Source organism: Heterodontus francisci, chromosome 19, assembly GCF_036365525.1.
Source record: "Heterodontus francisci isolate sHetFra1 chromosome 19, sHetFra1.hap1, whole genome shotgun sequence".
NCBI lineage: Eukaryota > Metazoa > Chordata > Chondrichthyes > Heterodontiformes > Heterodontidae > Heterodontus > Heterodontus francisci.
This window is the reverse complement of record NC_090389.1, coordinates 92,794,418-92,938,596: the sequence shown is the minus strand read 5'-3', so window position 1 is coordinate 92,938,596 and position 144,179 is coordinate 92,794,418. Positions and strand designations below refer to the sequence as shown.

Sequence of the window (144,179 nt, the reverse complement as noted above, 5' to 3'; positions counted from 1 at the left end):
ACTCTCACTGGGATACAGTTTACACACACTGACTCTCACTGGGATACAGTTCCACACACACTGACTCTCACTGGGGTACAGTTCCACACACACTGACTCTCACTGGGGTACAGTTCCACACACACTGACTCTCACTGGGTTACAGTTCCACACACACAGACTCTCACTGGGATACAGTTTACACACACTGACTCTCACTGGGATACAGTTCCACACACACTGACTCTCACTGGGTTACAGTTCCACACACACTGACTCTCACTGGGATACAGTTTACACACACTGACTCTCACTGGGATACAGTTCCACTCACACTGACTCTCACTGGGTTACAGTACCACACACACTGACTCTCACTGGGATACAGTTTACACACACTGATCTCACTGGGATAAAGTTCCACACACACTGACTCTCACTGTGGGACAGTTCCACATACACAGACTCTCACTGGGGTACGGGTTCCACACACACTAGCTCTCACTGGGGTACAATTCCACACACACTGACTCTCACAGGGGTACAGTTCCACACACACTGGCTCTCACTGGGGTACAGTTCCACACACACTGACTATCACTGGGGTCCAATTCCACACACACTGTCTATCACAGGGGTACAGTTCCACACACACTGACTCACACTGGGATACAGTTCCACACACACTGACACTCACTGGGATACAGTTTACACACACTGACTCTCACTGGGATACAGTTCCACACACACTGACTCTCACTGGGGTACAGTTCCACACACACTGACTCTCACTGGGGTACAGTTCCACACAAACTGACTCTCACTGGGTTACAGTTCCACACACACTGGCTCTCACTGGGGTACAGTTCCACACACACTGACTCTCACTGGGGTACAGTTCCACACACACTGACTCTCACTGGGTTACAGTTCCACACACACTGACTCTCACTGGGATACAGTTTACACACACTGACTCTCACTGGGATACAGTTCCACACACACTGACTCTCACTGGGGTACAGTTCCACACACACTGACTCTCACTGGGGTACAGTTCCACACACACTGACTCTCACTGGGTTACAGTTCCACACACACAGACTCTCACTGGGATACAGTTTACACACACTGACTCTCACTGGGATACAGTTCCACACACACTGACTCTCACTGGGGTACAGTTCCACACACTGACTCTCACTGGGTTACAGTTCCACACACACTGACTCTCACTGGGATACAGTTTACACACACTGACTCTCACTGGGATACAGTTCCACACACACTGACTCTCACTGGGGTGCAGTTCCACACTTACTGGCTCTCACTGGGGTACAGTTCCACACACACTGACTCTGACTGGGATACAGTTCCACACACACTGGCTCTCACTGGGGTGCAGTTCCACACTTACTGGCTCTCACTGGGGTACAGTTCCACACACACTGACTCTGACTGGGATACAGTTCCACACACACTGGCTCTCACTGGGTTACAGTTCCACACACATTGAGTCTCACTGGGGTACGGGTTCCACACACACTGACTCTCACTGGGGTACAGTTCCACACACACTGACACTCACTCGTCTACAGTTCCACACACACTGGCTCTCACTGGGGTACAGTTCCACTCACACTGACTCTCACTGGGTTACAGTACCACACACACTGACTCTCACTGGGATACAGTTTACACACACTGATCTCACTGGGATACAGTTCCACACACACTGACTCTCACTGTGGGACAGTTCCACATACACTGACTCTCACTGGGGTACGGGTTCCACACACACTAGCTCTCACTGGGGTACAATTCCACACACACTGACTCTCACAGGGGTACAGTTCCACATACACTGGCTCTCACTGGGGTACAGATCCACACACACTGACTATCACTGGGGTACAGTTCCACACACACTGACTCTCACTGGGATACAGTTCCACACACACTGACTCTCACTGGGGTACAGTTCCACACACACTGACTCTCACTGGGGTACAGTTCCACACACACTGACTCTCACTGTGGTACAGTTCCACACACACTGGCTCTCACTGTGGTAAAGTTCCACACACACTGACTCTCACTGGGGTACAGTTCCACACAAACTGACTCTCACTGGGTTACAGTTCCACACACACTGGCTCTCACTGGGGTACAGTTCCACACACACTGACTCTCACTGGGGTACAGTTCCACACACACTGACTCTCACTGGGTTACAGTTCCACACACACTGACTCTCACTGGGATACAGTTTACACACACTGACTCTCACTGGGATACAGTTCCACACACACTGACTCTCACTGGGGTACAGTTCCACACACACTGACTCTCACTGGGGTACAGTTCCACACACACTGACTCTCACTGGGTTACAGTTCCACACACACAGACTCTCACTGGGATACAGTTTACACACACTGACTCTCACTGGGATACAGTTCCACACACACTGACTCTCACTGGGGTACAGTTCCACACACTGACTCTCACTGGGTTACAGTTCCACACACACTGACTCTCACTGGGATACAGTTTACACACACTGACTCACACTGGGATACAGTTCCACACACACTGACTCTCACTGGGGTACAGTTCCACACACACTGGCTCTCACTGGGGTACAGTTCCACTCACACTGACTCTCACTGGGTTACAGTACCACACACACTGACTCTCACTGGGATACAGTTTACACACACTGATCTCACTGGGATACAGTTCCACACACACTGACTCTCACTGTGGGACAGTTCCACATACACTGACTCTCACTGGGGTACGGGTTCCACACACACTAGCTCTCACTGGGGTACAATTCCACACACACTGACTCTCACAGGGGTACAGTTCCACACACACTGGCTCTCACTGGGGTACAGTTCCACACACACTGACTATCACTGGGGTACAGTTCCAAACACACTGACTCTCACTGGGGTACAGTTCCACACACACTGACTCTCACTGGGGTACAGTTCCAAACACACTGACTCTCACTGGGGTACAGTTCCACACACACTGACTCTCACAGGGGTACAGTTCCACACACACTGGCTCTCACTGGGGTACAGTTCCACACACACTGACTATCACTGGGGTACAGTTCCACACACACTGGCTCTCACTGGGGTACAGTTCCACACACACTGACTATCACTGGGGTACAGTTCCAAACACACTGACTCTCACTGGGGTACAGTTCCACACACACTGACTATCACTGGGGTACAGTTCCAAACACACTGACTCTCACTGGGGTACAGTTCCACACACACTGGCTCTCACTGGGGTCCAATTCCACACACACTGTCTATCACAGGGGTACAGTTCCACACACACTGACTCACACTGGGATACAGTTCCACACACACTGACACTCACTGGGGTCCAGTTGCACACACGCTGGCTCTCACTGGGCTAAAGTTCCACACACACTGACACTCACAGAGGTAAAGTTCCACACACGCTGACTCTCACTGGGCTAAAGTTCCACACACACTGACTCTCACTGGGATACAGTTCCACACACACTGACTCTCACTTGGGTACAATTCCACACACACTGACTCTCACTGGGGTACAGTACCACACACACTGACTCTCACTGGGGTACAGTTCCACACACACTGGCTCTCACTGGGGTACAGTACCACACACATTGAGTCTCACTGGGGTACGGGTTCCACACACACTGACTCTCACTGGGGTACAGTTCCACACTTACTGGCTCTCACTGGGGTACAGTTCCACACACACTGACTCTGACTGGGATACAGTTCCACACACACTGGCTCTCACTGGGTTACAGTTCCACACACATTGAGTCTCACTGGGGTACGGGTTCCACACACACTGACTCTCACTGGGGTACAGTTCCACACACACTGACACTCACTAGTCTACAGTTCCACACACACTGACTCTCACGAGGATACAGTTCCACACACACTGACTCTCACTGGGGTACAGTTCGACACACACGGACTCTCACTAGTCTACAGTTCCACACACACTGACTCTCACTGGGGTACAGTTCCACATACACTGACTCTCACTGGGATACAGTTCCACACACACTGACTCTCACTGGGGTACGGGTTCCAAACACACGGACTCTCACTGGGATACAGTTCCACATGCACTGACCCTCACTGGGGTACGGGTTCCACACACGCTGACTCTCACTGGGATACAGTTCCACACACACTGGCTCTCACTGGGATACAGTTCCACACACATTGACTCTCACTGGGATACAGTTTACACACAATGACTCTCACTGGGATACAGTTCCACACACACTGGCTCTCACTGGGGTACAGTTCCACACACACTGACTCTCACTGGGATACAGTTCCACACACACTGACTCTCACTGGGGTACAGTTCCACACACACTGACTCTCACTGGGGTACAGTACCACACACACTGACTCTCACTGGGGTACAGTTCCACACACACTGACTCTCACTGGGGTACAGTACCACACACACTGACTCTCACTGGGATACAGTTCCACACACACTGGCTCTCACTGGGTTACAGTTCCACACACATTGAGTCTCACTGGGGTACGGGTTCCACACACACTGACTCTCACTGGGGTACAGTTCCACACACACTGACACTCAATAGTCTACAGTTCCACACACACTGACTCTCACGAGGATACAGTTCCACACACACTGACTCTCACTGGGGTACAGTTCGACACACACGGACTCTCACTAGTCTACAGTTCCACACACACTGACTCTCACTGGGGTACAGTTCCACAGACACTGACTCTCACTGGGATACAGTTCCACACACACTGACTCTCACTGGGGTACGGGTTCCAAACACACGGACTCTCACTGGGATACAGTTCCACATGCACTGACCCTCACTGGGGTACGGGTTCCACACACGCTGACTCTCACTGGGATACAGTTCCACACACACTGGCTCTCACTGGGATACAGTTGCACACACATTGACTCTCACTGGGATACAGTTTACACACAATGACTCTCACTGGGATACAGTTCCACACACACTGGCTCTCACTGGGGTACAGTTCCACACACACTGACTCTCACTGGGATACAGTTCCACACACACTGACTCTCACTGGGGTACAGTTCCACACACACTGACTCTCACTGGGGTACAGTACCACACACACTGACTCTCACTGGGGTACAGTTCCACACACACTGACTCTCACTGGGGTACAGTACCACACACACTGACTCTCACTGGGGTACAGTTCCACACACACTGACTCTCACTGGGATACAGTTCCACACACACTGACTCTCACTGGGGTACAGTTCCACACACACTGACTCTCACTGGGTTACAGTTCCACACACATTGAGTCTCACTGGGGTACGGGTTCCACACACACTGACTCTCACTGGGGTACAGTTCCACACACACTGACACTCACTAGTCTACAGTTCCACACACACTGACTCTCACGAGGATACAGTTCCACACACACTGACTCTCACTGGGGTACAGTTCGACACACACGGACTCTCACTAGTCTACAGTTCCACACACACTGACTCTCACTGGGGTACAGTTCCACATACACTGACTCACACTGGGATACAGTTCCACACACACTGACTCTCACTGGGGTACGGGTTCCAAACACACGGACTCTCACTGGGTTACAGTTCCACACACACTGACTCTCACTGGGGTACAGTTCCACACAAACTGACACTCACTGGGTTACAGTTCCACACACACTGGCTCTCACTGTGGTACAGTTCCACACACACTGACTCTCACTGGGGTACAGTTCCACACAAACTGACTCTCACTGGGTTACAGTTCCACACACACTGGCTCTCACTGGGGTACAGTTCCACACACACTGACACTCACTGGGGTACAGTTCCACACACTGACTCTCACTGGGTTACAGTTCCACACACACTGACTCTCACTGGGATACAGTTTACACACACTGACTCTCACTGGGATACAGTTCCACACACACTGACTCTCACTGGGGTGCAGTTCCACACTTACTGGCTCTCACTGGGGTACAGTTCCACACACACTGACTCTGACTGGGATACAGTTCCACACACACTGGCTCTCACTGGGGTGCAGTTCCACACTTACTGGCTCTCACTGGGGTACAGATCCACACACACTGACTCTGACTGGGATACAGTTCCACACACACTGGCTCTCACTGGGTTACAGTTCCACACACATTGAGTCTCACTGGGGTACGGGTTCCACACACACTGACTCTCACTGGGGTACAGTTCCACACACACTGACACTCACTCGTCTACAGTTCCACACACACTGGCTCTCACTGGGGTACAGTTCCACTCACACTGACTCTCACTGGGTTACAGTACCACACACACTGACTCTCACTGGGATACAGTTTACACACACTGATCTCACTGGGATACAGTTCCACACACACTGACTCTCACTGTGGGACAGTTCCACATACACTGACTCTCACTGGGGTACGGGTTCCACACACACTAGCTCTCACTGGGGTACAATTCCACACACACTGACTCTCACAGGGGTACAGTTCCACATACACTGGCTCTCACTGGGGTACAGATCCACACACACTGACTATCACTGGGGTACAGTTCCACACACACTGACTCTCACTGGGATACAGTTCCACACACACTGACTCTCACTGGGGTACAGTTCCACACACACTGACTCTCACTGGGGTACAGTTCCACACACACTGACTCTCACTGTGGTACAGTTCCACACACACTGGCTCTCACTGTGGTAAAGTTCCACACACACTGACTCTCACTGGGGTACAGTTCCACACAAACTGACTCTCACTGGGTTACAGTTCCACACACACTGGCTCTCACTGGGGTACAGTTCCACACACACTGACTCTCACTGGGGTACAGTTCCACACACACTGACTCTCACTGGGTTACAGTTCCACACACACTGACTCTCACTGGGATACAGTTTACACACACTGACTCTCACTGGGATACAGTTCCACACACACTGACTCTCACTGGGGTACAGTTCCACACACACTGACTCTCACTGGGGTACAGTTCCACACACACTGACTCTCACTGGGTTACAGTTCCACACACACAGACTCTCACTGGGATACAGTTTACACACACTGACTCTCACTGGGATACAGTTCCACACACACTGACTCTCACTGGGGTACAGTTCCACACACTGACTCTCACTGGGTTACAGTTCCACACACACTGACTCTCACTGGGATACAGTTTACACACACTGACTCACACTGGGATACAGTTCCACACACACTGACTCTCACTGGGGTACAGTTCCACACACACTGGCTCTCACTGGGGTACAGTTCCACTCACACTGACTCTCACTGGGTTACAGTACCACACACACTGACTCTCACTGGGATACAGTTTACACACACTGATCTCACTGGGATACAGTTCCACACACACTGACTCTCACTGTGGGACAGTTCCACATACACTGACTCTCACTGGGGTACGGGTTCCACACACACTAGCTCTCACTGGGGTACAATTCCACACACACTGACTCTCACAGGGGTACAGTTCCACACACACTGGCTCTCACTGGGGTACAGTTCCACACACACTGACTATCACTGGGGTCCAATTCCACACACACTGTCTATCACAGGGGTACAGTTCCACACACACTGACTCACACTGGGATACAGTTCCACACACACTGACACTCACTGGGGTCCAGTTGCACACACGCTGGCTCTCACTGGGCTAAAGTTCCACACACACTGACACTCACAGAGGTAAAGTTCCACACACGCTGACTCTCACTGGGCTAAAGTTCCACACACACTGACTCTCACTGGGATACAGTTCCACACACACTGACTCTCACTTGGGTACAATTCCACACACACTGACTCTCACTGGGGTACAGTACCACACACACTGACTCTCACTGGGGTACAGTTCCACACACACTGGCTCTCACTGGGGTACAGTACCACACACATTGAGTCTCACTGGGGTACGGGTTCCACACACACTGACTCTCACTGGGGTACAGTTCCACACTTACTGGCTCTCACTGGGGTACAGTTCCACACACACTGACTCTGACTGGGATACAGTTCCACACACACTGGCTCTCACTGGGTTACAGTTCCACACACATTGAGTCTCACTGGGGTACGGGTTCCACACACACTGACTCTCACTGGGGTACAGTTCCACACACACTGACACTCACTAGTCTACAGTTCCACACACACTGACTCTCACGAGGATACAGTTCCACACACACTGACTCTCACTGGGGTACAGTTCGACACACACGGACTCTCACTAGTCTACAGTTCCACACACACTGACTCTCACTGGGGTACAGTTCCACATACACTGACTCTCACTGGGATACAGTTCCACACACACTGACTCTCACTGGGGTACGGGTTCCAAACACACGGACTCTCACTGGGATACAGTTCCACATGCACTGACCCTCACTGGGGTACGGGTTCCACACACGCTGACTCTCACTGGGATACAGTTCCACACACACTGGCTCTCACTGGGATACAGTTCCACACACATTGACTCTCACTGGGATACAGTTTACACACAATGACTCTCACTGGGATACAGTTCCACACACACTGGCTCTCACTGGGGTACAGTTCCACACACACTGACTCTCACTGGGATACAGTTCCACACACACTGACTCTCACTGGGGTACAGTTCCACACACACTGACTCTCACTGGGGTACAGTACCACACACACTGACTCTCACTGGGGTACAGTTCCACACACACTGACTCTCACTGGGGTACAGTACCACACACACTGACTCTCACTGGGATACAGTTCCACACACACTGGCTCTCACTGGGTTACAGTTCCACACACATTGAGTCTCACTGGGGTACGGGTTCCACACACACTGACTCTCACTGGGGTACAGTTCCACACACACTGACACTCAATAGTCTACAGTTCCACACACACTGACTCTCACGAGGATACAGTTCCACACACACTGACTCTCACTGGGGTACAGTTCGACACACACGGACTCTCACTAGTCTACAGTTCCACACACACTGACTCTCACTGGGGTACAGTTCCACAGACACTGACTCTCACTGGGATACAGTTCCACACACACTGACTCTCACTGGGGTACGGGTTCCAAACACACGGACTCTCACTGGGATACAGTTCCACATGCACTGACCCTCACTGGGGTACGGGTTCCACACACGCTGACTCTCACTGGGATACAGTTCCACACACACTGGCTCTCACTGGGATACAGTTGCACACACATTGACTCTCACTGGGATACAGTTTACACACAATGACTCTCACTGGGATACAGTTCCACACACACTGGCTCTCACTGGGGTACAGTTCCACACACACTGACTCTCACTGGGATACAGTTCCACACACACTGACTCTCACTGGGGTACAGTTCCACACACACTGACTCTCACTGGGGTACAGTACCACACACACTGACTCTCACTGGGGTACAGTTCCACACACACTGACTCTCACTGGGGTACAGTACCACACACACTGACTCTCACTGGGGTACAGTTCCACACACACTGACTCTCACTGGGATACAGTTCCACACACACTGACTCTCACTGGGGTACAGTTCCACACACACTGACTCTCACTGGGTTACAGTTCCACACACATTGAGTCTCACTGGGGTACGGGTTCCACACACACTGACTCTCACTGGGGTACAGTTCCACACACACTGACACTCACTAGTCTACAGTTCCACACACACTGACTCTCACGAGGATACAGTTCCACACACACTGACTCTCACTGGGGTACAGTTCGACACACACGGACTCTCACTAGTCTACAGTTCCACACACACTGACTCTCACTGGGGTACAGTTCCACATACACTGACTCACACTGGGATACAGTTCCACACACACTGACTCTCACTGGGGTACGGGTTCCAAACACACGGACTCTCACTGGGTTACAGTTCCACACACACTGACTCTCACTGGGGTACAGTTCCACACAAACTGACACTCACTGGGTTACAGTTCCACACACACTGGCTCTCACTGTGGTACAGTTCCACACACACTGACTCTCACTGGGGTACAGTTCCACACAAACTGACTCTCACTGGGTTACAGTTCCACACACACTGGCTCTCACTGGGGTACAGTTCCACACACACTGACTCTCACTGGGGTACAGTTCCACACACACTGACTCTCACTGGGTTACAGTTCCACACACACTGACTCTTACTGGGATACAGTTTACACACACTGACTCTCACTGGGATACAGTTCCTCACACACTGACTCTCACTGGGGTACAGTTCCACACACACTGACTCTCACTGGGGTACAGTTCGACACACACACTGACTCTCACTGGGTTACAGTTCCACACACACTGACTCTCACTGGGGTACAGTTCCACACACACTGACTCTCACTGGGGTACAGTTCCACACACTGACTCTCACTGGGTTACAGTTCCACACACACTGACCCTCACTGGGATACAGTTTACACACACTGACTCTCACTGGGATACAGTTCCACACACACTGACTCTCACTGGGGTACAGTTCCACACACTGACTCTCACTGGGGTACAGTTCCACACACACTGACTCTCACTGGGGTACAGATCCACACACATTGACTCTCACTGGGTTACAGTTCCACACACTGACTCTCACTGGGGTACAGTTCCACACACACTGACTCTCACTGGGGTACAGTTCCACACACACTGGCTCTCACTGGGGTACAGTTCCACTCACACTGACTCTCACTGGATTACAGTTTACACACACTGATCTCACTGGGATACAGTTCCACACACACTGACTCTCACTGTGGGACAGTTCCACATACACTGACTCTCACTGGGGTACAGTTTACACACAATGACTCTCACTGGGATACAGTTCCACACACACTGGCTCTCACTGGGGTACAGTTCCACACACACTGACTCTCACTGGGATACAGTTCCACACACACTGACTCTCACTGGGGTACAGTTCCACACACACTGACTCTCACTGGGGTACAGTACCACACACACTGACTCTCACTGGGGTACAGTTCCACACACACTGACTCTCACTGGGGTACAGTACCACACACACTGACTCTCACTGGGATACAGTTCCACACACACTGGCTCTCACTGGGTTACAGTTCCACACACATTGAGTCTCACTGGGGTAAGGGTTCCACACACACTGACTCTCACTGGGGTACAGTTCCACACACACTGACACTCAATAGTCTACAGTTCCACACACACTGACTCTCACGAGGATACAGTTTCACACACACTGACTCTCACTGGGGTACAGTTCGACACACACGGACTCTCACTAGTCTACAGTTCCACACACACTGACTCTCACTGGGGTACAGTTCCACATACACTGACTCTCACTGGGATACAGTTCCACACACACTGACTCTCACTGGGGTACGGGTTCCAAACACACGGACTCTCACTGGGATACAGTTCCACATGCACTGACCCTCACTGGGGTACGGGTTCCACACACGCTGACTCTCACTGGGATACAGTTCCACACACACTGGCTCTCACTGGGATACAGTTGCACACACATTGACTCTCACTGGGATACAGTTTACACACAATGACTCTCACTGGGATACAGTTCCACACACACTGGCTCTCACTGGGGTACAGTTCCACACACACTGACTCTCACTGGGATACAGTTCCACACACACTGACTCTCACTGGGGTACAGTTCCACACACACTGACTCTCACTGGGGTACAGTACCACACACACTGACTCTCACTGGGGTACAGTTCCACACACACTGACTCTCACTGGGGTACAGTACCACACACACTGACTCTCACTGGGGTACAGTTCCACACACACTGACTCTCACTGGGATACAGTTCCACACACACTGACTCTCACTGGGGTACAGTTCCACACACACTGACTCTCACTGTGTTACAGTTCCACACACATTGAGTCTCACTGGGGTACGGGTTCCACACACACTGACTCTCACTGGGGTACAGTTCCACACACACTGACACTCACTAGTCTACAGTTCCACACACACTGACTCTCACGAGGATACAGTTCCACACACACTGACTCTCACTGGGGTACAGTTCGACACACACGGACTCTCACTAGTCTACAGTTCCACACACACTGACTCTCACTGGGGTACAGTTCCACATACACTGACTCTCACTGGGATACAGTTCCACACACACTGACTCTCACTGGGGTACGGGTTCCAAACACACGGACTCTCACTGGGTTACAGTTCCACACACACTGACTCTCACTGGGGTACAGTTCCACACAAACTGACTCTCACTGGGTTACAGTTCCACACACACTGGCTCTCACTGTGGTACAGTTCCACACACACTGACTCTCACTGGGGTACAGTTCCACACAAACTGACTCTCACTGGGTTACAGTTCCACACACACTGGCTCTCACTGGGGTACAGTTCCACACACACTGACTCTCACTGGGGTACAGTTCCACACACACTGACTCTTACTGGGATACAGTTTACACACACTGACTCTCACTGGGATACAGTTCCTCACACACTGACTCTCACTGGGGTACAGTTCCACACACACTGACTCTCACTGGGGTACAGTTCGACACACACACTGACTCTCACTGGGTTACAGTTCCACACACACTGACTCTCACTGGGGTACAGTTCCACACACACTGACTCTCACTGGGGTACAGTTCCACACACTGACTCTCACTGGGTTACAGTTCCACACACACTGACCCTCACTGGGATACAGTTTACACACACTGACTCTCACTGGGATACAGTTCCACACACACTGACTCTCACTGGGGTACAGTTCCACACACTGACTCTCACTGGGGTACAGTTCCACACACACTGACTCTCACTGGGGTACAGATCCACACACATTGACTCTCACTGGGTTACAGTTCCACACACTGACTCTCACTGGGGTACAGTTCCACACACACTGACTCTCACTGGGGTACAGTTCCACGCACACTGGCTCTCACTGGGGTACAGTTCCACTCACACTGACTCTCACTGGGTTACAGTTTACACACACTGATCTCACTGGGATACAGTTCCACACACACTGACTCTCACTGTGGGACAGTTCCACATACACTGACTCTCACTGGGGTACGGGTTCCACACACACTAGCTCTCACTGGGGTACAATTCCACACACACTGACTCTCACAGGGGTACAGTTCCACACACACTGGCTCTCACTGGGGTACAGTTCCACACACACTGACTATCACTGGGGTCCAGTTCCAAACACACTGACTCTCACTGGCGTACAATTCCACATACACTGTCTCTCACAGGGGTACAGTTCCACACACACTGACTCACACTGGGATACAGTTCCACACACACTGACACTCACTGAGGTCCAGTTGCACACACGCTGGCTCTCACTGGGCTAACGTTCCACACACACTGACACTCACAGAGGTAAAGTTCCACACACGCTGACTCTCACTGGGCTAAAGTTCCACACACACTGACATCACTGGGGCACAGTTCCACACACACTGACTCTCACTTGGGTACAGTTCCACACACACTGACTCTCACTGGGGTACATTTCAGTTGCACTGTTTCTCTCTGGGGTACTGCTCCACACACACTGGCTCTCACTGGGGTGCAGTTCCACACTTACTGGCTCTCACTGGGGTACAGTTCCACACACACTGACTCTGACTGGGATACAGTTCCACACACACTGGCTCTCACTCGGTTACAGTTGCACACACATTGAGTCTCACTGGGGTACGGGTTCCACACTCACTGACTCTCACTGGGGTACAGTTCCACACACACTGACACTCACTAGTCTACAGTTCCACACACACTGACTCTCACGAGGATACAGTTCCACACACACTGACTCTCACTGGGGTACAGTTCGACACACACGGACTCTCACTAGTCTACAGTTCCACACACACTGACTCTCACTGGGGTACAGTTCCACATACACTGACTCTCACTGGGATACAGTTCCACACACACTGACTCTCACTGGGGTACGGGTTCCAAACACACGGACTCTCACTGGGATACAGTTCCACATGCACTGACCCTCACTGGGGTACGGGTTCCACACACGCTGACTCTCACTGGGATACAGTTCCACACACACTGGCTCTCACTGGGATACAGTTCCACACACACTGACTCTCACTGGGATACAGTTCCACACACACTGACTCTCACTGGGGTACGGGTTCCAAACACACGGACTCTCACTGGGATACAGTTCCACATGCACTGAACCTCACTGGGGTACGGGTTCCACACACGCTGACTCTCACTGGGATACAGTTCCACACACACTGACTCTCACTGGGATACAGTTCCACACACACTGGCTGTCACGAGGATACAGTTCCACACACACTGACTCTCACTGGGGTACAGTTCGACACACACGGACTCTCACTAGTCTACAGTTCCACACACACTGACTCTCACTGGGGTACAGTTCCACATACACTGACTCTCACTGGGATACAGTTCCACACACACTGACTCTCACTGGGGTACGGGTTCCAAACACACGGACTCTCACTGGGATACAGTTCCACATGCACTGACCCTCACTGGGGTACGGGTTCCACACACGCTGACTCTCACTGGGATACAGTTCCACACACACTGGCTCTCACTGGGATACAGTTCCACACACATTGACTCTCACTGGGATACAGTTTACACACAATGACTCTCACTGGGATACAGTTCCACACACACTGGCTCTCACTGGGGTACAGTTCCACACACACTGACTCTCACTGGGATACAGTTCCACACACACTGACTCTCACTGGGGTACAGTTCCACACACACTGACTCTCACTGGGGTACAGTACCACACACACTGACTCTCACTGGGGTACAGTTCCACACACACTGACTCTCACTGGGGTACAGTACCACACACACTGACTCTCACTGGGATACAGTTCCACACACACTGGCTCTCACTGGGTTACAGTTCCACACACATTGAGTCTCACTGGGGTACGGGTTCCACACACACTGACTCTCACTGGGGTACAGTTCCACACACACTGACACTCAATAGTCTACAGTTCCACACACACTGACTCTCACGAGGATACAGTTCCACACACACTGACTCTCACTGGGGTACAGTTCGACACACACGGACTCTCACTAGTCTACAGTTCCACACACACTGACTCTCACTGGGGTACAGTTCCACATACACTGACTCTCACTGGGATACAGTTCCACACACACTGACTCTCACTGGGGTACGGGTTCCAAACACACGGACTCTCACTGGGATACAGTTCCACATGCACTGACCCTCACTGGGGTACGGGTTCCACACACGCTGACTCTCACTGGGATACAGTTCCACACACACTGGCTCTCACTGGGATACAGTTCCACACACACTGGCTCTCACTGGGGTACAGTTCCACACACACTGACTCTCACTGGGATACAGTTCCACACACACTGACTCTCACTGGGGTACAGTTCCACACACACTGACTCTCACTGGGGTACAGTACCACACACACTGACTCTCACTGGGGTACAGTTCCACACACACTGACTCTCACTGGGGTACAGTACCACACACACTGACTCTCACTGGGGTACAGTTCCACACACACTGACTCTCACTGGGATACAGTTCCACACACACTGACTCTCACTGGGGTACAGTTCCACACACACTGACTCTCACTGGGTTACAGTTCCACACACATTGAGTCTCACTGGGGTACGGGTTCCACACACACTGACTCTCACTGGGGTACAGTTCCACACACACTGACACTCACTAGTCTACAGTTCCACACACACTGACTCTCACGAGGATACAGTTCCACACACACTGACTCTCACTGGGGTACAGTTCGACACACACGGACTCTCACTAGTCTACAGTTCCACACACACTGACTCTCACTGGGGTACAGTTCCACATACACTGACTCTCACTGGGATACAGTTCCACACACACTGACTCTCACTGGGGTACGGGTTCCAAACACACGGACTCTCACTGGGTTACAGTTCCACACACACTGACTCTCACTGGGGTACAGTTCCACACAAACTGACTCTCACTGGGTTACAGTTCCACACACACTGGCTCTCACTGTGGTACAGTTCCACACACACTGACTCTCACTGGGGTACAGTTCCACACAAACTGACTCTCACTGGGTTACAGTTCCACACACACTGGCTCTCACTGGGGTACAGTTCCACACACACTGACTCTCACTGGGGTACAGTTCCACACACACTGACTCTCACTGGGTTACAGTTCCACACACACTGACTCTTACTGGGATACAGTTTACACACACTGACTCTCACTGGGTTACAGTTCCTCACACACTGACTCTCACTGGGGTACAGTTCCACACACACTGACTCTCACTGGGGTACAGTTCGACACACACACTGACTCTCACTGGGTTACAGTTCCACACACACTGACTCTCACTGGGGTACAGTTCCACACACACTGACTCTCACTGGGGTACAGTTCCACACACTGACTCTCACTGGGTTACAGTTCCACACACACTGACCCTCACTGGGATACAGTTTACACACACTGACTCTCACTGGGATACAGTTCCACACACACTGACTCTCACTGGGGTACAGTTCCACACACTGACTCTCACTGGGGTACAGTTCCACACACACTGACTCTCACTGGGGTACAGATCCACACACATTGACTCTCACTGGGTTACAGTTCCACACACTGACTCTCACTGGGGTACAGTTCCACACACACTGACTCTCACTGGGGTACAGTTCCACACACACTGGCTCTCACTGGGGTACAGTTCCACTCACACTGACTCTCACTGGGTTACAGTTTACACACACTGATCTCACTGGGATACAGTTCCACACACACTGACTCTCACTGTGGGACAGTTCCACATACACTGACTCTCACTGGGGTACGGGTTCCACACACACTAGCTCTCACTGGGGTACAATTCCACACACACTGACTCTCACAGGGGTACAGTTCCACACACACTGGCTCTCACTGGGGTACAGTTCCACACACACTGACTATCACTGGGGTCCAGTTCCAAACACACTGACTCTCACTGGCGTACAATTCCACATACACTGTCTCTCACAGGGGTACAGTTCCACACACACTGACTCACACTGGGATACAGTTCCACACACACTGACACTCACTGAGGTCCAGTTGCACACACGCTGGCTCTCACTGGGCTAACGTTCCACACACACTGACACTCACAGAGGTAAAGTTCCACACACGCTGACTCTCACTGGGCTAAAGTTCCACACACACTGACATCACTGGGGCACAGTTCCACACACACTGACTCTCACTTGGGTACAGTTCCACACACACTGACTCTCACTGGGGTACATTTCAGTTGCACTGTTTCTCTCTGGGGTACTGCTCCACACACACTGGCTCTCACTGGGGTGCAGTTCCACACTTACTGGCTCTGACTGGGATACAGTTCCACACACACTGGCTCTCACTCGGTTACAGTTGCACACACATTGAGTCTCACTGGGGTACGGGTTCCACACTCACTGACTCTCACTGGGGTACAGTTCCACACACACTGACACTCACTAGTCTACAGTTCCACACACACTGACTCTCACGAGGATACAGTTCCACACACACTGACTCTCACTGGGGTACAGTTCGACACACACGGACTCTCACTAGTCTACAGTTCCACACACACTGACTCTCACTGGGATACAGTTCCACACACACTGACTCTCACTGGGATACAGTTCCACACACACTGACTCTCACTGGGGTACGGGTTCCAAACACACGGACTCTCACTGGGATACAGTTCCACATGCACTGACCCTCACTGGGGTACGGGTTCCACACACGCTGACTCTCACTGGGATACAGTTCCACACACACTGGCTCTCACTGGGATACAGTTCCACACACATTGACTCTGACTGGGATACAGTTCCACACACACTGGCTCTCACTGGGGTACAGTTCCACACACACTGACTCTCACTGGGGTACGGGTTCCACACACGCTGACTCTCACTGGGATACAGTTTACACACACTGGCTCTCACTGGGGTACAGTTCCACACACACTGACTCTGACTGGGATACAGTTCCACACACACTGGCTCTCACTGGGGTGCAGTTCCACACTTACTGGCTCTCACTGGGGTACAGTTCCACACACACTGACTCTGACAGGGATACAGTTCCACACACACTGGCTCTCACTGGGTTACAGTTCCACACACACTGAGTCTCACTGGGGTACGGGTTCCACACACACTGACTCTCACTGGGGTACAGTTCCACACAAACTGACTCTCACTGGGGTACGGGTTGCAAACACACTGACTCACACTGGGATACAGTTCCACACACACTGACTCTCACGGGGGTACGGGTTCCACACACACTGACTCTCACTGGGATACAGTTCCACACACTCTGGCTCTCACTGGGGTACAGTTCCACACACACTGACTCTCACTGGGGTACATTTCAGTTGCACTGTTTCTCACTGGGGTACAGTTCCACACACACTGACTCTCACTGGGGTACATTTCAGTTGCACTGTTTCTCACTGGGGTACAGTTCCACACACACTGACTCTCTCTGGGGTGCAGTTCCACACTTACTGGCTCTCACTGGGGTACAGTTCCACACACACTGACTCTCACTGGGATACAGTTCCACACACACTGAGTCTCACTGGGGTACGGGTTCCACCCACACTTACTCTCACTGGGGTACAGTTCCACACACACTGACACTCACTGGGGTACAGTTCCACACACACGGACTCTCACTAGACTACAGTTCCACACACACCGACTCTCACTGGGGTACAGTTCCACACACACGGACTCTCACTAGTCTACAGTTCCACACACACTGACTCTCACTAGGATACAGATCCACACACACTGACTCTCACTGGGGTCCAGTTCCACACACATTGGCTCTCACTGGGATACCATTCAACACACTCTGAATCTCACTGGGATACTGTTCCACACAGAATGACTCTAACTGGGGTACAGTTCCACACACACTGACTCTCACTGGGGTACAGTTCCACACACACTGGCTCTCACTGGGGTACAGTTCCACATGCATTGAGTCTCACTGGGATACAGTTTACACACACTGACTCTCACTGGGTTACAGTTCCACACACACTGTGTCTCACTAGGATACAGTTTACACACACTGACTCTCACTGGGATACAGTTCCACACACACTGACTCTCACTGGGGTACAGTTCCACACACTGACTCTCACTGGGGTACAGTTCCACACACACTGACTCTCACTGGGGTACAGTTCCACACACTGACACTCACTGGGGTACAGGTCCACACACAATTACTCTCATTGGGGTACAGTTCCACACACACTGGCTCTCACTGGGGTACAGTTCCACACACACTGACTCTCACTGGATTACAGTTCCACACACACTGACTCTCACTGGGATACAGTTCCACACACACTGACTCTCACTGGGGTACAGTTCCACATACACTGACTCTCACTGGGATAAAGTTCCACACACACTGACTCTCACTGGGATACAGTTCCACATACACTGACTCTCACTGGGATACTGTTCCACACACACTGACTCTCACTGTGGTACAGTTCCACATACACTGACTCTCACTGGGGTACGGGTTCCACACACACTGACTCTCACTGGGGTACAGATCCACACACACTGGCTCTCACTGGGGTACAATTCCACTCACACTGACTCTCACAGGGGTACAGTTCCACACACACAGGCTCTCACTGGGGTACAGTTCCACACACACTGACTATCACTGGGGTCCAATTCCACACACACTGTCTCTCACAGGGGTACAGTTCCACACACACAGACTCTCACTGGGGTACAATTCCACACACGCTGACTCTCACTGGGATAAAGTTCCACACACACTGACTCTCACTGGGCTGAAGTTCCACACACATTGGCTCTCACTGGGATACAGTTCAACACACTCTGACTCTCACTGGGGTACAGTTCCACACACACTGACTCTCACTGGGGTACAGTTCCACATGCATTGACTCTCACTGGGATACAGTTTACACACACTGACACTCACAGGGTTACAGTTCCACACACACTGACTCTCACAAGGATACAGTTTACACACACTGACTCTCACTGGGATACAGTTCCACACACACTGACTCTCACTGGGATACAGTTTACACACATACTGACTCTCACTGGGGTACAGTTCCACACACACTGGCTCTCACTGGGATACAGTTCCACACACACTGACTCTCACTGGGGTACAGTTCCACACACACTGACTCTCACTGGGGTACAGTTCCACACACACTGACTCTCACTGGGATACAGTTCCACACACACTGACTCTCACTGGGGTACAGTTCCACACACACTGACTCTCACTGGGGTACAGTACCACACACACTGACTCTCACTGGGGTACAGTTCCACACACACTGACTCTCAATGGGGTACATTTGAGTTGCACTGTTTCTCACTGGGATACAGTTCCACACACACTGCCTCTCAATGGGTTACAGTTCCACACACACTGAGTCTCAGTGGGGTACGGGTTCCACCCACATTTACTCTCACTGGGGTACAGTTCCACACACACTGACTCTCACTGGGGTACATTTCAGTTGCACTGTTTCTCACTGGGATACAGTTCCACACACACTGAGTCTCACTGGGGTACGGGTTCCACCCACACTTACTCTCACTGGGGTACAGTTCCACACACACGGACTCTCACTAGTCTACAGTTCCACACACACTGGCTCTCACTGGGGTACAGTTCCACACACACTGACATTCACTGGGGTACAGTTCCACACACACGGACTCTCACTAGTCTACAGTTCCACACACACTGACTCTCACTAGGATACAGTTCCACACACACTGACTCTCACTGGGGTCCAGTTCCACACACACTGACTCTCACTGGGGTCCAGTTCCACACACACTGACTCTCACTGGGATACAGTTCAACACACACTGACTCTCACTGGGGTACAGTTCCACACGGACTGACTCTAACTGGGGTACGGTTCCACACACACTGACTCTCACTGGGGTACAGTTCCACACACACTGGCTCTCACTGGGGTACAGTTCCACATGCAAGGACTCTCACTGGGATACAGTTTACACACACTGACACTCACTGTGTTACAGTTCCACACACACTGACTCTCACTAGGATACAGTTTACACACACTAACTCTCACTGGGATACAGTTTGCACACACTGACTCTCACTGGGATACAGTTTACACACACTTCCTCTCACTGGGATACAGTTTACACACACACTGACTCTCACTGGGGTACAGGTCCACACACACTGACTCTCACTGGGATACAGTTCCACACACACTGACTCTCACTGGGATACAGTTCCAAACACACTGACTCTCACTGTGGTACAGTTCCACATACACTGACTCTCACTGGGATACTGTTCCACACACACTGACACTCACTGGGGTACAGTTCCACACACACTGACTCTCACTGGGGTACGGGTTCCAAACACACTGACTCTCACTGGGATACAGTTCCACACACACTGACTCTCACTGGGGTACGGGTTCCACACACGCTGACTCTCACTGGGATACAGTTCCACGCACACTGGCTCTCACTGCGATACAGTTCCACACACACTGACTCTCACTGGGGTACAGTTCCACACAAACTGACTCTCACTGGGATACATTTCCACACACACTGACTCTCACTAGGGTACGGGTTCCAAACACACTGACTCTCACTGGGGTACAGTTCCAGACACACTGGCTCTCACTGGGGTACAGTTCCACACACACTGACACTCACTGGGGTACAGTTCCACACACACGGACTCTCACTAGACTACAGTTCCACACACACTGACTCTCACTAGGTATGAGTTCCACACACACCGACTCTCACTGGGGTACAGTTCGACACACACGGACTCTCACTAGTCTACAGTTCCACACACACTGACTCTCACTAGGATACAGATCCACACACACTGACTCTCACTGGGGTCCAGTTCCACACACATTGGCTCTCACTGGGATACCATTCAACACACTCTGAATCTCACTGGGATACTGTTCCACACAGAATGACTCTAACTGGGGTACAGTTCCACACACACTGACTCTCACTGGGGTACAGTTCCACACACACTGGCTCTCACTGGGGTACAGTTCCACATGCATTGACTCTCACTGGGATACAGTTTACACACACTGACTCTCACTGGGTTACAGTTCCACGCACACTGACTCTCACTGGGTTACAGTTCCACACACACTGAGTCTCACTAGGATACAGTTCCACACACACTGACTCTCACTGGGATACAGTTCCACACACTGACTCTCACTGGGGTACAGTTCCACACACACTGACTCTCACTGGGATACAGTTTACACACACTGACTCTCACTGGGATACAGTTCCACACACACTGACTCTCACTGGGGTACAGTTCCACACACTGACTCTCACTGGGATACAGTTCCACACACTGACTCTCACTGGGTTACAGTTCCACACACACTGAGTCTCACTAGGATACAGTTCCACACACACTGACTCTCACTGGGATACAGTTCCACACACTGACTCTCACTGGGTTACAGTTCCACACACACTGAGTCTCACTAGGATACAGTTTACACACACTGACTCTCACTGGGATACAGTTCCCCACACACTGACTCTCACTGGGGTACAGTTCCACACACTGACTCTCACTGGGGTACAGTTCCACACACACTGACTCTCACTGGGGTGCAGTTCCACACACTGACACTCACTGGGGTACAGGTCCACACACAATTACTCTCATTGGGGTACAGTTCCACACACACTGGCTCTCACTGGGGTACAGTTCCACACACACTGACTCTCACTGGATTACAGTTCCACACACACTGACTCTCACTGGGATACAGTTCCACACACACTGACTCTCACTGGGGTACAGTTCCACATACACTGACTCTCACTGGGATACAGTTCCACACACACTGACTCTCACTGGGATACAGTTCCACATACACTGACTCTCACTGGGATACTGTTCCACACACACTGACTCTCACTGTGGTACAGTTCCACATACACTGACTCTCACTGGGGTACGGGTTCCACACACACTGACTCTCACTGGGGTACAGATCCACACACACTGGCTCTCACTGGGGTACAATTCCACTCACACTGACTCTCACAGGGGTACAGTTCCACACACACAGGCTCTCACTGGGGTACAGTTCCACACACACTGACTATCACTGGGGTCCAATTCCAAACACACTGACTCTCACTGGGGTCCAATTCCACACACACTGTCTCTCACAGGGGTACAGTTCCACACACACTGACTCATACTGGGATACAGTTCCACACACACAGACTCTCACTGGGGTACAGTTCCACACACACTGACTATCACTGGGGTCCAATTCCACACACACTGTCTCTCACAGGGGTACAGTTCCACACACACTGACTCACACTGGGATACAGTTCCACATACACTGACACTCACTGGGGTCCAGTTGCACACACGCTGACTCTCACTGGGATAAAGTTCCACACACATTGGCTCTCACTGGGATACAGTTCAACACACACTGACTCTCACTGGGGTACAGTTCCACACACACTGACTCTCACAAGGATACAGTTTACACACACTGACTCTCACTGGGTTACAGTTCCACACACACTGACTCTCACTGGGGTAATGTTCCACACACACTGTCTCTCACTGGGGTACAGTTTCACACACACTGACTCTCACTGGGGTACAGTTCAACAGGCACTGACTCCCTCTGGGGTACAGTTCAACACACACTGACTCTCACTGGGGTACAGTTCCACACACACTGGCTCTCACTGGGATACAGTTCCACACACACTGACTCTCACTGGGGTACAGTTCCACACACACTGACTCTCACTGGGGTACAGTTCCACACACACTGACTCTCACTGGGATACAGTTTACACACATACTGACTCTCACTGGGGTACAGTTTACACACACTGACACTCACAGGGTTACAGTTCCACACACACTGACTCTCACAAGGATACAGTTTACACACACTGACTCTCACTGGGATACAGTTCCACACACACTGACTCTCACTGGGATACAGTTTACACACATACTGACTCTCACTGGGGTACAGTTCCACACACACTGGCTCTCACTGGGATACAGTTCCACACACACTGACTCTCACTGGGGTACAGTTCCACACACACTGACTCTCACTGGGGTACAGTTCCACACACACTGACTCTCACTGGGATACAGTTCCACACACACTGACTCTCACTGGGGTACAGTTCCACACACACTGACTCTCACTGGGGTACAGTTCCACACACACTGACTCTCAATGGGGTACATTTGAGTTGCACTGTTTCTCACTGGGATACAGTTCCACACACACTGCCTCTCAATGGGTTACAGTTCCACACACACTGAGTCTCAGTGGGGTACGGGTTCCACCCACATTTACTCTCACTGGGGTACAGTTCCACACACACTGACTCTCACTGGGGTACATTTCAGTTGCACTGTTTCTCACTGGGATACAGTTCCACACACACTGAGTCTCACTGGGGTACGGGTTCCACCCACACTTACTCTCACTGGGGTACAGTTCCACACACACGGACTCTCACTAGTCTACAGTTCCACACACACTGGCTCTCACTGGGGTACAGTTCCACACACACTGACATTCACTGGGGTACAGTTCCACACACACGGACTCTCACTAGTCTACAGTTCCACACACACTGACTCTCACTGGGGTCCAGTTCCACACACACTGACTCTCACTGGGATACAGTTCCACACGGACTGACTCTAACTGGGGTACGGTTCCACACACACTGACTCTCACTGGGGTACAGTTCCACACACACTGGCTCTCACTGGGGTACAGTTCCACATGCAAGGACTCTCACTGGGATACAGTTTACACACACTGACACTCACTGTGTTACAGTTCCACACACACTGACTCTCACTAGGATACAGTTTACACACACTAACTCTCACTGGGATACAGTTTGCACACACTGACTCTCACTGGGATACAGTTTACACACACTTCCTCTCACTGGGATACAGTTTACACACACACTGACTCTCACTGGGGTACAGGTCCACACACACTGACTCTCACTGGGATACAGTTCCACACACACTGACTCTCACTGGGATACAGTTCCACACACACTGACTCTCACTGGGATACAGTTCCACACACACTGACTCTCACTGTGGTACAGTTCCACATACACTGACTCTCACTGGGATACTGTTCCACACACACTGACACTCACTGGGGTACAGTTCCACACACACTGACTCTCACTGGGGTACGGGTTCCAAAGACACTGTGACTCACTGGGATACAGTTCCAGACACACTGACTCTCACTGGGGTACGGGTTCCACACACGCTGACTCTCACTGGGATACAGTTCCACGCACACTGGCTCTCACTGCGATACAGTTCCACACACACTGACTCTCACTGGGGTACAGTTCCACACAAACTGACTCTCACTGGGATACATTTCCACACACACTGACTCTCACTAGGGTACGGGTTCCAAACACACTGACTCTCACTGGGGTACAGTTCCAGACACACTGGCTCTCACTGGGGTACAGTTCCACACACACTGACTCTCACTGGGGTACATTTCAGTTGCACTGTTTCTCACTGGGGTACAGTTCCACACACACTGACTCTCACTGGGGTGCAGTTCCATACTTACTGGCTCTCACTGGGGTACAGTTCCACACACACTGACTATCACTGGGATACAGTTCCACACACACTGAGTCTCACTGGGGTACGGGTTCCACCCACACTTACTCTCACTGGGGTACAGTTCCACACACACTGACACTCACTGGGGAACAGTTCCACACACACGGACTCTCACTAGTCTGCAGTTCCACACACACTGACTCTCACTAGGATACAGTTCCACACACACTGACTCTCACTGGGGTACAGTTCGACACACACGGACTCTCACTAGTCTACAGTTCCACACACACTGACTCTCACTAGGATACAGTTCCACACACACTGACTCTCACTGGGATACTGTTCCACACACACTGACTCTCACTGGGATACAGTTCCACACACACTGGCTCTCACTGGGGTACAGTTCCACACACACTGACTCTCACTGGGGTACAGTTCCACATGCAAGGACTCTCACTGGGATACAGTTTACACACACTGACACTCACTGTGTTACAGTTCCACACACACTGACTCTCACTAGGATACAGTTTACACACACTAACTCTCACTGGGATACAGTTTGCATACACTGACTCTCACTGGGATACAGTTCCACACACACTGACTCTCACTGGGATACAGTTTGCATACACTGACTCTCACTGGGATACAGTTTACACACACTTACTCTCACTGGGATACAGTTTACACACATACTGACTCTCACTGGGGTACAGTTGCACACACACTGACTCTCACTGGGATACAGTTCCACACACACTGACTCTCACTGGGGTCCAGTTCCACACACATTGGCTCTCACTGGGATACATTTCAACACACTCTGAATCTCACTGGGATACTGTTCCACACAGACTGACTCTAACTGGGGTACGGGTTCCAAACACACTGACTCTCACTGGGATACAGTTCCAGACAGACTGGCTCTCACTGGGGTACAGTTCCACACACACTGACTCTCACAGGGGTACATTTCAGTTGCACTGTTTCTCACTGGGATACAGTTTACACACACTGACTCTCACTGGGGTGCAGTTCCATACTTACTGGCTCTCACTGGGGTACAGTTCCACACACACTGACTATCACTGGGATACAGTTCCACACACACTGAGTCACACTGGGGTATGGGTTCCACCCACACTTACTCTCACTGGGGTACAGTTCCACACACACTGGCTCTCACTGGGATACAGTTCCACACACATTGACTCTCACTGGGATACACTTTACACACACTGACTCTCACTGCGATACAGTTCCACACACACTGACTCTCACTGGGGTACAGTTCCACACAAACTGACTCTCACTGGGATACAGTTCCACACACACTGACTCTCACTGGGGTACGGGTTCCAAACACACTGACTCTCACTGGGATACAGTTCCAGACAGACTGGCTCTCACTGGGGTACAGTTCCACACACACTGACTCTCACAGGGGTACATTTCAGTTGCACTGTTTCTCACTGGGATACAGTTTACACACACTGACTCTCACTGGGGTGCAGTTCCATACTTACTGGCTCTCACTGGGGTACAGTTCCACACACACTGACTATCACTGGGATACAGTTCCACACACACTGAGTCTCACTGGGGTATGGGTTCCACCCACACTTACTCTCACTGGGGTACAGTTCCACACACACTGACACTCACTGGGAACAGTTCCACACACACTGACTCTCACTAGTCTGCAGTTCCACACACACTGACTCTCACTAGGATAGAGTTCCACACACACTGACTCTCACTGGGGTACAGTTCAACACACATGGACTCTCACTAGTCTACAGTTCCACACACACTGACTCTCACTGGGATGCAGTTCCACACACACTGACTCTCACTGGGGTCCAGTTCCACACACATTGGCTCTCACTGGGATACATTTCAACACACTCTGAATCTCACTGGGATACTGTTCCACACAGACTGACTCTAACTGGGATACAGTTCCACACACACTGACTCTCACTGGGGTACAGTTCCACACACACTGGCTCTCACTGGGGTACAATTCCACACATACTGGCTCTCACTGGGGTACAGTTCCACATGCTTTGACTCTCACTGGGATACAGTTTACGCACACTGACTCTCACTGGGTTACAGTTCCACACACACTGACACTCACTAGGATACAGTTTACACACACTGACTCTCACTGGGATACAGTTCCACACACACTGACTCTCACTGGGGTACAGTTCCACACACACTGACTCTCACTGGGGTACAGTTCCACACACACTGACTCTCACTGGGGTACAGTTCCACATGCACTGACTCTCATTGGGATACAGTTCCACACACACTGACTCTCACTGGGGTACCGTTCCACACACACTGACTCTCACTGGGGTACAGGTTCCAAACACACTGACTCTCACTGGGATACAGTTCCACACACACTGACTCTCACTGGGGTACGGATTCCACACACACTGACTCTCACTGGGATACAGTTCCACGCACACTGGCTCTCACTGGGACACAGTTCCACACACATTGACTCTCACTGCGGTTCAGTTCCACACACACTGGCTCTCACTGGGGTTCAGTTCCACACACACTGGCTCTCACTGGCGTACAGTTCCACACACACTGTCTCTCACAGGGGTACAGTGCCACACTCACTGACTCTCACTGGCGTACAGTTCCACACACACTGTCTCTCACATGGGTACAGTTCCACACACACTGACTCTCACTGGGGTACAGTTCCAGACACACTGACTCTCAGTGTGGTAGAGTTCCACACACACTGACTCTCACTGGCGTACAGTTCCACACACACTGACACTCACAGATGTACAGTTCCACACACGCTGACTCTCACTGGGCTAAAGTTCCACACACACTGACATCACTGGGGTACAGTTCCACACAAACTGACTCTCACTGGGGTACAGTTCCACACACACTGACTCTCACTGGGATACAGTTCCACACACACTGACTCTCAATGGGTTACAGTTCCACACACTCTGAGTCTCACTGGGGTACGGTTTCCACCCACACTTACTCTCACTGGGGTACAGTTCCACACACACGGACTCTCACTATTCTACAATTCCACACACACTGACTCTCACTAGGATACAGTTCCACACACACTGACTCTCACTAGGATACAGTTCCACACACACTGACTCTCACTGGGGTACGGGTTCCAAACACACTGACTCTCACTGGGGTACAGTTCCACACACACTGACTCTCACTGGGGTACGGGTTCCAAACACACTGACTCTCACTGGGGTACAGTTCCACATGCATTGACTCTCACTGGGATACAGTTTACACACACTGACACTCACAGGGTTACAGTTCCACACACACTGACTCTCACAAGGATACAGTTTACACACACTGACTCTCACTGGGATACAGTTCCACACACACTGACTCTCACTGGGATACAGTTCCACACACTCTGACTCTCACTGGGGTACAGTTCCACACACACTGACTCTCACTGGGGTACAGTTCCACACACACTGACTCTCACTGGGATACAGTTCCACACACACTGACTCTCACTGGGGTACAGTTCCACACACACTGACTCTCACTGGGGTACAGTACCACACACACTGACTCTCACTGGGGTACAGTTCCACACACACTGACTCTCAATGGGGTACATTTGAGTTGCACTGTTTCTCACTGGGATACAGTTCCACACACACTGCCTCTCAATGGGTTACAGTTCCACACACACTGAGTCTCAGTGGGGTACGGGTTCCACCCACATTTACTCTCACTGGGGTACAGTTCCACACACACTGACTCTCACTGGGGTACATTTCAGTTGCACTGTTTCTCACTGGGATACAGTTCCACACACACTGAGTCTCACTGGGGTACGGGTTCCACCCACACTTACTCTCACTGGGGTACAGTTCCACACACACTGACTCTCACTAGTCTACAGTTCCACACACACTGGCTCTCACTGGGGTACAGTTCCACACACACTGACATTCACTGGGGTACAGTTCCACACACACGGACTCTCACTAGTCTACAGTTCCACACACACTGACTCTCACTAGGATACAGTTCCACACACACTGACTCTCACTGGGGTCCAGTTCCACACACACTGACTCTCACTGGGATACAGTTCAACACACTCTGAATCTCACTGGGATACAGTTCCACACACACTGACTCTCACTGGGGTACGGTTCCACACACACTGACTCTCACTGGGGTACAGTTCCACACACACTGGCTCTCACTGGGGTACAGTTCCACATGCAAGGACTCTCACTGGGATACAGTTTACACACACTGACACTCACTGTGTTACAGTTCCACACACACTGACTCTCACTAGGATACAGTTTACACACACTAACTCTCACTGGGATACAGTTTGCACACACTGACTCTCACTGGGATATAGTTTACACACACTTCCTCTCACTGGGATACAGTTTACACACACACTGACTCTCACTGGGGTACAGGTCCACACACACTGACTCTCACTGGGATACAGTTCCACACACACTGACTCTCACTGGGATACAGTTCCACACACACTGACTCTCACTGTGGTACAGTTCCACATACACTGACTCTCACTGGGATACTGTTCCACACACACTGACACTCACTGGGGTACAGTTCCACACACACTGACTCTCACTGGGGTACGGGTTCCAAACACACTGACTCTCACTGGGATACAGTTCCACACACACTGACTCTCACTGGGGTACGGGTTCCACACACGCTGACTCTCACTGGGATACAGTTCCACGCACACTGGCTCTCACTGCGATACAGTTCCACACACACTGACTCTCACTGGGGTACAGTTCCACACAAACTGACTCTCACTGGGATACATTTCCACACACACTGACTCTCACTAGGGTACGGGTTCCAAACACACTGACTCTCACTGGGGTACAGTTCCAGACACACTGGCTCTCACTGGGGTACAGTTCCACACACACTGACTCTCACTGGGGTACATTTCAGTTGCACTGTTTCTCACTGGGGTACAGTTCCACACACACTGACTCTCACTGGGGTGCAGTTCCATACTTACTGGCTCTCACTGGGGTACAGTTCCACACACACTGACTATCACTGGGATACAGTTCCACACACACTGAGTCTCACTGGGGTACGGGTTCCACCCACACTTACTCTCACTGGGGTACAGTTCCACACACACTGACACTCACTGGGGAACAGTTCCACACACACGGACTCTCACTAGTCTGCAGTTCCACACACACTGACTCTCACTAGGATACAGTTCCACACACACTGACTCTCACTGGGGTACAGTTCCACACACACGGACTCTCACTAGTCTGCAGTTCCACACACACTGACACTCACTAGTCTACAGTTCCACACACACTGACTCTCACTAGGATACAGTTCCACACACACTGACTCTCACTGGGGTACAGTTCGACACACACGGACTCTCACTAGTCTACAGTTCCACACACACTGACTCTCACTGGGGTACAGTTCCACATGCAAGGACTCTCACTGGGATACAGTTTACACACACTGACACTCACTGTGTTACAGTTCCACACACACTGACTCTCACTAGGATACAGTTTACACACACTAACTCTCACTGGGATACAGTTTGCATACACTGACTCTCACTGGGATACAGTTCCACACACACTGACTCTCACTGGGATACAGTTTGCATACACTGACTCTCACTGGGATACAGTTTACACACACTTACTCTCACTGGGATACAGTTTACACACATACTGACTCTCACTGGGGTACAGTTGCACACACACTGACTCTCACTGGGATACAGTTCCACACACACTGACTCTCACTGGGATACAGTTCCACACACACTGACTCTCACTGTGGTACAGTTCCACATACACTGACTCTCACTGGGAAACTGTTCCACACACACTGACACTCACTGGGGTACAGTTCCACACACACTGACTCTCACTGGGGTACGGGTTCCAAACACGCTGACTCTCACTGGGATACAGTTCCACACACACTGGCTCTCACTGGGATACAGTTCCACACACATTGACTCTCACTGGGATACACTTTACACACACTGACTCTCACTGCGATACAGTTCCACACACACTGACTCTCACTGGGGTACAGTTCCACACAAACTGACTCTCACTGGGATACAGTTCCACACACACTGACTCTCACTGGGGTACGGGTTCCAAACACACTGACTCTCACTGGGATACAGTTCCAGACAGACTGGCTCTCACTGGGGTACAGTTCCACACACACTGACTCTCACAGGGGTACATTTCAGTTGCACTGTTTCTCACTGGGATACAGTTTACACACACTGACTCTCACTGGGGTGCAGTTCCATACTTACTGGCTCTCACTGGGGTACAGTTCCACACACACTGACTATCACTGGGATACAGTTCCACACACACTGAGTCTCACTGGGGTATGGGTTCCACCCACACTTACTCTCACTGGGGTACAGTTCCACACACACTGACACTCACTGGGAACAGTTCCACACACACTGACTCTCACTAGTCTGCAGTTCCACACACACTGACTCTCACTAGGATAGAGTTCCACACACACTGACTCTCACTGGGGTACAGTTCAACACACATGGACTCTCACTAGTCTACAGTTCCACACACACTGACTCTCACTGGGATGCAGTTCCACACACACTGACTCTCACTGGGGTCCAGTTCCACACACATTGGCTCTCACTGGGATACATTTCAACACACTCTGAATCTCACTGGGATACTGTTCCACACAGACTGACTCTAACTGGGATACAGTTCCACACACACTGACTCTCACTGGGGTACAGTTCCACACACACTGGCTCTCACTGGGGTACAGTTCCACACATACTGGCTCTCACTGGGGTACAGTTCCACATGCTTTGACTCTCACTGGGATACAGTTTACGCACACTGACTCTCACTGGGTTACAGTTCCACACACACTGACACTCACTAGGATACAGTTTACACACACTGACTCTCACTGGGATACAGTTCCACACACACTGACTCTCACTGGGGTACAGTTCCACACACACTGACTCTCACTGGGGTACAGTTCCACACACACTGACTCTCACTGGGGTACAGTTCCACATGCACTGACTCTCATTGGGATACAGTTCCACACACACTGACTCTCACTGGGGTACCGTTCCACACACACTGACTCTCACTGGGGTACAGGTTCCAAACACACTGACTCTCACTGGGATACAGTTCCACACACACTGACTCTCACTGGGGTACGGATTCCACACACACTGACTCTCACTGGGATACAGTTCCACGCACACTGGCTCTCACTGGGACACAGTTCCACACACATTGACTCTCACTGCGGTTCAGTTCCACACACACTGGCTCTCACTGGGGTTCAGTTCCACACACACTGGCTCTCACTGGCGTACAGTTCCACACACACTGTCTCTCACAGGGGTACAGTGCCACACTCACTGACTCTCACTGGCGTACAGTTCCACACACACTGTCTCTCACATGGGTACAGTTCCACACACACTGACTCTCACTGGGGTACAGTTCCAGACACACTGACTCTCACATGGGTACAGTTCCACACACACTGACTCTCACTGGGACACAGTTCCACACACACTGTCTCTCACATGGGTACAGTTCCACACACACTGACTCTCACTGGCGTACAGTTCCACACACACTGTCTCTCACATGGGTACAGTTCCACACACACTGACTCTCACTGGGGTACAGTTCCACACACACTGTCTCTCACATGGGTACAGTTCCACACACACTGACTCTCACTGGGACACAGTTCCACACACATTGACTCTCACTGCGGTTCAGTTCCACACACACTGGCTCTCACTGGGGTTCAGTTCCACACACACTGGCTCTCACTGGCGTACAGTTCCACACACACTGTCTCTCACAGGGGTACAGTGCCACACTCACTGACTCTCACTGGCGTACAGTTCCACACACACTGTCTCTCACATGGGTACAGTTCCACACACACTGACTCTCACTGGGGTACAGTTCCAGACACACTGACTCTCAGTGTGGTAGAGTTCCACACACACTGACTATCACTGGGGTCCAGTTCCACACACACTGACTCTCACTGGGGTACAGTTCCAGACACACTGACTCTCAGTGTGGTAGAGTTCCACACACACTGACTATCACTGGGGTACAGTTCCACACACGCTGACTCTCACTGGGCTAAAGTTCCACACACACTGACATCACTGGGGTACAGTTCCACACACACTGACACTCACTGAGGTACAGTTCCACACACGCTGACTCTCACTGGGCTAAAGTTCCACACACACTGACATCACTGGGGTACAGTTCCACACAAACTGACTCTCACTGGGGTACAGTTCCACACACACTGACTCTCACTGGGATACAGTTCCACACACACTGACTCTCAATGGGTTACAGTTCCACACACTCTGAGTCTCACTGGGGTACGGTTTCCACCCACACTTACTCTCACTGGGGTACAGTTCCACACACACGGACTCTCACTATTCTACAATTCCACACACACTGACTCTCACTAGGATACAGTTCCACACACACTGACTCTCACTAGGATACAGTTCCACACACACTGACTCTTACTGGGATACAGTCCCACACACACTGACTCTTACTGGGATACAGTTCCACACACACTGACTCTCACTGGGGTGCTGTTCACAGAATGTGAAGTGCTTTCAGCTTTTTGAAACACGTTGCAATATGTGACAGATACGTAGCCGGTGTAACAGCAGGGGTAAGAGCTGGGTAACTATCCAGTGATCTTCAGCTGGACCATCTCCCCCCTTGCCAAATCAGATTTCATGCAGAGGCTTCTGAGATTGTTCTGCTGCTCATCCCAAGTGTGCAGAGGTTTGGGATTGACCCTGAGTCTTGCTGCTAAACTGTGGGTGGGGTTATCTGTCACAGCGTCGGCCCTTGTATTCAGAGGGTTAATGCACATTAGGGAACTTGAATGAAGTCTCTTTGTACTGCAGGACCCGCTCCACATTCTACACAATCACTGTGAGATACCTGGCAGCTCACATTTGCATCATTCATCAGCAATACAAAGGCACCATGGAGGGCAGCAGGGAAGCAGATGGTTGGGGAGCTGTCAGCAGATGGGCCTCAGTCAGTGAGCAGCTGAAGATATGGGACAGGTGGGCTCAATGATAGAATGAGGAGGGGCTTAATTCCCTGGACATGCCAATGATAAGTGATGTCGGATTCAGTGGAAGGGGCAGCCCAGGGTGTGTTGAGCAGAGTCAGAGAGAGCTGTACAGTTTTGTCTGCAGCAATGTTACCCGTTCGTTCTCAGGCTTTGGCAAATCAAAGTAATTCTTATTCACTGGACATAATTCTGCAAGCTGCCTGAACACATCTCACACAGTTGTTCCATATATGTCTGGACCTGTTCACTCTCTGTAACCTGATACCTTTGATTTTTGGGTTTCCACTGCCTCTGGCTCTCTGCTCTCCACTTACTGCTCACACTTGTTCAGGCCAGTGATGGTCGATTCAGTTCCCCTGTCTGTTCACCACCTGCCCCCTCCCACTGCTGCTAACCCCGCACTACTCTGAGCAAAGAACAAAGAGACAGGCTGCTGATTAAATCTCACTTCCTCCCAAAGCATTTCAGATTATTCTGAAATTGTGGTCAGCACAGATTGAATGGGCCAGAGTTTCTGGAACATTCTACAATCGTGAACATGTGGCAAAAGAGTGCAGCAAGATTCCACTCATAGCAAACAAATGGTCACATGATTTATTGGATGAGGTAGGAATGTTAGTCAGGATACCAGACGTCCCTGCTCACCTTCCAATAATGTATGGGGTCAGCAACACGAGGCAGACAGACCTCGGTTCAACATTTCCTCAGAAAGACGGCTCCACTGACACTGCAGCACTCTGTCATTCTGACCCTCCAAGAGTGCAGCATTCCCTCAGTACTGACCCTTTGAACCTGCAGCACTCCCACAGTATCTCACTGGGAGTCAGCTGTGGCTCAGTGCAGTGCACTTTCCTCTGTGTCAGGAAAATCATGGGTTCAAAACACACTCCAGAGACTTGAGCATATAATCCAGGCTGATGCTCCCTGTGCATTACCTAAGCAGTGCTGCACAGTCAGAGATGCCGTCTTTCAGATGATATGTTAAACAGAAACCCTATCTAGTTGCTGCGGGAGTTCCTCAGTGTCGTGTCCAAGGCCCAACCATCTTCAGCTGCTTCATCAATGACCTTCCGTCCGTCAGCAGTGGGAATGTTCACTGATGATTGCAAAGTGTTCAGTTCCATTCACAACTCCTCATATACAGAACCTGCAGCAAGACCTTGACATCATGCAGGTTTGGTGGCAAGTAACATTTGTGCCACATAAGTTCCAGGCAAACAACAGATAATCCAACCATCTCCCCTTGACATTCAATAACATTACCATCACTGAATCCCCCACAATCAACATTCTTGGGGTGGGGTGGGGAGGGGTGGGGGGGGTGGGGTGGGGTGGGGGGGGTGGGGGGGGTGGGGTGGGGTGGGGGGGGGGGTGGTGGTGGGGGGGGTGGTTAGTTACCATTCACCAGAAGCTGAACTGGACCAGCCACATAAATACTGTGGTGACAAGAGCAGGTCAGAGGTTAGGAATCCTGTGGCGAGTAACTCACCTCCTGATTCCCCAAAGCCTGTCCTTCATCTACAAGGCACAAATCAGGAGTATGATGGAATACTCTCCACTTGCCTGGATGGGTGCAGCTCCAACAACACTCAAGAAGCTCGACACCATCCAGGACAAAGCAGCCCGCTTGATTGGCACTCCATCCACAAACATTCACTCCCTCCACCACCGACGCACAGTGGCAGCAGTGTGTACCATCTACAAGATGCACTGCAGCAACTCACCAAGGCTCCTTGCACAGCACCTTCCACCACCTGCAAGTTCCCCTCCAAGTCACACACCATCCTGACTTGGAACTATATCGCCGTTCCTTCACTGTCGCTGGGTCAAAATCCTGGAACTCCCTTCCTAACAGCACTGTGGGTGTACCTACCCCACATGGACTGCAGCGGTTCAAGAAGGCAGCTCATCACCACCTTCTCAAGGGCAATTAGGGATGGGCAATAAATGCTGGCCTGGCCAGTGACACCCACATCCCATGAATGAATAAAAAAAAAAGATCCCACAGCAGTGTTTTGAAGAGCAGGGGAGTTTTCCCTGGTGTCCTGGCCAATAATTATACCTGAACCAGAATCACTAAATCAGATTATCTGATTATTAGCACATTGTTGTTTTGGGATCTTGCTGTGTGCTGCCTTTCCTAGCGTTTCCTTTGACTGAGGCGTTCAGAGCAGTGAATAAAAGGAAAAACACTTTTCAGTGACTGGTTGGTGCTAATCAGGGCGGTTTACCAGGAGAGCTATGCTCAAAGACTCAGACAGAATTTAAATCTATTTAAACACATAGACTGAGTTTATTTTTAAGACATATTAATGCAAATAAGTGGGTGTAACTGTCACCTGACTATTCTGGGGGAAGTTATTGAAAGGTCAGGGAGGGGTGTGGATGACGCAATGGAATAAATGCAGTTTATGAATAGTTGCTGGCTTGTTCCTGTCTCCACCCATGCCCCAGACCCAATGTTGCCCTGCGTAGGCTCTATGCCCCCCTCCCCACTGCCCTCCCCCGGTTACCCTGTCTCTTGCCGCTTGCGCCCATCCCTCACCTCCCTGTCCCTCATCCCCCTGTCCCTCGCTCCGCCTGTCCCTCGCTCCGCCTGTCCCCTCCTGTTCCCCCATCCCCTGTCCCTCGCTCCCCCGTCCCTCGCTCCCCCTGTCCCCATGTCTCTCCTGTTCCCCCATCCCCTGTCCCTCGCTCCCCCTGTCCCCATGTCTCTCCTGTTCCCCCATCCCCTGTCCCTCGCTCCCCCATCCCTCGCTCCCCCGTCCCCTCCTGTCCCCATGTCTCTCCTGTTCCCCCGTCTCCTGTCCCTCACCCCCCGTCCCCTCCTGTCCCCGTGTCTCTCCTGTCCCCGTGTCTCTCCTGTCCTCGTGTCTCTCCTGTTCCCCCGTCCCCTGTCCCTCGCTCCCCCTGTCCCCTCCTGTCCCCATGTCCCTCCTGTTCCCTGGTCCCCTGTCCCTCGCTCCCCCTGTCCCCGGCCCCTCCTGTCCCCGTGTCTCTCCTGTTCCCCCGTCCCCTGTCCCCTGTCCCTCACCCCCCTGGCCCGTCCTGTCCCCCACCCCCCTGGCCTGTCCTGTCCCCGTGTCTCTCCTGTTCCCCCGTCCCCTGTCCCTCGCCCCCCTGTCCTTCATCCCCCTGTCCTTCATCCCCCTGTCCCTCGCTCCCCGTGTCTCTCCTATGTCCCCGTCCCTCACTCCCCCTGTCCTTCATCCCCCTGTCCCTTGCTCCCCTTGTCTCTCCTGTTCCCCCGTCCCGTCCCTCACCCCCTGTCCCCCGTCCCTTGCCCCCTCACGTCCTCCCTTGACCCCCTGTCCCCACCTGACCCCCCTCCCATCCCCTGCTATCCTCCCCCTGTCCCCTCCATTCCCTGTTCCCCCCCACCCGGTCTCTAGTCCCCTCAGTCTCCGCTGTCTCCGCTGTCTCCGCTGTCTCCGCTGCCCCCACTCCCCACTCCCCACTCCCCACTCCCCACTCCCCACTCCCCACTCTCCTCTCCTCTCCTCTCCTCTCAGGACTGACCGCCCTTTATTAGAATAGGAGATGGAATGTTCCACTGTGACAAGGTGAGCGGGGAGTTTGTTAACTTTGTGAGAAGCTTTTGTTGAGGGACAGAGAGTGAGAGAGAGTCACTGTGACGCCCCCCGGGGGAGGGAAGGGTGGGGGGGGGGGGCGGGTTTGTGTGTCCGGGGTGCGAGGAGCGTCTGCTCCGGGAGTCGGTGACAGCGCTTCCACCCCCCGTGTGATTGATGGACGTGTCGCCGGTGCCGGGTTCGGCTCCCGGCAAAGTTTCAGCCGCGATCGCGGCGGGAGAGAGTCCGGAGGCGGGGAACTGTCCGCATAGCGCCGGGAGGGAGCGGGAGAGGGACCGGGAGCGGGACCGGGACCGGCAGCGGAGCCCGAGCCCCGCACTGACACCTGTAGCGGAGGCTCTGACAGCAGGTACAGGCGCTGCGTTACCGGGAAGCGGGATAAAGCCCGGTGAGGGTGGGAGCGGGAGCGGGAGCGGGAGCGGGAGCAGCTCTGATCTGCGCTGGTGCAGAAACTCCCGAATGAGTTTAACATCTGTGTTGGGGGGAATGATGGAATGTATTCTTGAGATTGAGAAAATCTCAGTGCAATCAGACAAAGTTAACATGGTTTTATAAAAGGGAAATCATGTTTGTCTCATTTATTAGAGTTCTTTGAGGAAGTAACAAATAATATGGATGTTTCCATGATTCTATGCAGGATGACAGACCAGAGTTTGGAAGGTGTGGTTAGAATAGGTGGATTGTTTCTCAGCTGGCACAGACATGATGGGCCAAGTGGCCTCTTTCTGTGCCTTAAATTTCTGTGAAGGGGAACCTGTGGATGTGCTGTACCCAGATTTCCAGAAAGCATTTGACAAAGTGCCACTTCAAAGGTTACTAAGCAAAATAAAAGCTCATGGTATTGTGTGTAACATATTGGTATGGATAGAAGATTGGTTAGTTAACAGGAAACAGAGAGTCGGCATAAATGGGTCATTTTCTGGATGGCAAAATGTAACGAGTGGTGTGCCGCTGGGATCAGTGCTGAGGCCTCTACTTTTAACAATTTATAGAAATGACTTGGATGAAGGGACCAAAGGTATGTATGGTTGCTAAATTTTCTGATGACACAAAAATAGGTAGGAAAGTAGGTTATGAAGAGGACATGAGGCATCTGCAAAGGGATATAGATAGGTTAAGTGAGTGGGCAAAGATTTGGCAGATGGTGGATAATGTGAGAAAGTGTGAACTTGTCCACTTTGGCCAGAAAATAGAAAAGCAACATATTATTAAATGGCAAGAGCTTGCAGGACTCAGTGGTACAGCAGGATCTGGGCATCCTGGTACAGGAATCAGAAAGTTGGTATGCAGGTACGACAAATGATTAGGAAGGCAAATGTAATGTCATTTATTGCAAGGGGAATTGAATATAAAAGTAGGGATGTTTTGCTACAGTTGTATAGGGTATTGGTGAGACCACATCTGGAGTACTGTGTATAGTTCTGGTCTCCTTATTTAAGAAAGGACATAAGTGCGTTTGAGGCAGTTCAGACAAGGTTCACTCGACTGATACCAGGAATGGGGTGGGGGTGGAGGTAGCAGTTATCTTGAGCAGTTACACAGAGGGTGGTGAGTGCCTGGAACTTGCTGCCGGGGGAGGTGGTGGAAGCAGGTACGATAGCAACGTTTAAGAGACATCTTGACAAATACATGAATAGGATGGGAAAAGAGGGATACGGTCCCCGGAAGTGCAGAAGGTTTTAGTTTAGGCATGCATCAAGATCGGTGCAGGCTTGGAGGGCTGAATGGCCTGTTCCTGTGCTGTACTGTTCTTTGTTCTTTGTTCTTGTTCTTTGAAAGGTTGGGCAGGTTGGGTCTGTATCCATCGGAGTTTAGAAGGATGAGAAGTGATCCTTATTGAAACCTATAAGATCCTGACGGGTCTTGACAGGGTTGATGTTGAAAGGATGTTTCCCCTTGTGGGAGCTATCCCCACCCCAACATGTCTGTTGAGGCCTGCGTAAAGACAGTGGCCAAGGCTGTCAGCCCCTCGGCCATTGTTGCAGCCTCAAAGATGTATGGGAAGGCTGTGTCCTTTTTGAAGACTGAGCGGGCGGTGTCCCTGGCCCTGAGTAAAGGGATCACTGTGGGGGGGACCTTCCTGCCGGTGGACGCTCTGGGGGCCACTGCGCATCGGATAATGCTATCAAATGTCCCGCCCTTCATTCCCAGTGAGCTCCTCCTCCCCCACCTGCACCATCTGGGGGAGGTGAGGTTGGGGATCACCCCAGCCCCACTTGGTCTTCGGGAGCACAACCTCCAACATGTCTACTCCTTCCGCCGCCAGCTAGTTATGCAGCTGGCGCGGGAGGAGGTTTCGGAGGGCCAATTTAATGTGGAGTTCCAGGGGACGGCCTATCCCATCTTCTGGACCTCGGACGGGGCGCGGTGCCACGTCTGCAAGGGGGTGGGGCACGTTCGTAAGAACTGCCCCAAGCTCCCAGCCGCCAATTCTACCTCGTGTGGCCCAGGTGGCGCCACTGCACCTCCTCCCACTCGCCCCACACATCGTACAGCCGGTCGGTTCCGGAGGCTGTAGTTTTCACAGCCTCTGGGTGGAAGGAAGGCGCGGAGCAAAAATAAACAGCGAGAGGCACGTCCCCTGGACACAGTGACACAACCCGAGCCTGAGCTCAGCCCAAGGCCCGTTCTCACGGAATCCACCTGTCCCAGGGCTGGGCTCAGGCCCAGGGTAGCTAAAAAAAAGGAGGGTGCGGAGGCGGAGGTCTCTGATGACATGGAGGTCTCTGAGCCTCCGCGCCCTAGTGGGAAAAAAAGGAGAAGGCACCCCTCCACTGAGGTAACACAGGGCACTGAGGTGCAGGGCCCATCTGTTGGAAGGAGCTGTCTCCTGTTTCGGGTCCCCAGGTTCCCCCTGCCACCACCACCAACATCAAGGCTGCAAAGCCTGAGCAGGAGCTCCCTGCCCCTCAGGATGGAGGGGAGGGGGAGACAACTGTACATGTGGCCCATCCGGGGAAGTCAGTGGAGCCCTGCTTGTGGTGGGGGAGCCTGGGGACGCCTCCCATTCTGCCACTGGGTCGGGTGCCCTGAGTGGAGGGGAGGGGGAAGCCCTGAGGGGGTCGGCCCTCCCAGCCAGAATCACTACCAGGAGACACCCGACCCGGTTATAACCGAAAATACTGCCCCATCTGCTGGGCCTGTGGGTGCTGGTGGAGCAGGAGATGGCCTCCTCTCTCTGCCTCTGGTCTCGGCTCCAGCTGGATTTCCGGAGTCGGGAACTTTCGTCTCCCCTGGACCGCTTATTGGCCTGGGGACGGGGGGTGGAGGGGGGTCCTGGACCGCTGCCGCCCACAGGCTGTAGCTTCACAGTAGAACCCAGAGAGGACTCCTCCACCATCGATCCTGGGGGTGATGGAGGTGGGACCAGCTGGCCCGGCCGGAACGTCCGCCCCACAGTGTGTGGTGGGCGTGTCGGCCGCTGGCGGTGACGACCCGGAGGAGGATGGGGACTCGGTGTGGAGCACGGAGGACAACCTTGATTCCATCGCCAGTGAGGTGGTGGAGTCCCTCGTGCCTCCCACCGGGTCTCCTCTCATCCCCACTGCGGAACTCTGGGATTTCCTCGTGGCTTGCAGGGGGTGCCGCGATAAAGTTCAGCTGGCCCTCGGCCGCTGGTCGAGTCTGGCGCTGATCATTCAGTCCGTCCGTGCCGCTCACAAGAAAGCGGGCAAGGGCACGGGCGTGAAACTGGTTGAGAGGCGCCGTTTTAATGTGTTCCTCAATGGGTTGCTGGGGGAATGGAGGGCCAGGTGCACTTCCACTCCCTCCTCACAGTGAGCTGTTGGTGACGGGTTTTAAGTACCTTTGACATGAAGATAACCATAGCCAGCCTCAACATCAACGGCAGCAGAGGGTCTCACCGCAGATTTCACAATCTCTCAGTCCTTAGGGAAGGGAGATACGCGGTGAGCTTTCTGCAGGAAACCCACACCGTTCCGGGAGACAAAGCCACCTGGCTCCTGGAGTGGCAGGGTGGGGTCGACATGAGTCACCTCACCCCTATTTCTAGTGGGGTGGCTATCTTGTTGGCCCCGACTTTTCAGCCGGAGACCTTGGGGGTCAAGAAGCTAGTGCCGGGCCGCTTGCTCCACCTCGCCGTTCGCCTGGGTAGCGTGCCGCTCCACTTTGTGAACGTGTACGCGCCCAGGCCCGGCGCGTTGCAAGCGCGCTTCTTTGAAGAAGTGTCCGCTCTCTTGAGCTCCATCGATAGCGGCGAGTGCATCATCCTCGGGGGGGATTTTAACTGCAGCCTCGAGGTGGGGGATCGTTCCGGTCCCCAGCGCGGCCAAGCGTCAGTGGAGAAGTTGAGGGGACTGATCAGCTCCCTTAACTTGGTGAACGTCTGGCGGAATCTCCAGCCCGACTCCAGTGCCTTCACGTGGAGGTCTGGAGGAGGAGGGTCCCGAATCGACCGCCTCTACTTTTCGCAGGCATACATCTCCCGCGTCTCGGCGGCCTCCATGCGGCTGGTGCCGTGCTCGGACCACCGCCTGGTGTTGGTGGAGTTCACTCCGCTCCGCATGCGGGCGGGGTCCGCGTACTGGCACTTTAACAACCGGCTGCTGGAAGACGAGCGATTTCGGGACTCGTTCTGTTGATTCTGGGCCGACTGGAGAAGGAAGCAGGGGGGCTTCCCCTCCTTGAGGCTATGGTGGGATGTGGGCAAGACTCACGTCCGCGTCTTCTGTCAGGAGTACGCGAAGGGGTCGACCAAGAGGTGGGAAGCCGAGATCGGGCGCCTAGTGAGGGAGGTGCTCGACTTGGAGTCCCGCCTCGGTCACACCGTCGTGGACCCGGCTCTGTGGCAGGCGTACAAAGAGAAGAAGGGCGCGCTGAGGAACCTGCAGCTCATAGGGTCCCGAGGCGTGTACGTGAGGTCGCGGATCCAGATCCTGGAAGATTTGGACCGCGCCTCACCCTTCTTCTACTCGCTGGAAAAATGGCGGGGGGTCCATAAGCAGCTCATCGAGCTGCTGGCCGACGACGGATCCTCCATCACGGATCCAGAGGGAATGGGCCTCCTGGTCCGTACTTATTACAGTTCGTTGTTCTCTCCTGATCCGTCCAGCGAGGATGCGCGCAGAGTTTTGTGGGAGGACCTGCCGCAGGTGAGCCGGAGGGCGGCGGAGGATTGGAGGCTCCGCTCACGTTGGCGGAGCTGACTGGCGCCCTCCACCAGCTCTCAAGGGGCAAATCCCCAGGGCTGGACGGGCTGACCGTGGAGTTCCTCAGGGCGTTCTGGGATGTCCTGAGGGGCGATTACGCACGGGTCCTGGGGGAAAGCCTGGTGACCGGGGAGATGCCCCTCTCGTGGCGCAGGGCGGTCATCGTCCTGCTGCCGAAGAGGGGCGATCTCCGCCTGCTTAAAAACTGGCGTCCGGTCTCCCTCCTCAGCACGGATTATAAGATCTTTGCCCGGGCTATGTCTACCCGCCTGGGTTCCGTGCTGGCCCACATGATCCAACCCGACCAGTCCTACACGGTCCCGGGCCGGTCCATCCAGGACAACATCCACCTGGTCCGGGACCTGATCCATCTTTCCCAGAGGACTGGTCAGTCGGTCGCCTTTCTCTCCCTCGATCAGGAGAAGGCGTTCGACAGGGTGGATCACGATTACCTTTTCGGGACTCTGTGCGCTTTCGGACTCGGGCCGCATTTCGTGGCACGGGTCCGACTTTTATACGCTTCCGCAGAGTGTCTAGTCAAAGTTAACGGGTCCTTGACGGCTCCCCTTCGATTTGGGAGAGGAGTGCGTCAGGGGTGCCCCATGTCCGGCCAATTGTACACCATCAGCGTGGAGCCCTTCCTGTGCCTGCCTTCGCAGGAGGTTGATGGGATTGGCTCTGCGCGAGCCGGCCATGCGGGTCATCCTCTCGGCTTACACCGACGACGTGCTCCTCACGGTCACAGATCTCGTTGACTTGCAGAGGATGCGCGACTGCCAGCAGACCTTTTCCGCCGTGTCCTCCGCGAGGATCAGTTGGGAGAAATGTTCTGGTCTCCTGGTGGGTCAGTGGCGGGTGGACTCCCTGCCGGAGGAGTTGACACCTTTTGCGTGGAGCACCACGCACCTCCTCTATCTGGGAGTCCACCTTAGCCCCGCTGAGGAAGCCTGGCCGGCAAACTGGCAGGAGTTGGAGGTGAAAGTCACCACTCGGCTGGGGCACTGGACAAGACTGCTCCGAGTGCTTCCCTACGGGGGCCGAGCGCTGGTCATAAACCAACTGGTGGCCTCGATGCTGTGGTACCGGTTGGTCACTTTGGCCCCGCCCCCTGCTATCGCCACCAAGATCCAGAAGAAACTCGTCGATTTCTTCTGGGGCAAGAGGAAACACTGGGTCTCTGCCGCGGTCCTGAGTCTCCCGATCGAGGAGGGCGGCCAGTCGCTGGTGTGCGTCCGCCCCCAGGCTGCGACTCTCCACCTTCGGACCCTGCAGAGATACCTGTATGTCGAGTGTCCTCCCAGATGGTGTGCGCTGGCGACGTATTTTTTCCGCCAGTGTCACTGCCTTCAAGACGACACGCAGCTCCCGGTGGAGTCCGTTAGCCGCGCCTCTCTGAGGGAGTTGCCTGTCTTTTACTGGGATCTATTCCGAGTCTGGAACATGGTCGCCTGCAGTCAGGGCGCTCCCCCGCTGGCGGAGGAGAGCTACTCGGCTGTCCGGGCGGCCGACTCCGGGGACGGACCGGCGGGCGGAGGAGTAGCCGAAGCCCCCGGGACGCCCCTTACTGCGGGTGGCGAGGGGGCTCGGGAGTGCGGAGCGCTCCCGGCCGAGCTGAACCCCGCTCGGCCGGAACTGCTCATTGGACCCAGGCCCCGAAACCCTCCTCAGGAACAGGTCCCGCACATTCCAATCGGCGCGGAGGGGTTTCCTGTACGGGCTGCTGCTGCACACTCTCCACTTCCTCGCCCTCGTCAGCTTGCCGGACACGCCCTGGCGGTCAGCTTTGCCATCTGGCGGCGAGGGGAAACCCCGATGGAGGTCTCTCTACGCGGGATTCTTCCCCCTTTACCTCGGGGACCTGGGGTAGAGGGTGTTGCACAGGGCAGTCCCGTGCAATAGACTTTTAAGTAGGTTTACGGACTCCCAGGCCGCCTGTACTTTCTGCGGCCTGGACGAGTCCGTGTTTCACATATATACGGAGTGTGCGAGGTTGCAGCCCCTCTTTGAGTATTTGAAGGGGCTGCTCCTCAAGTTCTGGCTGCAGTCTGGTCCCACGCTCCTGATCTTTGGGCACCCGGTCGGAGGGGTTTGGGCCGGGAGGAGGATCTCCTCGTCGGTCTGCTCCTGGGCCTGGCCAAGGTGACAATTCACAGATCCAGGCTGCGGACCGTCGGGGGGTTCGTCCTCCCTGATTGCCTGTCCCTCTTCCGCGGTTACGTTCGCGCCCGGGTGTCCCTGGAGAAGGAGCATGCGGTGTCTGCCGGTACGCTTGAGGCCTTCCGCGACCGGTGGGCACCACAGGGACTGGAGTGCATCATCGACGCCGAGAATGGCATTTTAATTTGAGTTTTTGGTTTATTTATCTGTTTTTAATAAAGTTATTTAGATACAGAGTAAAGCTCCCTCTATAAAGAAAACAGGGTTGGTTGCTGCCTAATTGGGGCAACTGAGTGCATCAATGAGCAACAGCTGACAGTGCTGTAGTCAGTTGCTGGAGTTGGAAAGAGCTGCAACATTTTGAACAACATTTGCTACAGAGGAGGAAAAGACTTTTCAAACACATGGCTGTGTTTCGAGGTGGGTGTCAAGCACCAGACTTAAATTTGATTTGGACTTTTGGGAGAGGCCGGACAAACAAGGGGTGGGGGCTGTACAATTCTGTTGGAAGCTGTGCAGTTGCACTAAACATACAAGGAAGCCCCCTCCCCACCCCAATTGCCCAGCCTGGGTCAGCCTGGTTAAGAAGAAAGCAGCAGACAGATAGTGCCTAGGCAGCTTTCGACTGACCCAGGTGAAGACACCTCTCCCTAGCTGGAAGACCAGAAGAGCGTGTGAAAGACTGCTTGATTGAACTGTTGTCTGTCATACCACCTCGGTGAAGCAAGTCATCACTCCCTGCCTTCCAGCTCCTCTTCAGCACATCCTCTGCCTCTCCTCTACCTTTATTACTTATTAATTTATTTTTCCTTGCTTTATTTCAAATCTGTAGACCCACAATTGGGTTGGGGTTTAGTCTTGAGATATGGCAAGTCCACCTGTGCCGTTGGTGGGGCCCTCTAATAGCTATGCGGCTGCAGCCTCTGCAGCTGCCCATGTGACTCCATCACTATTCAAGCTGATCACTTCTGGCCATGGGGTGAAGAGCTATCCCCAACCCAACATGTCTATTGAGGCTTGCGTGAAGGCTTTGGCCGAGGTTGTCAGCCTCTCGGCCATTGTGGTGGCCTCGTAGATGTACAGGAAGGCTGTGTTCTTCCTGAAGACCGAGCAAGTGGTGTCCCTGGCCCTGAGTAAGGGGCTCACTGTGGGGGGGGACCTTCTCGCCGGTGGACCCTCTGGGGGCCACTGCACAGCGGTTAATGTTGTCAAACGTCCCGCCCTTCATTCCCAGTGAGCTCCTCCTCCCCCACGGCACCAACTGGGGGAAGTGAGGTTGGGGATCACCCCAGTCCTGCTCGATCTTCGGGAGAATGAGGTTGAATCCATTTGGGTGGAAATTAGAAACTCTAAGAAGAAAAAGTCATTGATAGGCGTAGTCTATAGGCCACCAAATAATAACATCACGTTGGGACGGGCAATAAACAAAGAAATAACTAATGCCTGTAAAAATGGTACGGCAATTATTATGGGGGATTTTAATCTACATGTAGATTGGTTGAACCAGCTCAGTCAGGGTAGCCTTGAGGGGGAGTTCATTGAGTGTATCCGTGATAGTTTTCTTGAACAGTATGTAATGGAACCGACGAGGGAGCAAGCTATCCTAGATCTAGTCCTGTGTAATGAGACAGGAATAATTAATGACCTCATAGTTAGGGATCCTCTTGGAAGGAGTGATCACAGTATGGTTGAATTTAGAATACAGATGGAGAGTGTGAAGATAAAATCCAATACCAGGGTCCTGCGCTTGAACAAGGGGGACTACAATAGAATGAGGGAGGACTTGGCTAAAGTAGACTGGAAACAAAGATTTTATGGTGAGACAGTTGATGAGCAGTGGAGGACTTTCAAAGCAATTTTTCAAAGTACTCAGCAAAAGTATATTCCAGTGAAAAGGAAGGACTGGAAGAAAAGGGGTAATCTGCCATGGGTGTCTAAGGAAATAAGGGAGGCTATCAAATTGAAAGAGAAGGCGTACAAAGTGGCCAAAAACAGCATGAAACTAGAAGATTGGGAAAACTTTAAAGGTCAACAGAAAGCCACAAAATGAGCTATAAAGAAAAGTAAGATAGAACATGAGAAAAAACTTGCACAGAATATAAAGACAGATAGCAAATGTTTCTATCAATATATAAAACGAAAAAGAGTGGCTAAAGTAAACGTTGGTCCTTTAGAGGATGAGAATGGGAATTTAGTTATGGGATATGATGAAATGGCCGAGGCATTGAACAGGTATTTTGTATCGGTCTTCACAGTGGAGGACATTAATAACATGTCAGTAATTGACAAAGAGACGAACGTAGGTGAGGACCTGGAAACAATCATGATTACGGAAGAGGTAGTGTTGGGCAAGCTAATGGAGCTAAGGATTAATAAGTCTCCTGGCCCTGATGGAATGCATCCCAGGGTACTAAAAGAGATGGCGGGAGAAATAGCAGGTGCACTGGCAGTAATTTTCCAAAATTCGCTGGACTCTGGGGTAGTCCCAGCTGATTGGAAAACAGCAGATGTGACGCCACTGTTTAAAAAGGGAGGTAGACAAAAGATGGGGAATTATAGACCGGTTAGTTTAACCTCTGTAGTGGGGAAGATGCTTGAGTCTATTATCAAGGAAGAAATAGCAGGGCATCTCGATAGAAATTGTCCCGTTGGGCAGACGCAGCATGGGTTCATGAAGGGCAGGTCATGCTTGACAAATCTTTTGGAATTCTATGATGACATTACGAGCAAGGTGGACAATGGGGACCCAGTGGATGTGGTGTACCTAGATTTCCAAAAGGCCTTCGACAAGGTGCCACACAAGAGGCTGCTGCATAAGATAAGGATGCATGGCGTTAGGGGTAAAGTATTAGCATGGATAGAGGATTGGTTGACTAACAGGAAGCAGAGAGTGGGGATAAATGAGTGCTATTCTGGTTGGCAATCAGTCACTAGTGGTGTGCCTCAGGGATCGGTGTTGGGACCGCAATTATTTACAATTTATATAGATGATTTGGAGTTGGGGACCACGTGTAGGGTGTCAAAGTTTGCAGATGACATTAAGATGAGTGGCAGAGCAAAGTGTGCAGATGACTGTGAAACTTTGCAGAGGAACATAGATACATTGAGTGAGTGGGCAAAGGTCTGGCAGATGGAATACAATGTTAATAAATGTGAAGTCATTCATTTCGGTAGGAGTAACAGGAAAAAGGATTATTACTTGAATGGTAAAAAGTTGCAGCATGCTGCTATGCAGAGGGACCTGGGTGTCCTTGTGCATGAATCGCAGAAGGTTGGTCTGCAGGTACAGCAAGTAATTAGGAAGGCAAATGGAATTTTGTCCTTCATTGCTAAAGGGATTGAGTTTAAAAGCAGAGAGGTTATGTTGCAGCTGTATAAGGTACTGGTGAGGCCGCATCTGGAGTACTGTGTGCAGTTTTGGTCTTCTAACTTGAGAAAGGATGTACTGGCACTGGAGAGGGTGCAGAGGAGGTTCACTAGGTTGATTCCGGAGTTGAGGGGGTTGGCTTATGAGGAGAGACTGAGTATATTGGGATTAGATTCATTGGAATTCAGAAGAATGAGGGGGGATCTTATAGAAACATATAAAATTCTGAAGGGAATAGATAAGATACAAGTAAAGAGGATGTTTCCACTGGCAGGTGAAGCTAGGACAAGAGGGCATAGCCTCAAGATTAGAGGGAGCAGATTTAGGACTGAATTAAGAAGGAACTTCTTCACCAGAGGGTTGTTAATCTATGGAATTCCTTGCCCAGTGAAGTAGTTGATGCTTCTTCAGTAAACGTTTTTAAAGCTAAGGTAGATATCTTTTTGAACAATAAAAGAATTAAGGGATACGATGAGAGCGCGGGTAAGTGGATCTGAGTCCACGAAAAGATCAGCCATGACCTTATTGAATGGCGGAGCAGGCTCGAGGGGCCGGACGGCCTACTCCTGCTCCTACTTCATATGATCTTATGAGAACAGCCTCCAGCATATCTACTCCTTCCGCCGCCATCTATTTATGCAGCTGGTGCGGGAGGAGATTTGGGAGGGCCGCATTTTTTTATTCATTCATGGGGATGTGGGCGTCCCTGGCCAGGCCAACATTTATTGCCTATCCCTAATTGCCCTTGAGAAGGTGGTGGTGAGCTGCCTTCTTGAACCGCTGCAGTCCATGTGGGGTAGGTACACCCACAGTGCTGTTAGGAAGGGAGTTCCAGGATTTTGACCCAGCGACAGTGAAGGAACGGTAATATAGTTCCAAGTCAGGATGGTGTGTGACTTGGAGGGGAACTTGCAGGTGGTGGTGTTCCCATGGATCTGCTACCCTTGTCCTTCTAGTTGGTAGAGGTCGTGGGTTTGGAAGGTGCTGTCTAAGGAGCCTTGGTGCGTTTCTGCAGTGCATCTTGTAGATGGTACACACTGCTGCTACTGTGTGTCGGTGGTGAATGTTTGTGGATGGGATGCCAATCAAGTGGGCTGCTTTGTCCTGGATGGTGTCGAGCTTCTTGAGTGTTATTGGAGCTGCACCCATCCAGGCAAGTGGAGAGTATTCCATCACACTCCTGATTTGTGCCTTGTAGATGGTGGACAGGCTTTGAGGAGTCAGGAGGTGAGTTACCAGGCTTCCTAGCCTCTGACCTGCTCTTGTAGCCACGGTATTTATATGGCTACTCCAGTTCAGTTTCTGGTCAATGATAGCCCATAGGATGTTGATGGTGGGGGATTCAGCGATGGTTATGCCATTGAATGTCAAGGGGAGATGGTTAGATTGTCTCTTGTTGGAGATGGTCATTGCCTGGCACTTGTGTGGCGCGAATGTTACTTGCCACTTATCAGCCCAAGCCTGGATATTGTCCAGGTCTTGCTGCATTTCTACACGGACTGCTTCAGTATCTGAGGAGTCACGAATGGTGCTGAACATTGTGCAATCATCAGCGAACATCCCCACTTCTGACCTTATGATTGAAGGAAGGTCATTGATGAAGTAGCTGAAGATGGTTGGGCCTAGGACACTACCCTGAGGAACTCCTGCAGTGATGTCCTGGAGCTCAGATGATTGACCTCCAACAACCACAACCATCTTCCTTTGTGCTGAGAACAACTCCAACCAGCAGAGAGTTTTCCCCCTCATTCCCATTGACCTCAGTTTTGCTAGGGCTTCTTAATATCATACTCGGTCAAATTCTACCTGGATTTCAAGGGCAGTCACTCTCACCTCACCTCTTGAGTTCAGCTTTTTTGTCCATGTTTAATCCAAGGCTGTAATGAGGTCAGGAACTGAGTGGCCCTGGCGGAACCCAAACTGAGCGTGACTGAGCAGGTTATTGCTAAGCAAGTGCCGCTTGATAGAACTGTTGATGACACCTTCCATCACTTTACTGATGATTGAGAGTAGACTGATGGGCAGTAATTGGCCGGGTTGGGCTTGTCCTGCTTTTTGTGTACAGGACATACCTGGGCAATTTTCCACATTGCAGGGTAGATGCCAGTGTTGTAGCTGTACTGGAACAGCTTGGCTAGGGGCGCAGCAAGTTCTGGAGCTCAGGTCTTCAGGACTATTGCTGGAATATTGTCAGGGCCCATAGTTTTTGCAGTATCCAGTGCCTTCAGTCGTTTCTTGATATCACGTGGACTGACACGAATTGGCTGAAGTCTCGCATCTGTAATGCTGGGGACTTCAGGAGGAGGCCGAGATGGATCATCAACTCGGCACTTCTGGCTGAAGACTGTTGTAAATGCTTCTGCCTCATCTTTCGCACTGATGTGCTGGGCTCCCCCATCATTGAGGATGGGGATATTTGTGGAGCCACCTCCTCCAGTTAGTTGTTTAATTGTCCACCACCATTCATGGCTGGATGTTGCAGGACTACAGAGCTTAGATCTGATCTGTTGGCTATGGGATCACTTAGCTCGGCCTATTGCATGCTACTTACGCAGTTTGGCATGCAAGTAGTCCTGTGTTGTAGCTTCACCAGGTTGACACCTCATTTTGAGCTATGCCTGGTGCTGCTCCTGGCATGCCCTCCTGCACTCTTCATTGAACCAGGGTTGGTCTCCTGGATTGATGGTAATGGTAGAGTGGGGGATATGCCGGGCCATGAGGTTACAGATTATGGTTGAGTACAATTCTGCAGCTGCTGATGGCCCACAGCGCCTCATGGATGCCCAGTTTTGCATTGCTAGATCTGTTCAAAATCTATCCCATTTAGCCACACAACACGTCAGGGTGAAGGCGGGACTTGGTCTCCATGAGGACTGTGCGGTGTTCATTCCTACCAATACTGTCATGGACAGAGGCATCTGCGGCAGGCAGATTGGTGAGGACGAGATCAAGTATGTTTTTCCCTCTTGGTTCCCTCACCACCTGCTGCAGACCCAGTCTAGCAGCTATGTCTTTTAGGACTCGGCCAGCTCGGTCAGTAGTGGTGCTACCGAGCCACTTTTGGTGGTGGACATTGAAGTCCCCCACCCAGAGTACATTTTGTGCCCTTGCCACCCTCAGTGCTTCCTCCAAGTGGTGATCAACATGGAGCAGTACTGATTCATCAGCTGAGGGAGGGCGATAGGTGGTAATCAGTAAGATGTTACCTTGTCCATGTTTAACCTGATGCCATGAGACTCCATGAGGTCTGGGGTCAATGTTGAGGATTCCCAGGGTAACTCCCTCCCGACTGTATACCACTGTGCCGCCACCTCTGGTGGGTCTGTCCTGCCGGTGGGACAGGACATACCCGGGGATGGTGATGGCAGTGTCTGGGACATTGTCTGTAAGGTATGATTCCGTGAGTATGACTATGTCAGGCTGTTGCTTGACTAGTCTGTGGGACAGCTCTCCCAACTTTGGCACAAGCCCCCAGATGTTAGTAAGGAGGACTTTGCAGGGTCGACAGGGCTGGGTTTGCCGTTGTCGTTTCCGGTGCCTAGGTCGATGCCGGGTGGTCCGTCCGGTTTCATTCTGTTTAATTGACTTCGTAGCGGTTAGATCCAACTGAGTGGCTTGCTAGGCCATTTCAGAGGGCATGTAAGAGTCAACAACATTGCTGTGGGTCTGGAGTCACATGTAGGCCAGACCAGGTAAGGACAGCAGATTTCCTTCTCTCAAGGACATTAGTGAACCAGATGGGTTTTTACAACAATCGACAATGGTTTCATGGTCATCATTAGACTAGCTTTTAATTCCAGATTTATTAATTGAATTCAGATTCCATCTTCTGCTGTGGTGGGATTTGAATCCATTTCCCCAGAGCAATACCCTGGCTCTCTGGGTTACTGGTCCAGTGATAATACCACTACACCACCACCTCCCCAATGTGGAGTTCCAGGGGACGGTCTACCGCGTCTTCTGGACCTCGGACGGGGTGCGGTGCCATGCCTGCAAGGGGGTGGGGCACGTTTGTTAGAACTGCCCCAACCACCCTGCCGCCAGCTCCACCACGACGCCCCAGGGTGGCACTGCTGCACCTCCTCCCACTCCGCCTATACCTCCAACAGACAACACTCAGTTGGTTCCAGAGGCTGTGGGTTTCACGGCCTCCGGCAGGAAGAGGATGCCCGTCCAAGTGGAAGGAAGACACGGAGAAAAAATAAACACCAAGTGGCGCCTTCCCCGGACACTGTGGCACAACACGAGCCTGAGCTCAGCCCAAGGTCTGCTCCCGGGGAACCCACCTGCCCCAGGGCTGGGCTCAGGCCAAGGGTAACCAAGCAAAAGGGAGCTGCGGAGGCCACTGATGACATGGAGGTCTCTGAGCCTCCGCACCCCAGTGGGAAAAATAGGAGAAAGCACCCCTCGATGGAGGTAACACAGGGCCCTGAGGTGCAGGGTCCATCTGTTGGAGGGGAGCTGTCTCCTGGTTCGGGTCCCCAGGTTCCCCCTGCCACCACCACCATCAAAGCTGTAAAGCCTGAGCAGGAGCTCCCGAACCCTCAGGATGGAGGGGAGGGGGAGACCCCTGTAAATGTGGCCCCTCTTGAAGGAGCAAGTGGAGCGCTGCTTGTGTTGGGCGAGCCTGGGGACGCTCCTTCCTATCTGCCACTGGGTCAGGTGCTCTGAGTGGAGTGGAGGGTAGGGCGAGGCTCCGAAGGGTCGGCCCTCCCAGCCAGAATCCACTCCCGAGCAGGATGTACCCAACCTGGTTATGGGTGAAAATGCTGCCCGTCTGCTGGGCCTGTGGGCACTAGCGGAGCAGGAGATGGCCTCCTCTCTCCGCCTCCAGTCCCGGCTCCGGCTGGATTCCTGGAGTTGGGAATTACCGTCTTCCTTGGGCCGCTCACTGACCTGGGGATGGAGGTGGAGGGGGGTCCTGAACCACTGGTTCCCATAGCCTCCAGTTCCACAGAAGAACCCAGAGAGAACTCCTCTGCCATCGATCCAGGGGGTGGGTTTGTGTTGGAGGAGGGACCAGCTGGTACGCCGGGGTGTCCATCCCACAGTGTCTGGTGGGTGTGTCAGCCGCTGACGGTGACGACCCGGAGGACAATGGGGACTCGATGTGGGGCACGGAGGATGACCTTGATTCCATCGCCAGTGAGGCAGTGGACTCCCTCGTGCCTCCCAGCTCCCTCATGCTTCCCACTGAGTCTCCTCTCATCCCCACGGCTGAACTCCGGGACTTCCTCGCGGTTTGCAGGAGTTGCCGCAATAAAGTTCAGCTGGCCCTCGGCCGGTGGTCGAATCTGGCGCTAATTATCCAGTCCGTCCGTGCCGCCCTCAAGAAGGGAGGGAAGGGTGCGGGCGTGAAACTGGTTGAGAGGCGCCGGTTTAAAGCGTTCCTCTCAGGGTTGCTGGGGGAGTGGAAGGTGAGGTGCACTTCCACTCCCTCCTCACAGTGAGGTGATGGTGACAGGATCAAAGTACTTTTGACATGAAGATAACCATAGCCAGCCTCAACATCAATGGCAGCAGGGGGTCTCACCGCAGATTTCACAATCTCTCAGTCCTTAGGGAAGGGAGATACGCGGTGAAATTTCTGCAGGAAACTCACACCGTTCCGGGAGACGAAGCCACCTGGCTTCTGGAGTGGCAGGGTGGGGTCTACATGAGTCACCTCACCCCTATTTCTAGTGGGGTGGCTATCTTGTTGGCCCCGACTTTTCAGCCGGAGATCTTGGGGGTCAAGCAGCTTGTGCCGGGCCGCTTGCTCCACCTCGCCGTTCGCCTGGGTAGCGTGCCGCTCCACTTTGTGAACGTGTACGCGCCCAGGCCCGGCGCGTTGCAAGCGCGCTTCTTTGAAGAAGTGTCCGCTCTCTTGAGCTCCATCGATAGCGACGAGTGCATCATCCTCGGGGGGGATTTTAACTGCAGCCTCGAGGTGGGGGATCGTTCTGGTCCCCAGCGCGGCCAAGCGTCGGTGGAGAAGTTGAGGGGACTGATCAGTTCCCTTAACTTGGTGGACGTCTGGCGGAATCTCCATCCTGACTCCAGCGCCTTCAACTGGATGTCTGGAGGAGGAGGGTCCTGAATCGATCGCCTCTACTTTTCGCAGGCGTACGTCTCCCGCGTCTTGGCGGTCTCCATGCGTCTGGTGCCATGCACGGACCCACACCTGATGTGGGCAGGGTTTACTCGGCTCCGCGGGCGGGCGGGGTCCGCGTACTGGCACTTTAACAATCGGCTGCTGGAGGACGAGCGATTCCGGGACTCGTTCTGTCGATTCTGGGCCGACTGGAGAATGAAGCAGGGGGGCTTCCCCTCCTTGAGGCTATGGTGGGATGTGGGCAAGACTCACATCCGCGTCTTCTGTCAGAGGATGACCAAGAGGCGGGAAGCCGAGATTGGGTGCCTGGAGAGGGAGTTGCTCGACTTGGAGTCCCACCTCGGTCATGCTGTCGTGGACCCGGCCCTGTGGCAGGCGTACAAAGAGAAGAAGGGCGCGCTGAGGGACCTGCATCTCATAGAGTCACGAGGCGCATACGTGAGGTCGCGGATCCAGATCCTGGAAGATTTGGACCGCGCCTCACCCTTCTACTCGCTGGAAAAATGGCGGGGAGTCCGTAAGCATCTCGTCAAGTTGCTGGCCGACGACGGATCCTCCGTCATGGATCCGGAGGGAATGGGCCTTTTGTTTCATCCTACTACGGCACATTGTTCTGTCCGGATCTGTCCGGCGAGGACGCACGCAGAGTTTTGTGGGAGGACCTGCTGCAGGTCAGCCCGGAGGGCGCCGAAGGATTGGAGGCTCCGCTCACGTTGGCGGAGCTGACTGGCGCCCTCCACCAGCTCTCAAGGGGCAAATCCCCAGGGCTGGACGGGCTGACCATGGAGTTCCTCAGGGCATTCTGGGACGTCCTGGGGGACGATTACGCGCGGGTCCTGGGGGAAAGCCTGGTGACCGGGGAGATGCCCCTCTCGTGGCGCAGGGCGGTCATCGTCCTGCTGCCGAAGAGGGGCGATCTCGCCTGCTTAAAAACTGCCGTCCGGTCTCCCTCCTCAGTACGGATTATAAGATCTTTGCCCGGGCTATGTCTACCCGCCTGGGCTCCGTGCTGGCCCACATGATCCAACCCGACCAGTCCTACACGGTCCCGGGCCGGTCCATCCAGGACAACATCCACCTGGTCCGGGACCTGATCCATCTTTCCCAGTGGACTGGTCAGTCGGTCGCCTTTCTCTCCCTCGATCAGGAGAAGGCGTTCGACAGGGTGGATCACGAATACCTTTTCGGGACTCTGTGCGCATTCGGACTCGGGCCGCATTTTATGGTCCAGGTCCGACTTTTATACACCGCCGCAGAGTGTCTGGTCAAAGTTAACGGGTCCTTGACGGCGCCCCTTCGCTTTGGGAGAGGAGTGCGTCAGGGATGCTCCATGTCCGGTCAATTGTATACGCAGATCTGCGTATACCAATTGTATACCATTTCTGTGCCTGCTTCACAGGCAGTTGGCGGGTCTGGCTCTGCGCGAGCCGGCCATGCGGGTCGTCCTCTCGGCTTACGCCGACGACGTGCTCCTCACGGTCACAGATCCCATTGACTTGCGGAGGATGCGCGACTGCCAGCAGACCATATTCTGCCACATCCTTTGCGAGGATCAATTGGGAGAAATGTTCTGGACTCCTGGTGGGTCAGTGGCGGGGGGACTCCCTGCCGGAGGAGATGACACCTTTTGCATGGAGCACCACGCACCTCCTCTATCTGGGAGTCCACCTTAACCCCGCTGAGGAAGCCTGGCCGGCAAACTGGCAGGAGTTGGAGGTGAAAGTCACCACTCGGCTGGGGCACTGGACAAGACTGCTCCGAGTGCTTTCCTACAGGGGCCAAGCGCTGGTCATAAACCAACTGGTGGCCTCGATGCTTTGGTCCTGCCCCCTACATTTGCCACCAAGATCCAGAAGAAGCACGTCGATTTCTTCTGGGGCAAGAGGAAACACTGGGTCTCTGCCGCGGTCCTGAGTCTCCCGATTGAGGAGGGCGGCCAGTCGCTGCTGTGCGTCCGCACCCAGGCTGCGACTCTCCGCCTTCGGATCCTGCAGAGATACCTGTACGTCGAGCGTCCTCCCAGATGGTGCGCGCTGGCGACGTATTTTTTCCGCCAGGGGCACTGCCTTTAAGACAACATGCAGATCCCGGCAGAGAACATTAGCCGTGTCTCTCTGAGGGAGTTGCCTGTCTTTTACCGGGGTCTATTCCGAGACTGGAACATTGTCGCCTCCAATCAGTAGCTGAAGCGCGTGGGACGCCCCTCACTGCGGGTGGCGCGGGAGTGCAGAGTGCTCCCGGCCGAGCTGACCCCAGCTCGGCCGGAGCTGCTCATCAGACCCAGGCCCCAAAACCCTCCTCGGGAGCCGGTCCCACACAAACCGAGCCGCCTCACGGGAATGCCCTCCGTGCCATGTGGAATGGGTTTCCTGTACGGACTGCTCCTGCTCACTCTCCTCGTCAGGCTCCCAGACGCACTGTGGCGGTCCATGTTGCCATCTGGTGGCGAGGGGAATCCCCAGTGGAGGTCTCTCTATGCGGGAATCCTCCCCCTTTACATCGGGGACCTGGGGTGGAGGGTGTTGCACAGGGCAGTCCCGTGCAATAGACTTTTAAGTCGGTTCACCGACTCCCAGGCCGCCTGTACTTTCTGCGGCCTGGATGAGTCCGTGTTCCATGTATATGTGGAATGTGCGAGGTTGCAGCCTGTGTTCGAGTATTTGAAGGGGCTGCTCCTTAAGTTTTGGCTGCACTTCAGTCCCACGCTCCTGATCTTTGGGCGTCTGGAGCGGAGGGGCGTGGTCTAGGAGGAGGATCTCCTCGTCGGTCTGCTCCTGGGCCTGGCCAAGGTGGCAATTCACAGGTCCAGGCTGCGGGCCGTCGGGGGTTCCGTCCTCCCCGATTGCCTGCCCCTCTTCCGAGGTTACATTTGCTCCCAGGTGTCCCTGGAGAAGGAGCATGCGATGTCCGCCGGTACGCTTGAGGCCTTCCGCGACCGGTGGGCACCGCAGGGACTGGAGTGTATCATCGCCGAGAATGGCATTTTAATTTGAGTTTTGTTTTATTTATCTGTTCTTCATAAAGTTATTTTATAAAATGTATATAAAGAGGGCCTGAGGAATAAAGACCCCCTCGACAAAAATATATCAAAGGGGCCTGGGGTATAGAGGCCACCTTAAAAAAAAACTGGGTTAGATACAGAATAAATCTACCTCCTCACTGTTCAAAAAGGTAAAAAACACGGTTGGCTGTTGCTTGATTGGAGGTGCTGAGTGCTGATTGTAACGACGAGCCTCAGCAGACAGTGCTGGTGGCAGTTGGAGGTGCTGAGGTGGAGAGAGGAGCTACACTGAGCAGAGGGAGAGCAGTTACAAACAAGCAGAGAGAAAGATTGAATAACAATCACCTTTACAGTGAAGAAAGAGACTTTATTTTGGGAACAAGGCTTTGTTTGGAGGTGGGTGCTGAACACCAGAAGTTCACTTTGCTTTGGACTGTTGGGGGAGGAACAAGTGGCCGGAATAAGAAGGGGTGGGGCTGCCAATTCTACAGGGACCTGTTCTGCTGCAACAAGTATATCAGGAAGCTCCCTCCCCACCCAATTGCCCGGCTAAAGAGACGGAAGGAGATAGCTAGAGCCTGGGCAGCTTCAGCTGACCCGGGTGAAGACGCCTCCCCCAAACAGAAGACCAAGAGTGCTGTGCATCATCTCCAGAAAGCAAGTCATCCCTTACAGCCTGTCTTTCCTTCTCCTCTATACACTCAGCCACTCCCCTAACCTGATTTTTGTTTGTTTGTTTTTTTCAGTATTTCTTGTGAACCTTTCATTTGGTTCGATTTGCAAGCCTACAATTTGGGGTGGGTTTAACTCTTTGACCCATGGCAAGCCCTTCATCACCTGTGGCGGGGTCCTCTACTACCTATGCAGCTGCAGCCTCTGTGGCTGCCCACGTGGCCCCGTCACCTTTTAAATTAATAACATCCAGCCATGGGGTGAAGAGCTATCCCCACTCCAACATGTCCATTGAGGCCTGCGTGAAGGCAGTGACCGAGGTTGACGGCCCCTCGGCCATTGTTGCAGCCTTGAAGATGTATGGGAAGGCTGTGTTCTTCCTGAAGACTGAGCGAGTGTTGTCCCTGGCCCTGAGTAAAGGGCTCACTGTGGGGGGGGACCTTCCTGCCGGTGGACCCTCTGGGGGCCACTGTGCAGCGGATAATGCTATCAAACATGCTGCCCTTCATTCCCAGTGAGCTCCTCCTCCCCCATCTGCACCATCTGGGGGAGGTGAGGTCAGGGATCACCCCGGTCCTGCTCAGTCTTCGGGAGAACATCCTCCGGCATGTCTACTCCTTCCCCCGCCAGCTCTTTATGCAGCTGGCACGGGAGGAGGTCTTGGAGGGCCAGTTCAGTGTCGAGCTCCAGGGGATGGCCTACCACGTCTTCTGGACCTCGGACGGGGTGCAATGCCATGCCTGCAAGGGGATGGGGCATGTTCGTAAGAACTGCCCCAATCTCCCGGCCACCAACTCCATCTCGGCGACCCAGGGTGGCATCACTGCACCTCCCCCTACTCCTCCGATTTCCGCAACAACTGCCGCTCAGGCGATTCCGGAGGCCGTGGTTTTCAGTGGGGAGGGGGAGATTCCGGAGGCCATGGTTTTCAGTGGGGAGGGGGAGATTCCGGAGGCCATGGTTTTCAGTGGGGAGGGGAAGACCCATCCAGGTGGAAGGAAGGCCCGGCGCAAAGCAAAACACTCAAAGGCACGCTCCCAGACGTAACAGGATAACCTGAGCCTGAGCTTAGCCCTAGGCCCAATCCAGGGGAGCCCACCTGCCCCGCGGCTGAGCATGAGCCCAAGGAACCAGGGCAGGTGGTTGCGGGGACAGAGGCAGAGGCCTTTATCGAGATGGAGGTCTCTGACTCTCCACACACCTCCCGGAATAAGAGGAGGAGGCGGCCCTCCTCTGAAGAGGGCCAGGAGTTGTGGTGTCCATCTCCTGGCGCGGGTCTTCAGGCATCCCTGACCACAAAACACCATCGGGGCCTCGAGCCCTAAGTGGCAGTCCTGTGTGCCTCAAATGGAGTGGGGAAAGCCCTTGTAAATTTAGCAACTCCGAATGAGGAGGGAGAGGGCTCACCTGTGGTGGGGGAGCCTGTGGACCCCACCGGAGAAATTTCTCCTTTGGCCGCTGGGTCGGGTGTCCTGGGTGGGGGCGATATCTGTAAGGGTCATCCCTCCCAGCAGCCTGATGCTGCTGCCTGGGATGTACCCAACCCTGAGGCCAATTTGCATAATTCCCTGTCTGCTGGGTTTGTGGACACTAGCGGAGTGGGAAATGGCCTCCTCTCTCCGACTCCGGTCTCAGCTCTGGCTCGATTTCCAGAGTCGGGCACTTCCATCTCCCTTGTGCCGCTCACTGGCCTGGGGACGGAGGTGGAGGGGGGTCCTGAACCGCTGGTGCCCACGGGCCCCAGTTCCATCCTAGAACCCAGAGAAGACTCCTCCGCCATCGATCCTGGGGGTGGGATCGTGTGGGAGGCGGGACCAGCTGGTGCACCCGGGACATCCGCCCCACAGTGTGTGATGGGTGTGTCGGCCGCTGGTGGTGATGACCCGGAGGAGGATGGGGACTCAATGTGGGACACGGAGGATGACTTTGAATCCATTGCCACTGAGGCAGTGGACTCCCTCGTGCCTCCCACCAAGTCTCCTCTCATCCCCACGGCTGAACTCCTGGACTTCTTTGCGGCATGCAGGGGTTGTGGGAACAATGAGCTTTTATCCAATCATTTACTGATACTCCAGTTTTCATCTCGGAATGTCAGAGTTCTGTGTTGCGGAATCCCAAAGCTGGTCTTGTTTCTGGTGCTTGGAAGGTTAGTTGTAATCTGTTGATGCCGAGATTATAGGAGCACAGGGAAAGCTGCAGATTAATCCAATTCTTCTTCACGCTCACAGTCTGCCTGCTGTGTGAGCAGATTACAGTCGCCGGGCTGGAACCACAGGAGCGGCCCATCATTGAGAGGCTGTCAGCCAGAGCTGGATAATCTTTTCAAATCAACTGATTTTCCTTTGGACTCTCCACTGGCTCTTTGCACACGTGGGTGGCTGGGAGTTGGTGGGAGTTTGGCAGCAGAGACAGACAGGGTCAAGCAGTAATTATAGTGGGGGTGGGGTTGCAGCAAAATCAGGCAAGTTCAGAGACCAATCACAGTTAATAAACAACATTCAATTGTTTGGCTTGAAATCAGCAAACTGATACAGCTTGACTTTGACATGTATTTCCCATTATCTTCTCTACTGTCTGTGGTCCCTGACTCCCACCCCACCGCCCCCCCCCCATCTCCCCCCCCACCCTGTCCCGCGTCCCACTGGATTCTCATCCTTGATACAGAGATTTGATCTGATCTGGTTGTGGGACTGTATCTGTTGGTTTGCATGCAGACAATCTAGATTGATACCATGTTCAGAAGTTTTCCTGCTGCTTCTCCCAGTTATATCCTTCTACACGCCTCATTCAGCCAGGGCTGGGGTCAATGTTGATGGGCTGTGTATCGTTGCCACCACCTCTGCTGGTGGGACAGGACATACTCAGGGATGGTGATGGAAGAGTCTGGGACACTGACAATTTCAGGCTGTTGCTTGACTAGTCTGTGTGAGGCTCTCCCAACTCGAGCCCCAGTCAGAGCTGTTGGTGAGACAGACCGTGGGGACTGGGCTCAGTTTGCCTGAATCTTATCTGACTGATAATTCTCTCTTAATTGTGTTGTTTCACCAATCTTTACAGCCGGGTGGCATCAAAGGGCATTTAATAAACCACATGTGGAGTACAGGTGGCCTGGTCCCTTCCTTGAAGGACACTCATGAACCAGTTGAGATTCTATGACAATTGACAAATTTCATGGTCATCTTTTCCCGGTGGCAATCCGGGAATGGCCACGTTTCTCAAATTCAATTTCACTAGGTTGGGATTTTAAATTATAACCGATTGGTTACTGGTCCACTACATCACCCTTCCCTCCCCTCCAATCCCCTCCCCTCCCATCCCTTCCCTCCCCTCCAATCCCCTTCCCTCTCTCCCCTATAATCCCTCTAATCCCATCCAATCCCCTCCCCTCCCTTCCCTTCCCTCCAATCCCCTTCCCTCCCCTCCAATATCACCCCTCCATTCTCCTCCAATCCCTCCCCTCCCCTCCCCTCCAATCCCTCCCCTCCCGTCCATTCAGCACCCCTCCCCTCCTCTCCAATCCCCCCTCCTGAATATCCTCACTTAAACACCTCACCAGGGGATAATCAGTAGCTGGAAACTGAGAGTTAATTTGGTTTGTGCACATTGATCCTTGACACATGTATGGGATAGGAACATAACAGGAGTAGGCCATTCAGCCCATCAAGCCTGTTCCACCATTCAATTAGGTCATGGCTGATCATCTATGTCAACACCACTTTCCCACATTATCCCCATATCCCTTGATGTCATTAATATCCAGAAATCTATTGATTTCTGTCTTGAACATGATCACTGATTGAGCTTCCACCGCCCTCTGGGGTAGAGAATTCCACAGATTCACCACCCTCTGAGTGAAGAAATTCTTCCTCATCTCAGTCTTAAATGGCCTGTCCATTATTCTGAGACTGTGTCCCCTGATTCCAGACTCACCAGCCAGAGGAAACATCCTATCAACATCTACCCTGTCACACACTGTAAAAATGTTGTAAGTTTCAATGCGATCAATTCTCATTCTTTGAAAGTGTTGAGAATACAGGCCCAGTTTCCTCAATTTCTCCTCATAAAGCAATCCCAGGCATTAGTCTGGTGAGCCTCCATTGCACTCCCTCTATGGAAAGTATATCCTTCCTTAGCCCCAAACCGGGCAGCCCCCGGTCAGTAAGGTTCTGTCCTGCCACAGTCCACCTGCTTCAATGGGTGCTTGGAGCTCAGGGTCATTGCCCGACAAGTGGACTGTAACACCGCACCAAACAGCACGACCAAGAAAGGAAAGAAGGTACCGGCCCTTCATTTTGCAAGCTGGAACGTCAGAAAACTTTACACAAATCAACGATTCTTGGAAGACTGCCATCATCAACAACAAGCTCAGTAGACTCAATGTGGACATTGCAGCACTTCAGGAGACACGCCGCCCTGCGAGTGGATCACTAAGAGAGCAAGCCTACACCTTCTACTGGCAGGGTAGGGATCCTGAAGAACCAAGACAGCATGGAGTGGGCTTCGCCATCAGAAACTCTTTGCTCAGCATGACAGAGCCACCCTCAAATGGCTCGGAACGCATACTGTCCATCCGACTGTTCACCGCCTCTGGTCTAGTACACCTACTCAGCATCTATGCTCCAACACTCTGCTCCCCACCTGAAGCTAAAGACCAGTTCTACGAGGAACTCCATAATATCATTAGCAGCATCCCCAATACCGAACACCCGTTCCTGCTGGGGGACTTTAATGCCAGGGTTGGGGCCGACCATGACTCATGGCCCTCCTGCCTTGGGCGCTATGGCGTTGGAAGGATGAATGAGAATGGACAGAGACTGCTTGAGTTGTGTACCTATCATCACCTCTGCATCACCAACTCATTCTTTCACACTAAACCCTGTCACCAGGTTTCTTGGAGGCACCCAAGATCACGTCGTTGGCACCAGCTGGACCTCATCATCACAAGTCGAGCCTCTTTAAACAGCGTTCAAATCACACGCAGCTTCCACAGTGCGGACTGCAACACCGACCACTCCCTGGTGTGCAGCAAGGTTAGACTCAAACCAAAGAAGCTGCATCACTCCAAGCAGAAGGGCCGCCCGCGCATCAACACTAGCAGAATTTCTCATCCACAGCTGTTATGTAAGTTTCTAAATTCACTTGAAAAAGCCCTTCAAAACACTCCCACAGGGGATGCAGGGACCAAGTGGGCCCACATCAGAGACGCCATCTATGACTCAGCAATGACCACCTATGGCAATTGTGTGAAGCGGAATGCAGACTGGTTTCAGTCTCACATTGAAGAGCTGGAACCTGTCATAGCCGCTAAACGCACTGCACTGTTGAACTACAAGAAATCCCCCAGCGAGTTAACATCCGTAGCACTTAAAGCAGCCAGGTGCTGTGCAAATGACTACTGGCAACACCTATGCAGTCATATTCAGCTGGCCTCTGACACCGGAAATATCAGAGGAATGTATGATGACATGAAGAGAGCTCTTGGGTCAACCATCAAGAAGATCGCCCCCCTTAAGTCTAAATCAGGGGGCACGATCACTGACCAACGCAAACAGATGGACCGCTGGGTTGAGCACTACCTAGAACTGTACTCCAGGGAGAATGTTGTCACTGAGACTGCCCTCAATGCAGCCCAGCCTCTACCAGTCATGGATGAGCTGGACGTACAGCCAACAAAATCGGAACTCAGTGATGCCATTGATTCTGTAGCCAGCAGAAAAAAATCATCAAGAGTGCCAAGCCTGCTATACTCTCAGCACTACGTGAACTGCTATGCCTGTGCTGGGATAAGGGAGCAGTACCACAGGACGTGCGCGATGCCAATATCATCACCCTCTATAAGAACAAGGGTGACCGCGGTGACTGCAACAACTACCGTGGAATCTCCCTGCTCAGCATAGTGGGGAAAGTCTTCGCTTGAGTCGCTTTAAACAGGCTCCAGAAGCTGGCTGAGCGCGTCTACCCTGAGGCACAGTGTGGCTTTCGAGCAGAGAGATCCACCATTGACATGTTGTTCTCCCTTCGCCAGCTACTGGAGAAATGCCGTGAATAACAGATGCCCCTCTACGTTGCTTTCATTGATCTCACCAAAGCCTTTGACCTCGTCAGCAGACGTGGTCTCTTCAGACTACTAGAAAAGATCGGATGAACACCAAAGCTACTAAGTATCATCACCTCATTCCATGACAATATGAAAGGCACAATTCAGCATAGCAGCACCTCATCAGACCTCTTTCCAATCCTGAGTGGTGTGAAACAGGGCTGTGTTCTCGCACCTACACTGTTTGGGATCTTTTTCTCCCTGCTGCTCTCACATGCGTTCAAGTTCTCAGAAGAAGGAATTTTCCTCCACACAAGATCAGATGGCAGGTTGTTCAACCTTGCCCGTCTAAGAGCGAAGACCAAAGTACGGAAAGTCCTCATCAGGGAACTCCTCTTTGCTGACGATGCTGCATTAACATCTCACACTGAAGAACAAAGAACAAAGAAAATTACAGCACAGGAACAGGCCCTTCGGCCCTCCAAGCCTGCGCCGATCCAGATCCTCTTTCTAAACATGTTGCCTATTTTCTAAGGGTCTGTATCTCTTTGCTTCCTGCCCATTCATGTATCTGTCTAGATACATCTTAAAAGACGCTATCGTGCCCGCGTCTACCACCTCCGCTGGCAACGCGTTCCAGGCACCCACCACCCTCTGCGTAAAGAACTTTCCACGCATATCCCCCCTAAGCTTTTCCCCTCTCACGTTGAACTCGTGACCCCTAGTAATTGAATCCCCCGCTCTGGGAAAAAGCTTCTTGCTATCCAACCTGTCTATACCTCTCATGATTTTGTACACCTCAATCAGGTCCCCCCTCAACCTCCGTCTTACTAATGAAAATAATCCTAATCTACTCAACCTCTCTTCATAGCTAGCGCCCTCCATACCAGGCAACATCCTGGTGAACCTCCTCTGCACCCTCTCCAAAGCATCTACATCCTTTTGGTAATGTGGCGACCAGAACTGCACGCAGTATTCCAAATGTGGCCGAACCAAAGTCTTAGACAACTGTAACATGACCTGCCAACTCTTGTACTCAATACCCCGTCCGATGAAGGAAAGCATGCCGTATGCCTTCTTGACCACTCTATTGACCTGCGTTGCCACCTTCAGGGAACAATGGACCTGAACACCCAAATCTCTCTGTACATCAATTTTCCCCAGGACTTTTCCATTTACTGTATAGTTCACTCTTGAATTGGATCTTCCAAAATGCATCACCTCGCATTTGCCCTGATTGAACTCCATCTGCCATTTCTCTGCCCAACTCTCCAATCTATCTATATTCTGCTGTATTCTGCAGAGACTCACGACAGGTTTGCAGCTGCCTGCAATGAATTTGGCCTAACCATCAGCCTCAAGAAAACGAACATCATGGGACAGGACGTCAGAAATGCTCCATCCATCAATATCGACGATCACACTCTGGAAGTGGTTCAAGAGTTCACCTACCTAGGCTCAACTATCACCAGTAACCTGTCTCTAGATGCAGAAATCAACAAGCGTATGGGTAAGGCTTCCAGTGCTATGTCCAGACTGGCCAAGAAAGTGTGGGAAAATGGCGCACTGACACAGAACACAAAAGTCCAAGTTTATCAAGCCTGTGTCCTCAGTACCTTGCTCTATGGCAGCGAGGCCTGGTCAACGTACGTCAGCCAAGAGCGACGTCTCAATTCATTCCATCTTCGCTGCCTCCGGAGAATCCTTGGCATCAGGTGGCAGGACCATATCTCCAACACAGAAGTCCTCGAGGCGGCCAACATCCCCAGCTTATACACACTACTGAGTCAGCGGCGCTTGAGATGGCTTGGCCATGTGAGCCGCATGGAAGATGGCAGGATCCCCAAAGACACATTGTACAGCGAGCTCGCCACTGGTATCAGACCCACCGGCCGTCCATGTCTCCGCTTTAAAGACGTCTGCAAACGCGACATGAAGTCCTGTGACATTGATCACAAGTCGTGGGAGTCAGTTGCCAGCGATCGCCAGAGCTGGCGGGCAGCCATAAAGGCAGGGCTAAAGTGTGGCGAGTCGAAAAGACTTAGCAGTTGGCAGGAAAAAAGACAGAGGCGCAAGGAGAGAGCCAACTGTGTAACAGCCCCGACAACCAATTTTATCTGCAGCACCTGTGGAAGAGTCTGTCACTCTAGAATTGGCCTTTTTAGCCACTCCAGGCACTGCTTCACAAACCACTGACCACCTCCAGGCGCTTACCCATTGTCTCTCGAGATAAGGAGGCCAAAGAAGATAAGGAGGAGACCAAAACTGCACACAATACTCCAGGTGCGATCTCACCAGGACTCTATACAATTACAGCAAAACATTTTTACTCCTGTACTCAAATCCCCTTGCAATGAAGGCCAACATACTATTTGACTAATAAAAACAGAAATGCTAGAAATACTCAGCAGGTCTGGCAGCATCTGTGGAGAGAGAAGCAGAGTTAACGGTCAGTGTCCTTTCATCAGAACTGGCAAAGGTTAGAAAAGAATCAGGTGTCTTTAATGCATCGGTGCAGACTCGATGGGCCGAAGGGCCTCTTCTGCACTTTATTATTCTGTGATTCTGAATTAGGTTTTAAGCAAGTGAAAGGGGGGAGGGGGATGGGGGAGAGAACAAAGGGGAAGGTGTGTGATCGGGCAGAGGGCAGGAGAGATTACATAACAAAGCTGTCCTGGGACAAAGACAAAGTGTGTGTTAATGCTTGTGGTGAAAGACAAAGCATTAGTCCAGAGAGAGTGTTAATGGCAAAGTAATAAGCAGCTTTGTCGATATGAAGAACAGGCACATGGTTAAAAAATAAAACAGAAAAATATTTTTTTAAAAGCCAGTCATGCTCTGAAATTGTGAACTCTAGATTGAGTCCGTGAGGTTGTAGAATGCCTAATCGAAAGATCAGGTGCTGCTCCTCGAGCTTGTGTTGATCTTCACTGGAACACTGGAGCAGGCCAAGGGCAGAGATGTCAGCATGAGAGCAGGGGGGAGTGTTAAAATGGTAAGCATCCGGAAGCTCGGGGTCCTGCTTTCGGACTGAGCAGAGGTGTTCCGCAAAGCGGTCACCCAGTCTGTGTTTGGTCTCCCCTGCATTGTGAGCAGCGAATACAGTATACTAAATTAATGGAAGTACAAATAAATCGCTGCTTCACCTGGAAGGAGTGTTTGGGGCCTTGGATAGTGAGGAGAGAGAAGGTAAAAGGGCAGGTATTACACCTCTTGCAATTGCAGGGGAAGGTGCCGAGATGTCAGGGGTGATGGAGGAGTGGACCAGGGTGTCGCGGAGGGAACGATCCCTTCGGAATGCTGACAGGGGAGAGGAGGGGAAAGATGTGTTTGGTGGTGGCATCACGCTGGAGGTGGCAGAAATGGCGGAGGATGACCCTTTGGATGTGGAGGCTGGTGGGGTGGAAAGTGAGGACAAGGGGAACCCTGTCACGGTTCTGGGAGGGAGGGGGGATTCCTCATTGAGGGAAAAGGAAGACATATCAGAAGCGCTATCATGGAAGATTGCATGATCAGAGCAGATGCGTCGGAGACGGAGAATCTGGGAGAATGGAATGGAGTCCTTACAGGAGGCAGGGTGTGAAGTCCCTTGACTATACTTCCTGTATCCTTGCTCATTACTCTGCCATTAACTCTCTGGACTTTGTGTCTTTCACCACAAGCATTAACACACTCTTTGCCTTTGTTCCATGAACTCTGTTATTTAATCTCTCCTGCCCTCTGCCCTATCACACACCTTCCCTTTTGTTCTCTTCCCAACCAAACCACCGCCCCCATCCACTTCACTTGCTTAAAACTCAATTCTTTTCTCACCTTTGCCAGTTCTGAAGAACGGTCACTGACTTGAAATGTTAACTCTGCTTCTCTCTCCACAGATGCTGCCTGACCGCTGAGTATTTCCAACACTTGCTGTTTTTATTTTATATTTCCAGCACTTTGTTTTTATTTCAGATTTCCAGCATCTGCATTATTTTGCTTTTATTATACTATTTGTCTTCCTAATTGCTTGCTGCACCTGCATGTTAGCTTTTAGTGACTCATGAACAAGGACACCCAGATCCCTTTGGACATCAACACTTCCCAATTTATTTATTTATTTTATTTTTATTTTTATTTAGAGATACAGCACTGAAGCAGGCCCTTCGGCCCACCGAGTCTGTGCTGATCAACAGCCACCCATTTATACTAATCCTACAGTAATCCCATATTCCCTACCACCTACCTACACTGGGGGCAATTTACAATGGCCAATTTACCTATCAACCTGCAAGTCTTTGGCTGTGGGAGGAAACCGGAGCACCCGGAGAAAACCCACGCAGACACAGGGAGAACTTGCAAACTCCGCACAGGCAGTACCCAGAACTGAACCCGGGTCCCTGGAGCTGTGAGGCTGCGGTGCTAACCACTGGGCCACTGCGCCACCCATCTCTCACCATTTAAGAAATACTCTGTCTTTCTGTTTTTTCTACCAAAGTGGTCACACTTATTCACATTATATTATAGCCCATCTGCCATGTTTTTGCCCATTCACTTAGCCTGCCCAAATCCCTTTGAAGCCTCCTTGCATCCTCCTCACAACTTACATTCCTTCTTAGTTTTGTTTCATCTGCAAATTTGGAAATCTTACAGTTGGTCCCCACATCCAAATCATTGATATAGATTGTAAACAACTCTGGCCCAAGCACTGATCCTTGTGGTACCCCACTGGTAACAGCCTGCCATCCTGAGAATGACCCATATATTCCTACTCTCTGCTTTCTGTCCGTTAACCAATTCTCAATCCATTGCAGTATATTACCCCCAATCCCATCTGCTCTAATTTTGTTTACAAACCTCCTGTGTGGGACCTTATCAAAAGCCTTCTGAAAATCCCAATACACCACATCCATTGGTTCTCCTTTATTTGTGCTACAAGTAACATCCTCAAAAAAACTCCAACAGGTTTATCAAACATGGAATCTCTTTCACAAATCCATGTTGACTCTGCCCACTCATATCATTATTTTCTCCCTGATCTCCACCCTCCTTATATTGCTGTGTCAGCTGTGACTCAGTTGGTAGCACTTTCACCTCTGAATCACAAGGTTGTAAATTCAAGCCCTGTTCTAAGACTTGAGTACAAAAATCAAGGCTGAGACTTCAGTGCAATACTGAGGGAGAGCTGCACTGTTGAGATGTTAAACCAAGGCCCTGTCTGAACCCTCAGGTGAATGTAAAAGATCCCATGGTAGTATTTCAGAGAAGAGAAGTGAGTTCTCCCCATGTCCTGGCCAATAATTATCCCTCAATCCACATCACTAAAACAGATTATCTGATCGTTATGATCACTGCTGTTTGGGGGATCTTGCTGTGTGCAAATTGCCTGTCACATTTCCTACATTACAACAGTGACTACACTTCAAAAGTACTTCATTGGCTGTAAATCACTTCGGCATGTTCCGTGGTCGTGAAAGGTGCTATAGAAATGCAAGTCTTTCTTTTCTGTGTTGGAGAGAGGTACAATAGCACAGTGGTTATGTTGCTGGACTAGTAATCCAGAGGTGTTCACTCATGACCTGGAAACACAAGCTTAAATCCCACCTCAGCAACTGGAGAATCTAAATTCAGTTAAATAAATAAATCTGGAATAAAAAGCTAGTCTCAGTAATGGTGACCATGAAACTACCAGATTGTCGTAAAAACCCAGCTGGTTCATTCATATCCTTTAGAGAAGGAAATTTGCAGTCCTCACCCAATCTGGCTTATATGTAACTCCAGACTCACAGTATAGAGATATAGCACATAGAACATACAGCACAGAACAGGCCCTTCGGCCCACAATGTTGTGCCGATCCTTTGTCCTCTGTCAAGGACAATTTAATCTATACCCCATCATTCTCCTTTATCCATATACCTATCCAAAAGCCTTTTGAAAGTCCCTAAAGTTTCTGACTCAACAACTTCCCCGGGCAAGGCATTCCATGCCTCGACCACTCTCTGGGTAAAGAACCTTCCCCTGACATCCCCCTTATATCTCCCACCCTTCACCTTAAATTTATGACCCCTTGTAATGCTTTGCTCCACCCGGGGAAAAAGTTTCTGACTGTCTACCCTATCTATTCCCCTGATCATCTTATAAACCTCTATCATGTCACCCCTCATCCTTCTCCTTTCTAATGAGAAGAGGCCTAGAATGTTCAGCCTTTCCTCGTAAGACTTATTCTCCATTCCAGGCAACATCCTGGTAAATCTCCTCTGCACCCTCTCCAAGGCTTCCACATCCTTCCTAAAATGAGGCGACCAGAACTGCACACAGTACTCCAAATGAGGCCTTACCAAGGTCCTGTACAGCTGCATCATCACCTCACGGCTCTTAAATTCAATCCCTCTGCTAATGAACGCTAACACCCCATATGCCTTCTTCACAGCCCTATCCACTTGAGTTGCAACTTTCAATGATCTATGCACATAGACCCCAAGGTCTCTCTGCTCCTCCACATGCCCAAGAACCCTACCGTTAACCCAGTATTTTGCATTCATGTTTGTCCTTCCAAAATGGACGACCTCACACTTTTCAGGGTTAAACTCCATCTGCCACTTTTCAGCCCAGCACTGCAACCTATCCAAGTCCCTTTGCAGACGACAATAGCCCTCCTCGGTATCCACAACTCCACCAACCTTTGTATCATCTGCAAATTTACTGACCCACCCTTCGACTTCCTCATCCAAGTCGTTAATAAAAATCACAAACAGGAGAGGACCCAGAACTGATCCCTGCGGCACGCCACTGGTAACTGGGCTCCAGGCTGAGTATTTACCATCTAAGACCACTCTCTGCCTTCTATCAGTTAGCCAATTCTTAATCCAACTGGCCACATTCCCCACTATCCCATGCCTCCTGACTTTCTCCATAAGTCTACCATGGGGGACCTTATCAAATGCCTTACTAAAATCCATGTACACCACATCCACTGGTTTACCCTCATCCACTTGCTTGGTCACCTGCTCAAAGAATTCAATCAGGCTTGTGAGGCAAGACCTACCCCTCACAAAACCGTGCTGACTGTCCCGAATCAAGCAGTGTCTTTCCAGATGCTCATAAATCCTATCCCTCAGCACCTTTTCCATCAACTTGCCTACCACCGAAGTAAGACTAACTGGCCTGTAATTCCCAGGGTTGTTCCTATTCCCTTTCTTGAACAGGGGTACAACATTTGCCACCCTCCAATCACCTGGTACCACCCCCGTCAGCAGAGAAGATGAAAAGATCATTGCCAGCGGCTCTGCAATTTCATCCCTTGCTTCCCATAACATCCTTGGATATACCCCGTCAGGCCCGGGAGACTTGTCTATCTTCAAGTTATTCAAAAACCCCAACACATCTTCCCTCCTAACGAGCACTTCCTCGAGCTTACCAGTCTGTTTCACACCGTCCTCTTCAGTAATACACCCCTTCTCATTCGTAAATACCGAAGAGAAGTACTCATTCAAAACCTCACTTATCTCTTCCGGCTCAACACACAGTCTCCCGCTATTGTCCTTGACCGGACCTATGGTCCCCCTAGTCATCCTCATATTTCTGACATACGCGTAAAAGGCCTTGGGGTTTTCTTTTATCCTACCCGCCAAGCATTTTTCATGCCCTCTCTTAGCTCTCCTAATCCCTTTCTTCAGATCCTTCCTGGCCATCTTGTATCCCTCCAGAGCTATGCCTGTGCCCTTTTTCCACAACTTTATATACGCATCCTTCTTCTTCCTAACAAGACTCTCAACCTCTCTTGTCAACCACGGTTCCCTCACATGACCATCCCTTCCCTGTCTGACAGGGACATGCTTATCAATGGCCCCTACTATCTGCTCCTTGAAAAAGTTCCACATTTCGACCGTGCCCTTCCCTGCCAGCATATGCTCCCAACTTATGCTCCTCAGTTCCTGCCTGACAGCATCATATCTACCCTTCCCCCAATTGTAAACCTTGCCCTGTTGCACATACCTATCCCTCTCCATTACCACAGTGAATGCTACAGAATTGTGATCACTATCTCCAAAGTGCTCGCCCACCAACAGCTCTATCACTTGCCCTGGTTCATTACCTAGTACCAAATCCAATATTGCCTCCCCTCTGGTCGGGCAGTCTACATACTGAGTCAGAAAAGCTTCCTGGACATACTGCACAAACACTACCCCATCCAAACTATTCGATCTAAAGAGTTGCCAATCAATATTTGGGAAGTTGAAATCCCCCATAATTACTACCCTGTGACTTCTGCTCCTTTCCAAAATCTGTTTCCCAATCTGCTCTTCCACCTCCCTGCTGCTATTGGGGGGCCTATAGAAAACTCCCATCAAGGTGACTGCTCCTTTCCTGTTCCTGACCTCAACCCACAGTGCCTCAGTCGGCAGATCCTCCTCGAAAATTCTTTCAGCAGTTGTTACACTATTTCTAACTAACAATGCCACCCCCCCACCTCTTTTACCACCATTCCTAATCTTATGAAAACATCTATAACCAGGTAGCTCCAAAAACCATTCCTCCCCCTCACCTATCCACGTTTCAGTGATGGCCACAACATCGTAGTCCCAAGTGCCCATCCACGCCTTCAATTCACTCACCTTATTCCTGATGCTTCTTGCGTTGAAGTATACGCACTTTAACCCTTCTCCGTACCCATCTGTCCTCTGTGACAGTGCTACCTTCCCCAATACCTCACTACACTCTTTGTCTTTCTGAGTGGACCCACTGGTCCCTGGATTACAAGTCCGGTTCCCATCCCCCTCCCAAACTAGTTTAAACCCTCCCGAACAGTACTAGCAAACCTCCCTCCCAGGATATTGGTGCCCCTCTGGTTCAGATGCAGCCCGTCCTGTTTGAACAGGTCCCATCTTCCCCAGAATGCAGTCCAATTATCCAAGAACTGGAAGCCCTCCCTCCTACACCATTCCTGCAGCCACGTGTTCAGCTGTGCTCTCTCCCTATTCCTAGCCTCACTATCACGTGGCGCCGGCAACAAACCAGAGATAACAACTCTGTCCGTCCGAGCTTTCAGCTTCCAGCCTAACTCCCTAAACTCACTTCTAACATCTGTGCCACCCTTCCTTCCTACGTCGTTGGTGCCAATGTGCACCACGACCTCTGGCTGCTCCCCCTCCCCTTTAAGGATCCTGAAGACGCGATCACAAACATCACGGACCCTGGCACCAGGGAGGCAACAAACCATCCGTGCGTCTCGCCTGCGCCCACAGAACCGCCTGTCCGTACTCCTCACCATCGAGTCCCCGATGACTAGTGCTCTCCCATTCTCCCTCCTTCCCTTCTGAGCCACAGTGCAGGACCCCGTGCCAGAGGCCCGGTCACTGCAGCCTGCCCCCGATAGGCCGTCCCCCCCAACAGTATCTAAAACTGTATACTTGTTGTTGAGGGGAACGACCACAGGAGATCCCTGCACTGACCTCTTCCCACCTCTAACTGTTACCCAGCTGCCTTTGATTTGTGGAGTAACGACCTCCGTGTAGCTTCTATCTATCAACCCCTCAGCTTCCCGAATGATCCTCAGTTCATCCAGCTCCAGCTCCAATTCCCTAACACGGTCTGATAGGAGCTGGAGACGGATGCACTTCCAGCAGGTGAAGTCGGCAGGGCCACCGGAGGTTTCCCTCACCTCGAACATTCTGCAGGAGGAGCAATACACTACACTGGCTGCCATTTGTTTTATTCAATTACCCCTTAGTTAAGTACAACTATAGATATTAACAAAAACAGTAAATAGCTTACCTGCTCAGTCCTTTTTGGTTAGAGGAGGAGGGTAAAAAGGGTCTTATTATTAGGTTAGAGGAGGAGGATGGGTGGGAGACACTACATGTGTAGTGGCTCGGGTTTACTCAGCTCCGCACCTTGAAGGAAAATACCTACCCAGGAGTCCTCGCTGCCGACCGGCTTCCGGTTCCTCCGGCGCCAAAAGAAACTCAAAGACAAGGAAAACAGTAAGTAAAACAGTAAGTACTTACTTTTAAAACACAGCTCCTGATGCCTTCACTCACCCACCGAAGAGTCGCTACCTTCTCCTGCTGCTCCGCCGGGAAACTAGTCCAGTACCATAACCACAATGCTGCCATACCCCTCTCAAACACAGAAAAGAAAGGCCTGTATATCTGTAGCACTTTTCACAACCAATGGATGTCCCAAAGCACTTTACAGCCAATGAAGTACTTTTGAACTTTAGTCACTGTTGTAATGTAGGAAACGCAGCAGCCAATTTGTGCACAACAAGATCCCACAAACAGCATTTGTCCTTAGCAAATCTGTGCTGGCTTTCCTTAATTAACCTACATTTGCCCAAGTGGCTATTTATTTTGCCCTGAATTATTATTTCTAGAAGCTTGCCCACCGCCGAGGTTAAACTGACTGGCCTGCCGTTGCTGGGTTTATCTTTACGCCCTTTTTTGAACAAAGGTGTAACATTTACAATTCTCCAGTCCTCTGGCACCACCCCAAGTCTAAGGAAGTCCAAGGGGTACAGAGGAGGTTTACCAGGATGTTGCCTGGTCTGGAGGGCATTAGCTATGAGGAGAGGTTGGAAAAACTCGGATTGTTTTCACTGGAACGACGGAGGTGGAGGGGCGACATGATAGAGGTTTACAAAGTTATGAGCGGCATGGACAGAGTGGATAGTCAGAAGCTTTTTCCCAGGGTGGAAGAGTCAGTTACTCGGGGACATAGGTTTAAGGTGCGAGGGGAAAAGTTTAGAGGAGATGTGCGAAGCAAGTTTTTTTTACACAGTGGATGGTGAGTGCCTGGAACTTGCTGCCAGGGGACGTGGTGGAAGCAGATACGATAGCGACGTTTAAGAGACAACTTGACAAATACATGAATAGGAAGGGAATAGAGGGATATGGGCCCCGGAAGTGCAGAAGGTGTTAGTTTAGGCAGGCATCAAGATCGGCGCAGGCTTGGAGGGCCGAATGGCCTGTTCCTGTGCTGTACTGTTCTTTGTTCTTGTTCTTGTTGAAGACTGAAAAATTATGGCCGGTGCCTCTGCAATTTCCACTCTCACTTCCCTCAGTATCCTTGGATGCATCTCATCCGGTCCTGGAGCCTTATCCACTTGAAGGATACAATTTATCCAATACCACCTCCTTATCAATTTTAAACCCTTCTAGTGTCTGAATTACCTCCTCTTTCACCATTGCCTGGGCAGCATCTTCTTCCTTGGTAAAGACAGATGCAAAGTATTCATTTAATACTTCACCCATGCCCCCTGCCTCCATGTGTAAATCCTCTTTTTGGTCCCGAATCGGCCCCACTCTATCTTTTACCACTCATTATTAATGTGCCTATAGAAGACTTTTGGATTCTCTTTTATGTTAGTTGCCAGTCTCTTCTCATACTCTCTCTTTGCTTCTCTTATTTGCTTTTCAATTCACCTCTGAACCTTCCATATTCGGCCTGGTTCTCCATTGTATTATCCACCTGACATCTAACGCACACACACATTTTCTGCTTCATCTTAATCTCTATCTCTTTTGTCATCAAGGGAGCTCTGGATTCCCTTTGTGGGAATCTACCTTTACTGTGCCCAAGCTATCTCTTCTTTAAAGGCAGCCCTTTGTTCAGTTGCCATTTTGCCTGCCAACCTTTGATTTCAATTTATCTGGACTAGAATCATAGGACTTTTAAGGCACAGAAAGAGGCCACTTGGCCCATCGTGTCTGTGCCGACTGAAAAACGATCCACCTATTCTAATCCACCTTCCAGCATTTGGTCCGTAGCCCTGCAGCTTACGGCACTTGAGGTGCATATCCAGACTCCTTTTGAATGAGTTGAGGGTTTCTGCCTCAACTACCCTTTCAGGCAGTGAGTTCTAGACCCCCACCACCCGCTGGGTGAAAATGTTTTTCCTCATCTCCCCTCTAATCTTTCTACCAATCACTTTAAATCTATGTCCCCTCGTCACTGACCTCTCTGCTAAGGTGAATAGACCCTTCACCTCCACTCTATCCAGGCCCTTCAAAATGCTGTACATTTCAATCAGATCTCTCCTCAGTCTTCTCTGATTCCAAGGAGATCAACCCTAGCCTATCCAATCTTTCCTCACTGCTGCATTTTTCCAGTCCTGGCAACATCCTCGTAAATCTCCTCTGTACCCTCTCTAGTGCAATTACATCCTTTCTGTAATGAGGTGACCAGAACTGCACACAGTACTCAAGTTGTGGCCTAACCAATGAGTTATACAGTTCCAGCATAACCTCCCTGCTCTTATATTCTATACCTCGGCTAATAAAGGAAAGGATTCCATATGCCTTCTTAACTACCTTATCGAACTGTCCTCCTACCTTCAGGGATCTGTGGACGTTCACTCCAAGGTCCCTCACTTCCTCTACACTTCTCAGTATTTTCCCATTAATCTTGTATTCCTTTGCCTGTTTGACCTCCCCAAATGCATCACCTCACAATTCTCTGGGTTCAATTCCATTTGCCACTTTTCTGCCCATCTGACCAGACCATCAATATCTTCCTGCAGCCTACAGCTATCCTCCTCACTATCTAGCACACGGCCAATCATTGTGTCATCTGCAAACTTCTTGATCATTCCCCCCACATTTACGTCCAAGTTGTTAATATACCCCACAAAAAGTAGGGGACCCAGTATTGAGCCCTGCAGAACGCCACTGGAAACAGCCCTCCAGTCGCAAAAACAGCCGTCAACAATTTCCCTTCGTTTCCTGCACTGAGCCAATTTTTTATCCACCTGGCTACATTTCCCTGGATCCCATGGGATTTTATTTTTTTAACCAGTCTGCCATGTGGGACCTTGTCAAAAGCCTTGCTAAAATCCATGTTGACCACATCAACTGCACTACCCTCATTTATCTTCCTTGTTACTTCAAAAAATTCGATCAAGTTGGTCAAACAAGATCTTCCTTTAACAAATCCATGCTGACTATCCTTGATTAACCTGTGCCTTTCTAAGTGACAGTTTATCCGGTCTCTCAGAATAGATTCCAATAATTTGCCCACTACTGAGGTTAGACTGTCTGGCCTGTAATTATTCAGTCTCTCCTTCACTCCCTTTTTAAACAGAGATACAACGCTAGCAGTTCTCCAATCCTCCGGCACCACACCTGTATCCAGTGAGGACTGGAAAATGATGGTCAGACCCTCTGCTATTTCCTCTCTTGCTTCTTTTAACAGCCTAGGGTACATTTCATCCGGCCCTGGTGATTTATCAACTTTCAAGGATGCTAATCCCATTAACATGTCCTCTCTCCCTATGTTTATCACATCCAATACTTCACACTCTTCTTGCTTAACTACAATGTCTGCATCGTCTCCCTCTTTTGTGATGACAAAATGCAAAGTATTCATGCAGAACCATACAAATATCTTCCACTCCGACACATAGATTACCTTTTTGGTCCTTTATGGGCCCTACTCTTTCCTTAGTTATCGTCTTACTCTTAATGGATTGAAAAAACATCTTTGGGTTCACCTTGATTTTGCTTGCCAATATTCTTTCATGCCCTCTCTTTGCTTTCCTAATTTCCTTTTTGATTTCACCCCCTCTACTTTCTATACTCTCAACTTTCTGTAGTATTGAATTCTCAGTGTCGGGCATAAGCTTTCTTTTTCTGCCTTATCTTATCCTGTAAGCCCCTTGACATCTATGGGGCTCTATATTTGGCCGTCTTACCCTTTTTCTTTGTGGGAACATGTTTACCCTGACCCCCTTGAATCTCCCTTTTGAATGCCTCCCACTGCTCTGACACTGATTGACCTTCAAGTAGCTGTTTCCATACTGGCTACACACTGGGCAAAAAAGTTCTCCTGAATGCACCTCAAGAATTCTGCTCCTCAATTCCTTTCACAGTAAAACTATCCCAGTTAATATTGGGGTAATTAAAATCCCCTATTACTGCCCTATTGTTCTTGCACTTTAGATTATAGAGAGATACAGCACTGAAACAGGCCCTTCGGCCCACCAAGTCTGTGCCGACCATCAACCACCCATTTATACTAATCCTACATTAATCCCATATTCCCTACCATTCTCGTACCTACATTAAGGGCAATTTACAATGGCCAATTTACCTATTAACCTGCAAGTCTTTGGCAGTGGGAGGAAACCAGAGCACCCGGCGGAAACCCACGCGGTCACAGGGAAAACTTGCAAACTCCACACAGGCAGTACCCAGAACTGAACCCAGGTCGCTGGAGCTGTGAGGCTGCGGTGCTAACCACTGCGCCACCCTTCTCGGAGATTTGCCTACATATCTGCTCATCTATCTCCCTCGGACTGTTTGGGGGTCTATAGTACACTCCCAGCAGTGTGGTTGCCTCTTTTTTGTTCCTTAGCTCAATTCATATGGCCTCATTTGACGAACCTTCCAACATATCACCCCTCCTCACAGCTGTAATAGTTTCTTTGACCAAAATTGCCATACCCCCTCCTTTCTTGTCCCCCTCCCTATCGCGTTTGAAAACCCTGTAACCAGGAATGTTGAGCTGCCATTCCTGTCCCTCCTTAAGCCATGTTTCTGTAATAGCTATGATATCACACTGCCACGTGTCTATCTGTGCCCTCAGCTCATCTGCTTTATTTATTATACTCCTTGCATTGAAATAGATACCCTTGAGCACTGCCAACTCTTATTTTTATTTTCTAACCTTTGTTTCCTCTGACTTCCAGATTCATCCATTAATTTCCTGCCTTCCGTTTTCATTTCTGATTTTGTCCCAGCTGATTCTACCCTCTTGTCCCCATCCCCCTGCCAAACTAGTTTAAACCCTCCCCAACAGCACTAGCAAAACATCCCGCAAGGAACTCAGTCCCGGCTCTGTTTCGGTGCAACCTGTCCAGCCTGTACAGGTCCCATCTCCCCCAGAGCTGGTCCCAATGTCCCAGGAATCTGAAGCCCTCCCTCCTGCACCATCTTTCCAGCTACGCATTCATCTGTCTTATCCTTCTATTCCCGTACTCACTTGCCCGTGGCACTGGGAGTAATCCGGAGATTACTACAATTGAGGTCCTGCTTGCTAATTTTTTTACCTAGCTCCCCAAATTCTGACTGCAGATGCACATCCCTCTTTCTGTCTATGTCATTGGTTCCGGTATGGACCACGACTGCTGGCTGTTCACCCTCCCCCTTTAGGATGCTCTGCAGCCACTCAGTGACATCCTTGACCCTGGCATCAGGGAGGTAACACACCATCCTGGATTCACATCTGTGGCCACAGAAATGCCTGTCTGTTCCCCTGACTATTGAATCACCTATCACTATGGCTCTTCCAGTCTTCCCTGTACCCTCCTGTGCAGCTGAGCCACCCGTGGTGCCATGGACTTGGCTCTGGCTGCACTCCCCAGATGAAGCATCACTCTCATCAGTATTCAGAACTGAATACCTGTTGGACAGCGGGATACAATCAGGGGTCTCCTGCACTACCTGCTTTCTTTTTGACTGTCTGGTGATCACCCATTCCCTCTCTCCCTGCATACTCTTAAGCTGTGGGGTGACCACATCTATAAACGTGCTATCCACGTAGCTCATCCTCATGAATGCACCGCAGTGTCGCCATCTGCTGCACAAGTTCCAAAACCCAGACTTCAAGCTGCTTCAACTGACAACATTCCTGCACAAATGGTTATCCAGGATACGGGAAGCATCCTGGAGCTCTCACATAGCACAGGAGGAGCACTCTCGTGGTTGAAGCAAACCTGCCATTCCTTTATTTATTAGTTGACCCTTTGCTACAGCTAATAAAAATGTTACCAATACTAAAACACCTTAGAATTATGAATAAACGCTTACTAGTACTGATAAATCCTACTACTAATCAATACAGTTCACTAGTTAAAAAAAACTTACTCAAAAAAAGATAATACTCACCAGCTACTCACTTGTTCCTCATTATTAGTACTTAATTTTATTTTCTCGTTTTTATTCTGCCATTGGTTGCGACGCAGTCCTTAAGCTGCAATACTCACCAGCCAATCACCTACCTACTTCCCTGTGATGTCACACCTCTTTTTCCTCTTTCCGAATGTGGGCTTCGACCGGTTACAGGCGATGGTCAGACCCGCTGGTCTCACTGATTCACACTGTTCAGGGCCGGCATGTTCCTGTTAGATGGAAGGGCAAGGCTGGCAAGTTTAGGGAACCTTGGTTCACGAGGGATATTGAGGGTCTGGTCAGGACAAAGAAGGAGGCACATGTCAGGTATAGGCAGCTGGGATCGAGCAAGTCCCTCGAGGAGTATAGGGGATGTAGGAGTACACTTAAGAAGGAAATTAGGAGGGCGAAAAGGGGCCATGAGATTTCCCTGGCAGATAAGATAAAGGAGAATCCTAAAAGATTCTATAAGTATATTAAGAGTAAAAAGGTAGCTAGGGAGAGAGTAGGGAGGATCAGTGTGGCAAACTATGTGTGGAGCCACGGGAAATGGGTGAGGTCTTAAATGAATACTTCTCGTCTGTATTTACTGTGGAGAAGGTCATGGAAGCTAGTGAGTTCAAGGGAGGGAACAGCGATATCCTGGAGCATATCAACATTACAAAGGAGGAGGTGTTGGAGGTTTTGAAGCGCATTAAGGTGGATAAATCCCCAGGGCCTGACCAGGTGTATCCTAGGATGCTCTGGGAAGCAAGGGAGGAGATTGCTGGGGCCCTGGCAGAGATTTTTGTATCATCGTTAGCCACGGGTGAGGTACCGGAAGACTGGAGGATAGTTAATGTTGTGACTTTATTTAAGAAGGGCAGCAGGGATAAGCCAGGGAACTACAGGCCGGTGAGCCTTGCATCAGTGGTGGAAAAGTTATTGGAAGGGATTCTGAGAGACAGGATTTATATGCATTTGGAAAGGCAAGATCTGATTAGGGATAGTCAGCATGGCTTTGTGCGTGGGAAATCATGTCTCACGAATTTGATTGAGTTTTTCGAGGAGGTGACCAAGAGGATTGACGAGGGCAGGGCGATGGACGTTGTCTACATGGACTTTAGCAAGGCCTTTGACAAGGTCCCGCATGGTCGGCTGGTCCAGAAGGTTCAAACACATGGGATCCAGGGTGAGCTAGCAAATTGGATGGTGATAGGAGGCAGAGGGTGATAGTGGAGGGTTGTTTTTCAGATTGGAGGCCGGTGACCAGTGGTTTGCCGCAGGGATCGGTGCTGGGCCCTCTGTTTTATGTCATATATATTAATGACTTGGATGTGAATGTAAGGGACATGATTAGTAAGTTTGCAGATAACATCAAAATTAGTGGTATAGTGGACAGTGAAGAAGGTTGTCTAAGGTTACAACAGGATATAGATCAACTGGGAAAGTGGGCAAGGGAGTGGCAAATGGAATTTAACGCAGACAAGTGCGAAGTGTTGCATTTGGGGAAGTTAAACAAGGGCAGGACATATACAGTGAATGGCAGGGCCCTGGGGAGTGTTGCTGAGCTGAGAGACCTTGGGGTGCAAGTACATAGTTCCCTGAAAGTGGCAACACAGGTAGACAGGGTGGTGAAGAAGGCGTATGGCATGCTTGCCTTCATCAGCCGAGGCACTGAGTACAAGAGTTGGGACGTCATGTTACAGTTGTACATAACGTTGGTTAGGCTGCATTTGGAGTACTGTGTGCAGTTCTGGTCGCCGCACTACAGGAAAGATGTGATTAAGCTAGAGAGGGTGCAGAAAAGATTCACAAGGATGTTGCCTGGTTTGGAGGGCTTGAGTTATAAAGAGAGATTGGATATGCTGGGTCTGTTTTCCCTGGAGCGAAGGAGGCTGAGAGGGGACATGATAGAGGTATATAAAATTATGAGAGGCATAGATAGGATAGATAGCCAGAGTCTGTTTCCCATGGTAGGGGTGACTAAAACTAGAGGGCATAGATTTAAGGTGAGAGGGAGGAGGTTTGAAGGGGATCAAAGGGATAAATTTTTCACACAAAGAATAGTGGGTATCTGGAATGAGCTGCCTGAGGAGGTGGTGGAGGCAGGAACAGTAGCAACATTTAAGAGGCATCTGGACAGGTACTTGAATGAGCAAGGCATAGAGGGATATGGAATTAATGCAGGCAGGTGGGATTAGTATAGATAGGCATTATGGCCAGCATGGACGCGGTGGGCCGAAGGGCCTGTTTCTATGCTGTGTGACTCTATGACTCTATGTTTATAGTCCCGACTGGTCTCGCTGATTCACGCTGTTTATCGTCCATGAATATTTCACACCCAGCCTTGCTCCTCTTAGAACCAAATCTCTGTTACAGCCACATTATGGGCTGGATTTTAAGAGCCTGCCGCCGATCTCAGCAGCGATCCCATGTGGCCCGCACACTAAAGAGCTGCCGCGATCTCCCTCTTAGCTGCTCATTTAAATAGCCAGGGCATCCCCCCACCTCTCCCCAATCACAAGGAGGGGTCGGGCTGTCTGTTCCCGGCAATGGTGTCGGCTGCCTGTGTGCAGGAGCTGGTGCCCTTTCTAAAGGGCAGCCAACCCTGCCAGTCAATTAAAATTTTTAACGCAGTATCCCCCGAGAATTTGTACAATACGTTTCTAACACCCCTTTCCCACCGCAATAACAATTGCGTGAACTGTTTATCCTTCCCCCCCCCCCCCCCCCAGCAAAACACTTCCCTTTTAAATCTGACCTTCCACACCCCCCCCCCCCCCTCCAGACTGCACAAAGTTTAAAGTTCACCCCTTCCCACCATCCCCCACACCCATCCGTTTATTTGATCCCATTCCCCCCTCCCCACTGCACAGCAAATCTTATCTCCTCCCCCCTCCCCACCAGTGTCATGCCAGCTTTCCCTGGACGGGGGATTGAGGGTGCGGGAGTGCCACCTGCCACACCGAAGATTGCAGTGGGCCGGGAACGTTGAAGGTAAGTTCATTTAAATTTATGCTTGTCAGTAATTTGTATGTTTAAATCCAGGTCCTGTCGTTCAGCGGTGCGGGGGCCGCCCCGGGGCCTCGCTGCTGCCAAGAGGATCGACCAGGTGTCCAAAGCGGACCTCTGCGGAACAATCTTACGCCACCCTTCCCCCCACCCTCGCAACGGAGCCTGACGTTGTGGGCTTGGTAAAATCCAGCTCCATCTTTCCACATGTCAGTCTGTGCCTGTAACTCACTAATCTTATTTACCACACTCCACGCATTCACCTACGTCCACGTTAACCTAATTTCAACTTTATTATTTTCTCCGAGTCTGAACCCACCTAATAACTTACTATTTCTTACTCTCGTGCTATCTATTAGTGTTACGACTGACCACTCCAGTCGAAGTCCCTAATCAAAACATACGATTCTGATTGTGGTTGGAGAGACGCACTGATAATTCAATCCCATCACTCCACAGATTGCCTAATTTATCATTTAAAACTTTCCAGATTAAAGAAAGACACAGCCAAATTGTACCACTATTAACCCCCGAATGGGGCTAACCAAACTAGGTGTCTTTAAATCAACAAATTAACAGTTTAATTAGAAGAACTAAGTTCTTAAACACTATGAAGATATAAACAACGTTTAAAATAGAAAAATTAGTCCTTGCAAATTTACAGACCAATATTGCTTGAAGTCCTCACGGAATGTTGCTTGAAGTCCTTACAGCCGTCCAATGTGGAAAAAAGGTTCTTCCACAGTGGAACAGTCCGTAGTCTAACTCCAGCAGTAAGTGATGCTTTCCTTCTCCAGCGAATTTCAACAATTAACGACTTGCAAACACTTTCAATAAAATCAATCTGACTTTAGAGTTTTTGAGGGATAAAAGATTGTCACAGTCTAACTTCCCTTCCTTCAGTTCAGTTTACCAGAAATCTCTGTTTTGGCTTGACTTTTTTCAGAATTTTGAGAGATAATAATAATAGTACTGAAGACCTGTGCTCCAGAACTTGCCGTGCCCCTAGCCAAGCTATTCCAGTACAGCTACAACACTGGCATCTACCCTGCAATGTGGAAAATTGCCCAGGTATGTCCTGTACACAAAAAGCAGGACAAGTCCAACCCGGCCAATTACCGCCCCATCAGTCTACTCTCAATCATCAGTAAAGTGATGGAAGGTGTCATCAACAGTGCCATCAAGTGGCACTTGCTTAGCAATAACCTGCTCAGTGAGGCTCAGTTTGGGTTCTGCCAGGGCCACTCAGCTCCTGACCTCATTTAAACCTTGGTTCAAACATGGACAAAAGAGTTGAACTCAAAAGGTGAGTGACTGCCCTTGACATCAAGGCAGCATTTGACCGAGTATGGCATCAAGGAGCCCAAGTAAAACTGGAGTCAATGGGAATCAGGGGGAAAACTCTCCGCTGGCTGGAGTCATACCGAGCGCAAAGGAAGATGGTTGTGGTTGTTGGAGGTCAATCATCTGAGCTCCAGGACTTCACTGCAGGAGTTCCTCAGGGTAGTGTCCTAGGCCCAACCATCTTCAGCTGCTTCATCAATGACCTTCCTTCAATCATAAGGTCAGAAGTGGGGATGTTCGCTGATGATTGCACAATGTTCAGCACCATTCGTGACTCCTCAGATACTGAAGCAGTCTGTGTAGAAATGCAGCAAGACATGGACAATATCCAGGCTTGGGCTGATAAGTGGCAAGTAACATTTGCGCCACACAAGTGCCAGGCAATGACCATCTCCAACAAGAGAGAATCTAACCATCTCCCCTTGACATTCAATGGCATTACCATCGCTGAATCCCCTACTATCAACATCCTGGGGGTTACCATTGACCAGAAACTGAACTGGAGTAACCATGTAAATACTGTGGTTACAAGAGCAGTATTACCTCATCAGTACCTCATTCTTTAAATAGTAGCAATCAGGGACTCCTTCTGCTTCACTTTCAGACTGGGCAGCCTGTGCAAACTCTCTCAATAATAGGTCAGCTCGCTGAGCCTCAGCGAGGGAAAATCCATTTAATTCATTCCCTGGGTTTCCTAACTTTCCAATGAAAGTCTCAGACAGACAGACCTGGTCATCTGCCTGCAGTGTCAATGCAGTCTGCTCTGGGGGAACTAGTTTGATCATGGCCTGATCCACTACACATTCAGGGAAACTGCAGGGGACCGTCTCCTGCCACTGCCCTGTCTCTCTGACCTCCTGCGGTCTTTCTTTCACTACTGGGGGGCTACCACCTTCACCCCCGCCAGATCATTACCTAGGAGCAGGTCAACCCCGTCCACAGGCAAAATAGGGACAATCCCTACGGTCACCGGTCCCGAAACTAGGTCGCACTCCAAGTGCACCCGGTGTACAAGTACAGGCATACACTGCCCTCCAATACCATTCACCACCATTCTGGTATTCACTGCACTCTCTGGGGGAAAGGTCAGGCCTTTTCCCATTAAAATGGATCTAGTGGCCCCTGTGGCCCTGCGAATTACTATGGGCTTACTTGCCTCACTTGAGGGATGTGGGGTTACTTTCCCTTCAAAAACAAAACCCTGATAACCTTCAGGAATCCTATTAAATTTTCCTGCACTTGCAGCCGTAAGCTTCCTGGGTCACACTCTTACTGCAGTCATAGCCACAGCTTGTTCTGCTGTGCTTTCCATCAGGTCCCTGTCTTCACTGAGCGGGTGTGCCCTGATTAATCCTACCGGATTTCACTTTAGTTTCCAGCAGTCAGCTTTTAAATGCCCTGCTTTATTACAATGGAAGCACACAAATCTCCGGGTCTCACTCTTGCTCACAGCACCTTCCTTTTTCGCTAGAGGAGGGCCCCTGTGTGTTCTGCTTTCATTTTCTCCCAGGACTGCTTAGGCCCCTATTACCTTCCCACCCTTTGTCCTTTTCGGATTTGTGGGGGTGACTAGGATAGGTTCTCCCCTGTGAAACAGACTTCTAAATTAAAGCAAACTCATTGTTCAGGATGGCCACTTGCTGGGCTCTCTGGACCTGCTGCTCCTCTACATGAGTCTTTATGGAAAGAGGGACAGAGTGTTTAAATTCCTCCAACAGAATTACCTCTGAGATTCTCATAGCTGAGCTGTACTTTAAGAGCCCTCAGTCACTGGTCAAAAGCCAGCTACTTACTTCTTTCAAACTCCAGATACGTTTGATTAGCTTCCTTTTTGAGGGTTCTAAACTTTTGGCGATAGGCTTCGGGTACTAACTCATACGCCCAAGGATAGCATTTTTGGTCAGTTCATAATTTGATGAATTCTCATCTGGCAACAGGGAATAAACCTCATGGGCTTTTCCAGTTTGCTTTGTAGTAAAAGAGGGCAGGTCTCAGTTGGCCATTTTAACTGCCTAGCCGGTTTCTGAAAGGACACAAAAATGCTTCTACATCCTCCTCATTGAATTTTGGAATTAGTGGAGCTAGTTTTAACAATTCTGTACCCAGTCCTGAATTATGCTGCTCCACATTGACCATGCTTTCACTGGGGTTACTCTATCGCCCCTTAGTTAACTGAAGCTCTCTTTCTTCACTTTCCTTCCAGAATATTCTTTCTCTCCCTCTCCTCAAATTCATGTTTCCTCTGTTCCAATTGAATCTTTGCTAACAATACCCTGTTGGAGTCTGCTTCTAACTCTGTTTCTGCTTCTTCAGATTCAAGAGAAAAATGGTTGACCACAAGTCTTAGGAGTTCAGACCTTCTAGCCTTGGCACAGACAGTGACCCCACACTGCTCAGCCATTTTCCTCAACTCCTCCATAGACAGTGCTTTTAACTTATCCCAAGTTACTTCACCCTGGCTTGGAGAGCTACTCGCTTCAGTTACGGACATGTTAGTATTCAATCACACACGGCCACAAGAAAACCTGTAGTGAAAGCTTGCTTTGTTTTTTGCTTGGGAACAATTTAGCTTCCCACTTCCAATTTCTCTCGTTTGTCTGTGGGTCAATTCCGGATGATAGCACCCAAATTTCTGTTACGACCAGGTGAGAAAGAGGTCTAGGGTTCCCTTTCAGCCTTCACCTGGTCTTACTGTAACAGGGTTTCATTTTAAACACACCGTGTTTTGAGCTCCCCCTTGGTGAACCCTTGTTCACTGCTTTCCAATTAGAAGACAAAAAAACCAGCACAAACTGGCTTTCTTAGGTTTAAAGAAGAAAAGTTGAAATTTATTAAACTTAAACTCTCATTCGATTAACGCCTACAGATACACATCGCACGCCACGCTAGCATGCATATGCGATACACACATGCAAATAGAGACCGAAAAGAGCAGAAGAAAAATAAAGTGGAAAAGTTTGAGGCAATATCTGAAGAGTTGTTGTTGTGGTTCTTCGAGCTCACTGTAGAGTCCTTGATTGTAGGTAGATCTTGCTTTTCACTGGGGCCCAGTATTCTTCTTCAACCTTGTTTGCTGTCGGAGACTTTTCTCTCTTGGGGTTCATGTGTCTTCAGTGGATTCAGAGGCTTGTGAGAAAGAGATGGGAGCAGACAGGAGAGGAATCTTCTCAGTCCAGGAGCAAAAAGCTTTCTGCCCAAACAGTTAGTAAAAATTCAAAAAACTCAAGTTGCCCAACAGGTTAGTGATGTGACTAGCTGGTTTGACCATGTCCATTTGTGTATTTGGCCATCTTCGCAGTCAACCTGGAATGTGCGCTCCCCCACCTTCAACGCCTGGTGATCAAAAGTCCATTGTGGATTGAATGTCAGGAAATGGCTGCTTTGTCCTTCCAAATACCGTCTGTTAATATGCAAATGTCTCTTCTAGCCACGGCTGATCTGTTTAACAAGTCCTTTCTTAACTCCAGTAACAGTTTAAAATCAATGTTAATGACAAAATTAATGTGCCTTATTCTTGGCAGGTGGGGGCCTAGCATGACAATACTCTAAAGCGGCGTGACCACATCTATAAATGTGCTATCCATGAAGCTCTCATCCTCACTAATGCACTGCAGTGATGCCAGCTGTTTGCTGAAGATCCGAAACTGGGAGCTTGAGCTGCTGCAACTGACAACACTTCCTGCACAATTGGTTATCCTGGACGTGGGAAGTGTCTTGGAGTTCCCACGTAGCACAAGATGTGCACTCGAGAGTTGGAGCAGCCCTGCCATTCCTCTATCTATTAGATAATAAACCTTACTATTACTAATAAACCTTACTAATACTAATAAACATTACTACTTAATGATTCACTTACTGATATATTAACCCCGACTGAATATTTCAAATTTCCAAACACCTAATTTGAACGAATACCCTAAAGAAAAAATATTCACCAATCACTTACCTGCTTCTCTCTGACATCACACTAAGATTATTTTTTGAATGTGGTCAGTGGGCTCTGAAACCGTGAACCTGCCACCACTTTTTTAACCTCCCCTCTGATCTCTCAGAATTCTCAGCCTCTGACCAGCTCTTGTAGAGATGGTATTTATGTGGCTGCTCCAGTTAAGTTTCTGGTCAATGATATCCCCCAGAATGTTGATGCTGGGGGATTCAGCAATGGTAATGCTGTTGAATGTCATGGAGAGCTGGTTAAATTCTCTCTTGCTAGGGTTGGTCATTGCCTGGCACACATGTTACTTTGCTTCCTCATAACATTTGCTTCTTCAGCTTATCGATGTAACTGTGTAATCCGTCATCCCTGGAAGCACTCCAGTATATTTCTCTTCACCCTCTCCAACGATTTCACATCCTTTCTAAAATGTACCCACAATTCAACAGATTAGTCCTTCAGGGACCAAACTAGTGTTTAATGTCTCCTGGAGAACCATTTGTGCAAGAAGAGTTGTCAATTGAAGCAGCTTGAGCTCCGGGTTTTGGAACTTAAGCGGCAGCTGGTGACACTGCGGTGCATTCAAGAGGATGATCTACTTGGATAACACATTTATAGATGTGGTCATCCCACAGATTAAGAGTATGCAGGGAGAGAGGAATGGGTGACCACCGGACAGTCAAAAAGAATCAGGCAGGTAGTGCAGGAGACCCCTGAGTGCATCTCACTCTCCAACAGGTATTCAGTTCTGAATACTAAGGAAAGTGATGCTTCACCTGGGGAGTGCAGCCAGAGCCAAGTCCATGGCACCATGGGTGGCACAGCTACACAGGGAGGTACAGGGAAGACTGGAAGAGCCATAGTGATAGGTGATTCAATAGTCAGGGGAACAGACAGGTGTTTCTGTGGCCGCAGACGTGAATCCAGGTTGGTGTGTTGCCTCCCTGGTACCAGGGTCAATGACGTCACTAAGCGGCTGCAAAGCATCCTGAAGGGGGAGGGTGAACAGCCAGCAGTCATGGTCCACATCGGAACCAACGACATAGGTAGAAAGAGGGATGAGGTCTTGCAGTCAGAATTTAGGGAGCTAGATAAGAAATTAGCAAGCAGGACCTCAAAAGTAGTAATCTCCGATTACTGCCAGTGCCACGTGCAAGTGAGTATAGAAAATAGAAGGATAAGACAGATGAATGCGTGGCTGGAAAGATGGTGCAGGAGGGAGGGCTTCAGATTCCTGGGATATTGGGACCGGTTCTGGGGGAGATGGGACCGGCACAGGCTGGACGGGTTGCACCTGAACAGAGCCGGGACTGAGTTCCTTGCAGGATATTTTGCTAGTGCTGTTGGGGAGGATTTAAACTAGTTTGGCTGGGGGATGGCGACCTGAGGATAAACACAGCTGGAACAAAATCAGAAATGAAAATGGAAGGCGGAAAATTAATGGATGTGTCTCGAAGACAGAGGAAACGAGGGATAGAAAATTAAAAAAAAGAGTTTGGCAGTGCTCAGGGGTATATATTTCAATACAAGGAGTATAGCAAATAAAGCAGATGAGCTGAGGGCACAGATAGACACGTGGCAGTGTGATATCATAGCTATTACAGAAACATGGCTTAAGGAGGGACAGGAATGGCAGCTCAACGTTCCTGGTTACAGGGTTTTCAGAAGCAACAGGGAGTGGGATAGGAAAGGAGGGCAATTCTGGTCAAGGAAACTATTACAGCTGTGAGGAGGGATGATATGTTGGAAGGTTCATTGAATTAGGCCATATGGATTGAGCTAAGGAACAAAAAAGGGGCAGTCACACTGCTGGAAGTGTACTATAGACCCCCAAACAGTCAGAGGGAGATAGAAGAGCAGATATGTAGGCAAATCTCTGAGAAGTGCAAGAACAATAGGGCAGTAATAGTAGGGGATTTTAACTACTATAGTTTTAGTGTGAGAGGAATTGAGGGAGCAGAATTCTAGAGGTGCATTCAGGAGAACCTTTTTGCCCAGTACGTAGCAAGTCCAACAAGAGAGGGTGCAGTTTTAGATTTATTTTTAGGAAATGAAGATGGGCAGGTGGAAGGAGTGGCAGTGGGAGAGCATTTTGGTGATAGTGATCATAATTCAGTCAGTTTTAACATAATTATGGAAAAGGGATTAAATAGAACAGGAGTTATAGTTCTCAATTGGGGCAAGGCCAATTTTACTAAACTGAGGAGTGATTTAGTGAAAGTGGACTGGAAACAGCTACTTGAAGGTTAATCAGTGTCAGAACAGTGGGAGGCATTGAAAGGGGAGATTCAAGGGGTTCAGGGTAAACATGTTCCCACAAAGAAAAAGGGTGAGGCGGCCAAATCTAGAGCCCCCTGGATGTCAAGGAGCCGACAGAGTAAGATCAGCATACAAATCTAAAGATAAATCAACAGATAAGGCTGCAGATTATAAAAATAATAAAATGATACAATTAAAGGCGCTGTATCTGAATGCACGTAGCATTCGAAACAAAACAGATGAATTGAGAATCACAGAATAATACAGTGCAGAAGAGGCCCTTCGGCCCATCGAATCTGCACCGATGCATTAAAACACCTGACCTGCCTACCTAATCCCATTTGCCAGCACTTGGCCCATAGCCTTGAATGTAATGACGTGCCAAGTGCTCATCCAGGTACTTTTTAAAGGATGTGAGGTAACCCGCCTCTACCACCCTCCCAGGCAGGGCATTCCAGACTGTCACCACCCTCTGGGTAAAAAAGTTCTTCCTCAAATCCCACTTAAACCTCCTGCCCCTCACCTTAAACTTGTGACCCCTCGTAACAGACCCTTCAACTAAGGGGAACAGCTGCTCCCTATCCACCCAGTCCATGCCCCTCATAATCTTGTACACCTCGATCAGGTCACCCCTCAGTCTTCTCTGCTCCAGTGAAAACAACCCAAGCCTATCCAACCTCTCTTCATAGCTTAAATGTTCCATCCCAGGCACCATCCTGGTGAATCGCCTCTGCACCCCCTCCAATGCAATCACATCCTTCCTATAATGTGGTGGCCAGAATTGCACACAGTACTCCAGCTGTGGCCTTACCAAAGTTCTATACAACTCCAACATGACCTCCCTGCTTTTGTAATCTATGCCTCAATTGATAAAGGCAAGTGTCCCATATGCCTTTTTCACCACCCTATTAACCTGCCCTTCTGCCTTCAGGGATCTATGGACAAACACGCCAAGGTCCCTTTCTTCCTCGGAACTTCCCAGTGTCAGGCCATAAAAGATCAAAAAGGTAACCTATGTGTAGGAATGGAAGATATTTGTATGGCTCCTCATGAATACTTTGCATCTGTCTTCACAAAAGAGGGGAATGATGCAGATATTGTACTTAAGGAGGAAGAGTGTGAAGTATTGGATGTGATAAACATAGGGAGAGGAAGTATTAATGGGATTAGCATCCTTGTAAGTTGATATATCACCAGGGACAGATGAAATGTATCCTCGGCTGTTAAAGGAAGCAAGAGAGGAAATAGCAGAGGGTCTGACCATCATTTTCCAGTCCTCACTGGATACAGGTGTGGTGCCGGAGGATTGGAGAATTGCGAGCGTTGTACCTTTGTTTAAAAAGGGAGCCAAGAATAGACCAAATAATTACAGGCCAGTCAGTCTAAACTCAGTAGTGGGCAAATTATTGGAATCTATTCTGAGAGACCGGATAAACTGTCACTTAGAAAGGCACAGGTTAATCAAGGATAGTCAGCATGGATTTGTTAAGGGAAGATCTTGATGACCAACTTGATCAAATTTTTTGAAGAAGTAACAAGGAAGATAGATGAGGGTAATGCAGTTGATGTGGTCTACATGGATTTTAGCAACATTTTTTGACAAGGTCCCACATGGCAGACTGGTTAAAAAAAAGAATCCCTTGGGATCCAGGGAAATGTAGCAAGGTGGATAAAAAATTGGCTCAGTGGCAGGAAACAAAGGCGGCGCAGTGGTTAGCACCGCAGCCTCACAGCTCCAGCGACCCGGGTTCAATTCCGGGTACTGCCTGTGTGGAGTTTGCAAGTTCTCCCTGTGTCTGCGTGGGTTTCCTCCGGATGCTCCGGTTTCCTCCCACATGCCAAAAGACTTGCTGGTTGATGGGTTAATTGGCCATTATAAATTGCCCCTAGTGTAGGTAGGTGGTAGGGAAATGGAGGGACAGGTGGGATTGTGGAAGGAATATGGAATTAGTGTAGGATTAGTATAATATGGGTGGTTGATGGTCGGCACAGACTCGGTGGGCCGAAGGACCTGTTTCAATGCTGTATCTCTGAAACTAAAAATTAAAGGGTAATTGTTGACGGGTATTTTTGCGACTGGAGGACTGTTTCCAGTGGCGTTCCGTAAGGCTCAGTAATGGGTCCCCTACTTTTTGTGGGGTATATTAACAACTTGGACGTAAATGTGGAGGGTATGATCAAGAAGTTTGTGGACGACACAAAGATTCACCGTGTGGTGGAGAGCGAGGAGGATAGCTGTAGGCTGCAGGAAGATATTGATGATCTGGTCAGATGGGCAGAAAAGTGACAAATGGAATTCAACTTGGAGAAGTGTGAGGTGATGCATTTGGGGAGGTCAAACAAGGCAAAGGAATACACGATTAATGAGAAAATACTGAGAAGTGTAGAGGAAGTGAGGTGAGGCACCTTGGAGTGAATGTCCACAGATCCCTGAAGGTAGCAGGACAGGTCGATAAGGTGGTTAAGAAGGCATATGGAATCCTTTCCTTTATTAGTCAAGGTATAGAATATAAGAGCAGGGAGGTTATGCTGGAACTGTATAACTCATTGGTTGGGCCACAACTTGAGTACTGTGTGCAGTTCTGGTCACCTCATTACAGAAAGGATGTAATTGCACTAGAGAGGGTACAGAGGAGATTTACGAGGATGTTGCCAGGACTGGAAAAATGCAGTTATGAGGAATGATTGGATAGGCTGGGGTTGTTCTCCTTGGAACAGAGAAGGTTGAGGGGAGATCTGATTGAAATGTACAAAATTGTGAGGGGCCTGGATAGAGTGGAGGTGAAGAGTCTGTTCACCTTAGCAGAGAGGTCAGTGCCGAAGGGGCAGAGATTTAAAGTGATTGGTAGAAAGATTAAAGGGGAGATGAGGAACCTAGAGGGCGTTGAGGGTCTGGAACTCATTGTCTGAAAGGGTAGTTGAGGCAGAGACCCTCAACTCCTTCAAAAGGAGACTGGATATGCAGCTCAAGTGCCGTAATCTGTAGGACTACGGACCAAATGCTGGAAGGTGGGATTAGAATAGGTGGATCGTTTTTCAGCCGGCACAGACACGATGGACCAAGTGGCCTCTTTCTGTGCCTTAAAGTTGCTGTGATTCTATATTACCCCCAATCAATGAGTCTTTATCCTGTATGATAGTCTTTTGTGTGACACCTTATTGAATGACTCTCTTTTGGAAATCCAAGTATATTACATCTACTGGCTCCCCTTTCTATTGTTTTGGTTAGTTAAGAAAAATATTCTCAGAGTTACAGCCACCACGACAGTTTGTCACTTTGATACGGACAACCAGCCCCATATAGATACAAAAATAAAGAGAGAAATTCCAAATTGCCTCTCGAATCACTGTCAGTAAGCTTCCTAGGCCTCCCATTACTAGGTTGTACCTTTTCTATTGTGTACTCCCCACCTTACCCCAGTCCCTGCTTGTTCTAAGGCCTCTGCCTCGTTCCTGCCTTTTGTACTCTATACATTTATTTATAAAGCCCAGGATCCCATGTGCTTTATTAACTGCTTTGTTAATTTGTTCTGTCACCTTCAAAGATTTGTGCACAAACACCACAGGTCTCTCTCTTCTTGCAGCCCCTTGCCATGTATCTGCCCATTCCCCAGCCTGTCAATGTCTTTTTGAAGTATATTACTATCTTCCTCACTGTTTACTATGCTTCTACATTTCTGCAACTTTCAAAATTGTGCTCTGTAACCCAAAGTCCAAGTCAAAAACAGTGGTGGTCCCAGTACTGAACCCTGGGGAGCACCACTGCAAACCAGCATCCAGTCTGAAAACCAGCCATTCACCTCTCTGCTTCTCTCTCCACAGATGCTGAGTATTTCCAGCACTTTCTGTTTTTATTCCATTCACCACAACTGTTCTCTCTCCCTTTATCAACTTCGTACCCATACCTCTTTTATTCCATGGGCTTCAATTTTGCTAACAAAATTATTGTGTGGGATTTTATCCAACACCTGGTGAAAATCCATATACATCACATAAACGGCACTGCCCTCATCAATACTCTTTGTTACCTCATCAAAAAATTCAATCAAGTTACTTCAACACAATTTGCCATTAACAAATCCACGCTGGCTGTCCTTTATTAGCCCATGCTTATCCTTGTGGCTGTTAATTTTATCCCGGATCATCGTTTCTAAAAGCTTCCCCACCACAGATGTTAGGCTGACCAACCTGTAATTGCCAGGTTTGTCCTTATACCCCTTTTTTGAACAAGGTGTAACATTTACAACTCTCCAGTTCTCTTGCACCACCCCTGCATCTGAGGAGGATTGGAAGATAATGGCCAGTGTTTCCACAATTTCTACCCTCAGTATCGTCGGATGCATCCCATCTGGTCTTGGTGACTTATCCTGCCTTACTGGTGCCTCCTCGTATTAATGTTTTTGGTTTCATCCAGTATCCTGGCAACCTCCTCATTTTTACAATTTATATAAATGACTTGGATGAAGGGACAGATTGCACAGTTGATAAATTTGCTGATGACACAAAGATAGGTAGGAAAGTAACTTGTGAAGAGGACATAAGGAGGCTACAAAGGGATATAGATAGGTTAAGTGAGTGGGCAAAGACCTGGCAAATGGAGTATAATGTGGGAAAATGTGAAATTGTCCACTTTGGCAGGAAAAATAAAAAAGAAGCATATTATCTAAATGGTGAGAGATTGCAGAGCTCTGAGATGCAGAGGGATCTGGGTGTCCTAGTGAATGAATCACAAAAGGTTAGTATGCAGGTATAGAACGTAATTAGGAAAGCCAATAGAATGTTATTGTTTATTGTGAGGGGAATTGAATATTAAAGTAGGGAGGTTATGCTTCAGCTATACAGGGCATTGGTGAGACCACATCTGGAGTACTGTGTACAGTACAGGTCTCCTTATTTAAGGAGGGATATAAATGCATTGGAAGCAGTTCAGAGAAGGTTTACTCGACTAATACCTGGAATGGGTGGGTTATCTTGTGTAGACAGGCTAGGATTGTATCCACTGGAGTTTCGAAGAATAAGAGGTGACTTGATTGAAACATGTAAGATCCTGAGGTCTCTTGACAGGGTGGATGTGGAAAGGATGTTTCCCCTTGTGGGAGAATCTAGGGGCTGAATTGTACCAGCCCCTCGATGCTGTGGGTCGTGGCGGGGAGGCCTGTAAATGCTAGTGGGAGTGGCCTGCTATGACACCATGAAGGCCCTGCCGGATGTTAGTGGCGGTTGCAAGGCCTCGGTGAGGCCTTCATTAAAATATTAAAATGAGGATAATTAAAATTCAGATGAACTTACCTGCCGACAGCGGCCATTCCATGCCGACAATTCACGCTCCTTCGTTGGAGTTCCGAGGCGTGACACTGGTGGGGAGGGGGAGGAATAAAATTATCAGGGCCGAGGTGGGGGAGGTTGCGGGGAAAACTATTCCTTTTGGTTGTGGGGATGGTGGGAAGGGGTTGAGGGTCAAAGATACTGAAGTTCAAGGGGGAAAGTTCAGAATTTCAAAAAGTGTATTTTGGGGGGGATAGAACAATTTATCTGTTGAGGACTCAGTGGGGGGTGGGAGAGGGGATTCAATGTTAAATTAAACGTTTATTAATTTTTTCATCACACTGGCACCTTTAAATATTTAAATATATCCTGATGGGCTTGAAGCTCTTTAAAAATGGCGCTGCACCTGCGTGGTGACTCCAGACGCCATTGCCGGGGACACGGTGGCCACCCCTCTACATCAGTGGGAGCAGCCGCTCCGCCCCCTCCATTTAAATGAGCTTTCGGGTGTAATATCATGGGGGCCGTGCAGTGGCACCTCCATGGTAGAAGACCATCGACTTCACAGTGCACCGCCGCAGAGCGAGGCGCGCTGATAAAATTCAGCCCTAGAACTAGGGATCTCTGTTTAAAAATAAGGGGTCGCCCATTTAAAACAGAGATGAGGAGACATTTTTTCTCTGAGGGTTGTGAGTTTTGGAACTTGCTTCCTCACAATGCAGTGGAAGCAGAGTCTTTGAATATTTTTAAGGCAGAGGTAGATAGATTCTTGATGAGCAAGGGGGTGAAGGGTTATCGGGGGTCGACGGGAATGTGGAGTTGAGGTTACAATCCCATCAGCAATGATCTTGTTGAATGGTGGAGCAGGCTTGAGGGGCCGAGTGGCCTACTCCTGATCCTAAGATGTATGTTCGTGTGTTGCTTTGGCAAAGTGCTCTTCCTTGGTAAACACTGATGCAAAATACTCATTTAGTATCTCATCCATGGCTCTGCCTCCACCTGCAGATCTCCATTTTGGTTCGGAATAGGCTCCTAAGGCACTGCCGTTAGACGACAAGGTCTGTCATTTCTTGGCTTCTCTCTCCCACCTTTCTTAAATGATGGGGTGGCATTGGTAGCTTTCCAATTCAAGGGGACTTCCTGAATCAGGAGACCTTTGGAAGATGATGACTAAAGCAAATCAATTTCCTCACTTGTTTTTAATAGCCCAGGGTGGAAACCATCGGGTTCTGGAGATTTGTTTATCTTCACTCTTGTTATTTTATCATTCACCTTTTTTAATTCATATTAATTGTGATAGATTCCTCCCTTTGATTTGTTTTTTGCTTTTCTCAGTTAGGAAATAGGTGATGAGAGAAAGTCAGACAATGAGGTTTTGAAGGCGGTGAGTGAGGGTATGGGATGGCTAACTTTAGACTGGGGATGGGGCTGGGATGAGAAGGGCATGGTTGGGGTAGGGGCAGTGAAGGGCTGGGGTGGAGAGGAACAGTGCTGGTACTGGATGGGAAGTGGAGTTTGTTGCAACATTTCTGTTTTGTATTAAGACCTTAAGATTCTGTGTATTTTTAAAAAACTGAAACAGGATTTCAGTGGACATAGTAGAACATTTTGCAATGTTTTGAAAGGAAGTTCAAAACAAAAGCTGCACTTTACTGGTGCTTTGAAAGGAAGTTGAACTTGTACAAGGACAGGAAAGCCAGCAATTTCAAGGAAACCACAGGGGTTTGACCTTCCCCAGAGCAACTTTTTGAATGGCAAGGGAGACTCTATGTCTGGACATGTGACCGTGTTCCAGAAGGTTGATTTCACTTTGGACCTTTTAAAAAGCCAGTGAGTTGGACAAAGAGCAGGCATTTGAAATTTTGGCTTTGACCTGCCTGGAGCAGAGAGGATGACCCAGAGAAAGTGTTGCCTCTCTCTGTAAAGGAATCCTGCATCTCTTGAGAAGAAAACCCTTATTGCCTCCAGTCTCTGGAGAATCCTGGCATCCCGTGTGGTTCCTGCTGCCTCCCGTGTTGAAGAACTCCTTGACTCTGAAGAAATTTTCTAATGCTATACTACCGCTGCAAGACCTAAGCAGACCTGTTGCTACACCCCTACTGAAAGACCTATGTGACGCCTACTGCAATCGAATTGCCTTTTATGCCTACCCATCACAGATAGTTCATCAACCTTGCCTGGAGAGACTTTAAGTGACATCTGACTATTCAACTCTGAGACACCTCACCAATAGGGTGGCACAGTGGTGCAGTGGTTAGCACCGCAGCCTCACAGCTCCAGCAACCCAGGTTCAGTTCTGGGTACTGCCTGTGCGGAGTTTGCAAGTTCTCCCTGGGACCGCGTGGGTTTCTGCCGGGTGCTCCGGTTTCCTCCCACAGACAAAGACTTGCAGGTTGATAGGTAAACTGGCCATTGTAAATTGCCCCTAGTATAGGTAGGTGGGAGGAGAATAGTGGATGTGGTAGGGAATATGGGGTTAATGTCGGATTAGTATAAAAATGGGTGGTTATTGGTCGGCACAGACTTGGTGGGCCGAAGGGCCTGTTTCAGTGCTGTATCTCTAAATAAACCAAAGAACCTCCTACTGGAACATGATGAACTAAATTATTTTTATTATTCTTTTTATTCCCATGTTACAGCTGTAAACCAAAATCCATTTTTTCCCAGTTAACCAGTTTTTTTGAATGTATGTGTGTGTACATGAAGGCTAGGGAGAATAAGGAACTTTTCATATATAGATTTATCTCATTATTGGTTAAGACTTAGTTCATTAATAAATCGTTCATTTTGTTGTTGTTTAAAGAAACCTGGTTTGGTGTGCTTTATTCTGGGGGACAAGTAGAGCGTCTAATTGTCTGTTTTTTAGAGGTGGGAAAATTCATTGATATGCTGTGACCCGTGGATAAGTGGGACTGAATTAACAGTGCACTCCTCCCACCTCGGTCGTAACAGGTTTAAAGTTCAGCTTAGTAAATATTGAGGACGTTGTGTTTCAGTCTGGGAACATGAGTGGGAAGAAGAGATGGAGTCAGTGGCAGCAAAGTGGAGTTTGTGGTGGGGGATGAAGATTAGTCCACCTGATTGTTTAGAGAAAGTGTGACTCACCCCAGACTGGATATTGGATCAACCGTCTGACAGCACAGAACTGGTCAATGGGACACTAGGTCAACACAGAAACATGGAAAATAGAAACAGGAGTAGGCCATTCGGCCCTTCGAGCCTGCTCCACCATTCATTATGATCATGGCTGATCATCCAACTCAGTAACCTGTTCCTGCTTTCGCCCCATACCTTTTGATCCCTTTAGACCCAAGAGCTATATCTAACTCCTTCTTGAAAACATATGTTTTGGCCTCAACTGCTTTCTGTGGTAGCGAATTCCACAGGCTCACCACTCTCTGGGTGAAGAAATTTCTCCTCATCTCAGTCCTGAAAGGTTTACCCCGTATCCTTAGACTATGACCCCTGGTTCTGGACTCCCCCACCATCGGGAACATCCCTCCTGCGTCTACCCTGTTAAGTCCTGTTAGAATTTGGGGCGGCACAGTGGCGCAGTGGTTAGCACTGCAGCCTCACAGCTCCAGGGACCCGGGTTCGATTCTGGGTACTGCCTGTGTGGAGTTTGCAAGTTCTCCCTGTGTCTGCGTGGGTTTTCTCCGGGTGCTCCGGTTTCCTCCCACAAGCCAAAAGACTTGCAGGTTGATAGGTAAATTGGCCATTATAAATTGTCACTAGTATAGGTAGGTGGCAGGGAAATAATGGGACAGGTGGGGAAGTTTGGTAGGAATATGGGATTAGTGTAGGATTAGTATAAATGGGTGGTTGATGGTCGGCACAGACTCGGTGGGCCGAAGGGCCTGTTTCAGTGCTGTATCTCTAATCTAAAAAAAAAATCTAATCTAATTTTGTAGGTTACTATGAGATCCCCCTCACTCTTCTGAACTCCAGCGAATATAATCCTAACTGATTCAATCTCTCCTCGTATGTCAGTCCCGCCATCCCAGGAATCAGTCTGGTAAACCTTTGCTGCACTCCCTCTATAGCAAGAACATCCTTCCTCAGATAAGGAGACCAAAACTGCACACAATATTCCAGGTGTGGCCTCACCAAGGCCCTGTATAATTGCAGCAAGACATCCCTGTTCCTGTACTCGAATCCTCTCGCTATGAAGGCCAACATACCATTTGCCTTTTTTACCGCCTGTTGCACCTGCATGCTTACCTTCAGCGACTGGTGTACGAGAACACCCAGGTCTCGCTGCATATTCCCCTCTCTCAGTTTATAGCCATTCCGATAATCTGCCTTCCTGTTTTTGCGACCAAAGTGGATAACCTCACATTTATCCACATTATACTGCATCTGCCATGCATTTGCCCACTCACTCAACTTGTCCAAATCACCCTGAAGCCTCTCTGCATCCTCCTCACAAATCACCCTCCCACCCAGTTTTGTGTCCTCTGCAAATTTGGAGATATTACAATTAGTTCCCTTATCTAAATCATTAATGTATATTGTGAATAGCTGGGGTCCTAGCACCAATCCCTGCGGTACCCCACTAGTCACTGCCTACCATTCGGAAAAAGACCCATTTATCCCTACTCTTTGTTTCCTGTCCGCCAACCAATTTTCTATCCATCGCAATACACTACCCCAATCCCATGCGCTTTAATTTTACATGCTAATCTCTTTTGTGGGACTTTGTCAAAAGCCTTCTGAAAGTCCAAATAAACCACATCTACTGGCTCCCCCTTATCAACTCTACTAGTTACATCCTCGAAGAATTCTAGTAGATTTGTCAAGCATGATTTCCCTTTCGTAAATCCATGATGACTCTGCCTGATTCTCCCACTGTTCTCTAAGTGCTCTGCTATAAAATCTTTGATAATGGACTCTAGAATTTTCCCCACTTCCAAAGTCAGGCTGACTGGTCTATAATTCCCTGCTTTCTCTCTACCTCCCTTTTTAAATAGTTGGGTTACATTAGCTACCCTCCAATCTGTAGGAACTGTTCCAGAGTCTGTAGAATCTTGGAAGATGACCACCAATGCATCCACTATTTCTAGGGCCACTTCCTTAAGTATTCTGCGATGTAGTTTATCAGGCCCTGGGGATTTATCGGCCTTCAATCCCATCAATTTCTCCCACACCATTTCTCTACTAATACTGATTTCCTTTGATTCCTCCCTCTCACTAAACCCTGTGTTCCCCAACATTTCTGGTATGTTATTTGTGTCCTCCTTTGTGAAGACAGAACCAAAGTATGCATTTAGTTGCTCAGCCATTTCTTTATTCCCCATAATAAATTCCCCTGTTTCTGACTGTAACATGCTCAGTGATTGTAGTGGGTTCATCCCTGGAGCCTGGCGAGAATTGATTTACACTGATCCACTGAGCCTGGACAGGCCTGGCCCAAGACTGGTCACCACTCCTGGAGAGCGTTTGGGAAACTGTATCACGAGAGAGAAATAAAATGAGGCAATCGGTGGCTTTGAAGAATTGTTCCAACGGTTTGGAAGTTCAGAGCCTATTGGCTGATATTGGCACTGGAATGCATCCCCAGGAGCTGATTGGTTAATCTCTCTCAAACTCAATCCGCTCAACCCTTACATTTTTTCTTTTCAATATTGTGGTGAAAATCTCACGGGGCCTTGTGCTGTATAAATCCTGCTCACAGTTCCAGCTATTGAGAGCTCCACAGTGTGTAACCATAGTAACTGAAGGATTTGTGCAGTCACAGTTTATTACTTGTTACTTCTCACTAGTTTCTTGTTGCCTGGATACAAACTAATAACTTTGATGGTTGTTGCAGGTTGGACAAGTGACCGATGGACATTAGCTGGTATGGACCAGATTCTCAGTGTCGTCACACCAGTTCATCTCTTCCTCCAGCCAGTATCTTCATATTCAGTGCAGTGCTGTGCCTGCTGCTAATGTTTGACAACTCCCAGTGCCACTCCATCAAACAAGCCATGCCCCCTTTAATGGAGAATCAGCCCTTCCTGGTCATCTGGAACGTTCCGACTGAAAAATGCAGGACTCACCGAGGGGTCGATCTCCAACTAAATGACTTTAATATAGTGACCAATGAAAATGAAGTTTTTATGGGAGGGAATATCACATTACTTTACACCCAACATTTGGGCAAATATCCTTACTATGAAAATGGGCACCCAGTCCATGGAGGCTGCCCCCAGAACATAAGTCTGAGTGAGCACACGAACAAGATGGAGGCTGACATCCGGAGATACTTACCCTCCAAATACTACAAAGGTCTGGCAGTCATTGACTGGGAGGAATGGAGGCCGCAGTGGATACGTAACTGGGGCAGCAAAACTATCTACCGGGATAAGTCGGAGGAGCTGGTCCGAGCCATGCACCCCGACTGGTCTCCTGCTCGAATCCTGAAACAGGCCCAGTGGGAATTTGACAGGGCTGCAAACAAGTTCATGAGCCAGACTCTGAAGGTGGGTCAGATGATGAGGCCCCAGGCTTTGTGGGGTTTTTACCTCTTCCCGGACTGTTACAATTACCAATACAACTCCGACTTCTCCAATTATGATGGTCAGTGCCCTGATATTGAGATTGAACGCAATAATCAGTTGCAGTGGCTCTGGTCCCACAGTAACGCTCTGTATCCCTCCATTTACATGGAGGAAGTCTTAAAATCTTCGGAACAAGGGAGGCACTTTGTGAGAGCACGGGTGACAGAGGCTATCCGTGTGTCATTGATAGCAGACTCAGCGTATGCACTGCCCGTGTTTGTGTACTCCCGCTCACACTATGCTTACACGTTCAAACCTTTGACACAGGTAGGTGGACATAGTGAAATGAAACAGCTTGCATGTTAACTAATGGTTAATTCATATTATAAACAACAGCCAGCAGTTCTCCAGCAAAGTCAGATTAATAACAATAGCCAGTCAAGGATAAATGATCTAGAGCATGAGGTGAGACAAAGAGCCTGTGATTTTCCTTGGTTTACAGAATCTCTCCTCATGGAGCAGCCTTGACTGAGTGAAGGGCCAGCGGCTGTCGCAGTAAATCAGACAAACAAGAAGCTTCCAGGGTCAATGACAGTCTCTAGTGAAGTCTGATATTGGGGGCTACAGTTGGTCGTCGGGCCTGGTTTTGGTGTCAGCACTGACTCAGTGGGTAACATTCTCACCTCCGTTAAAACGTTACGCATTCAAGCCCCACTCTGGACACTTGAGCACCTAGCCCAGGCTAATACTCCAGTGCAGTACTGAGGGAGTGCTGCACTGTCGGAGGGTCAGTACTGAGGGAGTGCTGCACTGTCGGAGGGTCAGTACTGAGGGAGCGCTGCACTGTCGGAGGGTCAGTACTGAGGGAGCGCTGCACTGTCGGAGAGTCAGTACTGAGGGAGCGCTGCACTGTCGGAGAGTCAGTACTGAGGGAGTGCTGCACTGTCGGAGGGTCAGTACTGAGGGAGCGCTGCACTGTCGGAGGGTCAGTACTGAGGGAGTGCTGCACTGTTAGAGGGTCAGTCCTGAGGGAGTGCCTCACTGTCGGAGGGTCAGTACTGAGGGAGCGCTGCACTGTCGGAGGGTCAGTCCTGAGGGAGTGCCTCACTGTCGGAGGGTCAGTACTGAGGGAGCGCTGCACTGTCGGAGGGTCAGTACTGAGGGAGTGCTGCACTGTCGGAGGGTCAGTACTGAGGGAGTGCTGTACTGTAGGAGTTGCCGCTGTTTAGATGAGATGTTAAACCAAGGCCTCATCTGCCGTCCCAGCTGGATATAAAAGATGCTCTGATTCTATTAGAAGATGAGCAGGGGGGAGTTCTCCCCGGTGACCTGTGGTCAATGTTTATCCCTCAACCAACATCATTAAACTGGTTATCTGGTCATTTAAGACAGTGCTAATCGTGGGATCTTGCTGTGTGCAAATTGAATGCTGCTTTTTCTGCATTACAACAGTGATTACATTTGAAAAGGACTTCATTGCATTAATATACTTTGAGAGATCCTCTGGTTGTGAAAGATGCTGAACAAATGAAAATGCTTCCTTACAAACAAATAAATGTAAGTTACTGTACTGAATCCAGCCGTCAGTCCATCCAATCCCTGCCTGCCTTTATCCTGCATACGAGCAAATCGTTGAAAGAACATTTTCCCGCCATATCCCTTCAAACCTTTCTTCGCCCTCCAATCTACTCTTGAATGTTGATACAGTCTCCTGACACTCTCATCATCATATGCCTGAATTTTAAAAAAAAAGGGTAAATCAAGAACTCTATGGAAGCAATTGCAGGGTCTGAGGACAGCATAGAATTAACACCATCTTTAAACCTCTTTTTATCATATTTAATTTTATTATATTTATCAATATCAGAAGGAGTGGGTGAGGTGAATAGTATGTGTGCCAGGTATTTGAACAAAAACAGACCCAATTTTTCAAGTCTTTCTCAGTATCTGTATTTCCTCATACCAAACAGTGTCCTTGTGAATCTGTCTAAAATCTCCATATCCTTCCAATAGTGTGGAGCCCAATACAACACAATATTTGAACTGAGGTCTTAGTAAGGTTAGACAAGGTTAACATTCTCTCTTGGCTTTAACATTCTATTACACCTGTAATAAACCTAGAATTCCTTTCGCATTTGTTATGTTATAAACCTGAATTGTTGCCTTAATGTCCTGTGAACCTGCCGCCCCGCACTCCACCCCCAAACAAATCTCTCTGCTCTGCCCCAGCACTGAACCTCCCCCCATTCAGAGTATCAGTACTTCCCTTCATTCTACCTAAATGCTTAACCTCGCACTTACTGGCACTGAATTCCATCTGACACTTTTTACCCCACCTCCCCATCTTATTAATATCCCTTTGCAGCTTCATCTGGTCTTCAAAAGAATTGATTTGTGATATTTTGATATAATCTGCAAATTCTGTCCCATCCACTCTGGGCCCCTGTTCAAATCATCAAGACACTGGGAACGGAAGCAGCTCCAGAAATGAACCCTGGGGGACACGGAGGACGAGACTCTGGAAAAACTGCCCTTAACTCTTACATTCTGTTTTCTCTCCTCTTGCCAATTTTTAATGCAGTTTTCCATCCTGCCCCTTGGTCCCCGGGGGTTGGGGTGAGGAGAATGTTGAGGGTGAGGGGGTGGCCAGCAGCTCACAGAGTTGTACCCTGCCAGTCAGCACCTTGAGCAGGCGAGCAGGGAGAATCAGACAGTGTGTGGGCTGCAGTGTTATGTGTCAAATCCCAAGTGTTCAGGGTCAAACTGAGCTAGAGACACACATGAACAATCACTTCCTTATCTTACTGGGTCACAGACTTATTTCAGAGTTTTAGCATCTTAAAGAAACCTTGTGCACATTAACCTCCCCTTGGCATTGGAAAGAGTCTAAGAGCTGCCAGTGAGTTGAAGTTTCCTTAAACTTCTCTCACACTTTCATCTTATCTATTAGAATAGCTTGCATCTGACTTTCAACCAATTCGGGATTAACCTCCTCTGTTTTGTAAACACTCGGGTGAAATTCCTGCTCACTATCCCAGTTGATACATTTCTAGAATACTTTAATCTTTGAGATTCTCTCCTCATTCTCATTCTTATTTTCTTATATTCTCTCTTCTTTTAATCAATTTTATCAGACCCTAAGACCCCTGAATTCCAATGCAGCTGCAATGCCAGATACATAGGCTGTACATCCCAACGACTGGCGGATCATATCAAACAGCATGTCCCTTCGGCTGCTCGCAATAGACAGAGTACTGACCGTATTCAACCAGCCTGTACTTGCAAAGCTCAACACAATGTCTAACGTTAGATGCGACTCCGCTATTGAACAGCACCGACTGAACAATCCTGAGTGTGCTAAGAATTACACTAGTGACTGATTTAAGATTATCAGTCGGACTCGCAATGTGGTTTACTTGCTGGAAGCTACATATATTCATAAACAGGGACCTGTCCTCTGTAGGCAAAAGGAACATGTCCAGGTGTTGTGCCTTTTATGAATTAAACAAAAGCATGGGAACAATAGTTCCATGGTGCATTCTACGAACATACGAATTGGGAGCAGAAGTAGGCCTTTCGGCCCCTCTAGCCTGCTCCGCCATTCAATAAGATCATGGCTGATCTGTTTGTGTTTCGAATTCCACTCTCCCATCTACCCCCAATAACCTTTGATTCCCTTGCCGAGCAAGAATCTATCTACCTCCACCTTAAAAATGTTCAATGACCCCACCTCCACCACCTTCTGAGGCAGAGAGTTCCAAAGTCGCACAACCCTCTGAGAGAAAAAAATTCTCCTAATTTCTGTCCTAAAAGGGCGACCCCAAATTTTAAATCAGTGCCCCTAGTTCTGGACTCACGCACAAGAGGAAATATCCTTTCCACATCCACCTTGTCAAGACTGTTCAGGATCTTATAAACTTCAATCAAGTCTCCCCTCACTCTTCTAAACTCCAGTTAAAACAAGCCCAGTCTGTCCAACCTTTCCTCATAAGACAACCCGCTCATTCCAGGTATCAATCTAGTAAACCTCCTCTCAACCGCTTCCAACGCGTTTACATCCTTCCTTAAATAAGGAGACCAAAACTGCACACAGTATTCGAGATGTGATCTCACCATTGCCCTGTATGAATGAAGCATAACATCCTTACTTTTATGTTCAATTCCTCTCATAATAAAGGATAGCATTCCATTCGCTTTCTTTATTACTTTCTGTACCTGCATACTAACTTTTTGTAACTCATGCACTGGAACATCTAGATCCCTCTGCACCTCGGAATTCTGTAGTCATTTTCCATTTAAGTAATACTCTGTTTTTTTATTCTTCCTGCCAAAAGTGATCAACTTCGCATTTTTCCACATTATACTCCATCTGCTAGATTTTTGCCCACTCACTCAACCTATCTATATCGGTCTGCAACCTCCTTATGTCCTCTTCACAATATACTTTCTTACCTATCTTTGTGTCATCTGCAAATTTAGCTACCATGCCATCGCTCCCCTCTTCCAAGTCATTGATATAAATTGTAAAAAGTTGAGACCCCAGCACAGACCCCTGTGGGACTGCACTCGTCACATCCTGCCAATCAGAAAAGGACCCATTTATGCAGACTCTGTTTTCTGCCGGCCAGCCAATCTTCTCTCCATGCTAATATGTTACCGCTACACTATGAGCTCCGACTTTGCGCAATAACCTTTTATGTGGCAACTTGTCAAATACCTTCTGGAAATCCAAGGACAGTACATCAACAGACTCCCATTTATCCAAAGCACATGTTACTCCTTCAAAGAACCAATAAATTGGTTAAATATGATTTCCCTTTTACAAATCCACGCTGAGTATTCCCAATTACCTTGAGTTTTTCTAAGTGCTGAGCTATATCCTCCTTAATGATCAATTCGAACACCTTCCCCGTGACAGACGTCAAGCTAACTGGCCATAAGTTACCTTTTTTCTGCCTCCACCGCCCCCCCCACCCTTCTTGAATAGAGGGGTTGTTATGACCAGGTGAGAATGGGGTCTAGGGTCCCCTGTCAGCCTTCCCCTGGTCTTACTGTAACAGGGTTTGATTTTAAGCACACTGTGTTTTCAGCTCCCCCTTGGTGAATCCTTTTTCACTGCTTTCCAATTATAAGGCAAAGAAACGAGCACAACAGGTTTTCTCAGGTTTAAAGAAGAAAAGTGAAATTTTATTAAACTTAAACTCTAATTCGGTTAATGGCTATGGATACACGATGCGCCCACACTAGTATGCATACATGATACACATGCAGATAGAGACAGAACAGAGCAGAAGAAAAATAAAGTGGAAAAGTTTGAAACAATATCTGAGGAGGTTTTTGTTATGGTTCTTTGAGCTCACTGTAGTGTCCTTGATTGTAGGTAGATCTTGCTTTTTGTTGGGGCCCAGTATTCTTCTTAAATCTTGTTTGCTGAAGGAGACTTTTCTCTCATGGGGTTCATGTGTCTGCAATGGATTCAGAGGCTTGTGGGAAAGAGATGGGAGCAGGCAGACAGGAGAGGCTGTGGCGAGCCAGCAGGAGAGATCTTCTCAGTCCAGGAGCATTTTGCTTTCTGCCCAAACTGTTAGTACAAATTCAAAAATCTCAAGTTGCCCAGCAGGTTAGTCATTTGACTAGCTGGTTTGACCATGTCCGTTTGTGTATTCGGCCATCTTAGCAATCAACCTGGAATGCGAGCACCCCCACCTTCAACGTCTGGTGATGAAAAGTCCATTGTGGGTTGAATATCAGGGAATGGCTGCTTTGTCCTTCCAAACACTATCTGTTAATATGCAAATGTATTTTCCAGCCACAGCTAATCTGTTAAACAAGTCCTTTCTTCACTCCGGTAACGGTTTAAAATCAATGTTCAAGACAAAATTAATGTGCCTCATTCCTGGCAGGTGTGGGCTGAGCATGACAGGTTTATATTTGCTATTTTCCAGTCTGATGGAACCTTTTCAGAATCTAGTGAATTTTGAAAAATTAACACCAATGCATCTACTACCTCATTAGCCACCTCTTTTAAGACCCTAGGATGAATAGTGGGACGGGGGGGTGGTGTTGTGGCAGATAGAGACAGCCGACCTGGAATCAGTGCAGTTGCACCAGTTTCAGCATTGGGTGGAATTCAGGAAGGGTGATAAGCAGCTGCAACATGTTTCTCACTGAGGCCAATCACTGGGCTGATTGGGGGAAACACTGACTTTGAGAATAGGAAACGGGCAGGGTTGGTATTCTGAGAAATTGTACTATGCAACCAACTGTCTCTCCTTCAAACCGATCAGCCTGTTCACTGCTTCGTGCTGGGTACAGAGCTCCCCAGAACCCCCAGCTTAAATTTCCACACAACTATTGCAGGAGACCGTTGTTTCTTTGTCAAAAGTTTAAGGACATTAGGAGTAGGCCATTCAGGCCCTCAGGCCTGCTGCGTCATTCAATATGATCATGTCTGATCTTCTGCCTCAACTCCACTTTCCCGCCCGCTGCGCATATCCTTTGATTCCCTGAGAACAAAAATCTGTCTATCTCAGCCTGAAATATATTCAATGATGGCACATCCATAACACTCTGGGATAGAGAATTCCAAAGGTTCACAACCCTTTCAGTGAAGCAATTTCTCCTGATCTCAATCCTAAATGATTGCCCCTTATTCTGAGACTGTACCCTGTCAAACCCCTTCAGAATCTTGTGCTTTTCAATGAAATCACCTCCAAAAAGTATCGGCCCAATTTACTCAACCTCTCATCCCAGGAACTAATTTAATGAACCTTCACTGTACTGCCTCCAAGGCAAGTATATCCTTCCTTAGATATGGAGACCAAAATATGGGGCGGCGCAGTGGTTAGCACTGCAGCCTCACAGCTCCAGCGACCCGGGTTCAATTCTGGGTACTGCCTGTGTGGAGTTTGCAAGTTCTCCCTGTGTTTGCGTGGGTTTCCTCCGGGTGCTCCGGTTTCCTCCCACATGCCAAAGACTTGCAGGTTGATAGGTTAATTGGCCATTATAAATTGCCCCTAGTATAGGTAGGTGGTAGGGAAATATAGGGACAGGTGAGAATGTGGTAGGAATATGGGATTAGTGTAGGATTAGTATAAATGGGTGGTTAATGGTCGGCACAGACTCGGTGGGCCGAAGGGCCTGTTTCAGTGCTGTATCTCTTAAAAAAAAACTATGCACAGTTCTTCAGGTGTGATCTTATCAAAGCCCTGTACAAATATAGCAAGACTTTCTTATTCCTCTACTCCAATCCCCTTCCTTTTCTGCATTATGAGTCTAAAACTTGTGATACGATGATCACTCTTACCCAAGTGCTCCCCTACAGACACTTGGTCCACTTGGCCCTCCTCATTTTCCAGCACCAGGTTCCAGCAATGCCTCCTCTCTAGTTTTATCAGTGATAGGCAACATGGTTTTGTGCAGGGAAGGTCATGTCTTACCAACTTAATAGAATTCTTTGAGGAAGTGACAAAGTTGATTGATGAGGGAAGGGCTGTCGATGTCATATACATGGACTTCAGTAAGGCGTTTGATAAGGTTCCCCATGGCAGGCTGATGGAGAAAGTGAAGGCGCATGGGGTCCAAGGTGTACTAGCTAGATGGATAAAGAACTGGCTGGGCAACAGGAGACAGAGAGTAGCAGTAGAAGGGAGTTTCTCAAAATGGAGACGTGTGACCAGTGGTGTTCCACAGGGATCCGTGCTGGGACCACTGTTGTTTGTGATATACATAAATGTTTGGAGGAAAGTATAGGTGGTCTGATTAGCAAGTTTGCAGACGACACTAAGATTGGTGGAGTAGCAGATAGTGAAGGGGACTGTCAGAGAATACAGCAGAATATAGATAGATTGGAGAGTTGGGCAGAGAAATGGCAGATGGAGTTCAATCAGGGCAAATGCGAGGTGTTGCATTTTGGAAGATCCAATTCAAGAGTGAACTATACAGTAAATGGAAAAGTCCTGGGGAAAATTGATGTACAGAGAGATTTGGGTGTTCAGGTCCATTGTTCCCTGAAGGTGGCAACGCAGGTCAATAGAGTGGTCAAGAAGGCATACGGCACGCTTTCCTTCATCGGACGGGGTATTGAGTACAAGAGTTGGCAGGTCATGTTACAGTTGTATATGACTTTGGTTCGGCCACACTTGGAATACTGCGTGCAGTTCTGGTCGCCACATTACCAAAAGGATGTGGATGCTTTGGAGAGGGTGCAGAGGAGGTTCACCAGGATGTTGCCTGGTATGGAGGGCGCTAGCTATGAAGAGAGGTTGAGTAGATTAGGATTATTTTCATTAGAAAGACGGAGGTTGAGGGGGGACCTGATTGAGGTGTACAAAATCATGAGAGGTATAGACAGGGTGGATAGCAAGAGACTTTTTCCCAGAGTGGGGGATTCAATTACAAGGGGACACGAGTTCAAAGTGAAAGGGGAAAAGTTTAGGGGGGATATGCGTGGAAAGTTCTTTACGCAGAGGGTGGTGGGTGCCTGGAACGCGTTGCCAGCGGAGGTGGTAGACGCGGGCACGATAGCGTCTTTTAAGATGTATCTAGACAGATACATGAATGGGCAGGAAGCAAAGAGATACAGACCCTTAGAAAATAGGCGTCATGTTTAGATAGAGGATCTGGATCGGCGCAGGCTTGGAGGGCCGAAGGGCCTGTTCCTGTGCTGTAATTTTCTTTGTTCTTTGTTCTTTGTTCTAGTTGGGCTGAGAACACACTAATCAAGGAAGTTCTCGTGAACACATTTTAGAAATTTCTCTCCCTCCTTACCATTTACTCTAAAATTATCCCAATCGATATTTGGGTAATTAAAGTGCCCCAATATCATCACTCTATAGTTCTTGCACATCTCTGTGATTTCCATGCAGATTTGCTCCCCTATCTCTCTTTCACTATTTGGAGGCCTATAGAATACCCCTAGTATTGTGATCATACCTATTTTGCTTCTCAACGCTAACCAAATGGATTCTGCCTTTGCCTCCTCAAGGGTACCATTATTCAAGAAGGGTAGTAGGGATAAACCAGGTAATTACAGGCCGGTGAGTCAAACATCAGTGGTTGGGAAACTATTGGAAAAAATTCTGAGGGACAGGATTAATCTCCACTTGGAGAGGCAGGGATTAATCAGGGATAGTCAGCATGGCTTTGTCAGGGGGAGATCGTGTCTAACTAACTTGATTGAATTTTTCAAGGCGGTGACTAGATGTGTTGATGAGGGTAAAGCAGTTGATGTAATCTACATGGACTTCAGTAAGGCTTTTGATAAGGTCCCGCGTGGGAGATTGGCTAAGAAGCTAAGAGCCCATGGGATCCAGGGCAATTTGGCAAATTGGATCCAAGATTGATTTAGTGGCAGGAGGCAGAGGGTAATGGTCGAGGGTTGTTTTTGTGATTCGAACCCTGTGACCAGTGGTGTACCACAGGGATCGGTGCTTGGACCCTTGCTGTTTGTAGTGTACATTAATGATTTAGACGTGAAGAGAGGAGGTATGAAAAGTAAGTTCGCAGATGACATGAAAATTGGTGATGTCGTAAATAGTGAGGAGGAAAGCCTTCGATTACAGGACGATATAGATGGGCTGTAAGATGGGCGGAGCAGTGGCAAATGGAATTTAATCCTGGGAAGTGTGAGGTGATGCATTTTGGGAGGACTAACAAGGCAAGGGAATATACAATGGACAGAGTCATTGAGTTATACATCACAGAAACAGGCCCTTCAATCCATCGTGTCTGTGCCAGCCATCAAGCACCTAACTATCCTAGTCCCATTTTCCAGCACTTGGCCCGTGGCCTTGTATGCTATGGCGTTTCAAGTGCTCATCTAAATACTTCTTAAATGTTGTGAGGGTTCCTGCCTCTACCACCTCTTCAGGCAGTGTGTTCCAGATTGCAACCACCCTCTGGGTGAAAACATTTTTCCTCAAATCCCCTCTAAACCTCCTGCCCCTTACCTTAAATCTATGCCCCCTGGTTCTTGACCCCTCCACTAAGGGAAAATGTTTATTCCTATCTAACCTATCAATGCCCCTCATAATTTTGTATTCCTCAATCATGTCCCCCCTCAGCCTTCTCTGCTCTAAAACAACCCTAGCCTTTTCAGTCTCTCTTCGTAGCTGAAATGCTCCAGTCCAGGCAACATCCTGGTGAATCTCCTCTGCACCCTCTCCAGTGCAATCACATCCTTCCCATAGTGTGGTGCCCAGAACTGTACACAGTACTCCAGGCGTTTTATACAGCTCCACCATAACCTCCCTGCTCTTATATTCTATGCCTCGGCTGATAAAGGCAAGTATCCCATATGCCTTCCTAACCACCTTATCTACCTGTGCTGCTGCCTTCAGTGATCTATGGACAAGTACAACAAGGTCCTTCTGACCTTCTGTACTTCCTGGGGTCCTACCATCCATTGTATATTCCCTTGCCTTGTTCGTCCTCCCAAAATGCTTCACCTCACACTTCTCAGGATTAAATTCCATTTGCCACTGCTCCGCCCATCTTACCAGCCCATCTATATCGTCCTCTAATCTAAGGCTTTCCTCCTCACTATTTACGACACCACCAATTTGCATGACATCTGTGAACTTACTGATCATACCTCCTATAGTCAAGTCTAACTCATTAATGTACACTACAAACAGCCAGGGCCCCAGCACCGATCCCTGTGGTACACCACTGGTCACAGGTTTCCAATTGCAAAAACAACCCTCGACCATTACCCTCTGTTTCCTGCCACCAAGCCAATTTTGGATCCAAATTACCCTGGATCCCATGGGCTCTTACCTTCTTAACCAATCTCCTACACAGGTCCTTATCAAAAGCCTGACTGAATTCCATGTAGACTATATCAACTGCTTTACCCTCATCTACACATCTAGTCACCGCCTCGAAAAATTCAATCAAGTTAGTTAGACACGATCTCCCCCTGACAAAGCCATGCTGACTATCCCTGATTATTCCCTGCCTCTCCAAGTGGAGATTAATTCTGTCCCTCAGAATTTTTTCCAATAGTTTCCCAACCACTGATGTTAGACTCACCAGCCTGTAATTACTTGGTCTATCCCTGCTACCCTTCTTGAATATTGGCACCACTTTTGCTGTCCTCCAGTCCTCTGGCACCTTTCCTGTGGCCAAAGAGGAATGAAAATTTGTGTCAGAGCCCCTGCTATCCAGCCTGGGATACATCTCATCTGGGCCTGGGGATTTATCCACTTTTAAGCCCGCTAAAACATCTAATACTTCCTCCTTTTCAATGTTAATATGTTCAAGTATATCTCAATCCCCCTCCCTGATCTCTACACCTACATCGTCCTTCTCCATAGTAAACACAGATGAAAAGTAATCATTTAAAACCTCACCTATGTCCTCCGGCTCAACACACAGATTGCCACGTTGGTCCCCAATGGTCCCTACTCTTTCCCTGGTTATCCTCTTGCCCTTAATATATTTATAAAACGCCTTAGGATTTTCCTTTATCTTGCCCGTCAGAGCTTTTTCATGTCCCCTCTTCGCTCTCCTAATTACTTTTTTAAGTGCCACCCTACAGTTTCTATTCTCCTCTAGGGTCTCTGCTGTTTTCAGCGCTCTGAATCTGCCGTACACCTTTTTTTTCCTGATCCAATCCTCTATATCCCTTTACATCCAGGGTTCCCTGGACTTGTTGTTCCTACCCTTCACCTTAACGGGTACATGTTGGCTCTGAACTCTCACTATTTCCTCTTTGAATGACTCCCACTGATCTGATGTAAACTTTCCTACAAGTAGCTGCTTCCAGTCCACTTTGGCCAGATCCTGTTTTATCATACTGAAATCGGCTTTCCCCCAATTAAGTACCTTTATTTCTGATCCATCTTTGTCCTTTTCCATAACTACCTTAAATCTTAGAGTTATGGTCACTATCCCCGAAATGTTCCCCCACTGACACTTCTACCACTTGTCCGGCTTCATTCCCTAGGATTAGGTCCAGTACTGCCCCTTCTCTTGTAGGACTTTCTACGTACTGGCTCAATAAGCTCTCCTGTATGCATTTTAAGAATTCCTCGCCCTTTAAGCCTTTTGCACTAAGACTATCCCAGTTGATATTAGGTAAGTTGAAATCCCCTACTATTATTACCCTATTATTTTTACACCTCTCTGAGATTTGCCTACATATCTGCTCCTCTATCTCTCCCTGACTGTTTGGAGGCCTGTAGTACACTCCCAGCCATGTGATTGCCCCCTTTTTTTCTTTGGTTCTACCCAAATGGCCTCACTTGAGGAACCTTCTAAGATATCATCCCTCCTTACTGCAGTAATTGACTCCTTGATCAACAGTGCAATACCTCTTTTATCCCCGCCCCTATCATGCCTGAAGATTCTATACCCTGGAATATTGAGTTGCCAGTCTTGCCCCTCCCTCAACCATGTCTCTGTGATAGCAATAATATCATATTCCCATGTGCTAATCAATGTCCTCAATTCATCTGCCTTACTAATCAGACTCCTTTCATCAAAGTATATGCAATCCAACCTTGCATTTTTCCCTTGTGCCTTAACAGGTCTCTATTTGCTCTGCCTTCCAGACTGACTCTGTTTCTCTTCTATATTTGGCTGTGCCTCACCCCCTACTGTACCTCCACTCTGTATCCCATGCCCCTGCCAAATTCGTTTAAATCCCCGGCCCCTCCAACAGCACGAGCAAACCTCCCAGCAAGGATGTTGGTCCCGTTCCGGTTCAGGTGCAACCCATCCAACTTGTACAGGTCCCACCTTTGCCAGAAACAGACCCAGTGATCCAGGAAACTAAAGCTTTCCCTCCTGCACCATCTCCCCAGCCACGCATTCATCTGCTCTATCCTCCTATTTCTAAACTCACTAGTATGTGGCACCGGGAGTAATCCAGAGATTACAACCTTTGAGGTCCTGCTTTTTAATCTGCTACCTAGCTCCCTAAATTCTTGTTGCAGGACCTCATCCCTCTTTCTACCTATGTTGTTGGTACCAATGTGTACCACAACCTCTGACTGCTCCCCCCCCCCTTCAGAATGTCCTGCTTCGTGACATCCTGGACCCTAGCACCAGGGAGGCAACAAACCATCCTGGAGTCACGTTTGTGGCCACAGAAACGCCTTTCTGTTCCCCTTACGAAAGAATCCCCTATCACTATAGCTCTTCCACCCCTTTTCCTCCCCTGCTGTGCAGCAGAGCCCTCCGTGGTGCCACAAACTTGGCTGTTGCTGCTTTCCCCTGGGAGGCCATCCCCCCACAACAGTATCCAAAGCGGTATATCTGTTTGAGAGGGGGATGGCCACAGGGGACTCCTGCACTACCTGCCTGTGCCTACTACTCCGTCTGGTGGTCACCCATCTCTTTTCTGCCTGTGCAGCCATTACCTGCGGTGTGACCACCTCACTAAACGTGCTATCCACGATGTCCTCAGCATCACGGATGCTCCACAGTGAATCCACCTGCAGCTCCAGCTCTGTAATGCGGGTAGCCAGTAGCTGCAGATGGATACACTTCCTGCAGACATGGTCGTCACGGACACGAAGCCTCCCTGATTTCCCACATAGCGCAGGAGGAGCAGATCACGGGGCTGAGCTCTCCTGTCATGACTTACCTTTAAATTAATTAGTTACTCCCTGAATTAAAAAATAGTAATTACACTCGGGGCCTTGTTTTACCCACTACAATCTAAAGTCCTTACTAAGTTACACTGAATTTTTAAAAAAACACCGGTAGTACTCACCATATCACCAGAGGGTTTTTTTCAAAAAAACTTTCCCCTTTTATGAAGCTATTTAAATGCACTAACAGCTGCTACTCACCCAACCAATCACCTTGCAGATTTCCCGTGATGTCACTGTAAGTTTTTTTTCGAGTCTCCCTCTCTCTCTCTCTCTCTCTCTCACCGCTGCTCCTGTCTTCAGGTAAGTGAGGGCCTCGAGCCCCGCGCTCTTTTTTACAGCTCCCACTCCGGATCAGATTCCGCCCGGGTCTGCCAGCCGCCACCGCTCCTGTCTTCAGGATGGTAGGACCCTAGGAAGTACAGCAGGTCAGAAGGACCTTGGTGTTCTTGTCCATAGATCACTGAAGGCAGCAGCACAGATAGAAATGGGAGACGGTGGCATGGTGGTAATGTCACTGGACTACTGCTCTGGGGACATCAGTTCGAATCCCAGTGTCACTGGACTACTGCTCTGGGGACATCAGTTCGAATCCCAGTGTCACTGGACTATTGCTCTGGGGACATCAGTCCGAATCCCAGTGTCACTGGACTACTGCTCTGGGGACATCAGTTCGAATCCCAGTGTCACTGGACTACTGCTCTGGGGACATCAGTTCGAATCCCAGTGTCACTGGACTACTGCTCTGGGGACATCAGTTCGAATCCCAGTGTCACTGGACTACTGCTCTGGGGACATCAGTTCGAATCCCAGTGTCACTGGACTACTGCTCTGGGGACATCAGTTCGAATCCCAGTGTCACTGGACTATTGCTCTGGGGACATCAGTTCGAATCCCAGTGTCACTGGACTATTGCTCTGGGGACATCAGTTCGAATCCCAGTGTCACTGGACTACTGCTCTGGGGATAAAAACAAGAAATGCCATTTCAACACTCCCCCTTGCTCTCATGCTCACATCTCTGTCCTGGGATTGCTGCAGTGTTCCAGTGAACATCAACGCAAGCTCGAGGAACAGCATCTCATTTACCGATTAGGCACACTACAGCCTGCCGGACTGAACATTGAGTTCAATAATTTCAGAGCATCACAGCCCCCCATTTTACTTTCATTTTTAATTATTTTTTCTTTTTTTCTTTTTTCATTTTTTACAATCCTTTTTTTTTGCGTTTATTTCATTTCATCTTAGTTTGTTCAGTTTGCTTACCCACTTTTTTTTCAGGTTTGCACTTGCTGCTGTTCAATATTCAGTCCGTTAACACCTAATCTGTACTAATGCTTTGTCTTTCAACACACCATTAACATATGGTTTGCCTTTGCTCCGTGACCTTTTGGTCAGCTATGTGTCCTGGTCCAATCTACACCTTCTCCTTTGTTATCTTTTGCCCCACCCCCACCTCACTTGCTTATAACCTGTGACTTTTCTAATATTTGTCAGTTCCGAAGAAGGGTCACTGACCCGAAACGTTAACTCTGCTTCTCTTTTCACAGATGCTGCCAGACCTGCTGAGTGATTCCAGCATTTCATGTTTTTATTTCAGATTTCCAGCATCCGCAGTATTTTGCTTTTATTTTACTGCTCTGGGGACATCAGTTCGAATCCCACCATGGCAGATGGTGAAATTTCAATTCAATTAATCTGGACATTTTGGGCGGTGCAGTGGTTAGCACCGCAGCCTCACAGCTCCAGCGACCCGGGTTCGGTTCTGGGTACTGTCTGTTCGGAGTTTGCAAGTTCTCCCTGTGACTGCGTGGGTTTCCTCCGGGTGCTCCGGTTTCCTCCCACAGCCTAAGACTTGATAGGTAAATTGGCCATTATAAAAAAAAAACGTGCCCCTAGTGTAGGTAGGTGGTAGGAGAATTGAGGGAAGGTGGGGATGTGAGAGGGAAAATATGGGATTAATGTAGGATTAGTTTCAATGGGTGGTTGATGGTCGGCGCGGACTCGTTGGGACGAAGGGTCTGTTTCGGTGCTGTATCTCTCTATAAGGTGGTTAGGAAGGCATATGGGATACTTGCCTTTATTGGCCGAGGCATAGAATATAAGAGCAGGGAGGTTATGATAGAGCTGTATAAAACACTAGTTAGGCCACAGCTGGAGTACTGTGTACAGTTCTGGGCACCACACTATAGGAAGGATGTGATTGCACTGGAGAGGGTGCAGAGGAGATTCACCAGGATGTTGCCTCGGCTGGAGCATTCAGCTATGAAGAGAGACTGAAAAGGCTAGGGTTGTTTTCCTTGGAGCAGAGAAGGCTGAGGGGGGACATGATTGAGGTGTACAAGATTATGAAGGCATAGATAGGTTAGATAGGAAGAAACTTTTTCCTTTAGCAGAGGGGTCAATAACTAGGAGGCATAGATTTAAGGTAAGGGGCAGGAAATTTAGAGTGGATTTGAGGAAAAACTTTTTCACCCAGAAGGTGGTTGGAATCTGGAACACACTGCCTGAAGGGGTGGTCGAGGCAGGAGCCCTCACAACATTTGAGAAGTATTTAGATGAGCACTTGAAACTCCATAGCATACAAGGCCACGGGCCAAGTGCTGGAAAATGGGATTAGATTAGTTAGGTGCTTGATGGCCAGCAAAGACACAATGGGCCAAAGGGCCTGTTTCTGTATAACTCTACGACTCTCTAGCCTCTCTTTCCAACAGTACGATGTCTTCCCTAATCAGTACTGCCACCCAACCTCTGTTTTTCCTTCTCAATCTTTTCTGAACACTTTATATCTTTGTATATTAAGCGTCCAGTCCTCACCATTTTTAAGTCATGTTTCCATTATTGTCACGACATCATATTCCCACACTGCTATTGGTGCTTGTAGCTCACCAACCTTATTGACCACACTTTGTGTGTTTACACACATGCATTGTAATCCTATCTTTGTATTCTTCGTAGTCCTTCTCAGTCTGCTCCTATCTAATATGGAACTGCTCCTTTCTCTAGTACTGTCCACACTCACATTATGCACCTTATTCCTCTTTTCTACTTCCTTATGCTGGTTCCCACCCTCCTGCGAATTTAGTTTAAACCCTCCACAACCATACTTGTGAACCTCTCAGCGAGGACATTAATCCTGTTGAGGCGCAACCCGTCTGTTACGACCAGGTGAGGAGGGGGTCTCAGGCGCCCCTTTCGCCTCTTCTCTGGTTTGACCACAACAGGGTTTATCCTTTGTTAACACAGTGATTTAATTTACCACCTCAGTGAGCGCTTTCTCCTGTTCCTCTAATAGAATTGCAAATGAACCAATCAGACAGGTTTTCTTGAGTTTAAACAAGAAAGATGTAAGTTTATTATTCTTAACACTCTAAACTGGTTAAAAATTACTAAAATACAATACACATCCACACCCACATTCACATGAGAGTCTCACACACACACAAATAGGTTACAGAGGGAAAAAGCAGAGTTGGGTGGTTGGAATAGAGTCGAGAATAAATGGAATTTAAATACAGTTTATCAGTCCCAGAGTCCTTTGTTGAAATTGTAGTCCTGTAGTCCTGGCTGGGCCACGTGCACAGTTTGGGCTTGCTTCTGAGGGCTCCGGAAGGCGGAAGAGGGGGTTTGATCCTTGTCCCCTGGGTATTGATTGTGGTGGGCTGTAGATTTGGCTTTACCAGTTGCAGCTGGGTCTTCTCTGGATCTGTACTGGAGAGAAAGATAGATAGATAGAGAGAGAGAGAGAGAGAGAGCTGTTCTATGGATGGCTTCTCTGTCCTGCTTTCTGACTGACAAAACTTAGCCTCTCCAGAGCTGCACAGCAGTCACATGACATTCCTAGAACCTCATTGTTGGGTTAATGAGGCCCTTGTGGAATCTTCTCTGAGATTCAATGTGCCACACCTTAAGCTGTTCAGTCACATTTGGAGGGGGGTTGGCTCTTTCAAAGTCAATGGGTGTTGATGGCTCTTGAGGACCATGTTGACAAAGCCGTTTCAGGTATTTTAATCAGAGAGCACCCCATTGTTCTGGCTAGGTTGAATTAGTCATGTTGTCTCCCATCTAATCCTTTGGTGTTTCAAATGTAAATTTCCGTGGCCATCTTGGCTGCCAGGTTACCCTTTTTAAAAGACGTTATTTGTAAGAATTTCCAGCAAAAGTCTAGGGCCATGCAACCGATGAAATTAATATTTTCCCATTTGGCATGTGGGTTTTCATGACACCGTCCCTTTTGAATGGGTGCCTTTTGCCCCAGAACTTTTCTCAATGCCCCAAGAATCGGAAGTCCTCCATCCTGCACCATGCTTCGAGCCACACATTGATCCTGCCTATCTTCTCTGTACTAATGCTTTGTCTTTCAACACACCATTAACATATTGTTTGCCTTTGCTCCGTGACCTTTTGGTCAGCTATGTGGCCTGGTCCAATCTGCACCTTCTCCTTTGTTATCTCTTGCCCAACCCCCACCTCACTTGTTTATAATCTGTGACTTTTCTAATATTTGTCAGTTCCGATGAAGGGTCACTGACCCGAAACGTTAACTCTGCTTCTCTTTCCACAGATGCTGCCAGACCTGCTGAGTGAATCCAGCATTTCTTGTTTTTGTTTCAGATTTCCAGCATCCGCAGTATTTTGCTTTTATTCTTGTTTCTACTCTTGCTAGTGTGTGGGTACTGGGAGTAATCCTGAGATTACTACCTACGAGGTTCTACTCTTTAACTTCCTCCTTAGCTCCTGAAAATCTGACAGTAGGATCTCGATACCTGCCCTCTCTATGTCATTGGAACCAACATTTACCACAACTTCTGACTCACTCCCATCCTGCAGAATATCCTGCACCCTCTCCGTAATGTCCTTTAGGGGGAGGCGGTGGCGTACTGGTATTGTCACTGGACTAGTAACCCAGAGACCCAGGGTATTGCTCTGGGGACATGGGTTCGAATCCCACCACAGCAGAAGGTGGAAATTGAATTTAGTTAATAAATCTGGAATTAAAAGCTAGTCTAATGATGGCCATGAAACCATTGTCGATTGTTGTAAAAACCCATCTGGTTCACTAATGTCCTTTAGGGAAGGAAATCTGCTGTCCTCACCTGGTCTGGCCTACATGTGACTCCAGACCCACAGCAATGTGACTGACTCTTATATGCCCTCTGAAATGGCCTAGCAAACCATTCAGTTCAAGGGCAATCAGGGATGGGTAACAAATGCTGGCCTGGCCTGCGATGCCCACATCCCATGAATGAATTAAAATAAAACCCTGGCACCAGGGAGGCAACACACCTGGGGGAATTTTATGCTTTTCCCTGCAGTGGATTTGGAGGCAGGAAGAACAGATAATTGGATGGGATGGTGGTGGGATCCCTCCACCTTCCCACTTCTGCCAAAATTAAGTCCAGTGCGGGAAAGCCTGTGAACAGCCTTCCCAACCCCGCCATGAGTTGAGGCCATTAACTGAGCAATTAATGCCCATTAAGAGCCTCATCCCACTGCCTCAATTAGCTGTGCAGCAGGTGGCCCTGTTACCACACGGGAAGCACGGCACAAAAAACTGTGCGGGTTTCTTGACAGCTCCAGGGGTGGGGGTAGAGAAGTCCCTCCTTAAAAGGCACTCAGTTGCTAAATGAGGGACCCGGCAGCAGGAAGGTGGGGCCCACTGAGAGCCACTCCCCTGCCCTTGCTCCTGATCACCCCCTCCCTACACACACCGCCCCTGCGACCCCCAGCCCGCGAGACCCCTCTCGCCCTGACCTACCTCTGGCCTGGGTCCAACGCTCCTCCTGGGCCTCAGCTGGGTGCTCCACCAGCTGCAGTCATCGCCTCCCCGGTGGTGCTGCTCAGGTAAAGAGCTGCCGGCCTCTGATCGGCCAGCAGCTCTAGGAGGGCGGGAATTCTGTCACCGGATTCCTTAATCCCAGGGAAGGCCTGTTACTGTCCACTTAAGTGCCTAATTGGCACTAGATTCGGCAGCCTTCCCACAGAAGAGGCAACACGGGGTTCTCAGTGTTGCTTTTTCCGGATATTGAGACCCCCGTAGCCAGGATAAAATCCCAGCTGGTGTTGTGGAAGCCGTTTCTAAAACACTCTCAACCCTCAGGCTTACAACTATTCTCTTCAACAATAGAAAGCTCTTCTTTTAATCTGATGCTATCTTTAACTGCCCTAGTAAGGTGTGAATGATTTTTTTCTCACTGAGTTTTTGTTTTTTTAATGGAATGTATTTTTATTGAACATTGTGAATTGTGTCTTTAAATGTTTCCCACTGTTTATTTCCTGCCGTGCCTTTTAGTCTATTTACCCAATCAACCATATCCAGCTCTCCACTCATACCTATGTAATTGGCTTTGTTTAAGTTTAAGACTCTTGTTTAGGCTGCAGTATGTTGCTTTCAAACTTAATATGAAATTCAATTATGTTATGATCATTTTTTCCCAGAGGATCTTTTGCTGTGAGATTACTAATTAACTCTGCCTCATTACACAATACTAGATCTAAAATAGCTTTGTCCCTAGTTGGTTCCACAATATATTGTTCCCGGAAACTGTCATGAAAACATTCTACAAACTTATCTTCAAGGCCACCTTTGCCAATTCAATTGGTACAGTTTATATGAAGATTATTGTTCACCCTCCCCCCACACCCCCCCCCCCCCCGCAATTATTACATTGCCTTTGTTGCAAGCTCTAATTATTTCTTGCTTAATGCTCTGTCCAACAGTATAACTACTGTTAGAGGGCTTATAAACTACTCCCACCAGTGTTTTCTCACCCTAGTTCTTCCTAATTTCTACCCATACTGATTCTACTTCCTGAACTTCTGAACTAAGATCTTTTATCACTATTGTCTTTCTGTCATCTTTCACTAAGAGGGAAACAATCTAAAAGCTACAATCCACACCTCAGCTGTCATCTGCCCCAGTTGTGGCCTCCTCTTTCCTTTTAAACTACCATCTGTGTTTACCCACACGCGTGTTTTCATTTGAACCCTTGGGTGATTCACCAGCACTGCCCTCCCTCGAGAGGGGGTGCTTGTGCTGCCCTCATGGTTTTGCCCAATGATGAATGTTCATTGATAAATAGGGCCCATACTGAGGTAAGGAAGAGTTGATCAATCCATCTGTATAACACCATCAAACAATCCCAGCAGGAGCAGTGTAGATGGATGTTGCTTCAGACAGTGATGCCCCTCTCCCTCGGAGCAGGACAGATATAACCAGAAATAAAAACAGAAAGTGCTGGAAATACTCAGCAGGTCAAGCAGCATCTGTGGAGAGAGAAACAGAGTTAACGTTTCAGGGTTGTGACCTTTCATCAGAACCATTCTGATTTTCCAGCACTTTCTATTTTTATTTCAGATTTCCAGCATCTGCAGAATTTTGCTTTTATTGTAGATATAACCAGCTCATTTACTCATTAAACTGCCCTTGTATTTCAGGCAGATTTAATCTACAGCATTGGGGAAAGTGCCGCTCTGGGAGCAAGTGGAGTCATTCTGTGGGGCAGCATTGACTTTTCTCGCACCATGGTAAGACCGAACGTGCTGTTCAGAGTCACATTCACTGACAGAGGCTCTTTATCGGGTACGGTTGATATTTATTTTCCAGTCTGAACCTCACTAGTGACAGGAGCTGTGATATGAACATCTGCTTGTTGCGGTGTCAACACAGTAAGGATCAAGTAAAGCTTTCCAGGATTGTGGAAAGTTTTGAGAGGGTAAATAGTGAAAGCCATTTCCATTGAACAGTGAATTGCTAACTGAGGATTAGAAGGACCTGTATTTCTGCACCCATTTCACATCATCAGGACATACCAACGTGCTTTACAGCCAAGTCATTATTCTGAACTGTTAATTCTTCTATTTTGTAGGAGAAACTGGGGGACAGTAACATGTTACTGGACAAGTAATCCAGCAGCCCAGACTGATGCTTCAGGGATATGAGTTCAAATCCCAATACTGCAGCTGCGGGATTTTATATTCAATGATAAATCTGGAATAAAATGAGAGCCTAATTAATAATGGTCATGAAACTACTGGATTGTTGTAAAAACCCATCTGGTTCATTCATGTCCTTTAGGGAAGGAAATCTTTCCTTACCTGGTCTGGCGTACATGTGACTCCAGAGCCACAGCAATGTGGTTAACTCTTAATGTCCCTGTGAAATGGCCGAGCAACCACTCAGTTGTATCAAACCACTACTGAAAGCACTGTGGATGTATCTACCCCACAGGGACTGCAGCAGTTCCAGAAGGCAGCTCACCACCACCTTCTCATGGGCAATTGAGATGGGCAATAAATGCTGGTCTTACCAGTAACAATCACATCCCAAGTATTAATAACAAAAGACAATTAGTGCACAGCAAGATCCCAGCAATGCGAGAAGTGACCAGATAATCTGTTTTCTTGGTTAAGGGATAAATATTGGTCAGGACACTGGGAGAATTATCCTGCTCACCTTCAAATAGTATCGTGGGATCTTTTCATGTCCACCTCAGAAGACAGACAGGGGCTCAGTTTAATTTTAGCTCTGACAGTGCGGAGCTCCCTCAGCACTGACCCTCCAACAGTGCAGCACTCCCTCAGCACTGACCCTCCGACAGTGCAGCACTCCCTCAGTACTGACCCTCCAACATTGTCGCGCTCCCTAAATACTGTCCCGCCGACAGTGCAGCACTCCCTCAATACTGACCCTCAGTACTGACCCTCCGGCAGTGCAGCACTCCCTCAGTACTGCTCTTGGTTGATAGTGGTTCCCAATGGCTGACAATTGAACTGCAACAAAGTTCTGGGGTTGCAGTGCCGACTTACATAAAGGATCCTGGGCTAAATATGTTAAAATATGAAGAAAGAATGTATGGACGAGGTTTGTAATCCGCCAGTATAGAAGATTACAGGATAATCAAATTACGATGTTTAAGATGATTATAAGAGTTGATAAGGTAGAAAGAGAGAAACTATTTCCCCTTGTACGGGGAGTCCAGAGCAAATGGGTATAACCTTATAATTTGAGCCAGGCTGTTCAGGGGTGATGTCAGGAAGCACTTTTCCACACAAAGGGGAGTGGAAATCTGGAATTCTCTCCCCAAAAGTCAATTGGAATTTTGAAGCTGCAGGTTGAAAGATTTTTGTTCAGTATCAAGGGAAGTGGAGCAAAGGTGAGCAAAAGGAGTTGAGGTGTAGATCAGCCAGGATCTCATTGGACCGCAGAACAAGCTTGAGGGGCTGAATGGCCTCCTCCTATTCCTAATGTTAGTGTGGATTACTGGTGCCTTGCCTTCACTAATTAATGCACTCGATTTCTTCCTCTCTCTCTCTCTCCCTCTGTGCAGGAAAACTGCCAGCATGTGAAGGATTACGTGAGGAGAATCCTGGGGCCGTATGTTCTAAATGTCACTGTGGCTGCTCAGACCTGCAGCCAGTATCTGTGCAGCAAACATGGTCGATGTTACCGCAAGCATCCTGAGGAAAACACTTACTTACACTTGAGTAAAAGGTCCTTTCGGATCGTCACACAAACCGATCACAGTACATTCAGGATTTACACTAAAGGCAGATTAAGCTATATGGACAAGCACCAATTCAAAGCAAAATTTGTGTGTCGATGCTACAAGGGCTGGAGAGGGAAATACTGCAATACATCGAAAGGCACTGGTTCAAAGTGTCAGGGAGAAAGTTCCCCGTTCATCGCTGCTCTGTCATTGCTGATAATATGGTTCCTCTCCTGACACATGCATCTTTTACACAGTGAAGTTCAATTTCCTGAAACTTGTAAAACTCACCCTGATATTGTTAAACGTGTGTGTGTGAATGTGTGTGTTTGTGTGTGTGTGACAGAGTGTGTGTGTGTGACAGAGTGTGTGTGTGTGTGTTTGTGAATTTGTGTGTGAGTGTGTGTGTGTGTTTGTGTGAGAGTGTGTTTGTGTGTGTGTTTGTGAATGAATGTGTGTGTTTGTGTGTGAGAGTGTGTGTGTGTGTGAATGAGTGAATGTGTGTGTGTGTGACAGAGTGTGTGTATGTGTTTGTGTGTGTGTGACAGAGTGTGTTTGTGTGTGTGTGTGTGTGTTTGTGTGTGAATGTGTGTGTTTGTGTATGTGAGAGTGTGTTTGTGTGTGAATGTTTGTGTGTGTGTGTGAATGTATGTGTGTGTTTGTGTGTGTGTGAATGTTTGTGTGTGTGTGAATGTATGTGTGTGTTTGTGTGTGTGTATGTTTGTGTGTGCGTGAATGTATGTGTGTGTTTGTTTGTGTGTGTGTGACAGAGTGTTTGTGTGTGTGTGTGTGTGTGACAGAGTGTTTGTGTGTGTGTGTGTGTTTGTGTGTGAATGTATGTGTGTGTGAATGTATGTGTGTGTTTGTGTGTGTGTGTGTGTGAATGTTTGTATGTGTGTGTGTGTGTGTGAATGTTTGTATGTGGATGTTTGTGTGACAGAGTGTGTTTGTGTGTGTTTGTGTGTGAATGTGTGTGTTTGTGTATGTGAGAGTGTGTTTGTGTGTGAATGTTTGTGTGTGTGTGAATGTATGTGTGTGTTTGTGTGTATGTGTGTGTTTGTGTGTGTGTGTGTGAATGTATGTGTGTGGTTGTGTGTGTGTGAGTGTGTGTGTGAATGTGTGTGTGACAGAGTGTGTGTGTGTGTTTGTGTATGTGTGTGTGTGTGAATGTATGTGTGTGTTTGTGTGTGTTTGTGTGTGTGTGACAGAGTGTTTGTGTGTGTTTGTGTGTGTGTGTGTGTGTGTGTGTGAATGTATGTGTGTGTTTGTGTGTGTGTGAATGTTTGTGTTTGTGTGTGTGTGAATGTTTGTGTGACAGAGTGTGTTTGTGTGTGTTTGTGTGTGAATGTGTGTGTTTGTGTATGTGAGAGTGTGTTTGTGTGTGTGTTTGTGTGTGAATGTTTGTGTGTGTGTGAATGTATGTGTGTGTTTGTGTGTGTGAATTTTTGTGTGTGTGTGAATGTATGTGTGTGTTTGTGTGTGTGTGAATGTATGTGTGTGTTTGTGTGTGTGTGAATGTTTGTGTGTGTGTGAATGTATGTGTGTATTTGTGTGTGTGTGAATGTTTGTGTGTGTGTGTGTGTGCACTCACTCTCAATCCCACTCTCACACATTTACTCACACACACAGCATGTGGCTGATGGAAAGATTGAATACTCTGCAAATGGTGCTCCTGGAGTTGTGGCAACGTATCAGGTTACAAACTGGATTCAGTTGCCGGCTCTTACCTGGAAAAACTGATTGGAAATAGGATCGACAGAATCTGGTTTTAATACATTACTAAGTGTGTCATTTTTTAAAAAGTGACTGAGGTTTGAACACCAGAACAAGAATGAAGATTTTCTTGTTGTGTTTGATGGAACTGTAATTCCATGATTAAAAATGTAAATTAATTACAGAGGTTAATTGGCGATTATGCAGTTACAGCAGGTAATAAGGAAGGCAAATGGAATTTTGGCATTTATTGCTAAAGGAATAGAGTATAAAAGTAGGGAAGTGTTGCTGCAACTGTACAAGGCATTAGTGAGACCGCACCTGGAGTATTGCGTACAGTTTTGGTCCCCTTACTTGAAGGGGATGTAGTTGCATTGGAGGCAGTTCAGAGGAGGTTCACTAGATTGATTCCAGAGATGAGGGGTTTGTCTTATGAAGAGAGATTGAACAGTTTGGGCCTTTACTCTCTAGAGTTTAGAAGAATGAGAGGAGATCTGATTGAGGTATATAAGATGATTAAGGGGATTGACAAAGTAGACACAGAGAGGATGTTTCCTCTGGTGGGGTAATCCAGAACGAGAGATCATAGTTTTAGGATAAGGGATAGCAGATTTAAAACAGAGATGAGGAGAAATTACTTCTCTCAAAGGGTTGTGAGTCTGTGGAATTCACTACCCCAGAGTACGGTGGATGCCGGGACATTGAGTAAATTTAAGGAGGAGATAGACAGATTTTTAATTAGTAACGGGTTGAAGGGTTATGGAGAACGGGCAGGAAAGTGATGTTGAGGCTGAGATGAGATCAGCCATGATCGTATTGAATGGCGGAGCAGGCTCGAGGGGCTGAATTGCCTACTCCTGCTCCTAGTTCTTATGTTCTTATGTTATTTTCTTGTTAGCAGTGAGTTACAGAGAGGGTAATGTCCAAACTGGCCAAGAGAGTGCGGGAAAGTGGCGCGGAACACAAAAGTCCAAGTGTATCAAGCCTGTTTCCTCAGTACCTTGCTCTATGGCAGCGAGGCCTGGACAATGTATGTCAGCCAAGAGCGACATCTCAATTCATTCCATCTTCGCTGCCTTTGGAGAATCCTTGGCATCAGGTGGCAGGACCGTATCTCTGATGCAGAAGTCCTCGAGGCGGCCAACATCCCCAGCATATACACCCTACTGAGCCAGCGGCACTTGAGATGGCTTGGCCATGTGAGCCGCATGGAAGATGGCAGGATCCCCAAAGACACATTGTACAGCGAGCTCGCCACTGGCATCAGACCCACCGGCCATCCATGTCTCCGCTTTAAAGACGTCTGCAAACGCGACATGAAGTCCTGTGACACTGACCACAAGTCGTGGGAGTCAGTTGCCAGCGTTCGCCAGAGCTGGCGGACAGCCATAAAGACAGGGCTAAAGTGTGGCGAGTTGAAGAGACTTAGCAGTTGGCAGGAAAAAAGACAGAGGCGCAAGGAGAGAGCCAACTGTGTAACAGCCCCGACAACCAATTTTATCTGCAGCACCTGTGGAAGAGTCTGTCACTCTAGAATTGGCCTTTATAGCCACTCCAGGCGCTGCTTCACAAACCACTGACCACCTCCAGGCGCTTACCCATTGTCTCTCGAGACAAGGAGGCCAAAGAATAATGGTGAATATAGTGTGCAGTATAACTCGGATACACTATTGAGCTGCTGTAAATCACATTGAATTTGTCGATTAAATTATTTGTAAAATCACAAGCCAAGGAAATGGTAATGAAAAGGACACAGTAGGTGATCAGTTCAATGAACTGTAGTGAGTGAAGGTTCGAGCTGTGCTGTATTTCCTGTGTGTAACTCACAGCCCACGGCCAATTGCCTCATTAATGAAATTTAGACATTCTCAGCCAGTCTGAGGCTGGGAGAATCCAGTCGATTGTTTATATTCATTGTTATTTTGTACAAGGCAAACTACAATCACGCTGAACTGGGGTCTGCCGAAGCCAGCAGAGAGAATCACCTGCTCCCAGCCAACAAAGAGACTTTCCAACTGCGGTATGTTGGGTCCATCACCAGTTTAATCTGATGATGACAAGGCTCAAGAGATATGTGAGCGGGCAGGAAAGTGGAATTGAAGCCTAAGATCAGCCATGATCGTATTGAATAGTGGAGCAGGCTCGATGGGCCGAATGGCCTACTCCTGCTCCTATTTCTTGTGTTCTTGTGAAATGGCAGGTAGTTTGCTCTTGGAATGTTTGTGCTGATTCCAACCCAGTGGGGCTTTGTTATCCCAAACTCCACAAGTCAACTGCTGTGTTTATTTCCCACTGGCACAGCCAGGAAATTTGCAACAAAATTTGGATCAAACCATACAGAGTATGATGGTGCCTGGACTGCAATCTGGAAGCCTCGAGGCTTAGAAGCCAGGAGGAGCTCCTTTGCCCCTTTGGTGTCTGTGCTGAATAAGGCCAAAGGAGCCAAGTCTGCTCTTGATCATTCAGTAACTGCTGCTGCAAAGTGAGCACAGGACTGTGATGGTCACAGTGGTAGAATAGCCCACTGACAGATTCACTGTCACATGAATTATGTTTGACAGTGGAGGCTTCATGAGAGGTCTTGGTGCCTGTGAAACTTTAGTGCAGCAACATTCAAAACCTTCAGTGGAGGGAATTTGGAGGACGGGAGCCTCACAAACATTGTAAATATTGGTGTGAGATTCTTACGGCAGGAGAGGTTTGTGTTTCATGTGCTCATACCCAGTTTGTCCCTGGGCACTCAATGATATCCGAAATGTCTTGGAATCATTCCTGCTTCAAGCCAAAGTTCCATTTACCTCCTCCTTCTTTGGGACTCAATTCCTTCAGCTAAACATTTGTTCATAAAATACTTGTTCCCTAAAGAGTTTAATGTCAGTGAGTTTTCACAGAGATAGGGATCCCGCCAAGGACAGGCACTTCTCCCGTCCGGTCCAAGCATCTGCCAAGACAGTATCGAGGCAATCATGGAGCAACAGGGACTCAGTGAGGAATGAGCCCTGTTGTACCTGCCTGGGAGTGTTTGATGGGAAAGTGTAGAGGGAGCTTTACTCTGTAATTTCTTTTATTCGTTCATGGAATGTGGGCGTCGCTGGCCAAGCCAGCATTTATTGCCCATCACTAATTCCCCTTGAGAAGGTGGTGGTGAGCTGCCTTCTTGAACCGCTGCAGTCCATGTGGGGTAGATACACCCACAGTGTTGTTAGGAAGGGAGCTCCAGGATTTTGACCCAGTGATAGTGAAGGAACGGTGATATAGTTCCAAGTCAGGATGGTGTGTGACTTGGAGGGGAACTTGCAGGTGGTGGTGTTCCGATGCATTTGCTGCCCTTGTCCTTCTAGTTGGTAGAGGTCGCGGGTTTGGAAGGTACTGTCTAAGGAGCCTTGGTGCATTGCTGCAGTGCATCTTGTAGATGGTACACACTGCTGCCACTGTGCGTTGATGGTGGAGGGAGTGAATGTTTGTGGATGGGGTGCCAATCAAGTGGGCTGCTTTGTCCTGGATGGTGTTGAGCTTCTTGAGTGTTGTTGGAGCTGCACCCATCCAGGCAAGCGGAGAGTATTCCATCACACTCCTGCCTTGTGCCTTGTAGATGGTGGACAGGCTTTGAGGAGTCAGGAGGTGAGTTACTCACCACAGGATTCCTAGCGGCTGACCTGCTCTTGTAGCCACGGTATTTATATGGCTACTCCAGTTCAGTTTCTGGTCAATGGTAAACCCCTAGGATGTTGATAGTGGGGGATTCAGCGATGGTAATGCCATTGAATGTCAGGGGGAGATGGTTAGATTCTCTCTTGTTGGAGATGGTCATTGCCTGGCACTTGTGTGGCGCAAATGTTACTTGCCACTTATCAGCCCAAGTCTGGATATTGTCCAGGTCTTGCTGCATTTCTACACGGACTGCTTCAGTATCTGAGGAGTCACGAATGGTGCTGAACATTGTGCAATCATCAGCGAACATCCCCACTTCTGACCTTATGATTGAAGGAAGATCGTTGATGAAGCAGCTGAAGATGGTGAAGATGGATTTAATCCCGTGCTGTACCTGTCCTGGGAGTGTTTGATGGGGACAGTGTGGATGGAAGCATAAAATTACAAAGAGATTTTGATGGATTAAGTGAATGGACAAAATGTGTCAAATGGATTTCAATGGAGGCAAATGTGAGGTCATCCACTCTGGACCTAAAAAGGATAGAACGGGGTCCTTTCCAAATGGTGAAAAGCTACAAACAGCGGAGGTCCAAAGAGATTGGGAGGGTCTAGGTGCACATCATTAAAATGTCATGAACAGGTACAGAAAACATCAAAAAGACTAATGGAATGCTGGCCTTTATATTTTAAATGAATACTGGGAGGCAGGGGGGAATATAGAGGTCATGTCACAGCTATACAAAGTGCAACAAAGTTCTGGTTACAAAGTGAGACAAAGCCCTGGTTAGACCACAACTGGAGTTACTCTGAGCAGTTCTGGGCACCACACCTTAGGAAAGACATATTGGCCTTGGAGGGAGTGCAGTGTAGCTGTGATGTACCAGGATGATACCTGGACTCCAAGGGTTAAACCACGAGAGAGATTCCACAAACTAGGGTTATAGTCTTTAGAATTTAGAAGGTTAATGGAGGACTTGATTAAAATTTTCAAGATATTAAGGGGAACTGATAAGGTAGTTAGAGAGAAACTATTTCCACTGGTTGGGGAGTCTAGGACTAGGGGGCAGAGTCGAAAAATTAAAGCCAGAACTTTCAGGAGTGGAAGAGCATTAAACAAGAAATTATTGGCGCTTATAACAAAGGCAATGTAATAACTGTGGGGGACTTTAATCTTCATATAGACTGGGACAATGAAATTGATAAGAGCGATCTAGAAGATGAGTTTGTAGAATGTTTTCAGGATAGTTTCTTGGAGCAACATGTTGTGGAACTGACTAGAGATAAAGTTATCTTAGATCTAGTATTGTGTAATGAAGCAGGGTTAATTAGTAATGTAATAGTAAAAGATACACTTGGAAATAGTGATCATAATACCATTGAATTCCATGTTATGCTTGAAAGTGACATACACCAATCACAAACAAAAATCTTAAACTTAAACAAAACCAGTTACTTGGATATAAGGGAAGAACTCTTGTGTTCTATGTTCTAACTCGCTAAGGTAAATTGGGTAAATAGACTAAAAGGTATGGCGGTAAATAAACAGTGGGAAACCTTTGAAGAAACAATTCAAAATGTTCAACAATAATACATTCCATTGAAAAACAAAAGCTCAGCAAAAAGACTCGTCTGTGGCTCAGTCAGGAAGTTATGAATTGTATTTGGTTAAAAGAAGAGACTTACAATGTTGCAAAAAATGGTAGCAAGTCTGCAGCTTGGGAGTGTTTTAGAAACCAGCAAAGGACCACCAAAAAGTTGATAAAAAAAAGGAAAATATGAGAGTAAACTAGCCAGTAATATAAAAACAGATTGTAAGAGCTTTTATACGTATTGCAAAAGGAAGAGAGTAGCTAAAATAAACATTGATCCCTTAGAGGCAGAGACAGTAGAAATTATCATGGGGAATGAGGAAATGGCAGAGGCATTGAACAAATATTTTGTGTCTGTCTTCACAGTAGAAGACACAAGTTCCATACCAGAAATAGATGGTAACCTAGGGACTAAAAGAGTGAGGAAATTAATATCAGCAGAGAAAAAGCATTGGAGAAACTTAAGGGACTAAAATCTGACAAATCTCCAGGACCTGATGACCCTCATCCTCGGATTCTAAAAGAGATAGCTGCAGAGATAGTGGATGCGCCAGCTATGATTTTCTAAAATTCCTTAGATTCAGGAAAGATCCCATCAGATTGGAAGTTGGCAAATGTTACACCGCTTTTCAAGAAAGGAGGGAGAGAGAAAACAAGGAACGACAGGCCAGTCATTGGGAAAATGCTGGAATCTTATTAAGGAAGTCTTAACAATGCACTTAGAAAAGCACAGTATAATTAGAACAAGTCATCATGGTAGAAGATGTGGTAAATCAAGGAGTAGAGACAAGGCAGGAGAGAAAGGTATTAATATGGGAAATGATCATCAGACCATGACTGGAAGAGACATGGAGTACAAATCTAAGAGTAATTCAGTAGCTAAGGCTAGAAGTTACAAAAATAATAAAAGGACACAACTAAAGGCTCTATATCTGAATGCACATGGCATTAAAACAAACAGATGAACTGAAAGCGCAAATAGAAATAAATAAGTACGATCTGATATCCATTACAGAGACATTTTTGCAGGTTGACGTAGATTGAGACCTGAATATTGAAGAGTTCATGACATTTAGGAAGGAAAGGAAGCTCGGAAAAGGTGGAGGGGTGCCTCTGTTTATTAAGGATGGTTATTAGTGCAATGGAGAGGGTGAACTAAATTCAGGAAACAGGATGTGGAAGTAGTTTTGGTTGCGATGAGAAAGAATGTTTTCGGGATAGTTTCTTGAAACAGAATATTCTGCAGCCAACCAGAGAGAAGGCTATATTAGACCTGGTATTGTGCAATGAGATAGGATTAATTAATTACCTCATAGTGAAGGCCCCCCTAGGCAGCAGCGATCATAATATTGAATTTTACATTCAGTTTGAGGGAAAGAAGAATGGGTCTAAGACTGGTATTTTATGCTTAAATAAGGGCAATTATGAGGGCATGAAAGCAGAGCTAGCTAAAGCGAACTGGCAAATCAGGTTAAGGGATGGGTCAATAGAGATGCAGTGGCAGACATTTAAGGGGATATTTCAGAATACACAGAATAGATACATTCCAACAAGAAAGAAAAATTCCAAGGGAAGGACCCACCATCCGTGGTTAACTAAAAAAGTTAAAGACAGTATCAAACTTAAAGAAAAGGCATATCATTGTGCAAAGATGGGTAGCAGGTCAGAAGATTGGACAGAATAGAAAAAAGAGCAAAGAATGACTAAAAGATTAATAAGGAGGGTAAAATTAGAGTACGAGAGAAAGCTAGCCAGAAATATAAAGACAGATAGTAAGAGTTTCGATAGGTTTTTAAAAATGAAAAGAATTAACAAAGTGACCATTGGTCCTATAGAAAGTGAGTCTGGGGAATTAATAATGGATAATAAGGAGATGGCAGATGAATTGAACAGATATTTTAGGTATTTTGCATCGGTCTTCACTATTGAGGATACAAGTAACATCTCAGTATTAGCTGTAAATCAGGAAATGAAAGGGAGGGAAGAACTCGAGAAAATTACAATCACCAGGGAAGTGGTACTGAACAAATTGTTGGAGCTGCGAGTTGACAAGTCCCCGGGTCCTGATGGACTTCATCCTGGGGTGCTAAAAGAAGTGGCTAGTGAGATAGTTGATGTGTTGGTTTTAATTTTCCAAAATTTCCTAGATTCGGGGAAGCTTCCATTAGATTGGAAAATAGCAAATGTAACTCCTTTATTCAAAAAGGGAGGGAGACAGAAAGCAGGAAACTACAGACCAGTTAGCTTAACATCTGCCTTAGGGAAAATGTTAGAAGCTATTATTAAAGCAGTTATAGCAGGGCATTTAGAAAAATTCAAGGTAATCAGGCAGAGTCAACATGGATTTGTGAAAGGGAAATCATGTTTAACCAATTTATTGGAGTTCTGTGGATAAAGGGGATCCTGTGGATGTACTGTACTTAGATTTCCAGAAGGCATTCGATAAGGTGCCACATCAAAGGTTATTGCAGAAAATAAAAGTTCATGGTGGTGGGGGCAACATATTGGCATGGATAGAAGATTGGCTAGATAACAGGAAATAGAGAGTAGGCATAAATGGGTCATTTTCTGGTTGGCAAGATGTAACAAGTGGTGTGACACAGGGATCTGTGCTGGGGCCTCAACTTTTTACAATTTATATTAATGACTTAGATGAAGAGACAGAGAGAAATGTATCTAAGTTTGCTGATGATACAAAGGTAGGTGGAAAGGTAAGCTGTGGGGAGGACACAGAGGCTGCAAAGAGATATAGCCAGGTTAAGTGAGTGAGAAACAAGATGGAGTATAATGTAGGAAAGTGTGAAGTTATTCACTTTGGTCATAAGAATAGAAAAACAATATTTTTTAAAAGGTGAAACTTGTGAGTATCGGTGTTCAAAGCGACTTGGATGTGCTTGTACAAGGAACACAGAAAGTTAACATGCAGGTACAGCAAGCAATTGGGAAGGCAAATGCCACGTTAGCCTTTATTGCAAGGGGATTAGAGTACAGGAATAAGGAAGTCTTTCTACAATTGTACAGGGTTTTGGTGAGACCACATCTGGAATACTGTGTGCAGTTTTGGTCTACACATTTAAGAAAGGATAAAGTTGCATTGGAGGCAGTGCAGTGAATGTTCACTATATTGGTTCCTGGGATGAGAGGGTTTGTCCTAGGCTGAGAGGCTGAGTAAATTGGGCCTATATTCTCTGGAATTTAGAAGAATGAGAGGCAATCTCATTATAAGATAACTATATTAGGTTCTGAAGGGGCTGGATAGGGTAGACACTGAAAGATTGTTTCGACTCCAGCTTTGATTACTTGCTGTCCCATGTTCCCAAGGAAGACAAGCTGATCCTCCTCGGAGACTTCAATGCCAGAGTTGGGAGGGACACAAACCTTTGGAAAGTTGTGATTGGCAAGGAAGGTGTTGGAAGGGCTAACAACATCGGAGTCCTTCTTCTGACGAAATGCCTTGAACACGGCCTAATCATAACGAACACCCTATTTTGTCAGAGAGACAAATACAAGACCTCCTGGCAGCACCCTCGCTCCAGGCATTGGCCTTTTCTTGACTATATCATTGTCCGCAAGGATGTTCGTATCACCCGTGCCATGATAGGAGCCGATGACTGCTGGACCGACCATCGCCTAACCTGAGCTACTATCTCCATACACCCAGTCCAAAAACAACAGTGACAGCAGAAACACTGCCACAGGAAAATCGATGTCGATGGTCTCAAGGACTCTGCAAAGAAAGACCAACTCAGGCAGTGTCTTACAAGCAACTTAGCGACACTCAACGAACAGGAACCACAGAATGACCACAAAGCCTGGTCTACCCTAATCAATACTTGTGAAGATATTCTTGGTTTCTCGACCAGGAAACATCAAGACTGGTTTGAAGAGAACAACCAGGAAATCCAGGAGCTACTAAATCGCAAGTGCAAGGCATTCCTGAACTAGAAGCATCACCAAAATTCGAGGGAAGGAAAACAGGTATATAGACAATGGAAGGCCGAGGTTCAACAAAAAACCCATGACCTAAAGACCAGCTGGTGGGCTGAAAGAGCACAGAAAGTCCAGCAACTCACTGACAGCCCCGACATGTGTGGATTCTTTAGCACAGTCAAGACCATTTACGGCCCATGTACCCAAGGACCTACCCCACTGAGAGCAAAGAATGGGGAGCATAAATTGGGAACAGATGTTCTCAGGGAAATGCATGACAGATATGTGGAGGTTGTTTAGGGAGCACTTGCTGCGACTGCTGGATAGGTTTTTCCCGATGAGGTAGGGAAGGGATGGTAGGGTGAAGGAACCTTGGATGACAAGAGATGTGGAACAGCTAGTCAAGAGGAAGAAGGAAGCTTACTTAAGGTTGAGGAAGCAAGGATCAGACAGGGCTCTAGAGGGTTACAAGGTAGCCAGGAAGGAACTGAAGAATGGACTTAGGAGAGCTAGAAGGGGACATGAAATAGTCTTGGTGGGTAGGATTAAGGAAAATCCCAAGGCGTTCTACACTTATGTGAGGAACAAGAGGATGGCCAGAGTGAGGGTCGGGCCGATCAGGGATAGTGGAGGGAACTTGTGCCTGGAGTCGGAGGAGGTAGGGGAGGTCCTTAATGAATACTTTGCTTCAGTATTCACTAGTGAGAGGGACCTGGTCGTTTGTGAGGACAGTGTGGAACAGGCTGATATGCTCGAACAGGTTGATGTTAAGAGGGAGGATGTGCTGGAAATTTTGAATGAAAGAAAAAAAAAGGGGCGGCACAGTGGCGCAGTGGTGAGCACCGCAGCCTCACAGCTCCAGCGACCCGGGTTCAATTCTGGGTACTGCCTGTGTGGAGTTTGCAAGTTCTCCCTGTGTCTGCGTGGGTTTTCTCCGGGTGCTCTGGTTTCCTCCCACAAGCCAAAAGACTTGCAGGTTGGTAGGTAAATTGGCCATTATAAATTGCCCCCAGTATAGGTAGGTGGTAGGGGAATATAGGGACAGGTGCGGATGTGGTAGGAATATGGAATTAGTGTAGGATTAGTATACATGGGTGGTTGATGGTCGGCACAGACTCGGTGGGCCGAAGGGCCTGTTTCAGTGCTGTATCTCTAAACATAGACATAGACATTGATCAAGAACAGAGAGGCAGTCTGCTCGTTGGAAGGAGCACTTCGAAGATCTTCTCAATCGCGACTCAGTCCTTGGTGCGTGTGCCCTCGACCACATTCCGCAGCATGCTGACCTCAGCACAACCCCATCCCGACATGAGATTGAAAAGGCATTCCAAAAGCTAAAAAACAATCAGGCTGCCGGCTTAGACTGGATTCCTGCCGAAATTCTAAAATATGGCGGAGAGGCACAAATACATGGACTCATCTTCCTCGTCTGCGAGGAGGAGAGCATGCTGGGGATCTCCGAGATGCTGTAATTGTGACCATCTTCAGAAAAGGCAACAAGACCGACTGTGGTAACTGCAGAAGGGTATCGCTGCTGTCCGCCACAAGGAAGATCATCACGAGTCCTTCTCAACCGACGATGAAACTCAGCATTGCTTCCAGTGTGCCAGCGCATCCTTTGGTCATCTGAGGAAAAGAGTTTTGACAACAAAGACCTCAAACCTTATACCAAGTTCATAATCTACAGGGCCGCAGTGTTACCTGCCCTTCTGTATGTGTCAGAAACATGGACACTGTACAGCAGATATCTCAAAGCCCTGGAGAGATATCCCCAGTGGTGCCTCCACAAGATCCTGCAAATTCAATGGCAGGACAGGTGCTCCAATGTCAGTGTCCTCTCTCAGGCCAACATCCCCAGTATCGAGACACTGGTCATGCCTAGTCAGTTATGTTGGGTGGGCCACATCATCTGCATGCCTGACACAAGACTCCCAAAAACAAGCTTTCTACTCCGAGCTCCGTCACGGCAAGAGGTTACCAGGAGAGCAGAGGATAAGCTACAAGGATGTCCTTAAAGCCTCCCTGAAAAAATGTGACAGCTCTACTGATTCGTGGGAATCTCTTGCCCGAGACCACCCGAAATGGAGAAGAAGCATCTGCGACGGTGCCAGTTAGTTCGATCAATGTCGACATGCCCAGGCAGCGAACAGCGGAAGGAGCATTTGGAAATTCGAGCATCCCATTCACTCACCTCACCAAACACCACCTGCCCCACCTGTGGCAGAGTGTGTGGATCCAGAATTGAACTATTCAGTCAGCTAAGGACCCACAACCTTGAAGTGGAAGAAAGTCATCCTTGTTCCCGAGGGACTGCCTAAGAAGAAGATGAAGTTGCCACTGGTCGAGAATCTAGAACATGGGGGCACAGTCTCAGGACAAGGGGCCGATCATTTAGAACTGAGATCCGAAGAAATTACTTCACTCAAAGGGTTGTGAATCTTTGGAATTCTCTACCCCAGAGGGTTGTGGATTCTCCATCGTTGAATATATTTAAGGCTGGGATAGATAGATTTTTGGTCTCTCAGGGAATCAAGGGATATGGAAAGCGGGCAGGAAAGTGGAATTGAAGCCCAAAATCAGCCATGATCGTATTGAATGGCGGAGCAGCTCGATGGGCCAAATGGCCTACTCCTGCTCCTATTTCTTGTGTTCTTATGAGGAATTAGGAACACTTCCACTCACAAAGGGTAGTGGAAGTTTGGAATTCTCTTCGACAAGTGGCAACTGATGCTGGATCAATTATTAATTTTAAATGTGAGATTGATAGATTTTTGTCAACCAAAGGTATTGATGGAGTCATAGAGTTATACAGCACAGAAACAGGCCCTTCGGCCCATTGTGTCTGTGCCGGCCATAAAGCACCCAACTATTCTAATCCCATTTTCCAGCACTTGGCCCGTAGCCTTGTATGTTATGGCGTTTCAAGTGCTCATCTAAATACTTTTTAAATGTTGTGAGGGTTCCTGCCTCTACCACCTCTTCAGGCAGTGTGTTCCAGATTCCAAGTTTTTCCTCAAATCCCCTCTAAACCTCCTGCCCCTTACCTTTAATCTGTGCCCCCTGGTTATTGACCCCTCCGCTAAGAGAATAAGTTTCCTCCTATCCAACCTATCAATGCCCCTCATAATCTTGTACACCTCAATCATGTCCCCCCTCAGCCTTCTCTGCTCCAAGGAAAACAACCCTAGCCTTTTCAGTCTCTCTTCATAGCTGAAATGCTCCAGCCCAGGCAACATCCTGGTGAATCTCCTCTGCACCCGCTCCAGTGCAATCACATCCTTCCCATAGTGTGGTGCCCAGAACTGTACACAGTACTGCAGCTGTGGCCTAACTAGCATTTTATACAGCTCCATCATAACCTCCCTGCTCTCATATTCTATGCCTTGGCTAATAAAGGCAAGTATCCCATATGCCTTCCTAACCACCTTATCTACCTGTGCTGCTGCCTTCAGTGATCTATGGACAAGTACACCAAGGTCCCTCTGACTTTCTGTACTTCTTAGGGTCCTACCATCCATTGTATATTCCCTTGCCTTGTTAGTCCTCCCAAAATGCATCACCTCACACTTCTCAGGATTAAATTCCATTTGCCACTGCTCTGCCCATTTTACCAGCCCATCTATATCTCCCTGTAATCTAAGGATTTCCTCCTCACTATTTACAACACAACCAATTTTTGTGTCATCTGTGAACTTACTGATCACACCTCCTATATTGACGTCTAAATCATTAATGTACACTACAAACAGCAAGGGTCCCAGCACCGATCCCTGTGGTACACCACTGGTCACAGACTTCCAATCGCAAAAACAGCCCTCGACCATTACCCTCTGCCTCCTGCCACTAAGTCAATTTTGGATCCAATTTGCCCTGGATCCCATGGGCTCTTACCTTCTTAACCAATCTCCCATGCGGAACCTTATCTGAATTCCATGTAGACTACATCAACTGCTTTACCCTCATCAACACATCTAGTCACTGCCTCGAAAAATTCAATCAAGTTAGTTAGACACAATCTCCCCCTGACAAAGCCATGCTGACTATCCCTGATTAATCCCTGCCTCTCCAAGTGGAGATTAATCCTGTCCCTCAGCATTTTTTCCAATATTTTATCAACCACTGATGTTAGATTCACCGGCCTGTAATTACCTGGTTTATCCCTGCTACCCTTCTTGAATAATGGTACCACATTCGCTGTTCTCCAGTCCTCTGGTACCTCTCCTGTGGCCAGAGAGGATTTGAAAATTTGTGTCTGAGCCCCTGCTATCTCCTCCCTTGCCTCACATAACAGCCTGGGATACATCTCATCTGGGCCTGGGGATTTATCCACTTTTAAGCCTGCTAAAACATCTAATATTTCCTCCCTTTCAATGTTAATATGTTCAAGTATATCACAATCCCCCTCCCTGATCTCTACACCTACATTGTCCTTCTCCACAGTGAACACAGATGAAAAGTAATCATTTAAAACCTCACCTATATCCTCCGGCTCCACACACAGATTGCCACGTTGGTCCCTAATGGTCCCTACTCTTTCCCTGGTTATCCTCCTACCCTTTATATACTTATAAAACGCCTTAGGATTTTCCTTTATCTTGCCCGTCAGTGCTTTTTCATGTCCCCTCTTCGCTCTCCTAATTACTTTTTTTAAGTACCCCCCTACAGTTTCTATTCTCCTCTAGGGCCTCCGCTGTTTTCAGCGCTCCGAATCTGCCGTAAACCTTTTTTTTCCTGATCCAATCCTCTATATCCCTTGACATCCCGGGCTCTCTGGACTTGGTGGTCCTACCCTTCACCTTAACAGGTACATGTTGGCTCTGAACTCTCACTATTTCCTCTTTGAATGACTCCCACTGGTCTGATGTAGACTTTCCTACAAGTAGCTGCTCCCAGTCCACTTTGGCCAGATCCTGTTTTATCATATTGAAATCGGCCTTCCCCCCAATTCAGTACTTTTATTTCTGGTCCATCTTTGTCATTTTCCATAAGTATCTTAAATCTTACAGAGTTATGGTCACTATCCCCGAAATGATCCCCCACTGACACTTCCACTACTTGTCCAGCTTCATTCCCTAGCATTAGGTCCAGTACTGCCCCTTCTCTTGTAGGACTTTCTACATACTGGCTCAAAAAGCTCTCCTGTATGCATTTTAAGAATTCTGTCCCTTTTAAGCCTTTTGCACAAAGACTATCCCAGTTCATATTGGGGACGTTGAAATCCCCTACTATTATTACCCTATTATTTTTACACCTCTCTGAGATTTGCCTACATATCTGCTCCTCTATCTCTTCCTGACTGTTTGGAGGCCTGTAGTACACTCCCAGCCAAGTGATTGCCCCCTTTTTGTTTTTAAGTTCTACTCAAATGGCCTCATTTGAGGAACCTTCTAAGATATCATCCCTCCTTACTGCAGTAATTGACTCCTTGATCAACAGTGCAATACTACCTCCTCTTTTATCCCCTCCCCTGTCACACCTGAAGATGCGATACCTTAGAATATTGAGCTGCCAGTCCTGCCCCTCCCTCATCCATGTCTCTGTGATAGCAACAATATCATATTCCCATGTGCTAAATCAACGCCCTCAATTCGATACAAATCAACCATGCATTTTTCCCTTGTGCCTTACCAGGTCTATATTTGCTCTGCCTTCCAGGCAGACTCACTTTCTGTTCTATATTACCCCCTACTGTACCTCCACTCTGTATTCCATCCCCCTGCCAAATTAGTTTAAACCCGCCCCCGCCCAACAGCACTAGCAAATCTCCCAGCAAGGATGTTGGTCCCATTCTGGTTCAGGTGCAACCCGTCCAACTTGTACAGGTCCCACCATTGCCAGAAACAGACCCAGTGATCCAGGAAACTAAAGCCCTCCCACCTGCACCATCTCCTCAGCCACACATTCATCTGCTCTATCCTCCTATTCCTATACTCACTAGCACATGGCACTGGGAGTAATCCAGAGATTACAACCTTAGAGGTCCTGCTTTTTAATCTGCTACCTAGCTCCCTAAATTCTTGTTGCAGGACCTCATCCCTCTTTCTGTCTATGTAGTTGGTACCAATGTGAACCACGACCTCTGACTGCTCACCCTCCCCCTTCAGAATGTCCTGCAGCTGCTCCGTGACGTCCTTGACCCTAGCACCAGGGAGGCAACATACCATCCTGGAGTCTCGTTTGCGCCCACAGAAACGCCTATCTGCACCCCTTATGATAGAATCCCCCATCACTGTAGCTCTTCCACCCCTTTTCCTCCCTTGCTGTGCAGCAGAGCCCTCCGTGGTGCCACGAACTTGGCTGTTGCTGCTTTCCCCTGGGAGGTCATCCCCCCACAACAGTATCCAAAGTGGTATATCTGTTTGAGAGGAGAATGGCCACAGGGGACTCCTGCACTACCTGCCTGCTCCTACTACTCCGTCTGGTGGTCACCCATCCCTTTTCTGCCTGTGCAGCCATTACCTGCGGTGTGACCACTTCACTAAACGTGTTATCCACGACATCCTCAGCATCGCGGATGCTCCACAGTGAATCCACCTGCAGCTCCAGCTCCGTAATGCGGGTAACCAGTAGCTGCAGATGGATACACTTCCTGCACACATGGTCGTCAGGGCCACTGGAAGCATCCCTGATTTCTCACATAGCGCAGGAGGAGCAGATCATGGGGCTGAGCTCTCCTGCCATGACTTACCCTTAGATTAATTAGTTACTCCCTTTAAAAAATACTAATTACAC

The 144,179-nt window shown here is 48.8% G+C and overlaps 1 protein-coding gene across 2 annotated transcripts; it reads left to right on the top strand.

Moving 5' to 3' along the window:
• The first annotated feature begins 38,968 nt into the window (after positions 1 to 38,968).
• Positions 38,969 to 132,042, top strand: LOC137380311 (hyaluronidase-4-like). 2 transcript variants are annotated; one of them, XM_068052231.1, is made up of 4 exons: positions 38,969 to 39,187; positions 102,804 to 103,803; positions 124,514 to 124,603; positions 126,406 to 132,042. In XM_068052231.1, the coding sequence occupies exons 2-4, from the start codon at positions 102,820 to 102,822 to the stop codon at positions 126,799 to 126,801; spliced, it is 1,470 nt and encodes a 489-aa protein (XP_067908332.1). In that variant the 5' UTR covers positions 38,969 to 39,187; positions 102,804 to 102,819; the 3' UTR covers positions 126,802 to 132,042. The 2 variants fall into 2 exon arrangements, with proteins under 2 accessions (XP_067908332.1, XP_067908333.1); XM_068052232.1 differs by lacking the exon at positions 124,514 to 124,603.
• The last annotated feature ends 12,137 nt before the right edge of the window (positions 132,043 to 144,179 follow it).

What these genes read in the sequence shown, in the direction of transcription:
- LOC137380311 (XM_068052231.1), top strand. Translation starts at nt 102,820, where the DNA reads ATGGACATTAGCTGGTATGGACCAGATTCTCAGTGTCGTCACACCAGT. An exon ending in CGTTCAAACCTTTGACACAG is followed by an intron (nt 103,804 to 124,513) that starts GTAGGTGGACAT and finishes CTTGTATTTCAG; the next exon opens with GCAGATTTAATCTACAGCAT. An exon ending in TTGACTTTTCTCGCACCATG is followed by an intron (nt 124,604 to 126,405) that starts GTAAGACCGAAC and finishes CCCTCTGTGCAG; the next exon opens with GAAAACTGCCAGCATGTGAA.